At 46.8% G+C, this 144,179-nt stretch overlaps 2 protein-coding genes across 3 annotated transcripts; one reads left to right on the top strand and one right to left on the bottom strand.

The window, feature by feature from the left end:
- Positions 1-13,626: 13,626 nt before the first annotated feature.
- On the top strand, positions 13,627-25,153 carry EIF2S2 (eukaryotic translation initiation factor 2 subunit beta). 2 transcript variants are annotated; one of them, XM_082325905.1, is made up of 9 exons: positions 13,627-13,790; positions 18,461-18,641; positions 19,564-19,667; positions 20,691-20,832; positions 21,124-21,224; positions 21,669-21,817; positions 22,740-22,796; positions 23,842-23,927; positions 24,680-25,153. In XM_082325905.1, exons 1-9 carry the CDS (start codon positions 13,776-13,778, stop codon positions 24,853-24,855), a joined length of 1,011 nt encoding a protein of 336 aa, XP_082182031.1. In that variant the 5' UTR covers positions 13,627-13,775; the 3' UTR covers positions 24,856-25,153. The 2 variants fall into 2 exon arrangements, with proteins under 2 accessions (XP_082182031.1, XP_082182032.1); XM_082325906.1 differs by having other exon boundaries at positions 13,628-13,790; positions 20,691-20,826.
- A 13,311-nt stretch (positions 25,154-38,464) lies between these two features.
- RALY (RALY heterogeneous nuclear ribonucleoprotein) lies at positions 38,465-129,728 on the bottom strand (the record flags this gene model as incomplete). The annotated part of the gene is made up of 8 exons (XM_082325774.1): positions 129,638-129,728; positions 59,493-59,757; positions 54,115-54,187; positions 46,357-46,404; positions 45,938-46,098; positions 45,165-45,278; positions 44,483-44,628; positions 38,465-38,509 (listed from the first exon to the last, which is right to left on the bottom strand). The coding sequence occupies exons 2-8, from the start codon at positions 59,746-59,748 to the stop codon at positions 38,465-38,467; spliced, it is 843 nt and encodes a 280-aa protein (XP_082181900.1). The 5' UTR covers positions 59,749-59,757; positions 129,638-129,728.
- Positions 129,729-144,179: the final 14,451 nt, after the last annotated feature.

Genomic DNA, 144,179 nt, shown 5'->3' with positions numbered 1-144,179 from the left:
TAGACTAATACCAAGAACAGATGAATCAATATTATGACCGGCAACTGTTAACAGATACAAATTCCTTAATACACTCTGGTTAATCTGTTATTATCTCAAACCCTTCGGGCCCCACATTGGGCACCAAAAAGGACTGTTGTGGTTTAACCCCAGCCAGCAACTAAGCACCACACAGCCATTGACTTACTCCTCCTGCCCCCGGGTGGCATGGGGGAGAGAATTGGAAGAGTAAAAGTGAGAAAACTTGTGGGTTGAGATAAGAACAGTTTAATAATTGAAGTAAAATAAAATAGAATAGTAGTAATAGCAGTAGTAGTAGTAATAATAAAAATCTGATAATAATATACAAAGCAAGTGATACACTGTACAATTGCTCACCATCCACCGACTGATGCCCAGCATGTCCCTGAGCAGCGATCGCTGCCCCCCAGCCAACTCCCCCAGTTTATATACTGAACATGATGTCATACGGTATGGAACAGCCCTTTGGCCAGTCTGGGTCAGCTGTCCTGGCTGTGCCCCCTCCCAGTTTCTTGTGCACCGGGCAGAGCATGGGAAGCAGAAAAGTCCTTGACCAGTGTAAGCACTACTTAGCAACAACTAAAACATCAGTGTGTTACCAACATTATTCTCATACTAAATCCAAAATACAGCACTATATCAGCTACTAGGAAGCAAATTAACTCTATCCTAGCTGAACCAGGACAAGGTTGCTGCACATGGATGCAGTCTTGGGCACTTCCAAGTGACTTGGTGGGCACCTGGCATCCCGCCAGGGTCAGCCCACCACATGCTTGTTCGTCTCTGCAGGTGGGGGAAACAATTTCCAGATTGTGTTTAAAAGAGAGAGATGTGCAAGGGAAAGGCAAGAGTCAGGGACAAAAGAACTATACTCCTCAGAAGTTACCAGTGATCTGATGAGCTAAACATGACTTTTGTATGCGGGCTGTATTTATCTTTGTCATTGGTTACTAATCCTTACCATTTACTGGGGTTTGCTTTATTCACTGCTGCAACAATAATAGAACTCATAAATTTGGTCATGAAACAGAGGACTGTCTATTTCTTCTAGGAAAAGGGAGTGATAACAATAGACAGTGAACTGAATTTTCTCCCTTCCTGGCAACAAAGTAAAGTAACTTTGGGATGGCAGACTGCTTACTGCAAGAGGGAAGAGACTTGAGTCAATTTACTGGTGAAATCTTTCAAGAAATCAGGGATTCCCAGCTCCTCCTGTACAGAATGGACACCAGGAGCTTCTGCCCCTCTCAGATACCTCTTTCAAAATGGTTCCCTGCTGTGTGCTTGCTCTGCTGTGTTGTCTGTTATTTTCTGCCCAGTGTCCGTGCCCTTGAGTTACAGCACAAATCTGTGTTAATCTCATCCACTTGAACTGGCAGCAACTGCTACCAAGCTTAGAAAATCATCTGAGTTGTCTCCTGAAGGGGGGCAGGATTCACTCTGTGTTGGAGGCTCAAACGGAGTGTCTGCAAACAGCGGGGAAGTGTTGAACATCAGGATCCCTGGGCTCTCCAGCCTGTGGTTTGGGAGCAATGTGTAATCAAGAGCAGAACAATAGCCACAAACCCCACGTCAGTGGTGGCAAAGCTGTGGAACATATGTTCTGAAAGGCAACGGAACTGAAGGGAAATGGTCCAAGATGCTTTAGTGCATGGGGTTCCCAACTCTTGGTAAGATTTTCAGGGGAAAGGGGGATGTGGAAAGGGATTTTATTCCTTCTCCAGTGCTGCTGGCAAAGATGTGCTGCTCATGGGTCAGGGAGAAAATGGCTAAAACCATAATATGGACACACGCACTGGAATTCCTGAAAGCCAGGCTGTCCCCTAAGGGGTTTCCCTGGAGAAAGGGTTTCATCATCGACATCCTCTCTGCTAAGCCAAAACCTGTCCCTTCACCAGGGGACGATTCAAACCAGCTTCCTGGACCAATTCATTTCAGAGCATTTCAAACAAACACACTCTTTCTGCAAGGCTTCAGCCCAGCCTTGGTTGTGACTGCTGCACCATAACTTGCGAACTCAGCAAAAATGAAAGATGCTCTTAAGGGTGCTTATAGAGTAAGGAGGCTGCAGAGCACACTGCCTTCTAGCAGCGCAAACCTCATAGCCTCGTAGAGTAGATTTTAGTAGCTAAAAAGCTTGATCATTTCGAAGATGTAGATGGGGATGGATAAGGCTTCCTTCTTATGCTAACACCCAACTGAAAGTTAAAATCTATTGTGTGGAGTGGAAAATGCAGCAAAATGAGAGTGCTAATGTGGTGTGTAACAAACCAGTTGGGTATGAGTCAAAGCTTCATAAATCTCCAGGCACGGTTCAGCTGCTTTGTCTATGTCTTCAGATGACTATAGATCAAGATCAGGGTGTTCAGAGAGAAAATATGTTTTTCTCTCCTGAAACTTGGGCTCCTGATTTCTGTTTTCTTTCTCACATGGCTCAATGTAAACAAAAGTATTCAATACCAAGGCAGATGCTTACTTGTTAAGAATTTAATGGCTTTTTTACCATGAAAGAAACACTTGTGGGAAACCTCAAACTACTCTTCGGGAGCCCAGGGTTTTCCAGAGAGCTGCACTGTGAAGATTGTGGTGCTACTGACAGATGCAGGGAAAAGGGTGCCTGGTTCCCCTTTCTACCTAATGTGTTTCTTTTCTGGACCTGCATCCTTGTGTTCAAACCCACAGCTGTAGGAGCGGCCACCATACAATGGCTTAGAGAGCCAAGCCAAACGCACATGAATACTCCATGAAAGAAAGGTGTGTTTGGTGCTGAAATTTGGTTCTGCCAGATGTGCACTTAGCAAAGCAAACACAGCCACGGTTGTCCTTACAGAGAGTGTACTAGGAAATCTTTCTTTGCTTTCACGCAAAAGTATAGGCTAGTGTATAAATCCCCAGATTTTTAGCTCCTGCAGACTTTTGTCTCTCTGGTGATAACAGGCAATGAAATTGCTGTCAGTTCCCAAAGATTAGCATATTGTTAAAGCACTAGGTTTAGCAACTTGGTTATGCCTGGATCACATCAAGTGTTATTTCCATTATGCCAGGTTTTAACCATAGCTATGCCTTGCATGCTCAGGCTGTAAACAACCTTATTTGTGCATTTCTTTTCATGCTGCTTCTAAGAAACAGAAGCAGCATTCTGAGACCAACACATTTTTAAATTTTTTTAGTATCTTGAAGACAGGTTGGTCTGAAATTAGGACTAGTAAGGCAATTTCATGCAGCTAACAATCTAAAAATATTATTGTTTGTAAAGAAAGCCATGTCTGTTCTTCATCTGAGACACATTTACCCTGTTTCACTGCATACCTGAATCATCCGGCTGTTCTGCAAAGCTATTTTTCACATTTTCAGCACCTTCCCCCCCCTCAGATCCATCTGAATTCTTGGATAACTCAGAAAATTATTACTTCCATTTCTTTTGAACAATTGCCCATTTGTCAGAGTTCGTTCTCAAGGAAGGCTGACCACTTTAGTGTATCTGCTACAGGGGCTGTACAGCACCAGCAGGTCCTGCAGCGATAAGCACAACCTACACACATGCTTAGGAACAGGCTCTCTTCCAACGCATTCGTAACTCCTACAGACAGAAGGGGTGATAAGCAAAAAGCACAGAAGCAAAGGCCTGAGTTACCAACAATATTCGTGTCTGAAATTAATTGGAATTGGGCAGTTAATATCTTGTCATAGCCTCGGGCAAAACAAAATGTCAACAGTCCTGAGAGCTTTCAAACCTTGCTTATGCCCTGCCCAAGTTTCCACCAGTGAACTTTCCTGTGCCACCCGTATTTCTGCAGCAGGCACATACACGACCACAGAGGGTCTCAGCACTTGCCGAGGCAGAGGGAATGAGAGAGGTGGCCAGTAGTAAAAGCATTTTCATCGGAGATCTGAGAACAAGCACCTCTGCTTGGATGGTTTCAGTGTTTCATGCAATGTAGAGCAGCTTTGAAAGAAACCACAGAATACCCTGCTGTCCACTTTGCCCCATTACTAAGGGTGTGCACTGAAGAAATGGGTGATGAGAGTTCAACTCTGTGCTCTGGAGGAAGAAACGAAATGGAGACTGTTTGCTTTCCCACAGCCTGAGCACTCTGGATCTACATTTGTGGGGGACAGAGCTGCTGCCTCCTGGTCATATCATGTTGGCTGGGTTGCAAGGCTCCTGCTCGGCTTGTGCGCTGTCTTGGGAGACTTGACCTCTAACTCTGGGGGCTGAGGGTCCCACGGGGTCCAGCCCAAGGTCATTTTCTTCATATTGTACAGAGAGGCAAGGCCAAATTAGGATACAAAACCCAGAAAGTGATGTGCTGCTTCATCTTCTGCAAGGCATCTGAGGGCCTTTCAAGATGGTCTCAATGCCATCAACACCTCAGGGCCCAAGTGTTTCTGCCTGGCTCCATGTTTCTAAAGGCCAAAGAGCAATGCAAGGAAGGATTTAGACCCAGGAACAGTCACAACAGTTATGCAGCCCCATCAGAAAGCACTGATATAATCTTTCCTTGCTTTCCATGGGCACCAACAGCCTCATCTTGGCAGCATTATTTGCTCCCAGGACCAGTTAAGTTATTGTGTGAAGCCAAAGGTCTATATCACTGTCTGTCTGAGATGGTATGATGCTATGTGCAGTCACGCCAGGAGTCTTAAGTGTCTTTTTTTGACCGTCCATGACAATGACTGCCAAAGCACTGCAGTCTATCCAAACGTGTGACTAATGAAGCCATTCCCACATTACCCAAATCAGTAATTTACTGAATGGCTCTGAACCTAACTGTGAATTTGCCGTCATCATTAAGCTAAGGCATTTGCTTTTAAATGAATGCCTGTTAGCCTTCCAGATATACTGATCTTTATTGAGTGAACAGTCTTTCTCACCTTGTAAAGGAAGGGTATTTCCAGCTTGCTTCTGTTACATTAGCATTTGAAAATAAGATCAAGGAATCAAATATTGTTTTGGACTTTTTGACTCTCAAATAATTCACAGAATCAAATCAGATCCTTTCTGCCAGATTGATGAAAATTAAATTCAACTTAAAGCCAGCAACTGAACTTCAGGATTTTGGAGGCAACAGCAACTTTATAACTTCTCTGCAAGCAATGCCCTGATAAGCCTAGAATAGCACTTTTTTTGGTCTTACTGTGTACGGAGAATCAGAAAACTATGAAAAACACTGGGCCTCCATTTTTCAACCGTGACTATACAGAAATCCCGTTTAGGAATGTGGATGAGTTGCACAGTGTAACTTAACGCAGCTGACCGCTCCAGTGTTTGAAAACCTTTCCTAGCTTGTATGATAATGTGCTAATTAAAAAAAGACTGAACAGCACTTTTACTAATCCCTCTGATTTTTCTACCACAGCCTACTGCACACTTCTGTTTGTACAGCTTATGCTGATATTAGTTACCTTGTCTGACCGGTACATTTGTCCCTGCAAAACTTCTATTGCGGCTACAGTTATAATGGCAAGACCACACAATTAACAGTCTATCTTTGGTCTGTGTGAAATGGTGGATTGCTTGAAATGGGCTTTTAAAACCCACTCAACATTTGCCTTTTCCTGTATGAGAGATTTATTTTGACTGGGCTTAAGCCAATCACTTACTTTTAAATTTAGGAATAGAAAGTTAAGCTGCTGCTTAAGTGAAATACATGCATTCACAAGATCTGTGCCTATGTGACAGCTTAGAAATGGATCTAATTGCTTTCTTTTTTTTCCAGGACTTTGTTTGAATTCCAGAACCGAGATGCAATTTGGTTCCGTCCACGCTTAAAAAACTGTGATTCATATTGTCAGTTATCACTAACAGGTATGTGTCAACTTCCAGTTAAGGGGCTATGAGGAGAAAATAACCTAAAACATATGCTCGTGTATAACCATTTTCTTCCTATAGTTGCCTGATCAAAACTTGTGACAGAAGGTGGCATTTCCATCAAATCTGGAAAAGGGTGTTTATGGTCTTGTATCATTTCTAGACATATCTTTGACATTTTTATCCACATGCAACTTTTTGAAATATAGACATGGAACAGAGTGTTTTCCGGCAATTAAGTTAGGACTTACTCCTTGTTTAAACGGATGGAATTAAAATTTCGAGTACACATAATATTGTTTTTGAACAAACCTATCGACAATTTTTCCTGAGTGAGATGCTACTCAAGAATAGCAACGGTGTTTTAAATGCTTTTGATCTCAATTAACTCTCCAGCGCAGGAAAGTCTTAACTGAAAAAAGTGACACCTCTGCAAATGTGACCGTCTTGCAGGTGGTTTCTGCACTTCTGTAAGAGGAAAAAAGACTGATGGAGACAGGTAGTATTGATGCAATTTTGCTTATGTACAAAAAAAAAGGCACAAAGTCCTCTGTTCCTAGGTACACAGGAGGAATTGAACATGAACCATGTTCTTGGCTTTCAGGACCAAGCCTTGTTTCGCCCGCTCTTTCCAACCATCTTTTGAGCTTGTCCAGGCTGTGCATTCAGTTCCCTGGCTTTTTTATTGCCCAGAGGTGTTTCCCCTCTTTCTCCTATTTTCCATCTGTATTGAAAACAGTACCTAGCAAAACCTCTGTCTGCATATTCATTCCCAAATGGATTTGTCTGTGATTTTTGTCATGCAAAGCAATACAAGGGACAGCAACAGCATGTGCTGTAGGTTTCCAGGGAGCTCCTAGACAGGCACTAGTCTATGGCTACCAAAGCTGCCAAATCAGGTAAGCAGAAATCTGACTATAAAAGCCACATTACAAGGACTGTGGTTCCCAACCTGAGAATTTCTCACACACTGAACAAAATTATACATTTGTTTATTTTGGTAAAAAAAAACCAATAAAAACCCAAACAACACCCCTCCAAAAAAAGCCCTTTTATTAGACCTGCAATTTCTGTTGCCTTGCTGTTTTTTCAAGGCTTTATGACTCTTCCCAGGGGAATGACAAGAAACACAGGGTTTTTTACTTGCTGGCCCTTCACGCCAGGGGCCCCTCTCCCATGGCCGCAAGGGTGGCGGGGTGGTGGGTCTTCCCTCTTCCTGCATGGCCCCAGATGTAAATGGAGGTAACTGAGTTCAGAAGCACTCCTTCCAAGGAGCTTCACACTGGTGAGGCATTTCTCTGGCATGCTGGGGTGTACACGTGTCTCTGCTGGCAGGGCCAGAGACCGCACTGGTATTTGTTGGTTGTGCTTATGTCTTGCTCTTCCCTACATGCCACCTGTTTTGCAGCTCCTCGTAGCTGTGCAATCCCCAAGGATATGGGATGCAAGGATAAAAGATGAAGAGGCACGGGGTGATGAGAGAGGAATGTACACATGAACAACAAATCTTGACATCCAATCACACTGGTAAGTAAGGCTTTTCCTCTTCCAGCGCTTGCCCGTGCTCAGGGCAGGTGGCTCCCAGCGGTACCTTCTCCTCCACGCAGATGCTCTGCTGAGCACAGTGTTGCTGCTGAGAGTTTCGGTGGGGGCAAACTGACAGATGAATGACACTTCAGGCAGTTCTACAGGAGCTGCGATTTTGTGAGACAAGAGATGTAGCTTGGACTCCTATGTATGTGTTCTGATTACTTCAGGCCAACCAACCTTGCCTATCTCATGATAAATCTTGATACAACCTATTATTTTGTTAATCTCTGCATGGAGATCATTGTATTGTTTGATCTCTCAGCTAATGACACAAACAGCTGAGCAGACTGTCTGAAAAGCTCAGCCCCATGCAGTGAGAAGGATGATGCCTACTGGACATTTGGCATTCAATGTGCAAGGGGATTTCCCAGCCTTTGGGGCCTGAAGTGGAGGGAAGAAAACAATCCATTGTATTTCCTGAGTCACAGGTGATTTTGGATTGCATATTGGAAAAGGTTCAGGGAATAGTCCAGGAAGAAAACGGTACAAGTGGGAGTAATGATCACCTTTAATCTCTATTACTCTTCCCTGCAAGGACAGCCGATAGCCATTGCCCCTAGGAACACCACCACGGAGAAGTGGCAAACAACTTGTCAGGAGCTTAAAGAGAGGTATCACTGAGGTCCTGAATGCCAGGGTTAGACCCTATTTAGGAACAGTACCTTTTCTGCAGTAAAACACTTTCAATAAGCCCTTAAGGGCTATAGTCTTGAGGACCAAGTCCCTTCAGGACTATAGTTGGGAGAAACGTCAGAAGATATTTACTAGAGGATGATGGCCATAAATGCCTGCAAGGTATTATTGCTCCAGGCAGAAAAGGGAGTAAATACGTCTACTGGTCATGGGAGTGTGGCTCTTGGGAAAAGAGACTTTATATATAACTTTATAGTGGCAGGTTTTGGAAAATAATCTCTTGTCATGAGAAGACGCGGAGTTCTTCTCCAGACCTGAGAAAGCATTTGGACAGAAATGCTTTGTGTACAGAAAACAAAAGAAAATAGAGACTAAAAGGTTTTAAGAGGGAAAAGCAAGGCAAGGATGGGCTGGCAGGACTGTAGCTTGACTATTTCCTGGATTCCAGAGAGCAGACATATTCTTGTAAACAGAACTGCGTTAAAGATAATTGACTGTAACCAGAGTTTTCCCCTTTAAGACCCCAGCCTTTAGCTTATTGTTCTGTTAAGTCTGTCAGTTACCATGAAGTTCAACTTTGGACAATGACTTTCACCTTTTTTTACACTGCTTGTGTCTCTGTTTTTCTCAAACGCCCCAAAAGTGACTATCTAATTTAAATCCACTGCTTAAAATTCTGCCATGAGGTTCAAACCTCTGACTTTGTGTGCATTTTCATGTAACTGTAGGCCAATGTAATATTCCCTTAACTGTTTTAGGTTGTTTGAGAGTGATTCTACTCTTCACACCACTTGGCAACAATGCAGGATCATTTTTGGAGTGGAAAATGGATTTTAGTATGGCTAATTATGGCACATTCCACTTCCTCATAAACAATTTAACGGTGCTCTGTTAGTTATTTTCCATTTTTCTCTCAAAACACTGGTGAACACTCTGCCCCAAAAGAAAGCAAGCATAGAATGTATTTTATCATTATTATTTAATAACTGAAATCAAGAAAAAGACAAGAAACAGCAGAGGGATGGGGAAGAAAATAATGAAAGTGAACCTAAGCACACCAGCAGCCTAAGCACTGCTATGTTTTATGCATTGTGACAAAGAGGAGTAAGGATGAATTTGGAGATTGGTTTTGAAGTGACTGAGGATTTCACCTACTAGGCGGATAAAAGCATGGTGAAAGACAGAAGAAATCTTGCGCTCAGCCTGAATGATGCTAGACTGTGGGCTGGGAGAAGCCTCAAAAATAGGCATTTTGACCAAGTGCTGGATCCCTTTGGGAAGAGCTTTCACCATTGTATGAATGCACTGATTAAAATGCAAATCTGGCTTTTAAAAAACATGTGCTGTAAAAGCAAGCCCACAGGAAGGCTTCGAAATCCTCCCCGCCCCTTTTCGGCTATTCCTTTTCTGCACAGCCAGAACTACATCACCCTTGTCCCTACCAGTCGGGCTTTCGGCTGTGGAGCAGATCTTTCTCTGTGCTCATCCCCAGGCTGTGACTAAGTCCTGCAGCCTTCCTCTGTCTGACGTCTCCTCAGAGAGGTCCTGTCTGTCTGGGCTGCTTTGCTAGAAAGCCACCTTTTTCCATACAACTACTTTCTTCTCCAAACCTACTTCACCCATTCTCTGGGCTTCCCTAAGAGCACAGACCTGCTTGCTCCAGATTTCCACCAAGGATCCTTCTTGCTGTTTCACTCCTTTTGGGTGGACATAGGGCTACCATTCTGTCTTATAGATATCTTAAACGTGAAGGGCAGTGTTTAAACCTGTGTCAGTGAGTTTAAGCCCACTTGTTAACACCACTTATTCCACAGCAATCTTTAGACATTTTAAAATGAAATTACGTACTGAGAGCAGAATTCAGTGCTATGCATAGACTTAGTAAAAACTGACTTACAAAAAACTTAAAGCAAAATCTACTTTAAAACTCAATCCTCATGTAAGCCCTAAATTGTGCCTAGACTTACACCAACGCTGTGGAAGACTGAGCTTCACTCTGTACAGAAAGAGACGTTTGGCCATCACCTAGGAGTGGCCAGAATGAAGTTCTTTCTTTTGCTCCCCAGGAAATCATACAAACACAGCTAAGATCGAAACAGCCATGCATGATTCTATAATCTCAGTTTATGTGTGCAATAGCTATTAAAATATATGTCTGATGTCTTCAGGTTTTGGCACTGTATGAAAGTACGGCTTCAGCGTCACAGGGAGCTCTAGAGCAGGGCTCAGAATTCAGTAAGGCAAATTCACAAGGTCTTTTTCTGGAGAGCCGGGTAATACTCAGAGGGAAGACATACAGCCTCCATGAGCACACTTCACATGATTGTGATTTTCATTGTGCCATCCCCCCCAGTTCAGGGTTGCACTTGAAGTTTATTCATCCCAGACTGTGACTGCTCATCACTTTCAGACTATAACTTGGGCAACTGCATAATACTTCAGGTGCACTCAATTTCTGAGCTTTAAATATCTGAATTTTAGTTAGTGAAGTTAAAATTCTACTTGACATGCAGCATCATATGCCTCTTTCTTAATATGCCATGACTGTTGCTCATCAACAAAATAAGAAGAAAAAGAAACCTTTTTATCTGTGTGTTTCTGTAAACTCTTTAACCCAGACTGTGCTTTCCTTACCAAAACTCATGTAAGACTTTTTTCCCCCCAAGTATCAGATCAAAGATACTAGTTCCAGCTGGTTTTGGCCAACTGTTTTAATTGGTAACAACTAATTAACAATTAATGTAGCAGCACTCTTAAGTTTCTGGAACTTATTTAATTCACAAGGAAAGCAAAGAAGAAAATAGAAGAGGAAAGTCCTGCATCCTGAGTAGTTGTCAATATAAGGCGACCTCCCAGGCATGCCTTTGATGTTGCAGTGTCTGCAGCCAAGAGCTTCAAAGACAGCATTTTGGTTTCTGTCATCTGAAGATCAGGCCACAACTCCAGCATAGCACTTCCAGTGGCTCCCACTAGCCTTTCCTCTGACATTTTCCAAATATTGTGTATTATGTATGTGCACAACATTATGTTATGTGTTATTCATTAGGCAGCCCAACTGGAGGAAATCTCGTGATTTTTGATCACCAAGTATCTCAGGTTATTTGTCACCAATAATACTTGGTCCCCAAGTATTACTGACAAAGAAAATGGTGAATCTTATTCTAGACTGTATTAACAGGTATGTTATGGATGAGACACTGGGGGGAATTATGCTGCTCTATTTGATACTGCCAAGGCATCCGATGAAAGTACTATGCCCAATACTGGGCACTGTGGGTAGGCCAGTGCAGGTACAGTCATTAGCAATCCATGCGCTCCGGCTTCAGGCCAGTGAGAAGTGTTTCAGTGTGAACAGTCTAATGTCACAGGGATGTTGAAGCAAACACTTGCAGCAAAAGAAGGAAGAATTTGGTGGGAGACCGTCTTCAGTGTTACAGCAACACCAAATGCTCAGCTTATCAACAGCATTAAATAACAGCTGCCTGCAGTGCCTAAAAATCCATGGTATCCCTACAACATAACGGCAAGTGACGAAGACACAAATGCTGCAAATACACAGGGAAATGTGGTGGTATTGAAGCAAGAAAGGAAAGTAATCTTTTGAAGTTGGGTTTCAGAGTTTTAACAGAAAAATATTTTAGTCATACTGGGAAAAGCTAAAACTGATCCTGTCCTGGTGCCTACTATGTCTCCAAACTGATGGCTTTGCATATGGAGTATGCTGGGTGTCCTCATTTTCAATGGAGGCAAGTAAGAAAGGTAGATGAAAGGAAGATCAAGGATAGACAGATGGGCAGTCTTTTCTTGTAGGTGATTAAAAAGTTCAGTGATATAGTATGCATAATCTCCCGCTATCGTAAAAAGAATAGTGCAAGTTTACATCACATAATGGTAAGTTATGGGACTCCAAGAATGCAAATGGTCCGGAAATACTAAAATGTAAAACACTGTGTAACAATGTTTGGGCTGATGGCTCTGTGTGCTTTAACACATCCATTGCATGAAATGGATGACCTTTTAATTTCAAAGAGTTGGTTGAGAAGCAGAATTTTAACACATACTTCGTGGTAAGTAATTCTGTTGTGTATTAGTGCCATATTCTTTTATTAGCTAGTATTAGGGAAATGGAACGAGGAAGAAGGACTAAGGGATTGGAGCATCTGACATGTGAGGAGAAGCTGAGAGCCTGGATTGTCAAACCTATAAAAGAGAAGGCTCAGGGGGATCTTATCAATGTGTATACAGAGCAGGGTAAAAAAGACAGAGGCAGACTCTTCTGGGTGACAGGACAAGGGGCAGCAGCCACAGGCTGAAATACAGGAAATTTTACTTAAACACAGAAAAAATGTTTTTATTGTGAAGATTGTGGAACAGGTTGCCCAGAGAGGTTGTGCTGTCCCCATCCTTGGAGATATTCAAAACCCAGCAAGACAAGGTCCTGAGCAAGCTGTTCTAGCTGACTGCATGAGCAAGAAGGCTGGACCACACGGCCTCCAGAAGTCCTTTCCTATGCCAAGGAGTCTGCGATTCTGGGGTAGGAAGGAAGGTCTGCTTTTTTAATGATGGACAAAGCAGTATTGCATTTCACCCCCACTTTGACCACAGCAACCACCCAGTTCTCTCCCTCCCCTGTGCCTCAGCCCTGCCATTTTCTGATATGCATGCCTCCTATTCCCTATTCCCTATTGGCTTTTGTGTGCAATAAATCTGGGAAAGAAATGCTACTCTTTCTGGGTCCAATAAACCCTGGGAAGAGGGGCTCTGTGAACACCAAAGACACTTTCAGGTCATACAGCCCTGAGTTCGTGAGGGTCCTGCTGCTGTGTCCCCCCCACTCTCTCATGCCAACAGCAATGGTCGCGGTGGCCACTGCCCGAACGAGTCTGGATGGAGGTGCCTGCTGGAGCCGCCTTGATTATAGAATCGTTTAGGTTGGAAAAGACCTCTAAGATCATCAAGTCCAACTGTTAACCTAGCATTACCAAGTCCACCACTAAACCATGTCCCTAAGCACCACGTCTACCCATCTTTTAAATACCTCCAGGGATGGGGACTCAACCACTTCCCTGGGCAGCCTGTTCCAGTGCTTGGCTATGCTTTCAGTGAAGAAATTTTTCCTAATATCCAATCTAAACCTCCCCGGCACAACTTGAGGCTGTCTCCTCTTGTCATATTGCTTGTTACTGGGGAGAAGAGACCGACACCCCCCGGCTCCAGCCTCCTTTCAGGCAGTTGCAGAGAGCGATGAGGGCTCCCCTCAGCCTCCTTTTCTCCAGGCTGAGCACCCCCAGCCGCTCCACAGCCTTGTGCTCCAGACCCTTCCTCAGGTTCGCTGCCCTGCTTTGGACACTCTCCAGCCCCTCCATGTCCTTCTTGGGGTAAGGGGCCCAAAACTGAACACAGGATTCGAGGTGCGGCCTCACCAGTGCCCAGCACCGGGGGACGATCGCTGCCCTGCCGGCCGCGCCGCTCCTGAGGCACTCGGGAGCCCGGAGGGGGACGCACCGGCCCCGCCACGGCGCCTTCCGGCCGCGCCGCTCCGGAAACGACAACTCCCGCCAGGCGCCGCGGCGGGAGGCGCATGCGCGGCGCGGCGCTGCGGGGGAGGGGAGCGCTGATGCAAGAGGCGAGCGCGGCGGTCGCGGGTACCGGTTGACCGCGTCCCTGAGCGCCCGCCGCTCCTCCCGCCTCCCGCACCGCTCCGAGCCCGGCCGCAGCCATGTCGGGCGACGAGGTGAGACCCGGCGGCCGCCGGCCTCGAGGGAGACGGGCTAGAGGCCTGCGCCGCGGCCGAGGCCCCGCCGCCATGTGGGAGAGCGGGCCTGAGGCCTGCGCCGGGCAGCGAGCGCGGCCTCCGCCCTGGGCCGGAGCCGGCACCTCCGCGCTCGGGCGGGCGGCGGCGCGCGGGTCCCGCGGCCCCGCCGGGCGGCCCCGGCCCCTGCCCCGCTCGCCGCCCTCCCTGAGCAGGGGAGGCCGCGGCCGCCGCTCGGTGCGCGGGGCGGAGGCCGGACCGGGTGGGGGCCTGGCGCCTTCCCCGGGCGCCTTCCCGGCCTCTGCGCGCTGCGGGGTCCCGCCCGGCCCGCGGCTGCGGTCTGGCTCTGCGCATTGTGGGGAGGCCTAAAACTGATCTGGAGCTCCCCGGGTTCTGCCGGCGCCCGCCTGTGGCAGAGGGAAGGCCGGGGAGGAAGGCAGATTTCCCCGCCACCCCTTCTCCATCGTGTTTCCTGCTCTTCTAGGGATATTTAGCGTTTAGTCAGTTTACTTACCGCTCTCGCTTTCTGGCGCTGTAAGATCTTGTGTTTTAACCCCGAGAGCTAAATAGCTACATCTTAACAAACGATAACTTTGGGTTTTCCGGATCTGATGGCGTTTGCTTAGGCGCACTTCCAGGGAAGTAGATACTCTGAGAAATTTTTCAAGTATTGTAGATGGCACGTGCTGGCGCCTTTACTAACCTCATTTCAGTTGCTGTCATGGGGAAAAGGAGAGCTTTACATGCATGAGGTTATAAGCACCATGATGGATGACTGTATAGCCTGGCAGAAACTACACTGGCTAAATCCATGAGGTGGCTGCTTTTAGTCTTGTATCTTCTTTCTGGTGGTGTTTAAAATACCTGTGTAGCTTGTTTCCTTCTGAACAAAGTGATACCTCTAGCCTTGGAGACAGGCGAGTCATAATTTGTCCTACGTAATAAAGGAGAACTAGCGTAATTACTAATTATTTTAATGGTAGCTGAGACTGACTTATTCAGCTACTTTAACGTTTGGAATGAATGTACTGCATTTTTATGCCTAATTGTGTCCCTGGAACTGCAGTTCTAATGTCTAGGTTGTACTCTGGTTCCAGAAATTAGAACCTAGGAATCCTTGCATCAGATGCTTTCTGGCTCGGGTGGTCATAGGACCACAGAGTGGTTCATCTGGAGTTTCCCCGTTTGGATTTAATTTAAGTGTCAGTAAAATTATTTTTCTTGCATAATGCATTTTTTCTGACATTGAGGTGATATCAGGAACATCTAGTATAGTAAAGTTACATCTCTGGGTCGCTTTTTGTAGCAGACTGAGAGAGAATAAAAATGGTAGTGGATACCACAGTTGAACTGTCACTGTTAGATCTTCTGGCTAGCGTACGTGAGAGAGCGAGCGAGCGCACGCCTTCCAGAACTTCTATATATCTGGTTGTTAGGAGCCAAATAGTTTGTTACTGACGTTAAGTAAGTGAATCTTTTTGAAGCCAATGATCCTATAAAGTTGAGGAGGGTGAAGACAAATGAAGACAAATTTGCACCTTAAACTGGTATAGATGTTACAAAACTTGTTTTGTTGCATCAGACTGTAGCTTAAAATTTTCAGAGCTGCATACAAAATGAAACTCCTTGGTAGAAACATCTACTGTCTGAGTGCTGCTCGGAAGTGTGGCACAGCAGAGGCAACACAGGCCCTATTTGCAAGGGGAAGCAGTCCATTAACATCTATTTGCTTTATTAAAAATCCTACTGGATATCTAAAAGTTCTTCCAGCCCTGTAGTTTTATGAAGCTCTAGGAAATATTATTAGAGAATGCTGTATTTTGAGCAGCCAGAGTGTTTAGGTGCAGATTGGTCTTAATTTTGCACTTCATCATAGACATCAACTCAGTGTAGTGTAAGGATACCTGAACTAACTATCAGTGCAGAGTTGCTGTCTGCTTTGTAGACATGCCTGTGTTTATTCAGACTAATGAAATGGGATTGTGACCTCTGTTAGAATCCCCATCATTTGTCACTGTCACAGCAGTTTAATGTTGGCTTCTGTCTTGAGAGTTGCATTTGGACTATGAAGCTTTGATTCTTTTTTTTTCCTCTCCCGCCCCCCCCCCCCCCCTTCTTTCACTTGCTCATTTTCTATAAGTTGGGATTTTGACTGTGTAGTCGTTTGAAATAAAGAATAGATATATGGAGCTAGATGTGAGAAAGAACTCTGTGGTCTACAGAAGAGAAAACCCCATATGGGAATTTGGCTCTGAGAGCAGAAACAGGACAGACATTTATAATCATTTCTACACAGGAAAGGGCATAGGGTTTGGTGTATTTGGACTGGGGACTACAGTCCCTTCAGTAGAGGGCCTACAACTTTGTAAGTTTTTCAGTGCTTAAATGGTGTCATGATGCTTCGACTAATCAAACATACTGAATAGAGAAAAGGGATGAAGAAATTTCCGAAATGTCTAGCGCAGAAAGGCAGAATACAGAATAGCCTGGTTCTCAGGCTGGTTAGTTTATATCGTGATTTGTTAAAGCATGTGTGACCTAAGACTCCTGCTTAGTTTTCATTGAAGCTCTTGATGAACAAAATATTTCAGGCATAGACCTCCTTCTCAGGTTGTGGAACTCTAATATTAGTTTCCTGAAAGCAGTTAGTATGTTATGACTAGATCTTAAGTTTGTAGAAGCTTGGCTTGACCTGACTGGATGGAGTGGACCTTCAGACCAGTGCTCTGTTCAAGGCCAGCTACATAGTTTTAAAGCTGGAAAAACAATCTCCTGCGTCTAGAAGTTTTCCTTGTGTTGACTTCAGTTTAGCGTGCTACTGCTGAAGACACATTCTGTCTCTTGTAGACACAAGATATGCTTTATGGTGGTTCACGATGAAAGATGTCTTTTTCTTTGCAAAGAGAAGAGTGATTTGGAGTAGATGGGCTGGTTCCTTCTTAGACCGATCTAAGCATAATCTTATGTTTACTTAATCATGTGAGAAGATAGAAAACTCTTCAGAGTCTTGCAAAGCTTCTTCATTGAAATGAGTCATGATCTTGAAAATGGTGTTCGTGTGCTTGTTCCCAAAACTGTGGACTCTTGCCTATGCAGGCAGCTTTCCTTCTGTTTCAGCAGACTGTGGAGGTTACAAGAGGAAGCCAGCAGGCAGTGTAACTGGTTGTGCGCATTCTTTGATTACTGTGCATGATTCATACATGTGTCTAAGCATTAGAGGGAAGCCCTCTGACAGAACTTTTTTGATAATTGTTCTAGCTCAGTGTGTACAACTAAAGACACACTTCAGCAGTTTGGAAGCTTCAAACTTCAGTGTCCTGTATATGTGGACGCTTTTGTGATGCTGTCCTTCACACTCCCATATGTGCAGTTTACTGCCTTTCAGAGCCTTTATGAAACATGTAAGTTCCAGAAAATTGGAAGAATATCACAAGGATAGCATGTGTAGGAGCATGAGAAGTGCGAGGAAAAGATTGCTTCATGGGGGGAGGGAAACCGCCAAACTTCATGATGCTGAATTTTAACTGTCTATGAGAACACTCTTCGATTGCTAGATAAGAAAAACTGGAGGAAGAGCCTCATTAAGTATTTTCATTGATGTATTAAATATATGAAAATATGTGCAAATGTGTGAAAATATGGCCAGATATATGTAACAAAACTGACCAATAGCTATGATGCCAAACTTGCATCTTAAGTGAAAATAGTAAGAGGCATTCCTTTGCTGGAAAACTGAAGAGCTCATGTATTAATTATCTCAGGTCCACAGATGATGAATAGGTTAAAAGTGAGTCTTGGGGTTAGTGCCTTCTTCACAGTCAGACTAGGTGAATTGAGCTTCTTGGCTGGCTAAAGAACTCATTAACAGCTTTTAATCACTTGGTCTCTGAGCTTCAGTTTCCCACCTGTGGGGGCAAAAGGATGAGACCTTTGCTATTTCATAGTGTTGAGAGCTGATACAGGTCTTGCTGTATCACCAGCCCCTCCTAGGTTTCTCCCTAGTCCAAAGCATTCTTGTCAAGAGAGTTGTTGGCAAATCTTGGCTTTTAATAAATCTGGAAATTGATATGTTACAAATGGAAGTACAAAGCGTAACCGACATGTAATCAGGCTCTGTGGTATAGGTGTGCGTAAATTTTTTCTGATGCCGAGCGATTCAGTGATTGCTTCACATAGTCTTACTTCAAAATTTGAGTCCATAATGATAATAAAATGGAGAAGTAGCTGGTAGCTAGTCTGTCAAAGATTGACAGCTTTAATATATTTTTACCTGAACTAATACATAGGTGGCAGGAAACTTGGAGTATCTTAGGAAAAGCAGCAGAAGCTCTAAACTGTCAAGCAGTCTTCTCATGTAATTGGTCACGTCAGTTATGCTTTGGGACAAGATCTATGATGTTTTTAAAGAAGCCTGTGTAATCACTGTTTTGAGTCAGCTAAGTTGTGTTACATTGTTACGGATCTGGAAAAATCCCTAGTTGAGATTGAAGCCGTGGAACAGTTTGGGTAACTGAAGGAATGTTGAGAAAACTTAGAGGTGTTATAACACCTTTAAGTATTTAATATTTGTAAATTATGATTATGATATATTATGCTTATGATGTATTATGATAATGATTATTATGCTGCTAAGGAACTCTTGACTTTTACAGATGATTTTCGATCCCACTATGAGCAAGAAGAAGAAGAAAAAGAAGAAGCCCTTTATGTTGGATGAGGAAGGAGGGGATACACAAGCAGAAGAGACTCAGCAATCAGAAACAAAAGAAGTTGAACCAGAGCCAACAGAAGACAAAGATGTTGAAGCAGATGAAGAAGACAGCAGGAAGAAAGGTAAAGTGAATCCACCTAGATCAAGTCTCAAAGGTAGTCCTGTGTTTTGAGACTACAAGCCCCATTTCAAGAATTTGGCAGTGTATGATGCTGGGGCCTTAGTTTGTTTAGAAGTTTGTGAGTAATACTCTGCTGCTGATTTGGAGGGCATATTTCCCTCCTGCTTGAAATCACGTTCACAGACATCCAGCAAGCTACCAGTGGCTTATGTAAATTCCACTTTCCTGACTGAGAGTCTTTTGTGTGAGACAATGAAAAGAGAATCCCTAAAATAGTTAGCAGGAAGTTTTAAATCTTCCACATGCAGTTGTTGCAATAATTCCGCAATTATGGCTGGTTTTCATTTGAACAATTAACCAATAGTATGAATAACAGAAATATGGCTAAAAGGGTTTCTAGTTTTTGGACAACTGTGAATGTGATAACTAGAGTGTTCTTTGGAATCTTTCAGAAAATAAGCTTACGATTGTGTATATAACCTTGCTTTTTAAATTGAGGCCAATGTCATTTGAAGATGACCTGATTCAGGGAATGCTGTTAACTTATATCCAGTTTGTTGATAAAATTGGCTCCCTGCAGTAGACCAAAGAAACTATACCTTCCTCTTACAGTTATCATTTTTTTGAAACATCTCTACTATAATGACAAATGTGGCTAGTTTCTCTTGTACAGCAGAAAGAAAGATTAAGCATGTAAAAATTAAGAAAATGCAGTTAGAAGATGCAGAAATTGTAAAATAGTACTGAGGTATTTGGGGGTAGAGGGGAATGACCTGTTTAAAACCTGAAGGATATCTGTAGGGGCTGTAGATCATTGCTTATGTCTTACTGTAATGTTTTGAAGATTTGGGTGTAAATTAGAAACCTTAATGTCTAACCTGTTTCTACAGTTATACTTCTTTTGGTAATTCCTTGTTTTCTAGATGCAACAGATGACCTGGATGATTTAAACTTCTTCAATCAAAAGAAAAAGAAGAAAAAAACAAAAAAGATATTTGATATAGATGAAGCAGAAGAAGGTGTAAAGGTTTGTTTACATAACTAGGCCATCTTGTCTATGGCTGAAAACTTTCTTGCTTTCATTTTCTCAGGATTGACAGTGCAGGGGTTGTTTCGAGTCTGTCATTGTGTCTTAGTGCAGTTAATAATGAAACTTACATTTCACTGTGTCTTGCATATATAGCAGGTTCTGCTGAACATGTTGCTCCTGCAGGGCTTTTTGTCCAGAAGTGAAAAAATCTAACTGATCTGCACAATGAGCAAGTAATTCTGCAATCTGTAGTAAGGGTTGACTAGCAAGCATCAAGGCTAATTGTCTTTTGGGGTGAGAGAAGTAAATGGATGTCAGAAGCCACGCACAGAATAGTCCTCTAACGGCCAGCCCTTCAAATAAAGGGTATATATCTGCTAAGAAATCTGGTTTTACTCTAGCATTTTCTTTAGAAATGATTGGCTGCTGTTCTGTGTTACAGAAGGTGTATGAGATATTTTTACTCTTCTCAAGTTTTATTCCAAGTCGTGTCTTTGTGTCACATGTCAGTGTAACTGGCAAGCCCAAAGAGCAAGAGAATGTTACGTTATGTGTAAACCTCTTCTTTGAATCTGTGTTATCGTGAAGAAAATGTCCCTCTGATCTGTCCCAGACAGGCAAAATGCTTGCTTTGTGTTCTCTACATGTGCAGAATTGTGATAACAAATTGGACTGGCTGCAGGTAGCACAGCTTTGCCTTACCTTATTGTCTGGCATATAGGGTGTTTTGTTCTCTTATGCTCTAAAATGGCTGATGCCTTTAGGTAAGCATAGCATGACCTTGTTCTTGACCAGCCAGAAGTTAGACCAGAAGATAAAAATCTAGCGCTACTTCATGGTAGTAGTGCAGTGCCCTCTTCAACACACTTCAGTTCTTACCTGTTATGTTTCAGGATTGTGGTGGATATTACTAGTATTCATCTAGTATAGTGTTCTACTAGTATTATTTCTAATGCTGTGCAATGGAGTGTTTAATTTGTGTTTAATACTGTAAACTATAGCCTTATTATTTCTTTGCAGGACTTGAAAATTGAAGGAGATGTGCCAGAGGCAGTAGAACCTGAAGATGACCTTGATATCATGCTGGGCAATAAAAAGAAGAAAAAGAAGAATGTGAAGTTTCCAGATGAAGATGAGATAATGGAGAAGGATGAAGGTAAAGGTATAACCTAGCTCAATGAGATGTTGCAAGTGAAATGTAGTCCATGTTGTAGGTGAATAAGTTGTGTTCAAGTGCCTTTTTTGTTTCAAAATTAATTTATTTATCAGAAAAATGTTCTATAAAAGCACTTGTATAACTTTGCTGGCGTCCCTTGTAGGCAGACAAACAGAAAAGACTGGTGTCCACATCCTAGTGGAATCTTCTTTGATGTACCTTTTAGAAACAGTATAAGCATGAGGTTAAAGAATGTTTCTTTTCTTCGTAATGAATCCCAAACAACTTTCTTTACAGCTTTTGAGGATGAAGATAGCAAAAAAGATGATGGAATTTCTTTTAGCCTTCAGTCAGGACCTGCATGGGCAGGCTCAGAAAGGGACTACACATATGATGAGGTAATGCTCAAAAGACTTTTAAAAAATATTTTCCGTGTTGATGTGCATCAGTAGAGCAGGGCCTTATGCTCATATGTCCTATTTCTAACTTAAAATTAAAGGACTTGTAGTCAGAAGCTCATGAACAGAAAAATAACAAAGCACATCTTTTATCACAGTTAATTTTCATATAGGGCAATGTTAGTGATAGTTAAAACGCCTCTGCAAATAGGCTGAGGTACTTGTAGATTATGAAGTAAACCCGTGGGGAAACAGCTTTTATATTTTGCATTTATCAGAATATTTTTTTACGTGTGTGTTCAAAAGCATATGGGGAAATGCTAATGGGCAAAGACAGTCTAATATTCATTGTGAATGCTGTTTCAAGCATTTTTATAGGTGAGGGACTTCATTTGAGAAATGCAAGATATTTATTCATGTTGATGTGAATCCCTTTTTTTGCAGTTGCTCAATAGAGTATTTAACATCATGCGGGAAAAAAACCCAGATATGGTAGCTGGAGAAAAACGAAAATTTGTCATGAAGCCTCCGCAGGTTGTAAGAGTAGGGACCAAGAAAACATCTTTTGTCAACTTTACAGATATCTGCAAATTGTAAGTTTCCTCTTTAGATTTCTCAGGAATAGCAGATGAATGCACTTGCCTGTGCTGTTGGCTGTTGTGCTGAATGCATGTTTTCTGTCAAAACGCTATGGCAAACCAGAAGTAAACTGAAAGCTATTTCAATCCTACTGCTCATTTCCTCTACACTTCTCTGTGAGAAGATATTTATGAAGATGATTTATTGAGATAATTTCTTATTTTATACTTAAATTATGAAAATGGTAGGCTTGCTACATGGGCCTCGTGGACTGAAACTAAACATATTGCTTTTGTGAGTTCACTGGCTTCTATCAAGTCTGTAGTTGGGTCACCAGCGATATTTGTTTGCAAGTCTTGGGCAGAGGGGTGGGGAAAGTTCTTTCTAATTTGAGCTGACTACAGATACTATTCTCTTGGTAAATGGTATGGAGTTCAGTAATTTTTTTCCACTGTTTTCTGCAGTGCTTTCTATGTCTTAATTATTTCTTGTGAAGGCAGTTCTATTCTTTGTGGGGACTTTGGGGAACGTGTATCTGATTTGTTTCATAAGTGTGCCAGAAAACAGTCCTGACAAAATCATACTGAGGATCTGGGTAGTAAACGGAAGTGAATTTTTAATGGTAGCTAGTAACACTTTTTCAGGGAATGGCAGGGGGACGGGAGAATAAGAACGGAAAAATCTCAAATAGAAAACTTATTTTCAATAGTTACTGTAATTGTGAGTTTGGTTTAGGGGGGATGGTGGGTTTTTTTGTGGACTATTCAGCTTTCTTGTGTCCTCAGTCATTGTCTGCCTGTGCTCTTTGGTGCAGACCCTCTGGCACTGCCCCCTTTTAAACTTGGTAATTTAAGATCGTTTTAGCCTGCCAGTCCTGTATAAATATCACATTTCTCTGAAGGGGGAAGGTTAAGCATATCCTTACTTTATTTTTAGATTACATCGTCAGCCAAAACATCTCTTGGCATTTTTGTTGGCAGAATTGGGTACAAGGTAAGGCTACCGGGCTATGTACGTGCTTATGCATGTAGGAAGCAATGGCAACGTAGTTGACATTGATCAAAAATAAAATTCTTGGGTTTAGGTCTGGGTATATATGCTTGAACATCAGGCTTTTCTTCCCTGCACATAGATGCTGTTCTGGGTGATTGAAGAGGTATTATCTTAGGGAAGAGGTACAGAGGCAAACTATAAGTCCCAGGGAACAGGATTTGAATTCCCTGTTTGGGACCGTTCTCAAAGATGCTCTGATAGCAGAGCTATTTGCCGTAATCAGTGAGGGTGGCTCTGTGGCTCGTATCAACCTAAGGCAGATAGATGATAGATAGCTAGGGAAGAGAGAATGCCTGACTACCTAATGGCAAGTCTTGTCGGCCTGTAGCTAGTTATTCTGTCTAATGCTGCAGTTAAATCCACCTGTCTTAGCATAAAAACAGTGTTAATTTTATATGCCTCTTATCAAAGATCTCATATTGTGGTGGTGTACTTTCTGGTTGCCTATTCATTTCTCTGTTGCAGACTACAATGTTCTTATATGGAGATGCAGAGAATCAAGGAGTCTAATTGCAATGTGTATATAACAAATGCCCATTTGATTGGGCTTTGGAGTCTCTTCAGCTCCAGACAACTTAAACAGAAATGTAGAAACCATAATGTGAAAAAACATTCAACTTACTACATCAGAATGACTAGAAGAGGATCTTATTAGTCATATTACAGTTTACTAGGGAGTTGTCTTGGTTGCTTCTGTGAGATAAGCAGGTGTTAATTCTCAATTCTGTAATTTCTTCTGATTGGGTAGCTTAACTATGAGGCTGATCTCTGCTGGAGTTTGCTTTTACTGCAGTGAGGGTTATGGTTGGGCAAAACTTCCTGTGGGTTTTTAAGTGCCTTCAGAATTTTGCATGTTTTTTCCACAAAGTAATTCTGGCTTACTCTTATCTTAAACAATGCATCGTTATCTTGCTTCATGTTCCTGACTTGTTTTAATGCTTGACGTCTTCTGCAAATCAAATAATTAATTTTTCTTTTAAATTAGTGGCTCAATAGATGGTAACAACCAACTTGTAATCAAAGGAAGATTCCAGCAAAAACAGATAGAAAATGTCTTGAGAAGATATATTAGTAAGTATAACTCCCTTTTCCACTATAGATTTCTCTCAGACCCCTTTTGATGACCAGTGGCCCATGTATGGCCCGCGTCTGTGTGCACGCTGTGGAGAGTCTGTGCTAAGAAGCTACAACTTTACTGCAGCTTTATAATGGAATAATTCAAGTACAGGTGGTTCTACCATGGCTATAATAAGCACATAGGTTGTACTCTGTCGTGGCACTAAAACATACCAAGGAAAACAGTAAGAGCATTTGAGAACTGCTTGTTTTCATCTGACTTTTGTTTCTTGGCTTTGATGAGGACTATGGAAAATAACAGTAATTGTTAATTTTAGTCTGTTGTACACGTTAATTAACAAATAGAGTGTGTGTGTGTCACTGGTGGTCAGAGGACTCAGGCATTATATGTAACAAAAAAATACTGCTTTAGTGCTGTGTCTGTACAAAAGTTGCTGACATCTGGGAATGCTGTTTCAGCAGAGGAAGTTACGGAACACCAGTGGGAAGTCGTAACTGGTTGTTATTATTTTTAAAACACCAGTGTCAGTGCATAATGTACCATATGAAATGTAGTCTTTATTAACCTGGGAATGGGGGAATTTTTAGGTTGCCTCAACCTCTGTGGTTTTCATAGTAAGCCACTTCTAAGTTAGTAGATGCATTTGAGCAGCCTTTCAAGACAACTGTTTAAAGGCTGAAGAAGTGGTGACTTGTCCACTGATAATGCATTGTCTTTTAACTGCAACTTAATTCCTTTTCTGCAGAGGAGTATGTCACCTGTCATACGTGTCGGTCACCAGACACAATCCTACAGAAGGACACCAGGTTATATTTCTTGCAGTGTGAGACCTGCCACTCTCGCTGCTCCGTTGCCAGCATCAAAACTGGTTTCCAGGCTGTCACAGGCAAGAGAGCACAGCTCCGTGCCAAAGCTAACTAGTTTGCTAATCAACACTGGATTTTGCAAAGTGTTCTGGGGAGATATGACTGGACAGGTTTACAATCTGAATGGATTTACCATTGTATTAAAACAAGATTGTAAAAACTACAAGAAATTTGGCTTTTGATTGATTGGTCTGTGAAATCCTTGCAAGATGCAGATCCTCAAGCTGTTCACATACATTTGCTCATTGAATATATTTTACCAACTGTAAGGAACATGATGGGAAAGGAGGTGCTTTTTAATCCGTTCAGACTTCTGTAAAACACAAGATAAATTAAAGATACTATAACAGTGAGTGTCTTCGATTTGGATTTTTCCTTCAGTTTCCTCTTTAAACGGCTCATGGGAATGGTTGGCGTGTTGTTCTGCAGATCATGTCACTGAACTATGTCCAAGACCCAGAATAAAGTTTAAGATAAACGTTATTTTGCTTTTACATAACAAGCTTATTTTTAGTTAGGCTATCATTAAACAGAGAAACCAGTCGCAAAAAGTCACAGGAACGATATACCAACATGAGAACTGCTCATGCTTTTATAGCCACATTAATATGGGAATGCATTTTGCACAGAAAGTGACATCAGGACATGTTGATACTGCTTAATTAGGCAGAATGTAGCTCTGAGATAGTTCAGACACCATATTGATGCTGAATCGTAACATAGAATTGATAAACTGTACTGTAAGCTTTCATAGTGTCATAGTACTAAATTTTGCAATTTCTAAGAGAGAAATGTTTATATTTCTTAAGTCCTGCACTCTTCACCACTTTAAAAAGAATCTAAATGCAGAAAAAAAAAAAAGATATAGGTAACATCATTATATGATGGCTGCAACACACTGTCTTATATGAATCTTGAATTTACGGAAGATACTGCCAAGTAGTTTGAGTTCCAAATTAACACATTATGCTGCTTGATCATAACACGCACTTCTCTCTGCTAGCAGTCAGTATCAGTAAGCTCTAGGGGACATGCATAGTGCTGTCCTAACTAGTTTTTCTAGTGCTGTAGAAATTTTATTACAGCTGCTGAGTACAAAGATGCAAACGGGGAGTTAAGTCCCTCTTGAGGGACTTCAAGGGGGGACAGTTTTCATGTAATCGCCAGAATGGCGCAGGGTCAGGATAAGGTGTAGTAGCTCAGGACCCCAGACACCCATCCCTGCAGGCAGGCAGACTAGCCTCCTCCCCAGAGAAACTGGTGGTCATTCTGAATGCAATTCATCAAATATCAGAAACTGAAGGGTTTCTACCAAGTTTTAATCTTTGTATGTATGTTAATACAGAACACAGTCTTGCTGGGAAGCCAGTCACTTGCTATTTGAAAACTTGACAGCACTGTAAGGCAAAAATGAAGGTTTTATGGTTGGTTTCTTAAAAGCATTTTGAATTTCAAGTGAGCTATAACAAATGTTGGATGTATCTTTAAGTGAATAAAGCCAGGATCAGTGCCTCTTGTAACATTATTGTTGTATTGTTTTTTTCTCTAACAAATAGGCGTTCTCCTGTTGGAAGTAAAACTTTTTGGAGAAGTGGTAGTTGCCTTTTTTGTTTTAGTGACTTGCTGTTGGGACGTGCTGAAATAGCTAAAGAACAATGATACTTTCTGTTTTTAAATGCTTGCTTTTTCCTGGGTCAAATATCTTTAACGTACTTTAAATACAAAGTTTGACTTCAGTATATTTGGATCAAAAAGATCAGGTTAATAAAGGAATAAATTGTTCAAACCCATCATCTGTGAGCTCTCCTGGCTCAAAGGAGAGCTTTATAGGTGTATTTTGAGTTTGTGCATGAAATCCTGAAGGCATTGGTTTTGATGACTAATACTTGAGTTAAAACATCTTGAGCTGTAGACTCTAATTTACCTGTGGAGTAACCTCACTGATGCATGAAGTGTCTTCGGTGTCTAGGAGCAGATATTAGTTGATTTTTTTAAAAAAAAACAAACAAAAAAAAAACCACCAAGCACCTTCTTCCAGTGTACATTCAAAAAGGAGTATAGTCTACCGCACGTGTTGTATGAACATAAACGCCTCTTGCTGCTTGTAAGGCTGATGTAAGTTTGAAGTGTTCAGAGGCAAAAAAACAGAGTTTTGTACTTAAGCTGAATGTAAGTCAGCTTAAGTAAGGATGGAGTTGTTAACAGAATAGGGTGGGAGCTTTGTTTGCCTTGGGTCTGCATGCAGGTCTGTATTTGGAGGCAGACAGAACTGTGTTTCTCCATGCTTTTTTCTCTGCGAGTTGAAAATTGGCTGTATGGTGCTGATGGATATGCGGGAGCCACATTTTTTTTTAGGTACTGAAAAGACTGCAGAGCAGAATGGAGTCCCTGTTTGAATGGGTTGGGGAGGAGCCTGGGAGCTAAGAAAGAGCACAGTGATTTTAGCCGGGTTGCTCATCTCCAGGCTCCTGCCATGCTCAGAATTCTCTTAAACCTTATTTAATCTAAGCTGTTGCAGGTCTGTTCCTTTCCAGCAGTAAATATGCAACACATCTTTCAGCCCAGAACATGCAAAAGAAAATCTGAGACTTGTCACTGGAGGCCCTAGGAGAACTATACAGAAGTCGTGTTGCTGTCAGTCAGCCTGAAGTTTACTGCTACCCTTGTAAGAAGAAGAATCTCTTTATAACCCCACTTTTGCCAGGTGAATGCTTTTATCTCTGAGTCAGGGGGGCTGGAACTCAAAGGGTTAGGTGGCCTTGCTCAGGTCACCGAAGTCACCAGTAAAACGAAAACAGTTCTAGTTCCCAGGCTCAGTATAGATGCAGTGGGATCAGCTGCCTTCGAGGTGGTGTGGCTCTGTTCTGCCGAAATAACTGTTTGCTATTATGAAAATAAGTGAGATTAAACTTTTCATGGAAGCTTCTGGCCAAAGCAAGGATTTAATCAAAGCAGTAGTATTTTTATAACCAGAAATGGGGTAAAGAAGGAGAAGCATTTATAAAAAGTTTCATTGAAAGGGGGGGATTTCAGGTTAGTACTGTGCATGGGCCATCATGTGTTGTGTCCTGCAGACATGTACACCACACCCTGAAATCCCTGGCTTGTGTCAGTCGTGGCCTGCTTGACAGAGAAACTTGGTCACCTAAGATCGTAAGCAAGGGGAAGAAAAAGCAGACTTTCAAAGCTGCTGCTGCTGAAAACAGGACAAGGTTTGTCACAAATTGCATGGAGCGTTCAGCTGTAGTCAAGCGAAAGTGCGTATGATGGTATCTAGTGGAGGAGGTACAGAAATAGAAACAGCAGGAAAGCTCTGAAAGTCAAGAGAATATGAAGTTGAGTGTGATGCTGACAGTTAAGATTCATTAGAACTTATCTGTTAATGTTTTAAATAACATTTCTCCATCTATATGTTCTGCCCCTCTGCTCATTTTTTTGCTAGAGGTTTATTCCAGATTACCAGACTAATAGAAAAGTAAGCAAGTGGGAGGCCAGGCTTTGAGAAAGAACTGACGACAGATGTTTTTAACAAAACAGAAGCTGCACAAGAATTACCAGTTCAGCTTCAGCCTGTATGGACAACAAACTGCAAAGCCGCACCAGCTTCCAAAAGAATTGCTTGCTTTTCTATTTTTAAATTGTTTTTGCCATAGCAAAGGTTAGTCCCATGTTGCCTGAGTAGCAGAATATAATTTTCTGTAGCTTTCCATCTGACAAGTGCTTGCCCTCACAGTACGTGGGTTTGCACCCTGGCTGCTCCAGTGCAAGCTCTTCCCTGAGCAACCTGTTTCTGGCCGCTGCCAGAGGCAGGACCTCAGTTTGGACGGACTGCTGTAACCCTGGATGGTAAGTCTGGCTTCACGTATCCTGCTTCTGAGCTGTCCTGTTAACTGTTGTGTTTTTCCAGCTGCTAAGCTCACTCTTCCCTTGAAACGTGAAGGACTCGGATGGTGGGAAAATGGGCAGTTTGGTGTCCCTGGAGGAAAATGGCCAGAAACACCCAGGTTAGAGGTAGTGGTCAGGTATTAGGACAAGCCTGTCCTCATGAGAGTCTCTCTTGGGCTTTTCCAGCAGTGCTAAGAGGGCCTACGGCTAAAGTCTGCAGATGTCTGGGTTCCCACAATGTTTGTGGGGATCGGCCAGGGTTAAGTTGGACCTATATGGCTCTACCTCGCATTCTGTTTTCTGCATGTATAGGGGCATTTTGGCAGTTAACCTAAGTCACGGCTTGCTCCAGTCCCAGGTGTCTGTCAACCTTGGGAAAACTCTTCTCAAATGGCTCTAATTTGGGCTAATAGCTAAAAGGATTTTGGATAAACAGTAAAATCCTATGGTAGAGAAGGGAGCGCAACTCCATGTGTCCTTTCCCTCAGTATGCCTTTGAATGCAGAGAGCTGGTGGAGAAGAAAGGGTGCTCTGATCCTCCTCGTTTGTTTAAATGATCTCGTGACAGGAGAAAGGAAAAGGCTTTTGAAGGAAGATATTACTTGGAAATTGTGGAATCCTAAAGAGAAACAGGTTTTGAGGGCTTTTGCTGATCTTTAACACTTGCCATCTCACCTGTAAAAGCCTTTGGCTTGAAGGGACCTCACCTGGCTCCAGTCCCTTGGCTAAGAAATCCGTTTTTTTCAGCTCTTTCTATAGTCAATAATGAAGTCAGGCAAGTGCCTCCAGAGGCCATTCAGCCAGTCTCAGTTTTTAGAAAGAGCCTAGGGAAACTATGCTTTTACTATAGGTTCTTCACCATAGATGAATATAGGTAAGATATACATACATATTCACATAGGTATCATATACATATATACACTATACATTCTTACATATCTGTATATAAGAATATGGCCAAACCTGTGCTGTTAGTTTCTGTCACAAGCCCAAGGGAGAAACCATACTTCTTTATACACAAGCAGAAATTTAAGCTGGCCCTGGAAATGCATTGCTGCCTGATAGACATGAGGAATCAGCTTTTCCTTCCAGGAAGAAAAACACTTTCTCGCTTCCCTTCTGCTTGTGACTATAATGCCAGGCTCATTCCTTGCAGTTCGTCCTTTTTCCTTTCTGCATATTGCAAACAACTGCATATTTCTGAAATAAAACAGTCATAACTTTATATCTGTGTTCTTAATGATTTTTCTGCCAAATACCCAGCAGAAATGTGTGCATACCTCCCTCTCCAGCCCATTGCATCTTCCATAGTGGGTCTCTGGGCTCAGAGAGACTTTGGGTTTTCTAACACAGAAGCAGCTTCCTTAATTCTACATTCTGTATTAAAGCAAATTAGTTTTAAAACCTTTGTTTCTTCCCCCAGCCTTGCTTGCTGCTTCAGGTAATCGTCCCATAGGTTTTGTGTATTTCTTTGTCCCATGTGGAAACATTTCACTTGGAGTGGAAGCAGGACTGTGTGACTTAGATGGCAAACCATGCTTGTGCCCTAATTGTCACCAGTGTTAGGTCACACCGCTGGATGTTGGTGCTTCTAATGTGGTCTTACAGTCCTCTTCTGATAATATTCATTTTCATTAAAAAAGAAAAAGAAAAGGGAGTTTTATTGCCTTTGTTACAGGGAGAAAAGCTAGAAGTGATCATTCTGAAAGCAAGGCACAGAAGGCAAGTAAAAAATAAATTTTCACTTCTTTTTAGTTTTGCGGACTGAAAGGTCTTTCGGTACTGTTCGTGGTCCTCAGAGCCTGCTGCAGGCCTTTGTGCTATGTTTTTGTCCAGCACCAAAATAGCCTTTCTTCCACCATAAATGTGGAAAAATAAGTTCTGGGAAACATGAGCTCATCTGAAATGAAGCTTAAAATGTTTTTCTTCCCTGCATTGTCTCCACACTTTCTGACACCCTCAAACAATAGGTTGCTTTCCTATGACTCCCAGCCAGTAGGGAGGATTGCATTTCTTTTTCTTCTGAAGGAGCTGTGCAAAGATCTTTTGGGTTCTTTTGAAGTGGTTATTTAGGTGTGAGGCTGTGGTTGCCATTGAGGTTTCCCTGTTAGCGAGAGGCTGCTTGGGGCTGGCTGTGTGGACTCGAATTTTTTTTGTACGTGACAGTTTGTTTTTAATTCCAGACCTACTCCACTTTCTCAAATTCATTTAAGCTGCATGCTGAAGCACATTGTTTCCCTCTACACTTTGTTCTGGATAAGGGAGGTGGCCATTAAATCCTGCCCCAGACCAGGAACGTACTTGGGCTTGAAGAATGAGGAGCGTGCTGGGGCTGGAGCCCCATCTATGCCTCATGGACATGCTGTGGGCAGAGACGTGTCTTCTGAGCTGGCCAAAATCAGAAGATGGGATGCTTTGGCATGTATAGATATGAAGGGGATCTTCTGAGCAGTAAGGAGGGAGCCAAGCTGGAGAACGGGGTGAAAATCAGGAATGGATGTCCCAGCTGTGCTGTCCTCCTCTCCCCAAATGGCTCAGGATCACCCAGCAGAAGGAAACTCCAAGCAAACATGGGGATTGTTTGCACCATTGTGGCTCTGAGCCGCTCCTGCCTGGGCTAACCTCCCCTCCGCAGCCCGAGCCCCCCCGGGCTGGCATCTTGCAGCTCCTGCTGCCACTGTGGCAGTCCCGCTGCTGCCATTTTACCAGAGATGGAGCTGCGGTCATCCCCGTGCAGCAGAGAGCGGTTTTGCTGTGAAGGCTGAAGGGTTCTCAAAGATAGAAAGGAAATATGTAGGTAATGAAAAAATAAGATTAAATTTAATGCATAGAAATAACAAAAGGCAAGGATTGGACAAGTATATAAATACTATAGAGAAAAAACTAAGAAATGCAATCAGAAAGGTATCAATTTGTATGTGCAGAGGCACTGGTTCTGGGTAAGTATTCCTGCTACCTTGAAATACTGTTGTCTGAGAGCTCTGCTGTTATAAAGGTGACTGTGTATATCAGATTCACCTTTCTAATTTGGATTGTAATGCCCAGTGCACCATGCTTTGCCTGTCATGCATTGAATGTTTTCCAGAAGAGTGTGATATTCACAGTGGGTCTGGTATATGCACAGCCTTGTGGGTTGAAATGGTGGGTTGAACTAGTCCTTAATGGAGTCAAGAAACCAGAGGAAGGGAAGAGGGGAGTGCTGTGAGGAGCAGAGCTGATGGGGATGAGACAGAGGTGGGAACTAATACAGCGCACAGCAGCAACCTGTCCCTCTGCATTCCCATCGAGTGCTCTGCCAAGCCATCGCTATGGCCAGCCCTTGTCTTCCGAAGTACAGAAGGGATTAGACTATATATACTCTTTTTTTCAGTGGTGCTGTCTGTATGTTTTATATCGCCACATACGAATTAGGGTACGAGCAGGGTTTTTCCATCTCTAAGTTGGGTTGCTCTTAGCATATCTGTCAGTGTGCTCTTTGCGGTCATGTTCTTACAGTTTCTTTACTGGCTCAAGTTCAGTGGACTCTTTGAGTTGGTCCCCACTATGTGTTCAGCAGTTTTCCAAGGCAGGCATTCTCCATACACAACCAGTGGTGATGGATAGCAAAGGTGTTAAGCTGGGTATCTAAATGCAAATCCCATCCTATTAGGATAGTTCCTGGCTGTGGTTTGGGAGGACACAGGACTCTCCCATACGTCTGGGCTTGGTGGCTGGAAAGGCAGGGAGCCTTGCTGCTGGTCTGCCAATGCAGTTATTTTTCCTTTGGTAAGAAAAGAGTGGAGATCTCTCTTGGATTGGAAAATGATCCCACAACACAAATTATAATGTGGGAAATTGTCTCTAATATGATATTATAGAAAGACAGTATCATACCAACTAGTTTCAACATACATATTTATAATTAACTGAAAAAGCTGTCTTTTAGCAGAAAAACAGCTGAAATGATGGTAATAAAATCAGGATTTTTTGTTCCTTACAGTGAAGCGGTATGAGAGACAGAAATAGTCTTAAAACCATGACAGATAAAATGTATCTCCTGCAGATGAGTGCTATGGGCTTTGCCCTGCCTGGCTGGTTCTGTGTTGTTTCCAGCCACTTTCAGTACTTCGCTCACAGATTCAGTGCAGGTTTTATATGTTCTGCTGCTAGGGAAATGCTTTTCCTGCTGGGGGAATAATTCAGATCCATTAAGGCATGAGTTGGAAGTGGTGAGGAGCAGTTGTAAAAGTAGCGCTTGCTTTTTGTGTCTATTTTAAATGAGTACAGTGACGGATTGTGATCTGGGGTGATGGAAAGCGTGTGTTGTGCCATACAGGAACAGAAAAGTCCTGCTTCTGTGTTGCCTGTTGCTACCCCCCCACACACCCCTGTTATCTTCTCTGGCTTCCCTCTTCGCAGTGCTGCGGCCGGGTGAGATAACCAGCCCAGGGAGGACGGGTGGGCGACTGCTGTTCTGCCCCAGTGGAAAATCGCTCCTCAAATGCATTATTAAGGTTTTTTTGCAGATGGGAAGAATTCCGAACGGAGCATTGTTTTTGATTCATTTAGGACCAGATTTCTCAAAATCTTTTTGTAGCATAGCTCCAAGTGTCAACATTCACAGCTGGGGTGTGTTTTTCAAAACATCACCCAATGCATTGAGTGGTTTTAAAAGCTGGACCTGGAGTGATTCAGAGAAGCAAATATATCATTTGTCCTTATCTTTGCTATTAAGTTTCTGAAGCATTTGACTTAATGTTGGCTTTGCAGTGTCAGCATTGTGCATTGCAGCCATGTTTTGGGCCACTTTCCCACCAGTGTCGGAGCCCCTGTGAGGGCAGCACTGCTCTGATCCCCGTGCTCCTGCCTGCAGCATTGTCCTGAGCTCCACAACCTGGGGAACACTCCCAGTGTTGCAAGGAAGAGAAATTTTTATGATGGCCTTGTTGGGAAAACTGTGTCACTTGTGCAGGTATGTGACAGGTAACAGTAAGGCAAGTAACAGCAAGGCTGCATTGCTCAATCAACTGCTGCTTTTTGGGAGAGGAGAACAAGAGCAGGAGAAACATCAGATGAAAGACCAGCCACTTGCGTGCCCCAGAGATTCAGCAGTTGTTGACCTGCCCCTGCTGTGTTTGCCTCCTGGCAGGCAGAAATGCCGCCCAGCCTGAATTTCCCGCAGGCACGGTGGGTATGGCCCCTGGAAAGGTGCCTCCACTCGTTGTGTCCTCGGGATTTGTGCTCTGCAAGGAGAGAGGCCAGTCCATGGCTGTAGGGTTCAAGCCAGTTCACTTTCCCCCAGCACCAGACAGGTGCAGGTGTGAACAGCTGTCTGGTAAGATTTAAAGCCAGGCTGTTTTGTAATAAACTGAGAGCAAATGACTACAAGTAAAACTGATAAGAATTATATCAGTGTAACACCTGGATACCTTTTGAATTGCTGTGCTGCTTCTTCCTATGATGTCCCGTGTGTCGGAGCTGTGAGAACTGGAAAATGTCATGGGGATACCTGTCTCCTGGGTTACACTTTGGGCTGTGACTGTAGGTGTCCTGGAGGGTTGGGTGCCTGTGCTGTTATTTTTCTTAATGTCTTCTTCCCCCCACCCCGTCCTTTTAGTTTAAATCCACCTTCCCACATTGCTGTTAACATTTTTGTTTCTCCTTTTATCTCTCTAGTGTCTCTTGAAGTTTAGGCTTTTGAATGCAAATGCACGTCCCAGGTGGCTGTATTGGCCATAAGTGCTCTGCGTACATAAAAATGATTTCTGATTCCTTGTTCATACCCAATCAGCCAGGGGTAAGTGAATTACTTCAGAATAGCTTTTCAGTACAAAGATAGTTCATTATGGTATGTTTAAGATTATTCTGCTTTTGTCCCTATTCCTCCTGCTGGCTGCCTGCTTCCTGCCCAGCCTGAACTCCCTTCACGTAAAGCTTTTAATGTATTTACTGAAATACTATGTTAGATGCTGATATGCAAACAAGTTCCTAATTTCTTGTGTTAACAGCATGTGCACACACTCTCTCCCCCTGTGATACGGTATTAATAGCCAGCTCTGGTGGCACTTAGACATCCCTGCCTTTGCCTCTGGGAACGTAGTGCTGCTGCAGTCTGGACCTGCCTATGAGGATGCTGCCAGGCTCCTGCATCTCCATGGGGTAGGATGCTGCATTTGGGTCCCTGGGCCCCACAGCCAGACTGGTCTTTAAGCAGTTTAAGTGGATATATATGTGTCGCCACGTTGTTGCACCCAAAGCAGTTTTATCAAAGGAGACCTCCCAGGTCTCAGTCGTGGTCCTGATGTAGAAAATTTTCACCTTGGCTTCAAGGCGCTGCTTATGCAGTGCCCAGAGTGCGATGGTCTGTGCTCCAGAGCTGCTGACAGGCTGAAAGCATTCCCGTCCAGCCGCTCGCAGCCAACCCAAACGCCAAGGGGACACCTCTGGCTCCCAAGTGTGGTGAAGTCAGCTGCGGTGCTGAGGAGGAGCCGCAGCGGTTACCCACTGGCAGGGCAGCAGGGATGAAGAAGTGGTTGGTGAGCAGATGGGGGAGGCTGCAGCTTTGGTCCATGCTTAACCCTCAGCAACGTCTCCTTGCAAACAGAAGTAGAAGGCGTCAGCAAGGAATTATAGAATTGTTTAGGTTGGAAAAGTCCTTTAAGATCTTCAAGTCCAACCGATGGCTTTGTCTGCACTCTGTGTGCGTGTTCACTATAAATGTTCTGGACATTGAACACCTACAGCCCATGTGCTTTCACCTGCCTCTTTCTCCAAATCTCTGCCCCTGTGCCTCACGGTCCTGCAGTGGGCATCTGCCTTGGTTGGGCTGATTTTGATCTTCTTGATAGCCAAATATTTTAATTTTCTTCCCCCCACCCCCCGTCTTTCCTCCTTCTTCCCAGCCACAGATGTCCAGCCATTAGTCTGACCATGCTGCTTTCATCATCCTGAAGTGAACTGGTGACTGATGGCAAGATGGATGGACAGACGGATGTTGAAGCATCCCCAGACTCACCATGAACTTGAACAGATGCAGTAGGCAGCTTTGCCCTCCGGTGCTGGATGATGGCTCAGGCCAGGCTCAGCAGACAGCTTTTTAGGACTGGAAACTTAGAAAAGCATTGAAAGTGTGGTAGCAGCTGGCTTCTCCCCGTGTGGTCACTGGTGCCCTCCGGGCACAGCTCAGGTGCCAAACGTGGCAGGGTTTGGATGATTACTCCAGTGAACACATGCACAGCTGGCAACACGGTGTGAGCTTTGCTCTGCTGAGGAAGGGACTGGGGAGACAGCCAGAAGACATTGTGCTTAAGCAGCATTTATTAGCACCGTTGGCTTGTGCAAACTGGAACAGTAGCCTCATTTTTCCAGTTTGTTATGAGCTGGACCAGTACAAAGTCCAGAGATTAAAGGCCTGGGTTTGTCCCCTGCTCTCCTGCATCAAATGAGTTTCCAGGCCTCCAGAGGAAAAGATCCACACCCTCTATGAACCCAGATGTTTTGCTCAGCCCAGCGGGATATACCTTGTCTAAGGGAAAGCAAATCCTGTGGGCACAGCTGAAGCTTAGAAAGGGAAAGACGACTAACTTGTCTGAAACCAAGGAAAAAAGTGTGTGTATGTACGTATGACAGAGAGAGAAGAAAGCAAAAGCAAATTAGATTTCTTTCTTTTATTATACAGGATTGTATGTACAAGGTCACCTTTCTCCCAAACATCAGCATCACAGTCAGTTCATAGCAAAAACTGCAGCTCATCTCTCAAAGCCTAGAAAACAGCTCTACAACGGCTCAGTACAACACAATGGATAAATTGTACAGGAACCGGAAAAAGGTAGGGGAAAGCACAGTTATCCCTTTAATCCCTCATGAATTATTTGAAACTAAGAAATGCAAATAAAACATTGTGCTTCAAGAGCCATGCTTGCTCCAGGATGGCCCTTGGGGGAGGGAAGCATGGCCCCCAGGACCTGTTTTCCCCTGCACCCTCCAAAGAGAGATGCCATAGATGAGGTCTGGCTTTGAGCGCTGGAGCAGAAAGCAGGGGTCCCCTTTCAGAGCACTCTATATGACCTGGGGGGCCATGCGTTTTGTGGGAGGGTTTGACCAAGGAGAAGCTGTGGACACCGGTCCAGATTCAAAGCACTGGGATGTGTGTGTGGGTGTGGGTGTATGTTTTGGAGGGAAATAGGGGAGATGGGCAGGACACATCTGATCCGAATAAAGTGCTGCATGAGTTTCAGTCCCATCTACCCCTGAACTCAGAAAAACTGGATAAACCCACGAAAGAGGAACGAACAAGAAGAGAAAGGCTGAGAGACCTCTTGGGTGTTGTGGTGTAAGGGGGTTCCCATGACAAGCTGCATGCTGGCTGCTGGAGCCCTCTGCTTGCAGGACGTGACATGGTTCAAAAGCAGCTTGAATTTGGGTAGGCAGGGGAGGTGCTTGCACGCCCACATGCATCGTGCTCAGGGTATTCACCGTTACCAGTCTCATTACGCTCCGACAAGTTGTCACGCTGCGCGGACCCGTCAGACTGGTGCTGGAGCACAGCCTTCGCAGTCACGAGCGGGATCTGTCGTGCCACTCTCCTGGCATGCCAGGTTGGTGCGAAGACCCAGCAAGGCTGGGGCAAGAGGAGACATGAGCACCCTGGGGAAGGGGCTGATTGTCTCTGGCACTGGGCTGGAGAAGTGGGTGGATTACATCCCTTCCAGGGAGCAGCTGGTCCAAGAAAAGGGTCTCATCCACACATGCTTGCACCCTCTCACTCTGCAGAGACTTGCTCAGCCTTTACATAGTGGTTTCTCAGTGGAAAACGAGGAGACCAAACCATTGAAGATGATGTATGCTTTCTTTCTCCTGCTTGGGATCACTTGCTTTCCTGCAGGCAGCTTCCTTTCCCCTTCCCCTCTCTTCAAGCAGCTGCAAAGAAGCCCAGCAAATGCACCAGCACCAACTCCTTTCCACGTGGAAGTGACTGTGTACCCGCAGCAGCTCACGGGGCAAAAGAGACACAACAGGAGGTGGCCATTCTGGGAGGACAGCTCACCCCACACCCTCTTCCTCAACATGACCTTTAGTGTGAGAACACAAATTGTCCAAACTGAGACAGTCCTTTTCCCCCAGTTAGCAAATGCTCTGGCTCTCACCTAGCACGGGAAACAGTGTCTTTATTGGATTAGGCTTCATTCTCCCTCCTCTCCTACAAAAAGCTCTTTAACACCTCTGACTCGTTTGGTGACACAACCGCTCTCCCGTTATCCAGTCAGTGATGGTTATGGATTGTGCAGGGTTTGGTTCCTGCCTCTGCTGGCTGCAGAGCTCCGAATCCACTGCACGGGGTAGTGGGGATTCACTGGGATGATGAGTTTTCTTTGTCTTTGCTTTACAGATGGATGGAAGATGTTGGGCCATGTTTCTCCTTTTGAATGCCAGGTAGAGATGACAGCAGCACTTTGATTCAGCTTGTCTTGCTCAACGTGCCAGGACAGGGTTTAGCCTCGTGCTTTCCTCACACTGTTGCTCACTGCTGTTCTCAATGGGCTGCAAGGACAGAGGAGGGAGAGGGGGGAGGCAAAAAGCTACATCATATTCCTTGAACCTCAAAGATTTGTGATTTAGGAAAGGGAGTGAGGGGCTGATCAGTGACCCAGCTGAGCAGCCAAGCTCAGTGCTAGGAAAACACAGAGGATCAGTGGAAAAGAGCATCTTCTGAAGCAGCAACCCCCCCACCCCAACGTCCATGGAATGAAAGCTTTTGCTCAGATTCAGTGTCTAAGCAGCAGTGCGTGAGCTGTACCTGGTTACTGTAGTCTGGCATCCTCCACATCTGTGTAATGGCTGTTCTCCTGGAGGGAAAAGGGAACCAGAAACAGTAAATCACCACGTGTACCTCCTGCCCTGCCTGGCACACCGTGACACCTCATATGCGGTGACCAGCTGGTACAGCGGTGTGGGAGAGCTCACATACTGCGAGCAGTGTCAGGTTGCTCAGCGTGGTGGAGGAGCTGCAAAACACAGCTGATGTGGACACCGGGTGCCGTGGCTGTGGTTTCTGGCAGACGCAGTCCTAGGCAAAACAAAAATTTCCTCTGACTCCTTATTCTGGAAGGGCTCTGTCAAACAGACCTGGGATGTGTGTCCCTCTTGGATTTTGAAGTCTGGCTCCTGCTGAACCTCAAAGGGACTGGGATGAAATTAAGCCCACCCATCCCTTGTGTAAAGTTAGGTGTCTGATCGGGGCTACACCAGAGTCAGGACCTCCAGCGGGCATGTCCCAGGGAAGGTGTTGAGCCTGTGGCACGAGTTGCTATGCTTTACTGGATGCCTAATTTCTGCATGGCCAAGTTAAGTCCATGCTCAGCACTTTCATAAAGTTTACTGCATGTGCTTGCACTGCTCATGCCTTGTTGTAGCACTGTGAGAAGTTAATTTGGGACCTAGGAATGGCCCACAGCAGGGAACAGGCATGCCTGCATTACTGGAACTGCCCAATGATGCTAAGGTGCAGTCAGTCTGCAATGGCAAATTGAGCATGATGTTAATGACTCTGCTGTTGAACACAGAAGCTGGTCCAAGTTTGCAGCAGAACTCATCATCCAGAATGATAACACTCATCATAATCATCACTCCAAAGGCCACAATAACAGTGCCAGCGTGCTGAACCACTCCCCATGCAACAATGGTTTTGAAACCACCGCAGGTGAAAGTCCCCCTCCTGGAACCATTCTGCAATGCAGCATCATTAAAAGAATTAGGTGCTCAGCAGTAGTATTTTACCTCCTTCATAGGCTAAATTTTGTGGTGAATATTTTAGAGACGGAAATGGATCCAGGAGATGTCTGCAGGGGATGCTAGGTAATCTGAAAGGAAAGGCAAGGGAGCCCAGTCCCAACCTTGTTAGCAGCAGGCTGGTTACAGGGTACTGGGGGAGATGAGATAAATAGATTTTTTACAATCGGGGGGACAAACAGGGTCTTTGCAGAGACCCTACAGGGGAAAAGCTTCAGGACTGCAATGCATGAAGAAGAGATAGCTGGAGACTATGCTCAAAGAAGCTGTGGATGGAGATTCCCAAGAGGGGCAAGTCTGGAAACTTGTGACTTCTAGCAACAGAACAAAGGCTCCTTCTCTGCAATTACAGAGCAGGTAGCACCCTGGGAACAGGCTCTTCAGGAAAGCCAGGTGAGGTGGCATGTGCTCCGGGCAAAGGAATAGCCCAGATGCACAGGGATTTACTTTGGAACAGGTGATGAGTCAGCTGAGAGCTTGTGGGTGAGGATCAGGGTACAGACCAACATAGGTGACATCATGGCAGGCAGCTGCTACAGACCACCTGATATGAAGTCTCCTATGGACCGCTGGAGGAAGCCTTCTGATCACAGGTCCTTTTACTCCTGGGGGACTTCAGCCACCCTGGCATCTGGTGGGAGGGCAGCATGGCTGGGTGCAAGCAACCCAGGAGATTTCTGGAGAGCATGAAGAACAATTTCTTGACACAGCTGACTGACCAGCTGACTAAGGGACACATTCTTCTGGACTATTACTGATGACCAAGGAAGAACTCGTCAAAGATGTGAAGATGGAGAGAAGTCTTGGCTGCAGTGACCGTGAGACTGTGAAGTTGAGTATCCTGTGAGAAGTGACCAAGACAAAGAGCAGAAACAAATCCCTGAACTTAAGAGAGCAGATTTTGGGTTGTTCAAGGATCTGCTTGGCAAAATCCCATGGGAGACTGCTCTGGAGGCCAAGAACCCCAGGGCATCTGGGTCATCTTCAAGGACACCTGCCTTGAAGCACAAGAATGGCCCATTCTGATGACAGTTGGGCAGGTGTGGTAGGAGGCCAGCGTGGATGAACAGCAAGCTCCCAACCAAGCTTTTTCCTACATGAAAAGCCAGAACCTAGAAGATAGAAAGCAGAGCTGAGCCACCCAGGAGGAATATAGAGCCATCCCTCCAGTGTGCAGTGATGGAGTTAGAAGAGCATCTGTAGGTACACCAGCAGCAAAAGGAAGGCTAAGGGAAGTGTAAGCTCACTGCTCAGTGGGGCAGGTGACTGTGGGGCCTAGTGACAAAGCACATGGAAAAGGCCAAGGTACTCAATGCTGCTTTTTTTTTGCTTCTTGGTTTTCACCTGTCCAGTCTGTCTTCTCACCTCCCAGATCCCTGAGCCTAGTAGCCTGTGGGAATGAAGCATCATCTACTTTATCCTTCCTCTGCAGAGCTCCTTTCCTGCCCTCCCTCTCTGAAAAGGGCACAAACTCATGCTGGGAGTGGGGCCCCCTTCGTCCTTCTCCCTGTGGGCTGCAGCATGTATTTTGGACTTTATCTCCCCAGGTGACATTGGAAACTTCACCAAGGCCAAGCAGAGATTTGTGCACAAAGCCAGGGCAGCCAACTTTGCACTGGAAGTGGGGCTGAAAGGAAGTATTTGCCCAGCTCCTGTTGACTGTCAATGGAAATTGCCTGACTCCCGCTCCCTTGGGGTCAAAATGCTCCCCCTCTCCCAGCTGGGGCTAACACCACTGTGAAGCACCACTCTGCTTAGCTGCAGTATTTTCACATGAGCTCTGGTTCAGTGACCTCCCCTATGAACAGGGATGCTCAGGCCTGCTGGTCCCCAGGGGACATCCTACAGCTGGTACAGGTGGGACCTAGACCCAAGTCCAATTGGATCTTCCTCACTTGTCACCATGGGGAAGAGGTTCATGGCAGGAAAGCCTCTGCTGGGTACCGCCCAAGTGTGGGCAGGTCTGGTTCCTGCCTTGCATAAACTATGTCTTTCCCACTTGTGATGGATGCACTTCTCCTCGTTGAACTAACTGGACTTCGGTCCAGGCAGATGCTCAGCAAGTAAGCCTAAACAAAGTTAATCCTTTTGTGTGAGGCTATCAGTGAGAACCCAACACAAAAACCAGTTTGGCTGGAGGCTGGGCTGATAAGTGGCTGAAACTGCATGAACACGTCAGAAAATCTGACTACGAATCAACCACTTCACGCTACAAATATCTGCAGCCATCAGGGCCCGTTGAGCTCTCCCTCCATAGCAGCTGGCTGCGTGGCAGGGATCTCCCCTTGAGTAGGGACACCTCGCAAGGTTACTCCTCGAGGCTGAGAGATACCTTACCTGACACCAGGCATTGATGTGTTGGTAAGTGACATTTTTTGCATGCATGTAACATTTAAGATAAGTATAGTAAGCTCACATGATAATCTTTGTATCCCATACTAACTTTAAGTGTAGTAAATAGTATTGATCAACAATCCAAATGTACTTATTAAATATTTTACACACCTAAATTTACTGATTAGAACTCGATAAACTAACTACTAGATCAGATCTGCCTGAGTCACCTCTGACTCTTCTGTTGCAACACCTGTGCCCCTCAGAGCCAAGGGTAGATAATGTTTTTAGGACCGGTGTGGGCACTATGTCCATGGACAGCAGGTGGTGAAGGCTACACTGATGTCTGTAACCCAAAGAGATGTTGGGCTGCATCAAAAGAAGCATGGCCAGGATGTCAAGGGAGGTGATTCTGCCCCTCTACTCCACGCTGGTGAGACCCCACATGGAGCCCTGCGTCCAGCTCTGGGGTCCTCAGCACAGGAAGGACATGGACCTGTTGGAACAGGGCCAGAAGAGGGCAACAAAAATGATCAGAGGGCTGGAGCACCTCTGCTATGAGGAAAGGCTGAAAGAGCTGGGATTGTTCAGCCTGGAGAAGACAAGGCTGCGGGGAGACCTTATTGCAGCCTTTCAATACTTAAAGGGGGCTTATAAGAAAGATGGGGACAGACTTTTTAGCAGGGCCTGTACCGATAGGACAAGGGGTAATGGTTTTAAACTAAAAGACGGTAGATTCAGACTGGATATAAGGAAGAAATTTTTCACAATGAGGATGGTGAAACACTGGAAGAGGTTGCCCAGAGAGGTGGTAGATGCCCCATCCTTGGAAACATTCAAGGCCAGGCTGGATGGGGCTCTGAGCAACCTGATCTGGTTGTAGATGTCCCTGCCCATTGCAGGGGGGATGGACTAGATGACCTTTAAAGGTCCCTTCCACCCCAAAGCATTTTATGATTCTATAAAGGAGTCACTCCCCAGGAACTGGAAAGACTTCAACACTGTTCAGTGTTGTAAGGTCAGGAGCAAAATATAAAGGATGGCTTTAGTGAGCCGCCTTGCAGTGAACATCCCTGCAGATGAACTGCATACATTAACCTGCCCCATGCTGAGCACATGTGAGCCTGTCTGATGTTGGCAGTGAAATATTTCTGATCTCAATGCCACTTTAGGACCAGAGAGTTACAGAAAATAGAGATGGAAGGGAGCTGAAATAATCACCTTGTTCATCTACTCTTAATGAAGACGAGCTCTACTTAAATCATTGCCAGCAGGATGTCTGTCCACTCTGTTTTCTTATCCCACTAATGGCAGAAAAGTCCACATTTTTTTATGTTGACAGGCTGTGTGCTGCTTTATCATCATTAGCATCAGCAAGTTTCCCCCTAATTTCTACCATCTGTTTCTCTTGATGTAATTCAAACCTGGCCTTCCTTATCCTAATTGCCATAGAGATGGAGGCCAGCTTTTGCCTTTCTTTTTTATAGTGTCTGTTACGATGTCTCCCCTTAATCATTTCTTCTTATATTTAGCGGGAGTCATGGACTTCAGCTATGAGGCCCTAGAAACAGAAACAGCTGAAAGACCCTGTTCAGATCCTTCATCCATCATCACTAAGGTGGAGCAGAGTAGAACAGTACAAACAAGCTGAGAAATGTTTTGAGTTACAGGAGCTTTTTGGCCATATGAAGAGTGCTGCTCATGTGCAATGTGGTGCAGTCACCCCGGTGAGGAGGGGGTGAGGAAGAAGAAAGGGATGCTGAGTTTCATCCTCACTTCTGCTGCCACCAGTGCTGGGGTGGGGAAGGAGCGGAGCTGTTGCAGGGGACACAGTACAGGCTCAGAGGCTGCCCTGACATGCCCCAAGCCTCTGCAGGAGAGCTGTGCCAGCCAGTCCAGCTCCCCAGGGCTGTGGTCCTGGGGAAGAGGCAGCAAGCAGGGCTGTGCTTCCACCCCAGCACCCTGTTGCCCTTTGCCTGCATCTGGAGCTGACTGTGTTCTCAGAGGAGTCTTAATTTGGGATAAATGACAGTGCTGCCAGTGGTAATACAGTGCCCTGTATTACTCTTGCCATTAGAGTACCCAAGAACAGGGCTCCCATCCAGATGCTTTTTAGGCATAAAATTTGCTCGCTGGGTTCACTGTGAGTGTCCTTATTCAGGGCAGGACTAACACCAATGGGGCCAATGTGTGCAAGACATCAGGCCAGCCATGCTCGAGTGCTGCCCTCACTATCGATGTACCGCACAGCAGTCGTGGCTTTCTCAGACCTTATAACAAGATTTATGCCATTTTGTGTCCGTCCAGACAAAATGGCATTGCAAATGCACGTTGTTAAGAAAGTGCAGTTAATATAACATGGCCTGTCTTTACCATATGTTTCAATCCATCTGAGAATTACTCGGGAGCAGAGCAACTTGTTTTAACCATTAATTAATAGTTGTGAAATCAAGGATAAATGTGGTCTGAATTTCAAGAGCCAACCACGTTTCTTCAGCATCTCCACATGCATTTGTTAGGTCAATGCTTTTGCAAGCAGCAGAACAGTTTGAAAGAACAAGCTGTGAACAATCATGTGATTTAAATACAAATTCTTTTGAGGAAGGAAAAACTGGGGATTTAGTAAGTTCCAGTAAAACTGTGGTCCATTACTGAACTCCTTTGGCTGAAGGGATGTATTACCCAAACTCTCTTACCAGTTCATCTTCACACTCATCCCGTGCGAGACCCTCTTCCTCACCCTCGTCCCCGTTCAGCGGCTCCTCCGTGTTGACCTCTGCCTCTGATGCTGTGTCTTCCTGTGAGATTTCACTTTTGCTGCCATCTGCCTTCTTCCGTACCTCTGTGAGAGCAAGAGCCAAGCCACCAGGATCAGGGGCTGGGGCGGCAATGTCTGGAGCCTGATGACACTAATCCAGTGCGCCCCAAATTCAGTTGGTAGGGAAATAATGGATCTAGGTTTTTTTCCTGCAATGGGAAGTTTTGCTGATTTTGAGGAAGCTGCCTGAAAGCAACCCTGGAGAGGGCAGAGCAGGTCATCATTCTGCATCCCTCCAGAGTGGGTGTAAGAGGCAGACAGAATAGAATAGAATAGGAATAGAATAATAGAACAAAACTCAAACTAAAAAAATACAAACTCTATAAGAAAAGAAAAGAAAAATCTCATCATTTAAAAACCCAATTCTGTAATTTGCGGAATTTTGCCACGGAATTTTGGCCTGTGATTCAACTCTGGAACCTGGGGGTTGACACTTCACCATCAGAGCCCGGAGGATGCGCTGAGCCACGATGGTTTCGAGGCAAGCTCTGCAGGGCCCTTCCCTCAACTCTTTGCCTGTTCTTGGACTGGCTCCGAGGCATCTGCACACACCAACTGACCTGTGGACATCTTCTGTTCTTCAGCAATCTGCTCCAGTCGGCCCAGGAGAGCATCAATGTTGGATTTGATCTGTGTCAGCTCAGTTTTGATTGTTTGCAGCTCGCTGCACTTCACTTGGGAGGAAGGAAGGAAAAAAAGGGATTTAGTGCCCCGCAGAGTGCCCAAGATGCCTGCCTCACCCCTCTGCCTGGCCCAAGTCACCTCGCTGAGCAGGTTGAAAAATCAACTAGAAACCCCACGTTAGAAATATACTCCTCACATCCCTGGGACCAACGTGCGGTGATGCTCACACCTTGCTACACAGCATATCTGAGCTTGTCTACGCTGGAAGGAGCCGTGGTGAGTGGTGTGCAGGGTATCCTGCACAGCTCACAGGGGCTTGGTGAGCAGGCGAGGACAGGCTGGCTTTGCACGGAGCAGCAATGCACCCTCCTCCACTGCCAGTCCTCGCTGCCCTGCTGCCTGTTACAGCCCTTGCAGGGAAAGCTGCGGGTGCTCGTATGCACCCAAAAAAGCCTGTGTTGTCCAGGCATGTTGTGGAGGCTGACACCAGGCTCTGGCACGGTCAGGTTGTACGTGCACCTTCCCCTGCTGCATTCGCAGCCTGCAGGCTTCTGAAAGGCCCTCACTTGGGCTGTTGTTTCCAGATGTTTTGGTTTTTTTAAGGTTTTCCCTGGGAGCATCTGGCTCTGTGGGTGAATGCCTGGGGATGGGAGGTCCCTGTGCACGCCAGTCTCCACACCGTCCTGCTGTGCCCCACGCGCACACTCACGCTTCAACTTGGCCGAGCTGTTGGCGATGGCAGCCGATCTGGCAAAGAGCTTGACAGGGAGCGTTGCCTTCACGCGCCGGACGAGGGGTATGGTGACCCGCGGCCGCTTCACAGGAACCACCCTGGGCACCGGAGAGACTCGGCCCCGGTACTCGAAAAGCCTGGAGCAGGGGGGAAGGATGGGGGACTGAAGCAGCCCTGCAGCACTCCCAGCCCCACCGTGCCAGCGATTGGGTGCCACAACTGGAACCCAAGCAGTGCTGGCGGTCAGCCGGGGCACAGCCTGGCCATTGGACCCCACCGCACTGGGCTGGGATGGACCACCCTGCACCCCACCTTGCTCCCCACAGCAAGACCCGTGCTGCAGGGAAGATCTTGCCCCATAGAAAGCCCCTTTGGCTGATGCCTCCCCTGCTCACCTGTCGTAGAAGTCGTCTCTGTAATAGTCATAGTCGAAGTCGTAGCCACTGCAGAGACAGAGTCAGGATGGCATGGGTTAATTAGTGCTGTCAATTTATTATTATTACTCCCTCATGGCCTGCTGATCCTCCCAGGTCCTTTATTTATTCCCCCTCCATAGAGGATCCCCCTGTCCTTCCACCTGGCAGGACACGCACACTTGTCCTCCTGGCTTTGAGGGTCTGCAGGGAGGTGGGCTGAGCACAGGAGAAAGATTTCGGGGGGCTGAATGCACTGGACAGGGTGATGTTGGCAGCAGAGTGTTAACCTGCTTATCTCAAGGTGGAGCAAGAAGATGTGAGAGTGGGTTAACACCTACAAATTGGAGTGAGGAGAAATGTCTGCAAACACCCTGTGGGGATGTCCACATTTGAAGCCGCCACCCTCGTACGATTTTTTTTTCATACCACATATAATTGTTGGGGGAGAAGTCAGGAAGAAGGGAATATTTATTAATTTAATACCTTTGCTATCAAAGATGTTTAAACCTCTCTCCTCTCAGCGAGACATTGCCCACGTCCTGTTTTCTTAAGCTTGAACTGCATTCTAACCCAAAGTTGGAGCAATGTATTTCTCACTCCCTGGAGATGCAGTAACACGCTTTGTGTCTTGCTGCAGCTGGTTTTCCACAAGGCAACACAAACCAGGTGGTTACAGCAGGCAATCAATCACAGCTCTTCAGAGACAAGACCTGCTCCGGTGCTGCCTGATGCCCCAGCACACTCTCAGCAGTGGGGAAGAGCAACACTGCTGAACATACCAGCTACCCCCAGCTAAACACAGCGTCTGGTCCCTTGTGTGCTGCTGGCTGAATTCATGCTGGTTAAATAAGAAGTTATGCTGATGTTCCCTCCTCTCTGCTCTGAACAAAGAGAATGGTTATTGCAGGTCTTGAAAGCAAAGAGTCTGTCCTGCCTCGTGAAACTGTTTGAAGTGGCTTATAAAAAAGAGAAAATCTAATGGGAAGAAGGAGAGAGTGATGGGGAGAGGGAAAGACCCTGAGCCAGGAGAAACTGGGGCATGGCGAGAGGGAAGGATGAGTGCTCAAGTATGGAGCCGAGAGTAAATTTGGTGTCCTGCATCTTAGGCAAGAAGTGACAAGAAGAATGTGTGGCTGGCCAGGATGGCTGGTGGGAAGCACGGTTTGGACCAGGCTTGAGCCAGGACGCCTGTCCTGCCTATGCTGGCACTGGGCTTCTCACCCAATGTTTTAGTTTCAGTAACTGGCTGGTTCCTTAAATGTTTTTTTTTCCATGCTGCTTGGCTGCTCCTTGGGTTCCCAAGAAACCTGTGGCAGCACACAGAGACTCAGCCTATGCCTCGGGGGGACCTGAAGCACGCTCTGGATGGTTGGAGACACCAGGGCTCCTTTGGGGCCAAAGACAGGCGGTGCAAGGGGTTAAGAACAAGACAGCACTTGCACCTACTGCCTCGTTTGGTGTTTGCTGCCACCATCATGCACTGCCATGGTGACTTTAAGTGAGGAGGTATTTTATGAAGCTGGACCTTATCTCTGAGTAGCTGCTGACCACGACAGCCATGGCTGTCTGGAATGCTGGATGCAGCGTCTCACTGCCGAGCAAGCAGCAACGGCAGGGTGGGGGGAGATGTGACTATGGTGTTATTGCCATAAGCCTTCTGAATTCAATTGCATGATGAAAAATAGCCATTTTGCTGACAGTCTCAGCATAGATGAATTTCAACATCTTTTCAGCCTTGGCATCCTCCCCTTCTGACCTGACTTGTAGACAACGTTTCTGCTGGGATCACGGAAGAGAAATGAACATCATGGCAGCCTTCTGTCCCAACCACTGCGTGATCTGTATTTATTCCCTCGTGTGCTTTTCTGAATTGAATGGGAAAGGTAATTCCTACCACGTCAGCTCTTGCTGGAATATAACCAGCCTGTTCGTATGGCTGAGGAAATGGGCAGTATGGAGTGAGAAAATGTATTTTCATGGAGATTTTCGTGACTGGTAACTTGATTTTCATTCTAACCTGGGATGAAACCTGGAAATATATAAAACCTCCAAGAAAATAGCTCCCCTTAGCCCACCAATCTATTTTGATCACTGAGCATGTTTGTTTGACTCCAGTTCTGTTTGAATCCAATAAACACAGAATACAATCAAAATAGGAAGTCATTTGAAAGGAAAATTGAACTGCTTCTACAGTATCAGACTCCCCCTCTTCATTTTTTTTCCTTAGATGCAACTTAAATGAAATTGCTGCAATTTTGTAATATTTGTCCTGACAGGCTCTGGTGAACTGCTTCTGGCTAGATTCAGCAATGCCCTGGAGCCAATGTTCTCTGTAGCCATAGGCAAGAAAAGACAGTGGCATCTCCCTGCGGCTCAAGGACTCCAAATGGGATGAAGCAGTGTCTTTATTCATGGCAAAAACTCCCTCCATGGGCTGTTGCTCTTGCTGGGAAGCTTGCTGTGGCTTGGAGACCATGAGGGAGCTTTAGACCATTCGCTCATAAACAACACAAAGCTTGGGGGCATTTGGCAACATATTGAAATGCCCGCAACTCTTTTCTTCTCACCCTATTCATGCTCCTGGTCTGAGCCAGCTTTTCTTTCAAGCCTTTGCTCGCTGGTGGGAGCTCCATTGGTAGAGCTGTGGACACCATGGGCTCAGCACATGACTGGCTCCCTGGAGAGATGGGGATGGAGAGGAGCTCCAACCCCATCACATAGGCATTGCCCTGCTACTGTCAGCGCTGTCCCGGGCAAAGCCGTGCATCTAGGAACAAGGAAAGAAGCCCTGAACGGGTTGGGCACCCTCCATCTCCACCACCAACCCTGCCCTGCGGTGTCTGGGCACACTCCTGGGCTCTGCTACAGGCACCAACAGAATGAAGCCCAGCCTCAAGTACCTGTAGATCCAATCTGGTGTGGACTGGAGAAGGATGGATGAGCCTAAAACCTTAGGTGAAGTCCTAAGCCTTTTTCAAGACTAGCCAAAACAGCAGTTTGGTATATGAAGTGGCTAATAAACCCTGTAAATGTTATTACGCTATTTGCAGTAGAGAATGTGTGAGCAAAGCTGGGCAGCCTTGTGTTTTTCTGGTGGAAATCACTACTGGCCCAGTTTTGCAGCTTGTTTACAGAGGCAGTGGAGTTGCCTTACAACATGCCTGATCTGCAGGGCAGTGGGTCCAAGAGCATCTACTAATATTTGTGGGTGAAAAGCAAAGGGGAGTGGGGGTACTCCTGCCCTGGCCCCAAATTCTCAGGGGACTGGAGACACTTCCACCCATTTCAAAAGGAATTAGGGGCATAATCACCCTGGGGATCTGGTCCTGACTTCCCCAAAACAGTGTGATTCATCTCACTTGGCTTCAGACACTAGGAATGTAAAGAGAGAAATCCAAGCCAGGGGGGAAAGAGGCAATTCCAGGTCGTGGTACATCACATCCAAAGGCAGACATCTAAAATACTGTCAGGTGAAGAACTATTTTTTTATCCAGCAAGCATAAAGGCGGTGCAGAAAACCAGACCACACAAAAGCCTTGACAGCACAGAGGGCTGAACTCAGCTGAGATGAATCCACCCTTAGACTCAGTGTGGTGGGAGATGGCAAATACTCTGATCTCAGCCTCTGGCAGTACCACTTTCGACACCTGCTAACCATGAGACAGCCCTCAAGGAAGGCAGCAGGCTGAAATGAGGGATTTTCAGAAGTCTGTGACTGTATGACCCTGCTATAACATGCCAGTCAGGTCATGGCTTTACAGATGATGCCAGGGAGGCAGTGGCTGGATGCTTTTACCAGCATCCTTGGAAGTCAGGTGTTGAGCAAAAGACAGGTATTCCAACATGAATGCAGAAAAAAAACCTAGTAAAAAGTGAGTGCCTTAGCATGGGTGATTTATCTGGACATTGTGTGCCTGAAAATTTCACTGCACGTAGGATAAACCTTCCTGAGACTGATGGATCATTTCTCAGTGACCTGGCAGGGCTTCCTTTGTGTACAGCAATAATTTTTGCCGTTTTTCAATCAGTTGGTGACATTGCACCCTTTAAAACCAAAGCAGGGACAATGAGAGTGAGAGGCAGCAGAAGGCTGTAAGGCTGTGTCAAGTAACACGACGCTTCCACCTCCTGATGCATTTCTTCTGCTTTGTTTTTCTTTAGTAATTAAATAGCATTTATTAATGACTTACAAAGGTTCAAAATCCAAATATTCATAATTGAAGGGCAATTATTTATATGTGCTGCCTTTACATTACATTTGTGCTGCCATTTCTGAGCATGTACCTGAATAGCAAATGTACATTTGAGCAGCTGTGCTTTTAATTACTGGCTGACAGCCCCGCACCGATAATCGCAAGTGACACATTGTGCTCAGCTCGCATCCTTCTACTAATGGTTGCACAACCTTAATTATTACAGCAGCAGAAATAATACCCGCTGGAAAGCTAGTTGGAAAATCTGGCATTGATCAAATAGTGAGCTTTTAAGATCTTGTGTATCTGGTGTGAGATTCCTTCCTCCTGCAAATAGCCAAGGTAGTGGGAAGCCAGGAGAAAAACATGGGAAGGGAGCCCAGCATTTCCAAGACACCAGGGCTGCAGAGGGGCTGCTGCAGGCTGGGACAGTGTGCACATCCTCACTGCCAGTGTTGAGTCTGCTGGGTTTGGGTACCATTGCTCGCCTCCTCCTCTGCCCTGTGATTGTTTCTCAGCCCTGTCTGTGTGGATTCGTCACCAGGGCTTGCTCCCAGCACCGCTGCCGAGATGTGGGAGGAGTGGACCTGTTTGGAGATGGGTTGACACCAGCTTTCTTCAGGGATTGTAATGGGTATAACAAGGGATGCGAATGCCAGCTGAGCTGGAAGGAAATCGTCCACTTGCATCTGTAGACTGTGAAAATAAGTCAGCGTTGGTTTGTGTCTGTCATCATTTTGGAGACAGTTCCTTGGGCCACTGAGCTGCCAGACATTTGGTTGCTCTTGCAGTTCTTCCTTAGGTTGTCCTCACTGTCCTTTTGGCTACAGAGCAACATTAGCACCAGTATTACAGGGAAGGGCAGAGATTTGTGCCTCCAAAGGTCAAGTGCAGCACTGGCAGACCCCACTGCCCTGGGGCAGAGCCACCTTCCCTTCCCAGCCCACAGCAACAAGCAGCCAACTCACAGCACAGCAGGATCACTGGCACTGACTCGAACGTGGCCCCAACTGCCCTAGGAAATCCTGTCCAGACATTCGCTATGCAGGCAAAAAAAGTATTGCCAGAAAGCAAAAGGTTTTGAGACACAGTATGTGAATACCTGGGGGACACAGTCAAAATACAAGTTCATTTTCCAGCCATCCTCACTAACTCATGTGCAGTATCTCCAGGCATGTCTGTGTTCAGCAGCGGTGGCCGGGGTGCCAGGCAGGAGCACCCAGGGGACTTTCCATGTGCAAAGGGATGCTCTGGCAAGTGTCAGAGGCAGAGGGAGGCAGGTCCTAAAGATCCAGAGAGATCGGGAGACAGCAGTGATGACAGCAAGGTTTTATATTAACTGAAGGTCGCTCTTGTGGAGATACCTGAGAAAATTTATGATGGCATGAACCTGGGTGTATGCTTTACCTATTGGAGGTAGATGGGAGGCTACATCCCAAAGGATTTTTCTGTTAAACACTCAGATACCCCTCTGGGCTAGTGGATCAAGCAAGACTGTCAAGATTGTTGCTTCCTCTATGTCCAAAATGAGATTTCCCTTCCCCTTGACCCTCTCATACCGACTTGGAGTGAGGCAAAGTAAAACCCAATCTTCGAAAAAATAATCTTATGTGTTTAAAACAGCATTTCTATAAATTACAGTGCTGTGATTTTTGAAGTCTAACATTTAGAAAAATTTATGATGGTTAGGGAAGCTATAACCACAGCTCACTGCAAACCCGGATTCCCTGCTTTCCGTGAGATATTATAAGTTCTGTGAGTCCAGATGGCAAAGTTTAAATCTGTCACCAATCTGGGATGAAATATTGTTGAAGCTCAGAGCAGTGTAGTTCTCTGGCCCATATTTTAGCATACCCATATTAGTGGGAGGAAGCAAACATCTCTCGTTTGCTCTCTCTTCATCTACATGGCAGCCTGGAAGTCTGAAATATTGGTCATTTCAACAGAAATGGATTAGTGGTCAAGGCACGGACGAAGAGTAAATTAAATGCTGTTTATTGCAAGATGTATGGAATGAATTGATTTGCATTACGGCTACCGGCACCACCTAAATAGTATACGTGCAGCTAAATAGAAAGCATGGGTAATGCAAAGAGAGTCCACTTCCCCTCGACTGGCATCCCCTGTGAATCCAGAGGGCCAGGTTCTGGTGAAGGGCCAAGCTGGCCCAAGGTGGGAGGAAAAATTTGCCTGGTGAAAGCTGCAAAGGAAAACCTCAGCTGAGAGACTCGGGGAAGGTCTCAACAGATGCCTTGGGGGTGGTGGGAGGGTTGCTGAAGCTCTGGTGGGTTTGCCTATGCCAGAAGAGCATTGCCAGCACTGAGGTTTGCCATTTTGTAGCACACTGGTGTTGGACTGCATGGCTGAGTCTGAATCATAGGGTTTTTTTAATTTCTCTTCATCCCTCTCACTTTTTTTTTTTTTCTTTTCATAGAAAAATCTACAGTTCTCTTATGATTTCTTTTTTTATTACACTCATCTATAACCCTGATACTGATCTTAGTCTTTTCTTTCCAACATCACACCTTGTAAATCCTGACTCAGTGCCCCAGTCTCCATACCATGAGACTGGCATAAAAACAATGAGAATTTATAAATAAAACACATTCTGGGATCTTGTTATTTCTTTTTGGGTTCTTGAAACCTGCAGGGTACTCTCCAAATACCTTTTCAAGTTTTCCCTTCTGCAACCTCAGGAGCAAGAACTTAATGAGTTTCTCCCATTTTCCCATGATTCCAGACTCTGGGGCTTAAATGAAAATCTTTACTTCTTGTGAAAATCTTGATAAAGTCTCTAGAGCTGGCAACAGTGGCACTGAAGGCTCACTCCAACATCTGTAACACCCTGCATCTCCCACAGGCCTACTCCATGTCACAGTTGTCCCTCCCGTTCCCTTGACCCTTGGTCACTGCTCTGCAGCACAGGCTCCCTTGGGGATTCCCCCGGCCACATCCTTGGTCCACCTCCATCTGTTGCCCCAAGGGCTTCCCACTTTCTTCCCTTCTTCTCTCCCTTTCCCTGTCATTCTTCTCTTGTCTTTTCTCCAGTGTCTTTCCCTAAATTATCCCTGTTCTCCCCCAACACCCAACATATGCCACTGTGCCCCACTCCTGCTCCCCAGCTGGAGAAGTTGAGGCTGGAGGGGAGCGCTCCTCTTGTTACACCTCTTGGAAGACCTTTGATGTGGTTAAAGCAGGTGATGCCTGCTTTTGTCCAATGATCTCCGGGTCCAACACCGTTCACAGGTTGGACCATGCCCAGGCAGAGTACCACAATGCCATCCATGGGTGTTGGCCAACCTTGGGTCTGCTGCTGCCAGTTCTTGCTGGCTCTCCTCCCTGCAGCCTACCACTGAGGGGCACTGCAAAGGCCAAGAAGCCCACAGGAGGAGATCTGAACGTGCAGCAGTGGCCCAGGGGTGCCTGGGGTAGGGGCCAGGGAGCTCAGGGCAGCAGCCTGGGGAGTGTGAAAATCAGCCCCAGCCAGAAGGCAAGTACCAGCCCAGAGACCCCACCGCAGGGAGGTGGCACGGTGGAGACCTACCTGTACAACGCGGAGGCTGCTCTCTTCAGCCCTTTAGGTCTGTTGGGTTTAGGTTCCCCAGCCATGTTGATATCTGCAATGAACGGACAACGGAGCTATGACACGGCACGTCCACACTCACTGGGAGCCGTATCCAATGACGGAACAAGGGAGGCTGTGCACAGCCCTGCCATCAGCAGAAACAAACTCCTCCACACCTCCCACCACATTTCCTCCTGCTTTTAGCATGTCTGGGGCCCTGCTGGACCCTCACAAGAAGGCAAATACATTCTTGCACTTGGCAAGCCTCTTCCTTTTCCTTTACAAAGCTACTAACCATTTACTTTTGAAGTCAACGCCCTGCACATGGTCTAACCCCCCCACACAAATTGAGGACAGGCTTCTCAGGAGAACTCGGTGCTGTAATGATAAGGCATGGACAATATATAAAACCACTGCACACTGCTAACTGCTAACAATTTATCCCTTGCTCCTTCTAGAATAAACACGAATGCTATGCACGAGCCAGCCAGGCATCATTGTGGACTGGGCTGCGCTACAAGCTGCACGGGGTGAAGGCACATGCCTGCAGCCACCCCAGCTGATCTTGGAGGAGCATCTTCTACCAGGGGAGGTGAGAATGAGCTCTTCTAATCTGCCGAGGAAATTTCTCTCCTTGGACTCAGTGCCAAATGTGCTTTTGACATGAGAATAGTGATACAGCCAATTTCATGGAGGCTGCTGAGAGTCTGGCAATCTAACGCAGAGTGTGGCCGCAGAACCGCAGAGAGATGAGCTGTTGGGAGTACGAGGTCTCACCCCCTCTTTGTTTCTTGGTGCAGGAGTGAGCAAATTCCCTGCTGGCTTCTCCAATCAGCCCTAAACTTTTTCTGTTCTTCAGGTCCTTTCTGTCTAAATAGGCGTCAGATGTCTGGGCATGCCAGATCTGAGCCAAGCAAGACAGGATTTCCTTACAGAGACCAAAAGCACCGTTTGCACTGGGCTGGACAGGGGCTTCCCCCAGCATTGGGGCAGGTCCTTGTGCTAAGCTGGTGGCACAAGTTACAGCCTCTGAGGTGCAGGTGGATTTGAAGGTCTCCGTCTGGGGCGCAGGGTTTGTGGATCTGTGACTGCCAGCTGGGGTATTTAAGTTCTCACCTCTTCAGGGCTTGCAGGATATGCCATGAAACTCAGCAGGTTTAAGCTTACTAATCGTTGCTTTTTTCATGCTGCATGAAGAGGCTTCATGGAGAAATGTGGACAGGCTGGCCCACTCACCATCAAAATAAAGAGCTTGCAAAGTTATCCAAATTGAACAGGGTGCTGACTTCATTATTAACCAAGAAAATCATCTTCAGGAGCACAAGGAAGCTGCAGCACTGCTGAAACAACCTGAGCAGGAGGAGTACAGGCTGTACACGTGGGACACGGCTCCAGAGGAGCGCAGACATGCTCCCACTGCCGAAATGTCCTGCTGTGCAATTCCTCGGACTGCCTTTTAGGGTCTAGCAAGAGACATCATTCCTACTGAAGCTGGAGCTTAGTCTGTTTATAAACTTGCATAATGAGTGTGGTATTAGGGTGTCGCTCAGCCATTACATTGAATGTTCCTCTGGAGGCACATTCAGATCAGAGCATGTGTTTTCTTTGGTACCTTTCACCCTCCACCCTTCCATCCTCAACTGCTAAGGGGAATGCAGAAGAGTGGCAAGCCTGAACGCTAGCAAGGATGCGCACAGCCATAGGACAGGCTGGTGGACAACTGCTGCCAGTGTGAACATTATGCATGCAGTTGCCTTTCTGAGTCTGTTGAGCAATGCGATGCTTCTGGCAATGCTGTTTGCTGTAGAGAGGAATAAATGCTTCCTTGGTGCGTCCCAGAACACATCCCTGCTCAGCTCCAGTTCCCTTGTCGTGAACCCTTTTTGCTGTCAGGGTGCATCCTGCCAGCTGCCAGTCACTTTTCTTGAAAAACGAAGAGCTAATGACAGCACCATGCTGATTAACACCCTTCAAGGTAGACGCAATGAAAGCCCAATGGTGGATAATGACAACAATTAGCTCAATTTGCTGGCATGCGCTGCTAGAAATAGCACTGTGGAGCCTTTATTGGGGCACGCACACAGATCAGGAAATTTATACTTTCAACCTATAGTGGTGATGAGCAGTCAGATCCCTCAGGATTCCCTTGATAGTGAACAAGGAGAGACAAGAGCTTAGCATGCACATCAGCCTGGACAGATTTTGCATCTTGTTCCCATTCTGGCTCCCTCCTCTGCTTTGCTGCATCCATCTGCCCACCCCATGGCAGTATCTATCCCTCCTGCTTATATTCAGGCATCTTTGCCCACACTAAATGGGGAGGTGGTGCTTTGTCTAGCCAACATGGTAGGGTCAGGTTATGGTGTGGATCCAGATTCCAGTGCAAAGATTCCCTCACTGGAATGGCAACTGCCTCCTGCAATGACTGGGGTGCCTGCGAGCCTCTGGAGAAAGCACAGAGGTTGCCAGGACCTGCCTGGCAGAGCAGTCCATGTCCCAGCACATGATGGGCTACAGCCATGGTTTCAAACACTTCTGTTTTGTGATGCGGTCAGTATCTTGCTGATCAATTAAAATGCAAGTTTGATTGTTTGCATATCACAGAGTCATGGAATCATAGAATCGTTAAGGCTGAAAAAGACCCTTAAGATCATCAAGTCCAACCATTAACCTATCACTGCCAAGTCCACCACTAAACCATGTCCTCAAGCACCATATCTACCTGTCTTTTAGATACCTCCAGGGATGAGTGACCTCCATATCTGATGACAATAGGATCACCTCCATATCTGGTGACAAAGGAAGAAGAAGGAAAAAGAAAAAATGGAAGAAATGCTATTAGACCATTTAGCTTGAGAGCTGACCTTAGCTGGGAGATGCAAACTAGAAAGATGCTGCTGCTTTACTCATTCATTCTGGTATGTGCTGGAAAATGTTACCTGCAAATCATCACTGGCACTCGGGAGCAGATGGAGGGCTGAACCCTCCTGCCACCACCAGTGCATGTAACTGTCCCATGGCAGCACAGCCAGCTGTGCTCCTGGAGGGGCAAGTACCACCAAGAGCTGGAGCCATTGACTTAAGGGTTTCTGCAAGGACCAGCTTTTCTGTGATCTATTAGAAGGATTTGCAAAAGCCTTGACGGATGCTGGGGGAGATATGAGATCCTTAGACTACAAGCCCACGCAGACAATTCAGGCACAGCGCATGCAAAACTATGATGCTTTCCCACAACATTTCTTAAACATTGGTGCAAATTCTCATTCCCATCTGAACAGCTAAGGCAGGAAAGACAGTTTCACTCGAACTGTGCCATACAGGGCTGCTACAACTGAGTCATTACAGCAAGTGCTTGCAGGAGTGGCTCTGGATTTGGTGGGGACGCTGCCCTGCTGAGTGACCACCTGCTGGCACTGAGGACAGGCGGCCTTGCACTATCAACAAGCTGCTGCCCCTGAGCAGGTTGGGGGTACTTTGCCTCTACACCGGGTGCTGCCTTGAGCCATGCTGCCCCACCATACAGGCAGTGATCCCCCGTGAACTCCTGCCATGTCAAATGCAGCCGTTTGCCTGGCAGTCATGGTTTGCAGCTCTTCCACAGAATCGCGTGGTTGCACCTTGCTGAAGTTACTGGCTGGAGCTGCCAGGGCAGAAAGCAGCCTACCTTCCTGCTGCCCACCTAGGGAGGGAAGCTTTATCATCACCTCAAAGGATCCCCCCAAACCCTGCCCATGAACAGAAGCAGGGACAGTCTCTGCAGCAATGTGTTGGCCATGTCCCTTGCCTGTCCCATCCTGTCGTTCTCCACATTCCTATGTGGCCATCACCTCCGCTTTTTTAGGAGGGGACTTTCTACCTTGTTGTGTACAAAGACATTTTCTAACCACATTGTTCAGCTCTTCTTCTCTGCTGGATTGTCCTCAAAGGGGAGCATCCCCACGTTTATACTGGACCATGAACAGCAAAGGAAAGCCTGCTGAGCCCTTGTGTGGTAAGACTGGCCCATTGAAGGGAAGGCAGATGAAAGGGAGCTGAATTTGCACCTCGTCCAGTACATGTATAGGACTCCCAGTTTTGTCTTGTTGGCATGCCAGACCTCTGAGACCAGCAGTGAGAGGAGAGTAAGACGTTCCTATCATGGTAAACCTTTCATCTCTCTTTTCAGCTAAGTGGGCAAGTGTTGCCTGTCTCTTAGCTGCATCTCCTGTATCTGTCTGGAGCACCACAACGAGCTCCTTTGCTCCCCAAGGCCCTCTCTGTCATATCTACAGACTCTGCACACGTCCTGGGCTGGAAACATCCCAGGCACACTGCGCTTCGCCTCCGTCTGCAGCTTCGCTCTCTGGACTGTAAGAGAAGTGAAAAGAAGTTTCTGGTATTTGAATAAACCATGGATGGAAACAGCACACTGTCTTAATGATCAGATCTAACATGAAACTTTTTATTTATTTCAGACTGCTGTGCCAGAAGCAGGGTGGGAATGGGCTGCAAATCGCTTTCCTGGGTACCCAATGACCACTGCCTGCAGCAGGCTTGGAAATAACAATTTTTCATTAAAAATACTGTCTCCAGTTCCAATTCTCAACTTAGAGCTGGTGACAAGAGCTTCTCAGCATGTGACACTTCAGAGCAATCTGCAAAATAAGGATGCAGCTGGGAGCAGCTGGGGTGGTTTTTTGTTATTTCTTATCACACAGCAGTGCAGATGAGAGACTTTCATGTGTCTGGGGGGAAGTTATCTCATTTAACATCAGCTGGCTAAAGTTAGTCTGAGCGAGTTAGACTATCACCTCTCTTGACAGGCAAAGGATAAGGCCTGGTCCAGAAAGGGAACCAGGCAATGTCTTTTCCCACCCTTGTTCTCCCCCACCAGATCAAGGACAAGGACACGGGATGATTCAGAACTGTTTTAGCTTCTACAATCACAGCTGGTAACATGAGTTTTTGGGCCACAATGTCACAGCCCTGAGGATACTAATATGCCTGAATGACCATGACAAGCCTTACTTCTGTCCCCTACCCACATGGGACCCGGGAGCCCTCAGCCCCTACCTGAGCTGTGTTGTAGTAGTGCTGGTCTCCAGCTCTGCCACAGCCATGCCTGTGCCTGGCCATGGACCCTGCCGATCCTGACCCACTGGCTGACTTCCCAGCCTGGCCCAACACCTGCCTTGTCACTATGGACCTGCTTGGTCATCACTGGGTTGTCTGACCTGCTCACCATCATTGGACTTGACCCTGACCTGCAGACTGATGTCCCAGTTTGACCTTGGACTGGCCATCTCTTGACCATCCCCTAGGGAGCAACCAACCCGTGTTGCACCCGGACACAAAAAATGGCTTAACAAAAGACTTACCAAGCGTCTGGCCTGCAAGCACACGCCCGTTCTCACCGAGGACAGCAGCACGTGCGTGCCTCTCGTTGGAGTACTGTACGAAGGCATAGCCCTTGTGAACGGAGCAGCCCACCACTCGGCCATACTTGGAGAAAATGGTCTCCACATCTGACTTCTTGACCACGGCTGTGTTGAGATTGCCAATGAAGACTCTGGAGTTGATGGACTTGGGGTCATTCTTGTTCGTGATGTTGCTTGTCTGCACCTTCAATGACATCTTGAACACCTGAATGAACAAATTGGGAGTCAGGAAGGTATGCAAGGGAATTGCTGGAGTCTTATAAAAAGGGGCAGGGGATAGATCTCCCAGCAAGCCTGGAGCAAGGGAACCAGCTCCTCAACTTCCACCAGTCATAACTGGGGGGATCCTGTCTCCAGAGAGCCCCTGTGTGTTGGAGAGGGGGGGATGTTGCAGCCAGCACAAAACTTTTGCTGGAAACCTATGTATCAGGCTGAGACTCTGGGTGCAAGCTGGTTGCTTTTGGGGGACAAAACAAGATGTAAATAAATTTTACATCTAAGTAAAAGCTTTAATGCTATTATAGGAAAGCTTTTACTAGTCTATACTTAATTACACTTCGAAGGACTGCTCTTTTTAAAGCAGTTTGCATTCAGCTCCTTTGTTCATGCCCTCCTCTCTGGGCTTTCCCTTGCTGAGCACCTCCCAGCACAGGCCAGCTCTCACCATGCACAGGGACAGCCTCGTCCCCACAGATCCACACTTGGAGCTGGAAGAGGACTTGAGTTTTCTGGATGCAAATGAAAAGATTTAAGTGGTGGAGCAGCCCATGTGCTCCTATCTGCACTCTGCTGCCTGCCTGCACATTTACACATTGGGCTTTGAGCTGAATTTTGTGCAAACAGGAGGTGTCACTGTTAGCTTGGGAATCACTAAGCCATCAGCCAGATCAGCTGGAAGCCACTCCAACCTGCTTCCCATAGCTGCAAGGCGTGACCCCTGGGTTTCTTGCCTAGAGTATTTAACAGTCAGCCCCTGAGAACCGGCTTCACCTCTGAGGTCAAAGAGGAGCCAGGGACAGGGCTGGAAATTGTGTGAAATTAAAGCTAATCTGGCTGCCTATTACACTGCCTGCTCACATTTCTGCAGCAAAAATTACAGCTGTCCAAAGATATCAGTTTGATTTTCATCTTCCAGAAACAAAGTGGATGCTTTGGGATCACTATTGTGTGCTGCATACATAGTGTGTGGTATTTACCTGGGAAAAGTCAGCTCAGAGCAGTGGAAGGCATTTTATGATGCACATTGCAGTGCTGCTCTTCCCCAGCCCCTTCCAGCAGCGCTGGCAGGTACTCCCAGCTCCCGGGGCAATGCCACCACGGTTTCCATGACCCAAGGCAATCACTGAGCCTATAGCCCTGCACAGGGGACATGCTGCTACCACAGGGCCATGGTGTCCCCTCCCTGGTAGTCCCCAGTGTCTGCCTTGGCAATGGGCAGAGCTAAAGCACTGCCTGGCTTTGGGGCTTCGGCTCTTTCGGCTCAAAGCCCAAGTTCGTCTGAGTAGCTTGGTCCGAGGTGGGCATGGTGGCAGCTGCCCAATTGCATGGATGCAGCTCCTGTGGAACTGGTCTCCCTGGTCCCCAAGCCCTGACAGGCTCCACTTGCCCACAGCCCAGCCTGCCTGAGCACTGACACAGGCAGTGTGCAATGCTCTGGCATTGCCGAGCCCTAAAACACACAGTTAGTCTTTCCTACACTCCTCACTAGACAGGCAGAGGCCTGGGAAAAAGCTGCAACATTTCCTGATGTGCTTTTTAGGGTTTCACCCAAGACTTGCAAAGAACCTAAGTCCTCCTTCTTCCCTGTCTTCTGCACAGAGCTTCCACACAGGACATGAAATCTCTGGTTGCTCCTATCTCCCCCTAAACCTATTAGGTGGGAATAACTTCATCATACCTATCTCACCCCTTTGCCAGGTGAGCCCCATTTTGGCTTCTTGGGTGATGGATGTCCTTCTGATGGAGCCTGCTCAGCTACTGGCCTCTCAGGACACCCGGGGGGAGCTGCTTCTGCCCATAGTCCTATTTTTGCCTGAGGGTACTTCTACCCACACAGACAAGCGTTAGGGCTCGCTGCCGCTAGCTCTGTATCTCCAGGATTTGAAACTTCAGTCCAGCATGGAGCAAAGAGACAAGAGAGAAGACTTGCCCAGCCCTGCCCACAGATGGTGCTTGCAGCCCAACCCAGGAAGACATGGAGCATTTGAACACTGATTGCAATCAATGAGCTCTGAACAGACAAGCTATGATGTCCAGACCTCCGCCTTTTTAATTTTCAAAGCACAAAGGACTGGACACTCAATTCCTTTCATCATTTAAAGCCAGACCATACAGAGCGTTGGAGATGATACCCAGCAAGGCTGATCATCTGCATGGAGCAGGGGGAGGATGCAATGGCACAATAAATCTCATCCAGCTCTAACCCCTGTGACTCTATTAACCTACCATTGAGGTTGGAAGTGATTTCCCTGCTAAAGCTAATCAAAAAAAAGTTAGACTTTGTCTGAGTCTGGCTTGTTATATTTTCCCTTTCACCCTTACTGATTAAAAGAGATGCGACTTTTGGTTTATTTTTTTAAAAACAATTCCTGACAGCACAGTCTTCCTAAAAACCACTGGAAAAAAATAACCAAAGGACAGGACTTTTAAAGGCATCTAAGTGAATTAAATCCTCACATCTTTGGCAAGGGGTGCCCAACCTCTTCAGGTTGCTCAAAGCTTCAACTTATATAATAACAGTTGCTTAATACTATCTATTTTAACATATTTTTGCAGTGCAGTCTGGAAGAGGTTCATAGAGGAAGCTGTCCCCATTCCTGGTGCAGAGATGGAGAAACAGAGGAAGAGCCAAGGCCGTTTCCAGCCATTCGGTCACTTTGGGTACCCAGCTTGAGCCTCAGGGACTCAATTCTCAGAAATCCCGAGTACTTGCACAAAGCCCGGCTGGAGGCTGTTCCAGGATGGCCAGTCCCCAGGAAATCTCCATCTTAAACCCCCCCAGGACCAGTTAAGGCTGTGCACAACCTTCAGAGAGCCTACACATTTAGGGTACCTGTATCCAGGTAGCTCTGGATGGTCTTGGTACCCAAGGACACATCCGACCCCTTGTGAACCCATGGCTCTCCCCGCCCTGGGGTTTCAGTGATTTTGCAGGACAGTGACTTCAACATGTGCCCTTACACTTGGTGACTCCTGGACTTTCCAGTTCCTGATGCCTGTATTTTCTATTTTAGAGTAACTCTGCCCTGGCACCTCTCTTGCCCACACTGGCCCATGTCACATGGACATCTTTGGCCCCACTTAGCTGCTTCCCCTCTAGACGATGCACTCCCACTTTTCCATCCTTGCTTATCTGCCAGAGTTTATGTAAGTCTCCAATCAATTTGCTACCCACCCATGGCCCTCCTTTCCCCCATCCCCAGTCCCCAGAGGAACTCCTTTTGCAACTGGCCTCCAGGCAGATTACGAGCCCTTATCACTGCCCTTGGAGCCCCACTATCCAGCTTGCACTGCTCTTGGAGGCCACCCATCCGGACTGCTGTGTCCTAACTTGGATGCCAGGATGCTGTGGGAGATCACACCAAAAGCCTTCCTGAAGTCAAGGCAGACACCACCCATGTCATCTCCTCGGCCACACAGTGCCACAGAAAGCAAGTAGGTTGGTCAAATTTGGCCATACCATTTCCAGGGCTGGCTCAGCCGCAAGCAAGCAGGAGGACTGCTCTCTTCCTCAAAGTAAAATATAGTGCTCAAATAAAATATACCCCTGTCGCTCTTTTCCCACCCCATCTCTGAAGAGTTTTACTGCTGCTACCCCAAGCCCCAGCTTAGGGAAACCCGAGGCTGCTGTTTGCCCAAACCCTTCCCCAATTCTAATGAGCCCAGATGTATGTTATTTACAATAGTCTGAATCTCTGACCAGCTGTTTGCAGCTGCAAACACCAATTACACCAGGGCACTGAGCTCCGTAAGCCTCTGTGGGGTTAAGGAGGGATGTGGGTTAAGCTGCCTCTGTGCATGGGAATAGAAAGGGCTGACTGGAGGATTCAGGCAGGATGGGGGTGCGTGGAGACATAAAACATGTATCTTCTTCCCCCAGATCTAGTGGGCTGCCCTCTCTCAGCAGGTGCAACATGAGACAGCTCTGCTGCTGTCAATGGATCCTCCACCCCGTGGGTTTGTTAAAAAAAGAGCTGGATGAAGACAATGCATTTCTCAGGTGGGCACTAAGGCACTAAGGCACCAGATGGATTTTCACTTGGAGAAGGACATCTTCCAAGGCATCTCCCAAGGTATGACCTTGGCCACCATGGAGGTGGGGGGGTGTAGGGGAACCTGCGCCTCTCCCAGGTCCCTGCTCCCCCAACCCCACCTTGCACCCTCCTTGTCTGGCTCCTGTGACCTTCCCCCACGCTTTTTGCAGTGGGACCAGCATGTGCTTATCCCCTGCGCTGTCTCCCCTCCTCATCACCTGGGATGCTGGGTCCCCCCCAACCTGATAAAGCCTGTGGCTGTAGGAGCTGGAGATGGGAGAGCTCACTTTCACCACCCATTGCGGGGACCGGTGACGGGGCGGGTAGCTCAGCATAACCGCTCCCTCGGTAGAGCCTTTCCCTTGGCTCCCTGGTGGAAGCTCCAGCAGCTCTGTGCATTGGGGCCATCTCAGGACACTGCAGGTCTGTGCAGGAGATGTGCCTGTGGCTGATAAGTGATGGGATGGGGCCACCAGATGGCAAACTCAAGGTCAGGGAAGGTGATGATGATGCCGCTGGGAAAGACTTGGGAGGAAGCCAACGAGGACCCGACATCTCTGCGGATGGGATGCTCTCGAGTGCCATCTGCCACTGACTGCTATCCCTGCCCAGGCAGGTCGCAGGGCTTTGGCAGGGAGTGTTGTCCAAGGCTGGGGAGCTGAAACTCTGGGCTTCTAGCACGGCATTGTGCTGAGATTTCAGGCACCATCAATGACGTTCTCCATTTAACAAGCGGCCTGCACGGATCTCATTTAGCAGCTTACAAAACAGTGTGAACACTGGGTGTTCAAAAACCCTGTGCAAAGTGCTCTTCTGCTGTCCCCCCACAAGCCCCGCATCCCCTGCAGAAAACAGCCTCCCTTGCCTTCTCTGTCCCATTCATTTAGGGTTTCTTCTTACAAACAATATTCATTTCACATCACTTATTAGCCCCCTTACTGCAACAACTGGAAAGGACATTTTACCGATCGCATATTAATATTTCATACTCCACCTAACTGCCTTCCATCAGAGCACTTTGTGTTGTGCTCAGATTAAATCCAGCACAGCATCAGCCACATCTGCTTAGCGTCCCTTCCATGTGAAACAAAACAGCTCGGCAGAGCAGTGCTATGAAGTACAATGTCTCTCTCCTCAAGCCACTGTCTCTTTGATACACCATGTAGAAACCAGCGGGCATGAGTCAGAGCAGAGTATCTTGGTGATATGTCTGATTAGAAAAATATACACAGCAGAGACACATATCACTGGTTATAGATTAATAGCCTAATAACTATACTGTCTTCAGCAGATGCATTTTCACAGCTATTATTTTGCCTTTCATCCCCCAACCCAGAACTGCAACAAGACAGACTTGAGTTGGAAAAGAGAACAAGACAAAATGCAACTAGTAATACTCGGACATAGATAAACGAATCTATAAAGGGGTTCTTCATCTGTAGGACCTCAAAGAACATCCAGGACAGATTAGTATGATTATCCCTGTTTTCTGCAAGGGAAACTGAGGCCCAGATAGGAGAGGTCTGGGGTGAGGGGGTTTGTGCCACCGACCTCACCAAAGCTTACAGAAACATCATAATGACACCTTCCGCTCCCAATTGCCCCCAAAGACAGAGGGACTTAAGGATGAGATTGCCAGAAGTTCCTTCCCTCCCGTGTGTCCCGTGTCCCTCTGTATGGGGCAGGTGCCTGTATTAGTGGCACCCTGCGAGCTCTGCAGGGGACAGCAGTCGAGCCACACCATGGTGACCCCAGAAACATGTCCGTCTGCACCCAGGCTCTGCCGCCACAGGGCTGTCTGACCATCCTTTGACCATCATCCCTGCAACCTGACCCTACCACAGATCCCAAGGCTGCAGCTCTCCATGGATTTACCGCCTCGCTGTGCATGGCACAAGGAAACCTGTTTGCCACCACCAGGCTGAGAAGAAAACACAACATGGGATTAACTGAGCTTTGTACCCCAAAAAGTCAAGGACCCCCCCGTGCCATTTATTAGGGGTGGTGAGAACCACTCTGAGCTCCCAAGCAGCTCCCACACTCAAGGAAAGGCTGTGCCTGCCTGCACATGCCCCTGGTCCGGACACCGACCAACAAAGTCCCATCCCCGCCAGCGCTTCTCCTCTCTTCCTAGGACAGCATGGCTGGAAACAATGACACGGTCCCTGGTGCCGCTAACATTCAGGAATCCCTTAAAAATATTGATATTCAATCTGGTAACTGCCCAAGGCCAGAGCTGGTTTACTTGATAAGCTATTTTTCCTCCCTGCTTTAAGTGCCTTGCTTCACAGATTAGCTGTTTAATTGAGAGCCAGGTGTCTGAAAACCCCAGGGGCCTCAGTCTTAGTGATGAACTGTCAAAGAAGAAGGCAAAGAAAAACCACCGAGCTCCACCACTCTCTCCTGCAGAAAGTGCTCTTTATTTCAGCGTGACGGCAACACGTAGCCAGGCTGTTATTCTCTTCTTATCACAGTTGTTCACAAAAGGGGAGATGTGGTTTTTCATCCTGTCCCCATCTCTGTCCAGTAACAAGTTTTCCCAACTTGGTGGCTTTCCACTGGGAGCCAGATGACAAATGAAGATGTCCTGCAGGGACCTCTGGCATGGGTTGAAGGGCCAAATCCGCCCCCTGCCAGGTTTGGGGAAAATTCAGCATTTGGGGTGCCAAAAAAAGCACCAGCAAACCTGTGTCTTGCCAGCACATGATGGATGTTACAGCCTGTGGTGTACCCACTATGCTTCAGTGAGAACTGGGTGGTCCCCAGCTCCGATGACAAGGCTGGTGCACCCCTGCTCACACGCTGGAGGAAGCCTGAATGATGCAGCTTGGTTCAGGTCTTCTTTAACCATCTTGTGTACTCTTGCACCACCTCAATTCTGCACCACCTCACTGCTTTTTGGAGGTTGCCCCCCTGCATTCATCCCAAACCTTTAATGTCTGGACGTCCTTGCCACTTCCAAGTGGCAAGATTTTTAGGGAGGAACAGGGCAGTTAACATGTCCTAGCACAAACAAATTGGCATGGTTGTCACACGGCAAGCATCCCGCTTCAGGCAGAGATCAACCCAGACGCTCGGCTCTGAGGGATTTCTGACTAAAACAGTCCTTCTTTTAGCTGAAAAAAACAGTTTTAAAAAGAAACACAGCCAGCTACAAGACAGAGGGACTCCACTGATTGCACCGCTGCAGCACCATCGATAGCACAGAAATGTACATGCATTTAAAAGCAAAGTCCCTACTACCCCCGGTGCCAACCATTCCTCCCCCGAGAGTTGTGAATAATTTGCTAGTGAGTCCCCAAACACCAGAGCCAAGCTCCAAAGCATTAGTTTAATAACCAACACAAACCCTGCAATCTTTTTAATAACTTCTGAGTCTCCAACAAGTCCTGCACAGAAACCCAGAGGGGCTCAGCCCTCCTCCCGGAGAGCGGAAAGACCCTGTTCACTGTTGTGTGGTTCAATAAATAGAATAAACTGGAAGGAAACCGGTCCTTGGGTTTTCTGGGGAAAACAGCTTCGAGTCTCCCAAAAGTGATTGTTAAGGGACCAGAAAGTTATTAAAAAAAGGAGGTAGACAAAGATGTCACAATTATTAGACTGGTTCTGCAGGACGAGGGCTGTCTTTTGAGGAAATTTCCGCTATACTGAGTGAGGTGGAAGGGCTAGAAAGCTGGAGATCAGCTCAGCAGGAGCCAGACTAGCTTGTTGTGAAGCTGTGGGCTCCCTTTGCAAATCTGTTTCCCCCTGTAAAGTGCAACTGAGCACAGCCTGGTAAGACAGGATGCTTTTGCTGCGGGCGAAGTGGGTCCTTGGGTCTCTCCAGTGCGATTTTGGGCTGTCCCATCTCCCATAAGACAAGGGGCTCCTTGTACAGGGTATGTGAATTTTTCCAAACACTTCCCAGGGCTCCACCTTGCTGACCAGTCAGCCCAGACCCGTCCAGACTCAGGCTTCATCAGTTGCAATCACTGACCTGGCTCCCGGTCCTGTTGTGGTTTAACCCCAGCCAGCAACTAAGCACCACCCAGGCGCTTGCTCACTCCCCCCTGGTGGGATGGGGGAGAGAATCAGAAGGGTAAAAGTGAGAAAACTTGTGGGTTGAGATAAAGGAAGTTTAACAGGCAAAGCAGAAGCCGCGCACACAAGCAAAGCCAAACAAGGAATTCATTCACTACTTCCCATGGGCAGGCAGGTGCTCAGCCATCTCCAGGAAAGCAGGGCTCCATCACGCGTAACGGTTACTTGGGGAGACAAACGCCATCACTGCGAACGTCCCCCCCTTCCTCCTTCTTCCCCCAGCTTTATATGCTGAGCATGATGCCATATGGTGTGGGACAGCCCTGTGGTCAGCTGGGGTCAGCTGTCCTGGCTGTGCCCCCTCCCGACTCCTTGTGCACCCCCAGCCTGCTCGCTGGTGGGGTGGGGTGAGAGGCAGAAAAGGCCTTGACTCTGCGTAAGCACTGCTCAGCAGTAACTAAAACATCCCTGTGTTATCAACACTGTTTTCAGCACAAATCCAAAACATAGCCCCGTACTAGCTACTATGAAGAAAATTACCCCAGCCAAAACCAGCACACAGTCCCCACAGAGATGCTACTCTCTTACCCACCCCAGCACCAAGCCCCAGCCTGACTCCAGCCTGGGACCCTCCACGGTCACCCAGCCCCATTCACCCCCCATACCCAGGCCACCCCCTCAGGGTTGTGTGGCTGGTGCAGAGATGGAGAAGGCACTGATGCTACCTTGCAGCCCACCGTGCATCCCCACAGCCTCCCAAACATTTTTGCTGGGGGTGCCACTTTCTGCCTGAGGACACTGTTTCCTCCTCATGAGCATGCAGGCTCTGCAGGCTTAGGCAGCACACCCAGTTTCAGCCCAGTTTCCACCATCATATTTTCCTTGATAGAATGAAACAGCATTAACACCTGACATGTCAGGAGAGAATGCCACTGTAACAGCTCTAGATGGGGACTGCCTGTAATGACACACGTGGCGATGTGTTTGCACCACCCCGGGTCACAGGGAAGCACTCAGCAGTTACTGCCATTGCAAGCATGCTGGAAACTCCTGGGGAGCTCAGGGTCACAGCCATACTTATAACCTGACCTCAATTGCCTGCTCTCCACCGAGCACTCAGGTCTCAATTTACGGGGTGGGTGAAGGCGGGGTACCTGCTGCCCACCTCTTGTCTCCTTCACCCCTGTTTAGATGGAGGCTGCACCCATCCTGCACACTTGGACTGTACAGAGGAAAAAGCAAAGCTACTGAGTGGGAGGGAGAGAAAGCATCAGCCAAATCTGGTTCATTAAAGCACATTTGCTGCAGGACATAAGCAAATAATCCAGACTGACACCATTAGCTTGTGGCAGATGCCGAGTTCTGCATTTTGCAGGGCTCTGGCAGGAGGAGCTGACTCTGTTCCCTTGATCCATCTTACTTTACGCCATGTCTGACGCACTGTGAATTTTTACATTGGCGCATCCTCTCCCAGAGCGGTTCCGGGCTCGGCATAGCTGCAGCACACCATCACCACTACACATTGGCTTATGTCACCTATTGCTGAAGCACTGGGACCCGCAAGCGTGCAGCCATCTGCAGCCCCCCTGGCTGGTGCCGCTGTGCTGGATGACTGCACGTGAGGCAGAATTAGTTTCCTGAACCTCTCTGGTTTGGAGTGCTACCTCCAGAAATTTGGGGTTCACTCCTGTTTGATGCAGGGTGCTGCTGCCCACGAGTGGATGTTGAGCGCACAGCAGCATGAACAGAATTAGCTCCCTCATAATCTCCTTCAACTATTCGTCTTGCTATGCAAATAGTCTCCTTTTTTAATTTTTAATTAAAACAACAAGTTATTTTCAACTGGAGAAATCCTGCCAATCCTTTGAAAACCTGGCTCTGATTTAAATTTCAGTGCAGCTGGTAAATCCTTCATAAAGGAGCAATAAATAATCAATAGCTGTTTTAATAAGTATTTAATCAGTTGTTAAAGCTACTATGGTTACAAAGTTTATCAGATCAGCATATAGTTTATAGCTGTGGCTCGTAACCATGTGTCCTATATATTATTCATGCCTATAGAAAGCTTAAAAATCTATTCATTAGAGTTTTAAATCCTTCCTAGTAAGTGTGATAAAGGGATGACCTATGGCTGGAAACTCTGAGATCCATCCAAGCAGCTCCTGCTGCAGCACTGCTCCTCACCCTGCCCATCTCCACAAAGGTGGGGCTCACCCCAAACGCTGCACAGCGCATGGCACACACGTGTGTGGCCATGCCGGAGCTCATGGGGCTCCTGGCGGGGCAGGACACAGCTCCCAGAAGGCAGACTCAGGAGGTAAGTACATATACATGCTCCTCATCACAGGGTCACGATGCTCTGCCTTCACACCAAGGCAGTGTTTTCTCCCATCTGCTTGATAAAGCCAAAGTCTCTCCTTGTGTCAAGAAAGACAAAAGCTTGTCCCACCAGCAGTGCAATGTGACAACAAGGAGCATCCAAAGTGCACCTGACTCTCAGTCCTGCCCTTCAGTTGAGAGCTGAATTGCTTTGAAAACAAGGATTTCTGTCATGCACTGGTCAGGACTTTCAGGCAGGTATCAACATCGGCAGGTTAAATTTGGGTTTCCACTCCCATGCTAACAACATTGCATTTGAAACATGAGAATAGTCCTGACAGCATCTGGGGCCAAATATTAGTGCCATTAGTACTGTGCCAGAACCAAGAATTACGGTATCTTCTGAAGCCTGCATGGACCAAATCCCTGGGTTTCAGACTATGAGAAGCAGCTCCTCAGCAGCTCTTTGACTGTCTACTTGGAACACAGATTCCCCATTTGCATTGAACCTTTCTGGACTCTGCTTTTCCATGAAAATATTTTTTAAATTAAGGCATTTTTCTCCTAAAAAAAAAAAAAGCTAGGCTCATCCTTTGATTGCAGAATATGCAACAAGTAGACTTTTCAGGAGTCTCTGCTTCTAATCGTCTTGGAAATCTCTTGTGAACAGACTAACATTCTTTTTGACAGCAGCAAAATAAATTTTAAAGGTCAATTGAATCAGATAAGCCCAGTCTGGCAGCGCTTTCAGATGCAGAATTCCATGGATAACATTTAGGCTATGTTCGAGAACAGAAACAAAATTCTTTGGAGGAAAGAATCTTTAAAAGAAAAAAAAAGGCAAGAAAATGAAAAGGAAACAGCAATTAAATAGAATGTCATCCGTAATCCCACTGGTGCAAAACCTGATGATTACCTACTGGGCTATGGACAATGCTACATGTATTAATCTAATTAAAGTCTTTTTTTACAGGCATCTGAAGCCAGCTCATTAGTTTGTTACCAAGATGCTCATTAATGGCTGGCCATGACTAATTTCTTGAGAATTATTCTTTAATTCTTTATCATTCACAGCCTAATAGGAAAACACAAAGTTTCCATCCCCCACTCTCTCACTCGTACGCTGTGGAGACAGGTTCTCATCAGCCACCTATTGACTTGATGTTCCTTAATGAACAACCCCCCCCACCAGCCCAAATGTTGTTTTAACAGCACATGATTTATTTATGAGGAAAAGCAAGTGAACTTTCTGGGAACTTTCTTAGCTGTTAATGAACTGGCATCTTTGCTGCTGTTTTTTGCCTCTCCCTGCATGTGGCACAGAAGAAATGGAGTGGTGGAAGAGCAGGGCTCCCAGTCTGGCTGCAGAAGAGCCTCCTGCTCCGGTCCGTGAGCCCAGTGCTCACCTCCTCAAACAAAACCCCTCTAGCCATGTCTAATGGGCGACCTCAGGAGCACTCCCAAGCTGCAATGTTGGGCCATGTCCCACCCTACATAGGGCATGATGTGGGTTCCTGTGAGAAGGACATGTGGACCTCTTACCATAGGGTAACGCTGAAGTAGGGGGAAAATCTGGGCTCCAGGAGGGACCCTATTTCATGCTGCCAACCCACCACCAGATAATTTAATCACCTGCCAGAACCACTCAGCTCTCCAAGAGGAGCTGCTGCAGACGGAGCTTCACTGATGCAAATCTCATTATCTAGCTCCGCTGGTGTCTTCTAAGCAGAAGTCCTGCATCTTGATGCCAAGGCTTCTTTAACATGAAAATGCTGCTCTGTTCCCAGACAAACTAACTGGTCCTGCTCATTCCCCGGGTTGTGCTGTGCTCCTGGGGCCGTCCCTGCCTTTTCCAAGCCATGAGGGCTATGGCTGGTTTTTCTGAATGACTGAGCAGAAGTCGGGGATTTCCACATCACCACGTGGTTTCTGCTGCTGGGGATTTTAGCAAAGCCCCAAATGCCAGGAGACTTGGCAAAACCACGAGCTGAGGAGGATACTGTCAGTGCAGTTACCACCTGCAGATCAAAGGTGTCCCTCTGGGACATAGATCAGACTGTTCCTCCAAAATGCTTGTCCATGTTTTCCTACAGAGAAAAACAGCTGATTGTGTCCCCCACCTGCTACAGGACTTCATGTCACGGGTATCACCGAAGCCTGGCGCTCGCTCCCCAGAGATTGTGCTGGTGGGGGGGGGAGCAGGACATGGGATGGGGAGCCTTAGGGAGCACAGAGCAAGATGAAGTTGGTGGTCCTTGGCACACTAACCCTCAATTCTTTAACAGCTGAGATTTTTGACATGGTCCTTTCGTCTCTCAAGAGTTAATTATCAGCTGATTGCCTTTCAAAATTAATTCAGACACTTTAAATATGCAGAATGACATAAATTATTAAGATACATATCTCTGTAAAATTGCTGGGATGTGGGCTCCTATTGCACTTGTGGTGGGATTTGCTGAGGTTTGGTTGTCTGAACACCACCTCCGAGGCTCCACAGAGATTGGGGAGGCACCCTCACCGCAAGGAAAGTATCATCTCATATGGGAGGGATGCAGCCTGCAGTGATGGGAGAAAGAGACCTGAAAAGCAGCTGAGCTGCTTGAGGTGACTGCTATAGCAAGACCTATGTTGGCAGCCATTCCTTTTCCTCCTGAAAAAAAAATTCCTGCTCCCCATCTACTCGTCTTTGCCTCTCCAGTTCTACATGGATGCAAAGACTAAAAGAAAGCCTGGTTTTATGGAGGGTACACCCGCTGCCATGTGCTGTGCTACCCTTGGCATCGGATCGCCTGAAGCCCAGAGGTGACTGATGGTCCGGTGATTTTCCCACCGATGTCAGCAGGCTGTGGGTCAAAGCCGGAGATGAAAGTACATTGTCTACTGCTCTCATTCTCCATCAATATCATCATGTGAGTCTTTCATACCATGATTATGTGTGATGGTTCAGGACTTCACGGACTCTTGAGGCTCCCTGTTGATGCGGTTTTCATCCTTTCACTCTCTGCCAGCCCTTCTCCAGGACAGCATCACCCTTCCTTTTGCAGCGTTAAGCTCCCATAGAGCTACAGACACAGACTCCTTTTTTAATAATACAGAAAGATTAGTAACCCATCATTGTTTGTTGATTATGGTCATTCTTTTCTGTAAATGAAGTTTAAAAGTCATTAAAAGATTTGTCAGCTGTGACTTATGAGCCCTTCTTGCCGTAGGGGAGTGAAGCAATGACAAATTCCCTCCACTGTCGTATCATCTGTTATGTGTTAGAAGTTGCCACGTTCCAATTACCAGGGACCCACCGAATCCGTAAATGAAGAGCAACTCGAATATCCTACACAGCTGCTGGGACCATTAGTCAGACCTGGCGGGTTTCACTGTTGGAGCGTCAGGCTGAGAGGGAGTCAGGAATAAATAACACTTTGCACATGTGCAGGGCATCACTGGCTACCACACGCAGCTTTATCAACGTTAATTATGCCTTGGGCCCACGTCTGGGGAGATGGAGCAACTCCTGGCTTCCCAAGCAGGAGACACAGCTGAAGGGCTGCAGGAGCTGATGGCTGGGGCCACTGGGACATGACCAGCATCGGGTGGTAGGCTGGGGCCAGAAGAGCTCTGTAGTCGAGTCAAAAACTAAATAAAAAAAATCAGCTTGCTCATTTTTCTTGCTTGCAGCACAGTGGCAAAGGATACAGTTAGCACCAAGCGCTGTGCCGCCTTGTCTACTACTTCCAATGAAGCCTTTCATGCTGGGGCAGCCACAAACCCTTGAAGACAGAGAAGGGCTCAGTGATCTTCCCTGGTCCTGCCAGCCCCAGCAGGCAGGAGAGCCTGGCTCACCCCACTGTGCCTCGCCCCCAGCCCAGGGAAGCATCTCCTGATGGCACAAGGAGGAGGAATATGAAGCACGGAGACCCCATGCTTGCTGGGAGAGCAGCCAGTGTTGTACACAGTACAAGAGATCTGTCTGCGGTGCAGAACACAGGGCCACCTTTCTTATCTCAGCCAGCAGAGCCTGGCATGGCCTATTGTCCCTGCTCTGGGACGGCGGGGGTGCTCTCCACAGCTCATCCTAATGGAGGCATCCACTTTAAGTCAAATTTTCCTGCCAGGACAGGGGCCAGTGCTGGCACCAAGCACTCCCCAGCTCCGTGGGGACCCTGCAGCTCCTCACAAACACAGGCTACTCAACCTTGCCCTTCCCATGGGGTGCTGAACAGCTTCCCTGCACCAGATGGGCACTCCTGCCCTTACAGGGCTCCCAAACACTCCAGGGAAGGCAGGACCAAGCTATGGGCCCCTGAGTCATAGCAGGAAGGTAGAAGCTCTCCAGGCCTCTGTAGCATCCTTTCTCTAACCCTTGCCCTGGGGACCAGCCCCAGTGTGTGCGTTACACACAAAGCTGATGCCTACCAGCAACTCCCAGTGCTCGTCCACCACTGGGGAAGGGCACGCACCAGATGTTATCAAACTGTCTGGGTGATGCCAGGGGAACACCGTAGAGCTTCTTGTTAACACAACAGCTTACAAAATCAATTAGATCGCATTAAATGGCAATTTGGCCCTCATCACACTTAACCTCCTCTGTGAGAGGGGTAATGGCCCATGGAAATTTACTGCCTGTTTGGCTTTAATTTGTTGGGCATGGTGGAAGGAGCATTCACAATGGCAAACCTTGCTTTCCCAGGCAACAAAATCTATCACTAAAATCTTCAGGACGAGCTTCTCCCCAAGCTTTTCTCTATTGGAGCCCACTGGAGGTGTCCTGGAGGAGCCACACCAGAGCAGGGATGCAGCACTGCAGTTGTGACTCAGTCGTGGGGCTGTCACGACAGACCAGACCGCTGTGTCAGGAGCTCTGCGTTCTGCATCTAGCAGTGGCCAACACCTAACTGCTTCCTGTAACGCCAGCAGAGAGGACTAACGTGCCTGCTCGGTGCAAAGAACTGCCTTTAGGTCCCCTGAAGCGCGCGGCTGACATCCTCACGCATGAAGGTTGATTATCTTTCATTCACCCTCCCTGACCACGCACAGCAGCAGGCAGGCATTTATTCTATTAACCCTATTTTATCCCATTTAACTCTATCAAATCTGATCTTTTATCAGCAAAACTGGCTGCCTGGGGCTGTGTCTACCATCACCAATCCACAGATCTTGGAGACTCACCCGAGTCAGCATGACTTTCAGCTGCTGTTTGCTTTCCTTGCCGTGTAGGGCATTTTTGACTGTCACCAAGAACTGTGAGCAGAAACAGTTCTGTCTGGACACGGCTGCTCCACAATTACTCATTTTAACAGTAGCAGTCATTGGAAAAGCAAAAGAAGAATGATTTCATTTTCATAACCTTGAGTTTCCCCTGCCCTGCTTGGACAAGTTTGCCTGCATTATTTTCATCTCCCAGGAACGCAGACACCACATTGCTCCTGCTACAGAGCACACCATGCATCTTCCACACACACTGAAGACTTGGTCTTAGCACTTGGATGTTCAGGACTTGTTCCCATCTGATGGATGATGACCACACCCCCCCCCCCAAGAACCTGCTATTGACCCTAACAGATAAACCCTGGGCAACCAATCCACACTTGGTTCTTCCAGTCAGTGCTCATCTGCAAATGCTAAATGAGTTGGGTGCAAATTGTGCTGCTCTGCTCCACCAGGCACCTCGTAATAAATAACGAGGGAGTTCATGCCATCGTTGTCCTGACAGCCCTGAGCTGAGCATTGGCTCTTTGATGAACTGAAGCTGATGAAGTTAAATGGGGAATTCAAGCTGGTTTACGAAACTTTCATTGTTCGCTGTGGTGGGGTTTCAGCCATTCCCTCATCTTCCACTTTGCAAAGTTGCTGGTTGTGCACGCAAACACACACTGATGCACCCACGGCCATGACACAGATAAACCCTCGTGATACACCAAATGGTCTTGTGAGAGTCTGATTCTGGGAAGGGCAAGCAGGAGGTTTTATAATGATGCATTTATATTTTATAGAGGAGTCTGAAACATGCCAACACCTCTCCACAACATGCAGTTATTGCTTAGGAACTCACTACTGCAGAAGACCAACACCAGAGACAGAGAAATCAAGAAAATTCCATTTTTAAGTGTTTTCCTAACCCCCCATCCATCCACAAGACTTTAATTTTGTTAGATCAAAGTGACAGCGGTTTTGTTCTTTGCAGGTGGAGTATGTAATGGCAAAAGGGCAGCACTTGGCATTCACATTTAATGACTGTATTGGGAACCCACTGGTAACCAGCATTTTCTCCTGGCATTGGTGATATTGTGAAACCTGTTTTGATTTTGCAAAACACAACTCCCACCCCGCCTTTGCAGTGGAGAACAGCAAATGTATCCTAAACACTTTGGCAGGAATACAAAGAGTGTTTACTTTAAAAAATTCTCATCTTTTTAAAACCAAACTAGGGAAGAGGGTGAGGGAGGGAAAGACCGGCTGCTGAGTCCATGGGGTTGGCAAGAACTGTCTTCATTAGCTGGTGTGAGGCAGGTGATCTCCAGGAGCTTGGAGAAACCTTCTCTGGGTTTCTGGAAGAGGCTGGGTGGGTTCAGGAGACTTTTCATCAAGGATCACCTACTGAATGTCTAGGCCCTCAGGGGTCTGTCTCGATGTGCCCTGAGGGAACTGGTTCCTTCACAGACAACCACTGGCTGAGAATGTCCCACCCATGGGTACATTCTGGAGCTCCATGAGACCAGTGCCCCATGGAAGCATTTGGGATGGACCAGAGATGTGATGGGAAAAAAAGATGGCTTGCTTTCTGATACCTGCGGTTAATGGGGCATTGAGTCAGCTTTTATCACATCAGGCTATTTAAAACTTTTTTTTTCCAAAGGAAGAATTCATAAACAGTCGTGTTTATCCTTCTGGCTTTGCAGAGGTGTTTTTCCACAGCACTACCTGGCCAGCTGACCTCCCGCTCCTGAGCGGAGAGGAGTAAATATCCTTGCAGTCACTTCCTCCAAAGATATTTAATTTCTTAACTTGTCTGTATGGCTCATATATGCTTTGTCTCTGCAACTGGCTGCCAATTTGGGAGGACAGCTGAAACTGGGAGGGCTCTGCATTAAGGGTGCTGATCATCCTTCATGTAAGGAAGTGAAAACCTCACCCGTTGAAGCACCCATGAGAACACCTTACAAAGGAAAGCTGGGAGAAATCCTCCTTCTTTCACTATGAGCTTTAACCTCCCTGTGCCATAGTCCACGTGAGCATAAAGGGGTTGTTTTTTGAGTTCAGTATAAAGTCATGAAGATTTGTTCATGGCTGCAAATCACCTTGATGAAAAACAACCTGTAAATGCAAATGATGACAGTGATAGCTGCTATATATAATGTCTGTAAGATCATTAATGCCAATCAACTCACATATATGGAATATACATCTTGTCAGTAAAGAGAGATCATTTTACAATAAGATCCCAAGCTGGGTTTATAGAGGTAATAATAGTATCGATAAATTTAGATTTCTTTAAGATATTTGACTTGGGGCACATGTTTTCATTAAGAAATCTGAACAGTAAAACATCAGCTTGGATTAAGACCCAGTTAAACAGGGAAGTCTCGAACCATCAGCACACAGCCGCTCCTGGGGTCCCACCACAGCTGATTTTTGCACCCATGCTGTTTTCTGTCTTTATTAATGACCTGGAGGAAGGCGTTAAACCATCGCTGCTGCTGTCTGCAGGTGAGATAAAGTTGGGCGAGCAGAGAATAACAAAGAGAGTGGGTCACAGTGAAACACACGGTACCAGAGCAGAGCACGTGGGCCAGACTCACACGGTGAGGCACCCTCTTTTGGGAAGCAGAAGCTCTGGAAAGTCCTTGAACTTATCGTGGAAAACTACCTGGGTCCAAAATGGCTTATGAAGTCCTGGGGTGATCAGACCAGACAATGGTTTGAGGAAGCATTGATAATTCTGCTTCTGGCTCTGGCAGAACTACTCCTGGGCAAAATCCAAGGAAAACACAGACAGTTTGGAGACAGCTTGGTCATAAGAACTATTCAAGGATTGGAAAATATACTTTTTTACAAAATCTTTGTTGCTTGACAAAGAAGAATTTACCTGGTGACTTGGCTAGGGGCTGTAAGTGCCAAATGGAAAAGAGAATTTATCAATCTGCTGGATCAAGCCATGACAGAATCCAGCAACTGAAGACGAAGCTAGACAAACTCAGATTATAAACAAGGTACAAATGCTTAACACTGTGGGTAATCAGCCTGAGAGACTCCTTGTTTTGATAGATTCTCTATTGCTTTTAAAGCAAGGCAGATTATTTTTCTAAAAAACCTGCTACCGTTTACGTGTTAGTTCAGTATCTGTCCCAGGGCCTGATTTATATAGGTGGCCAGATTAAGGGATAATTTGACTTAATAAATTTATTCAGTACCTTATCACACACGACTGCTCATGCACATGCTGCATTTGTTTCCCTCCAGTTTCACTGCCAGAGGAGTTCTCCTCCCTTCGCCACCACCAGGACTGTCAGAAGCAGGAGGTGATCCGGTTGCCTTGCTAAAGCTAACATTAGTTGCAACACTTTATTTAGACCGCTAAAATCTATAAGAATGTGCCTTTGGCTGTTAAATTACAAGCTTCCCCATTTAAAGGATGTTCAGGTCCTACTTTCAACTCTCTTTTTGAAATTAAATCCACATTTTCATTCATTTTTTGACAAGTCACTATTATCAGATGAATCCTAATTTCAGTCCAGCACCAGTGATGCTGTTGGCATCACTAAAACTGAGCACGGAAGAGACACTCCGGTGTTTTGTTCAGGGTTCAATTCTCATTCAGTGTGAACAAAAACCTGTTTGTTAGTTTAAACTTCAGGTGGCCGGCTACGCAAGTAGAGATGGGTGCCTTGAACTGCTCCTTTCCTGACTCATAAACTATTACCCTTCTGCATGCCCACACAGAGACTGGTTCTTGATGCAATTAAGTATCACTGCTCTGTTGAGATCACTAGCAAAAATATAGTAGGAACATGTGTAGGAACATTACGACTTTTTTTTTTTTTTTTTTTTTTTTTCTGCCTGAAACCTTACGTGATGCCATTTGTTTCTGCGCTCTACAGTCCTGCACTGAGATCAATTCAGCTGCAGTTTCTCCTGGCTCTGCTCAGGCTGCAGAGCAGGAGAAGATGAAGTGCTGAGTACGCAGTGATATCAAACTGCATGCAGTCGCAGCCACACTTTTGGGAGGCAGCATGTGGAGTGCATGCACTCTGCAGAGAAATTTCTCTTTGGGATAGGAATGGGATGCAATGAATGGCACAGGTCTCTTGTGCTCTGCATGAGCAGGAGCAGACAGTGCCTTCTCCATCTGAACATCTGCATTATAGATCTGGTGTAGTGCCCTGGGAGCAGGTAAGGAGAAGCAAGACCCAGAGGAGAGGTATGGGAGCCACCAAACCTGAACCAAGCACTGGCATCAGGAGGAAGCCATGTCCCTGGAGACACCCTCCTAGATACAGAAGCACCCATCGGTCAACGCAACTTGCAGAAAATGAGAGATGCTCTGTTGGACCTGTTATCCATGAACAGGGAAGAACAGAACAAAAACCTGAAGGTTAAGAGAAGTCTTGGTTGCAGTGACCATGAGACTGTGAAGTTGAACATCTCAAGAGAAGTGAGCAATAAAAATAGTAGATCCTGGACTTATGAGAACAGATTTCAGTTTGTTCAGGGATCTGCTTGGCAGAAACCCATGGGAGCCTGCTCTGAAGGCCCAAGGAGCCCAGAGCAACTGGGTCATCTTGAAGCGCACCTGTTTCAAAGCACAAGAATGGCCCATTCTGATGACAGCCCATTCTGATGACAGGTGTGGCAAGAGGCCAGCATGGATGAACAGCAAACTCCTAATCGAGCTTTTTCTAACACAAAAAGGCAGTACCCAGAATGCAGAAGCAGGGCTGGGCCACCCAGCAGGATTATGGAAACATTGTCTTGCTGCTACCATTTCACCTCCATCTTTATTTCCTTTTGGTGGATCATTATATGGGCAGACAGAGTTAATGATGCTGCTGAAGGACATCAAGCCATGAGGGAAAGGAGACATTGCAGCACAGGGACTTTACTCAAACAGCAGGGGAGTAAGTTGGGAAGAGGGTCTCTAGAGCCAGCACGACTAACCTCAGGAGTACATATATGTGGAATGCGATGTACCTAAGAGAGACAGTGAAAGTGTGGTGCACCTTCCCACTGCCAGCATCCCCACTGCCAGAGAAAGCCCAAAGCTCCCACAGCTCCGAGGGCTGCAGAGCCAGTCTCAGCTGCTCAAGGAGCTGCCCTTCCTGGCTAATTCTTGGTGTAAGAGCTCCCTGCTTGGCTGCCCAACAAAACTCCTATGGGATAACAGGACCTTACAACTGGCCCTCTACACAGCCAACAGGGCATGAAGGATGGCTCCCAGCTCAAGGAGATATGAAAGCCAGGTGGCAATTTGTAACCTGTCCAGCAGCTTACTAAGAGATGGCAATGTCCATAAAGGCAACCATTCCTCATCCCCCCACTGTCACTCTTGTACTTCCTTGTCATACTTGTGTTTCTTTGACATGTCACCTGCAACCTGCCAGAGCACGACCAGTCAGGACTGGCTTGATGTGGGGGACCTCCCAAGCCAACCTGCTTGGCAAACTCTCAACAGTGCTGCTGGGAATCGGGCTGCCAAATCTGTGATCCTTGTTCAAGAAAAATTCCCCAGAATTTGGGACTGAGCTTTGCTAAAACAAAGACCTACCACTGCCAAATTAAAGGGCTGAGAGGACCTTCGCAGAAGCTACATGACTAAGCCAGGGACTAGACAATTCATGCCTTCAGCACATTTCAGGTCTACTCTTTTGAGTTAGTTGTTCATCTGGGCAACAACACACCTCTGGAAATTCCACTGCTCACTCTATTTAATTCACCAATGTAAGCCTCTGGGAAACAGTGTAGCTGAATGAGAAGGAGATGGGCAAATACAGGCATTAAATAGGTACAGACGTAAAAATTATAGTCAGGCTCAAATTTGGTCACCTTGACGCTCTGCATAGATTGTGCCTTGAGCTCGTCACATGGAATTTGCTATCATCTACTAAGGGCAGCACAGCAATACTGTCTCTGTTGGTGCTGTACAGTGAAGGAGATGGATGGTCCATCTCGAACGTGCTGCGATGGAGATGGGTAAAACTCCCAGAAGGTGGGAGAGGAAAGGGTCTCGCAGCAGGTTTAGAAAGAGATCCCTTTCTTCTTAACTGGCTTTCAACTCATGAAATTCTTATCTCACACATTTGGCATTGCCCTTCCTTGATCTCCCTCCAGTAGCTGGGTAATGTGTCACTGCAGAGGTACCAGGAGCACAGAGCAGGAGAGCATTACACGGGAATTTGGTGAGATTTCCACACCTTTACAAAGCTCCCTGCTGCCTGGACGTCTCCTGACTAGAAAGATTAAAGGGATTAGAAGCTTACAAATGATAAGGCAGGGAAGTGAAGGGCTTTAGAAAATACCAAGGTCTTAATTTACAAGGGATGTTTAAAAAATGAATGGAGTGATGATTTTCTCCCACAGGAAAGTGGGAAAATTTATCCTGAAGCAAGGCTATTTGACCAGTAAAATGGCTGGCTCATCCCATGTGAAAGTACTAGTGTATATTTTATACGGTGCAGAGATAAAGGCATCTCTCCTTTCCTCCTCTACAAATTAGGTGAAAAGAGTGAATGCAGTTAGTAGGACGGGTAGAGAATATGGTTTTATGAACACAACAAATAAAGCACCGCTACAGTAAAGCTGGGAAGCATGTTTCCAGATGAGTAGTTCATTGACTAAAAATTTATTTTGTGGTAGGCTGAACACTACTCCCAAAGTACGCAAAAAGTCCAACTGGAGCACTTGCAGAAGGAATAAAGTAGAGATATCTTATTTTCCACAGACATATGGGCAGTGTTTTAGTTCAGCATTGGCAACACCTTGCTGAGCTTTCTCCTTTCTTTCACCCCCCCATCCCTGCCCCTGGGAGGGTTGTGCTATTTCCCATGCTAACTGGTTGCTTGGGCTAGTTTAGTATCCAGCCCCGGTTAAAACAAAATTTAACTGAGCTTGTAAAAAGGAGGGGGTGGAAAGAGCTCTTGAAGGTTTTCCAAAGTGGGGTTTACAAGTCAAGAATATGTTCTTCCTTTTCCGTTCTCCCCATTCTCCCCGTGCACAGATCTGGCAGAGAAGGAAAGGGCAGGATGGGTGGTGCTGAGCAGCCTGCAGAGGCTGGAGGATCCCTGCTTTGGGTACAGGATCCCAGACGACATCCTCCCCAGGCTTGTTTCTGCAGGTTTCTCCTTGGCCCTGAATGCAGCTCCTGCAGAAGGAGAAGCGATTCCCAGCATAGGTGCCTTTCCATGCTGGCTCTTTCAAGCATGGTTTTCTCCATCCTCAGTCCCCGCTGACTTGTGCACCCCAGATAATTTTGTAATGCCAGGAAGCCAGGCAGTGTGTGCCTCCAGCAAAAGCCTCACCCTCATGGGTTTGTAGAGACTGTCTCCAAATGCCCACCAAGATTGTGCACAGCTGCAGCACTTCTAGAAACCCCCTCAAAACTTCAGACCCCAGCACCAAAAGGGACTCACAGCAAGAACTCGTTTGCAATACCACTGAGCCAGTCTGAAAGGGCCCCCAACTTCTGCAGGCATCTGCTCTGCTTGCGTATCACTTATGTCGAGGGTCGCAGGGGTGCTCCTGACAGCTCTGCATGTCTTCGTGCAGAAGAGATACTTCGAGTTTGCTGTGTCCACCATCACGCATAAGCAGAGTACCAAGGAGCACCACTCAGCCTCCTTTGCATTTGGCATGAAAAAGAAAGATGGTAAGAGGGAGACAGATTAACACACACAGGGCTGAAGGTACTGTACAACAGGTGACTCGTTGTCCCTCTCAAGTCAGCAAGCACAGCAGTTACGTGACACTGACATATATCAGAAAGAAGAATCCACCCTTGCGAGATGCAAAGTGCATGGAAACCAGGCTTGGCTGGATGAAGGGCTCTTCCCCTAATGCAGGTACTTCCCTGCGCCATAGAAAGTTGGTGCAACTGAATCTGGACCAAGCTGGTGTCTCCGTGCCACGGGGCATAGTGAACTGGGCAGACGGTCCTAGGGCAGAGCACAGCAGTGGTGGTATCAAGACCATCTACAAGCCCTGGAGCTCCTCTGAATTACTCCAAGGGCTGGATCAGGAGCAGGAGAGGTGATGTGTAATGGCCAGGCAAATAGCCTTTTAAAATGATTTTTGATGTATCTAGCTGTAACCAACTTATCCCTCGCAAAGCAGAGCAGAACTGGAGCCACACATCACTTCTGCAGTAAAAAAACACCCGAAGTCCAGATACTTTGGTGCAGAGTAAACACTAAACGTGGCATCAAAAGGGAAGTAGCAAGTGAGAAGAATTTAGCTCTCTATAATTATCCTTGTGACACTTCTGAACGGCTGACAGTCTGAGATGTACAGGAGTGTTTTTTAACTGATTCAGGATTTTTGTTTTAATGCAGTTTAAACCAAAGAGCCAGATTTTCATCAGACAGCCTCTACATCCTCAACCTGGTTGATCCGATCTTCCACTACCCATGTGGCTAACACAGCATTAAGTATCGTCCTGGTGCAAACTGTAGGTATGTTATGTGCAATCCCACCGAGGAACACACCCGGCCACTGATGGTCAGAGACAGCACAAATGCTAAAAGCAGCAGCAGAGCTAAATGTCCCTCAGCACTTTAAAGGCCACGCTGGCAGCAAGCACTCCTTGGCTCACAGCTGTGTACCAACATAACCAACCCATTGCAAACAGATAATTTAGATTTTGTTTTAAATTAGCAACAGGGGTGCAGAGAGGTATAAAATGTGACACAAAAATAAACGTCTCCATGATTTTAGGATTGTGGCTAATATTTTTACGTAGTTCAGCCTCCCCTGCAGTGTCATAAACCATAATGAAAATAGGTCTGTGCTAGAGGGTATGAACTGGAGTATTAAACCTGTTAGCCTACTTATACTTCAAAAACCCTGTGCAAAGTTAAAAGAAATTAAGATAGATTAGGGCTGTTAATGGAATTCAATTGTTTCAGATGTTTCAGTTAAATTACAAAACCCCAGCTGTAAGGCCTAGAAGGTTGGCAGCAAGGATGCTCCACTGGGGTTTCCAATTCCCAATAGCCTGACCACAGCCATAAGGTCTTTGGAGTCAGATTGTCCCTTGGTGCATTTGCACTATGCCTTGCACAAAGGGGCCGTATTTCCTAATCTGATATGCCATTCACTCCTGCAGAAAAATCAGTAATCACTGTAATCACACCCTAGCAGTGCTCCTGGTCTAAATCTCTCTCATTACCCTAATTTTGGAGGTGGTCTAACTGCTCATTTCCGTAACTTGCTCCTGATTTATTTCTAGGGTTGTCACCTACTGCTTTCTGAATGGCCTCTGGCTGTCGCAGAGGACTTGCTGGTGGCTCCTGAGGAGTGTGGTGGTGTGAAAGCAGTGGTCCTCCACCCTGGGTGCTGAGGGGCTCTGGCTCCAGAGGGGCAGCACCCTTCACTACATCGCAAGTGAGACAAACACAGGTGTACCTGTTTCAAGTGCCAGGTGGCATCGACCATCGCTGGCTGAGCACAGAGAGTTCCCTTCTCCCTTGGGTGCAAGCCCTGGGGGTGACTGCTGCCCCTCAGATGCTCAACATGCCCTGGATGTGGGCATGGACTCCACTCGGTGCCAGCAGTGCTCAGCCCTGCCCCGTGCTGAGAGCCAGCCCCAGCCTGAGCAGAGAAATGCCCCTGATTCAGAGAGGAGGCTGAAATGCTCCTGCTTAGGGCATGATCTCTGCTGGCTCTAATTGCAATGGCGGTGTGACTTGACAGAGTGCTTTTAAAACTTTGCAGGCTTGGGGTGAGATTTACAGAGCACTGGGCGTAGGAAAGTATTTATTGTGGAGCAGAGGCGAGAGTGAACCTAGAGAGTGCGGGACAGGGGAAGGAAGGCAGCATGATTCATCAGCGGGGAAGAGCAAGACAACTTATCTGTTTTCTGCAATTCCACTTACAGCCAAGAAAAATGAGCCATCGTAACAGAAATTATGTGTGACAGGGAAGGACAAACCGCTCTAATCAAAACAACAGCGGTTCAGATAACTCTTGGAAGAAACCTGCCACGGGCATCTGACTCCATTTGGAAGGTGATATTGGGCCAGGAGGATGCTCCTGGCAGGACAACGAGGCACAGACACTGCACACCCTCACCTCCTCTGGGATGGATAAATAAGTACTCAAAAAGCAAGCAATGCACCTCCAGAATACTGATTCCCCAGTGCTAATATTTCCTGGCTCCCTGCTACAAAGCCAAGGCGATTTGATTTAAGCCAAAGCATAATAAATAAATGAGAATTTCCCAACTGTAGGGTGAGGTGAGGCAGAAGAGGAGGGTGAGGAGGAAATATGGAAGCAATGAAAACAAAAGATAATAATGCAAGTCACTGAGAATGACTGGCTCCCAGAAATGCTTGAAATGGCTCCTGAAGGCAAAGCTTTCATCTGGGTCTCCAATGCACTGTTTATTTTGCTCAAGTGAAATGTGAACCTCAGGGTCAACTGCATCACCTTGAAGCTCCTCTCAAGTTAGCTGACTCCTGAACAGCAATCAACTCCTTTCTGCCACTGTGTTGGCAGAGATCAAACCCCAGACCCAGAGAGGCTTTTATCTTCTTGTGGTGGAAGGAGAGGATACATTATCAGTCCAAACTACATTTGCAGTCAGGCAATACCCCCTACTTGGAGACCACTTAGTGGCCTCTGTTAAAAACTTGATTGGGGAACAGGTTCAGAGAAGGTCCAAAATCTAGGAGATGACTATTTAACTAGAGATCCCAATCTCCATACAGATCATACAACAGAGGCCCAGGCACCACATGAGTCTAAATCAGACCATTTGGGAAGGTCACAGTGATTTGGATGCTGAAATTTATCCTTATGTTTCAAGTCTGTTTAACAACTTCAACTATTCCAGAAACCAGCTGGGTCTTAAGTCTGTCTGATTTCTCCTGGAGAAAGTGAAGAACCACGCAGACCATGCTTTGCAGGGAGAGGATTTCCTACTGCAAAGGCTCTTTGATACCTTGCCTTTGCCTATGACAAGTTACAAAACCTGGAGTCGAGCACTATGTTATTTTGTCATTGCCGTGGTTTAACCTGGTAGGCAGTTAAACACCACACAGCTGTTTGGGATGGGAGAGAGAAATTAGGAAAAAAAAGTAAGATTTGTGCGTTGAGATAAGGACAGTTCAATAGGACAGAAACGGAAGGGGGAAAAAAATAATAATGATAAAAAAATATACAAAATAAGTGATGCACAATGCAACTGCTCACCACCTGCTGACCAATGCCCAGCCAGTTCCTGAGCAGCAGCCCCCCTGCCAGCTTTCCCCTATTTATATACTGAGCATGACATCATAGAATCATAGAATCGTTAAGGTTGGAAAAGACCCTTAAGATCATTGAGTCGAACCATTAACCTAACACAGTCAAGTCCACGGAACAGCCCTTTGGCCAGTTTGGGTCAGCTGTCCTGGCTGTGCCCCCTCCCAGCTTCTTGTGTATCTCCAGCCTTCTCAGTCGGTAGAGCATGACAAGGTGAAAAGTCCTTGATTTAGTGTAAGCACTACTTAGCAACAACTAAAACATCAGTGTGTTATCAACATTATTCTCATACTAAATCCAAAACACAGCACTATACCAGCTGCTAGGAAGAAAATTAACTCTATCCCAGCTGAAACCAGGACAACCATGTTCACCTTAAGTGACTTGACCAAGTCCACGCAGTCTGGCTGTGGATGAGGAGAGGACAGTGCACATCATGAAAACAGCAGGCTGGGTCTGAGCACTGGACCATTCTCTGAAGAGCAAATCAAACTTGAGGTCCTTTGGAGGACCTGTGCTATGCAGGTGACCATGCCAGCATATGATGATTTTCTAATTTTTTTTTTTATTTCTGGGTCTCTCACTCAGGTCCATGCTGATCTCCTGCAGCCTTCTTGGTCTGGGCGTGGGGTCCAGCCCAGCCCTCTCACACTGCCATCCTTCAGACTTCACAGAGATTGGCTGGGATGGACTGAAATCCAGACAAGAGCCTACTGTGAACAACCCCCTTCCTTTTAAAATCTAGGTCCTGTATCTGGGTTTGCCACGCAGCATGACACAACGCTGAATGTCCTCTCCCATCCTATTTGTGCAATGTGGATGTTTTACAATCTCTGCCATCCCATGTCATCTCCCAGTTCCCTCTAGAAGCCAAAATCCCGTGATGAATTTGGACTCCTGATAATCTTAAAAACATATCTTCGAGTTGTTTTCATTAGCCTTCTGCTTTTTTTAAGACATATTCAGGCTGAATTTTCAAGCTTTTCACCATGATAGGCAAGAAATCAGTTGAGGCCCACGGTAAAACCACAAGGGCTGGCAAACCCGCAGGAGACTGAGGCTGCAGCATGACACTTCTCTTCCCTTTTGGTAATTTATTCTAGAACTGAAATCATTTATTCATAAAACAAACGTTGCTTCTAGTAGAACTTTATTATTAAAAAGTCCCCCTCCTAAACACACAATTCTCATGGCTATAATTAATAAAATTATGAAACTATTAATGAAGATAGATACAAGAAATAGAAACCTACTGGCAATCCAAGCAGGAAGATCTGTGATTCAGATGCTTTACTGGTGCAAACTGATGGATCGCTGGTGACTTTAATAGTGTGGTATCAGTCTACGCTGGCAGAAGATTTGGCTACAGCTGATAAGATGTATAATATTAGGACTGGACTGGCAAGCAGATTTCCAGTGGTGTAAACCGAAGTCAACATCAGTCAAGAAGCATACTGTATGCTTTCCAGAAAGTGGAGTCTTAATGATGTACCTTTATCTTGGAGAATTAATTTCAAATTTGAAAAAATAATAGGCCCTTTGAGTTCACTGAAAAGGAGAGGTAAGCTTTGGGTCCTGCAGCTGCACATCTCAAAAACCTCTGTGCGTGGGCAGCAGGCTCAATTTATGGCACTTGCTGTGTGCGAACATATAGCCCGGGGCACACGCCATCCCTCCCATGTAGCAGCGGTTGTACCTGCTGAGTGCTCGCCGTTTGCAGGTCCTCCTCAGGTCTGCACCCAGGGGCCCAGAGTTAAGACAGCACGTTTCTGGTATAAAAAGTTGTTAAGTAGACAAGATGCAGGGAGTAACCCTTTTGTCAGGCAACAGCCAGGAAACCCCATGTCCTAAAGTTTTAGGGAACTGCTGTGGTCCTGTGCTGGTGATGAGGGAAAGAGCAGACAGGAGAGTTGTGCTCGGAAGAAGAAATAAACTGGTGAATAGTGGAAAATAAGAGTTCAAAGAGAGTTCATTTACGTAGTTTCCACTCTCCAAAATGTCCACGTCACATTTTGTAGCATCATCTCTGGAGAGATGGCAGCAAAAGACTGAAGTGAGAGTACCCAGGTGAAGGAAGAGGAAGGCTTTCACTGCTCTCCTTGGGAGGTGCTAGAAGAAAGGGAGTTGAAATAGGGCTGTGTCAAGATGTGGTGGTGCTTGGATGTCTCAAGGGTCCAGAGAGCAGAAAATTCAAACAGAAAACTCATTGTTCAGTATTAAAACAGGCTATGGCCACACTCCTCTCATGGGGTAAAAGCCACCCTGTCCAGCTGGGAGCCCTGACACCAGCCTGGGACGAAGTACAGCAGAGGGGAAGATGCTGCTTCACAGGGCAGGGGAAGCTGAGCTAAAGCGCCTTGGCCACCGGTCTCGCAAAGGCATGCTTCATTTTACCACTCACTGCATTGCACCATGGTTCATTACCCAATTTGGTGCAGTCTTTCTTTGTCTCTTAACACAGAATGCCTTCTTTTATACACAGACCCAGTGCTCAGGAGAGCAAAGTCATGGCTTTTGGCACTTGACTCTTCCTGGGTCTCCAGAAGAGGGTTTGCATTGTTGTTCATCTGGAGGAGGACCCAGATGCTTTCAAACCCCGGCTTAGAAGTCAGTTATGCCCAAATAACACCCCTGAAGTCACCTGAACGCCACTGGGGGACACTCTGGATTCAAAGCATGGTGAAACACAGGAGCTATCTCCCCTGACTTTGGTGAGCCTTCAGGCCCTCCAGAAGACCAGTGACAAACCCAGTGCCCTGCAGCAAATCAGTGCACAAGAGGAGAGCTTGTGCCTCCCATCTCAGGGTCTCCAAATCTTTGTACCCAAGTCCAAGCAGAGCTTCTTCATTACCAAGCACCATGGGCTCTGTGAGCCCAGAAGGTTGGCCTGTCTGCTGCTACTGCTGTGAGACACTGGACTGCTCACTTAATCCTCTCCCTCTCTCTCTTTTTCTTTTTAATAGTTGGGTTTTGTTGCTTTCTGTTGCCTCAGTCCTTGTTCAAGGCTCGCGCTTTGCCTGAAGTATGAGGGAATAACCTGTGACAAGCTGTCATCATTCTCAGCAGGAAGGAAAGATCTCCCTGACACACGCTCCCCATCCAAGGAGATGTCTGGAACCTTCTGGACAGAGAGCTCAAAAGGGACATAAGGAACCAGACCCACACAGGCAAAGAATGAAGGAGGAAAAGGAACATGTGCAAAAATTCATTCCTGAGCTGATCCCAAAGGCCAGCTGGATCTAAAGGCAATGAGAGCAACTAAAGGCAACCCTCTTGTCTCTGGTCTGCACCATGGATCTCCTTTCCTGCCTTCACCAGTCGTACCTGGCGTTTACAAAATGCATCCTGAGGTCTCTGCCAAATGCATTCTGAAAGTAAAAAGTCTCGTGGGGCAATAGTGGTGACAGCACACCACAGTGTGGTGGAGCACCCCCAGAGAGCTCCCGCTCCTCGCACACCGCAAGCTTGGCTGTCACTCAACAAGGAAAAACCAAATATCCTCACTTCAGGAGAAACAAGGCCATGAGGATTTTAAAAGCCTCAGCAAGCACCTCACTGTCAGACCTTGGGCTGCAGGTCCTGCTGAAGGGAATAACAAGCCTTGCTTTCCCCATAGCTCTGCAGTGGGTTTGCCAGACCATCCCCTTCCCCAGCCAGACAGCTCTGGCTCTCCTTATAGCTCTCTCTGTTCCCTGTGATGTATGACATGTGGGAACCCTCATATATCCAGTGGGCAGGCTCATTTATACAGTGTTTGAAAAATAGATGGTGTATGAAGTGCAATTTGGTGTTGTAGCAGAGTTCTGTCCCCCTTGGGGTGTCAGGGCATTTGATTAAAACCCTTTTATGGGAAATCAATATTTTACTCATTATAACTTTCATTCTCAGACCTAAAAACTACCGAGATGGACTTGTAAGATGCTGCACTACACGCATGCACACACAGGTCTATTCATTAGGGGAGTAATCCCTTAGCATTTTATTTTTCTTTCATAAGCACACAGAGAGGTAAAAATAAGCAGTGAGAGGGTGCCTTTCTAATGGGTTAGCGACAGGCTGCAGCAGGAATGCACCATTTACTGCTAGGTTAAAGGCTCCCAGTTAGAAACACTGGCCCAGATCATCCCAAGATCCCAGCCAAGGCGAGAAAAGGCAATCATCTTGGACAAAACTCTTCCAAGGCCAAAACAGCCTGAAGCTTTGAATTACACCCAAGGGCAGTGGCTGACACAGGAGACTAGAGAGACGCTCAGCTGAGTGAAATGAATAAAGCACTGACTTGAGATTCATAAGACCTACAGTTGACTTCTGCTTCTGCCTCTGACCCCGTGGGGACCCTGGTGAGTCCCTTTGCAGCTCTGTGCTTTCGTTTTTCCATCTGTACAATGGGCTGAGGACACTGTCCTCCTGCAGGGTAACACCTGCAGACAGCATCTTAGGTGCTGGAGAAGAAGTGGGATTGTCTTTGGGATTTTGGCACAGAGACTGTTACCAGCCAGTCCTGGGCTCTCCCCAAGAGTGGTTACAGGGGTCGTGGACAGGACTGGAGGCAGCACGACACAAACTGCCTGTATCGCACACCGGGCTGCTGTTAATTACCACCCCTGCAAACACCCAGCAGATGAAGAGATGAAACAAGCAGCAATAATAATAACAAAATAATATTTAATAATCCCTTCCCAAAGCAGTACTGATTTATTTCTCTAAGGGGTTGCTTTGCCTCCTACAACCTGATCCGTTAGTGCTGAAACCATAGCAACAGTCTGGATTGTACCATTACACATAAGGATGCACAGCCACTGTCATCCGCACCAGCACCAGCAACCTGCCTTGATTTTACAAAGACAAAAGATGCTCAGGTTCCACCCTACAGCTTGCACCACATCTCACAGGCGTACGGACTGTGGGTGCTGTATGGTGTAGGCTCCCCAGGTTGCCAGTCCCAGCACCATGGGGCTTGCGGTGCTTGAATCGTCATTCTGATGCCAAATCCAGCAGGAAAAAGCAAAGCTGGCAGTGACAGTATTTTCCAGTACAAACTGGGGCCAGAAGAGACCCTCCCTTACCAGAGAACTGGAGCAGGTGTGACTCTAATTATGATAAAACCAATTTCCTTTCTGTTCAACACTGAGGAGGCAGATGGATGTGTCCAGCACTGCTTTTTTTTTTTTTTTTTTTTTAAAGATTAAAAGTACCACCTTCCAGTTTATTGTTGGTTATTGTTTATGGTGATTTTGCTTTTGGGAGCCAGAATAAGAGATGCGAGGGCAACATGGTACTTCTCCTGGAGAAGCTGGCTGCACACGGCTTGGATGGGTGCACTCTGCGCTGGGTTAAAAACTGGCTGGACGGCCATGCCCAGAGAGTGGTGGTGAATGGAGTCAAATCCAGTTGGCGGCCGGTCACGAGTGGTGTTCCCCAGGGCTCAGTACTGGGGCCGGTCCTGTTCAACATCTTCATTGATGATGTGGATGAGGGGATCGAGTGCACCCTCACTAAGTTTGCAGATGACACCAAGCTGGGTGGAAGTGTTGATCTGCTGGAGGGTAGGAAGGACCTGTAGAGGGACCTGGACAGGCTGGATCGTTGGGCCAGGGCCAACTGTATGAGGTTCAACAAGGCTCAGTGCTGGGTCCTGCACTTTGGTCACAACAACCCCATGCAACGGAAAAGGACCTGGGGGTGTTGGTTGACAGCCACCTGAACGTGAGCCAGCAGTGTGCTCAGGTGGCCAAGAGGGCCAATGGCATCCTGGCCTGTATCAAGAACAGTGTGGCCAGCAGGACCAGGGAGGTGATAGTGCCCCTGTACTCGGCACTGGTGAGGCCGCACCTCGAGTACTGTGGTCAGTGTTGGGCCCCTCACTACAAGAAGGACATGGAGGGGCTGGAGCGTGTCCAGAGAAGGGCAACGAAGTCGGTGAAGGGTCTAGAGCACAAGTCTGATGAGGAGCGGCTGAGGGAGCTGGGGTTGTTTAGCCTGGAGAAGAGGCGGCTGAGGGGAGACCTTATTGCTCTCTACAACTGCCTGAAAGGAGGTTGTAGCGAGGTGGGGGTCGGGCTCTTCTCCCTAGTAACAAGCGATAGAACGAGAAGAAACGGCCTCAAGCTGCGCCAGGGGAAGTTTAGTTTGGATATTAGGACAAACTTCTTCACCGAAAGGGTGGTCAAGCATTGGCACAGGCTGCCCAGGGAAGTGGTTGAGTCTCCATCCCTGGAGGTATTTAAAGGACGGATAGATGTGGTGCTCAAGGACATGGTATAGTGATGGACTTGGCAGTGATAGGTTAACGGTTGGACTCGATGATCTTAAGGGTCTTTTCCAACCTTGACGATTCTATGATTTTGTGATTCTATGATGCACAAGGAGAGGACAGCTCCTGTCTTACAGGGCTGAGTGGTCCCCAGTCCAACCCAGAACTGTGCTCCTTACTCCATACCATTCCTCCCTCATGCATCTCCACTATGAACTGACTCTGTCCTGCAAAGACTGGAGTAAACTTTATTACTTTCTGTTTAAACAGTCCAGCTACTCAATCCAACAGCAGAAGCAGTAAGATGTGACAAAAGGACGAACTTCTCAACAAGATGAAAGGAACAAAGTGACCAGAGATGGCAGAACGAAGGGACAGAGTCACAGCATCATCTAGGGGGTATTTTTCTGTTTGCTATTTTTTTCTTTCAAAATACAAAATTGCATTAACATTTGAAAGCACTGAATATTTTCTACTTGCTCCCTGGAGGTTAGGAAGTGGGAAGGAAAAGTTTGTGAACATTTCACAACTATCCTATTGTTTATTCTTGGAAAAATGTCAGATGTTCAAAACACATCTGAGGCTTTCGTGCACAAGCTGCATGTAGATAATTATTCTGCTTTGCAGTGGGATGAGTGTATATGAGAAATGCCTCCATTTAGAGAAAATGTAAGCGGGTTGGGGCTTCTACAGGATGAGTGGCATCAGACAAAGGGATTTTTGAAGGGGACCTAGTTGGTTACCCAGGGACAATCTCGCTCGCAGTGAAAGCAGGCTGGCAGAGCCCAGATCAGTATCGGCTGCTGTCGACAGTCAAAACCAGCCTGAATCTGATCTGATGTTCATCTGTTCCACGCTATCTTCCATGGCTCCTTTGCTGAATCAGTCACACTCTTGTAAAGCCAAAAAATGAATTAATTTGTCTGGGTAAACACATCCAGACAAGAAATCAAAACAAAATCAAGCATCACTGCTCCAAGGGAGAGCAAATGACTCCCTCAAAGACATTCTTCAGGTCAATCCTATCTCTGCATCCTCGTCCAGGAAGAAATATCTTTCTAATATTGGGATGGCAAGGGAGCAGCTCTGCCCTTCACCAGCCGCCTTCCCCAGACTTCAGCGTGCGGCTCAGTGGTGCAATGACCAGGTTTAAACCTCAACACAGCATCTGTCGACTCTCTCCGTGGCTGCACAGGGAGATGGAGCCTGGGGCTCATGGCAGACCAGCTCAGCAGCCCCCCAGATTTCTGTGTTTGGGAGCACAGCAGTGCAAGAAGCCAACAAGCCATCTCTTGTCACCGGCAGCGCTCCTCTGCAGGGCTGGGGAGCTATGGGACATGTACTACACGGGCTCATTTTGGGTGATGGGCATTTTATGGCCCACATGGTTAATGCTGCCAAATGACTTGTCCTCTTCTCTTTCAGCAATGCTCAGAAGCAGGTACGTCCATCTACCTAATGTCCCCCCTCTGCTGGGCAGAATAAGTCCCTGGTACCTCCTGACTCTGCATACGACAATACAGATCTGATCAACCGTTCACACTCCCCCTGCCCCAGTAATTTTAGGATTTACCACTGAGGGATTTTTGTCATTCTGAGAAGCTTAGAAACCGGAGGGGAGCCCTGCTGCTTCCCTGCACAGGCAGGATTTACAGGCAGGGGTAGGGGAAGGAAACCTTATGAGATGTATACTTTTTTTTCTTTAAAAAGTGTCATTTTTTATTTACTGACCTGGTTTCTAGCCTCACATCTGCACGTGTGCTCGCAGGCACCCAGCTTGAGGATTAACAGCAAGCAGGCAGCATGTTTATTTTATTTTAAAGGTGTTAAGAGTAAAACCAGACCACCCTCCTGTGCACCCCAGTGAAATGCGTCTAACGGGGTCCCCACAGCATTCAGGGCCAGACGCATCACGGTGACTCATGCATGTGCACTGCAGAGCTGAAAGCATTTTTCATGACAGGGCAGCTCTCGCAGGCGATAGTGGGAGACCAAGAGCAGTCACGCGTAGGAAATCCAACATATGGCCTGCGGCTCTCGGGGCTGTGCAGGATGCTCCCCCGCCTCGGCAGGCACGGTGATGCAGGACGCTGGGGACCTCCGAGGTGATTTTGGGCCGTTTCTCACCGGGCACACAACATGCTGCTCGGTGAGTCACAGCACAGCCAAGGCAAGCAGTGTCACTGCGGGGCACGGGGCAGCGCAGCAAGATCTTCTGCTGTGCCTGGGAAGGTGTGAGTGTTAGCCCACACCTGCACTGGAGGGTGGCCAGAGGCTGGGGGCCGTGTCTCTCCAGGGGCTGGGTGGGTTTTCCTGGAGCACCTCTCTTCTTCTCATCTCCCCTGAGTGGTTCCCAGGATCACAGCTTCAGAGGATGGACATGGAGAAAATCTTACGTCAAGGATGAAACCCAGGACAGAAGGATGACAGTGTGCGTATTCTGAACTTGCTCCTGGCAAACCTGAAGGCTGCTCACGCTACTGCATCTTAGGTGTAAATTCCTACAAGTTGCATAAAAATCAGTGGCTGGGAAGAGAACACCTCTAAGAAGGTCTTCGAGATCCTTTTGGATAAGACTCTAACATAAACACAACATTTATAGACATCAGAGAAGTCACAAGGAGGTGTGGGAAGTTCTGAAAAATCCAGCTGCAGAAAACCCTTCAGCCTGAGTTTGTGCTTCATTATACATGGGAAAATCCATGTCTCACCCAGACATTTCCTCCTGCACAGACTCTGAATCTCTTCCTACCATTAGGCCATTCATGTTTTATACTCATTTATATCCACCGATATCTGGGAAGAGTTCAGCTCGTGCTGAAACCTTGGCACAATTCAGTCAAAAAGTCCACAAACTGAGACCAAAAGCTGCTCTGCATGAGATTCAGTAGCACCAGCTGCTCGTGAAACTCCAGGTTCTGCCTTGCACTCACAGAAGTCAATTACCTATTTCATTAACATCAGTGGAGCAGGATTAGTCCGTAATGAAACAACAGGAAGACTTTATTTGGTGTTATTCACCCTCTGGAAAACATTGCCAGGTGGCAATGCTCAGTTAAAAAATGAATACAGAAGTGTTACTAGTCAAAATATTTACAAACCCTGGCATTTTCAGGATGAGTGAAAACAGCATGTACATTTAGCCACCTTCTCCAAAATGCCTTGTAATCTCAGGGTTAGCACAGCAGCACGACTTGGGGTGAAACATTACATCCTGGGACATACAGATAGTTTGACTAGCGGCAATAACAGTTCTCGGAAGTCCAGGGTATTGCACAACTTAGCAAAAGCCATGGTTGTATAAAGACTAAGTCTGACATCGCTTGTCCAAGAAGACAACCTAACACCTAGAAGACACTTAAAAACAAAGTCTTGTAAGTCTTTCAAGTTTGAGTAATTTTTTTCCCAAAATTTTATCTCCTTGAGGACCCTCCTGAGTGAAACCATCTTCTCTCTCACTTGTCTTGAACTAAATGCCAGGAAAAATAAACGGGGAATAAGCCTTGCTTAAGGAACGGGCCTCCAACACCAGTAGCTCAACCAGCCGTTCCCATATTATTCTTTACTGACTTTTTGATTTTCACTGAGGCTGAAAAAGCATTGATCAAAACCTGCTGAATGACAAAAGAAAATAGATCTAGAAACGGAGGCACAGTACTGATGCCAAAGCACAGCCAGAAGGAACACGAGCTTGATGCCTCGCACACAGGAGCTATTACTCACCTGGCTGCAGAACACAGTTGGGACTCCGACAGGGACTAGGAATGAGCACATGGACCTGCCTGTCCTCTGAGCTCACAAAGTACTTGGAGAAAGAAACCTGCTCCTTGCCTGCTGCAAACGGCGGCCACAGTCTGAACATAAACAAGATTTAGTATGAGGAGGAAAACTAGCATGCACAGGGGAGATCCAGCCCCTGGATCCACGCTCCCATCCTGCCCTGGCAGGATGCCTCCAAGACCCAGCACACACACACATCTACACTCTGGTTTTGGGCACAGGATTGACATGTCCAACAAGTCCACAACACCCACACTGGCTCTGACTATGCCTAGGGACACTTAGACAGGGCAGGACACTATGGTTTCATGACTTGAAGTCAATGAAACTGCAGCATTTCTTTAAGACAAATGAATCACTCTCAGTTGGCTACATAAGAAAATGCTTTCTTGACTAGAGATGCTTTCCTACACAAGGGCTGTATTAGAGTGTTTGCTGGGTGAAGGCAAATCCTGCTGTGCTGTGAACGTCCTGCAATTTAATGCATGTGCACTGAAAGTTTGATTTAAAACTGTCACTCAAAGTTTGATTTTAAAAAAAATATCTTCTAAATATTTCTTAATCTGGGGTTTACTGCTATACCATTACTTTTCGTTTGTATAACAGAAGGTTTTAAAGATACGAAATTCTACGAAAGATGTAATTCCACAAATTCACTTACTTTGTTTACTGCTATACCATTACTTTTCGTTTGTATAAAAGAAGGTTTTAAAGATACAAAATTCTACAAAAGATGTAATTCCACAAATTCACAAAAATCTGTGATTAAAAGAAGATGCCAAAATGGTTGTTCCTAATTGTGGAAACTTCTGAAATTCCTGAGAGGTGCTTAGCAGCTGCGACAAACAGAGCTAATAAACACCTTCCACTGCTACAATCAGTGCCATGTACTTTGGAGTAGATACATTCCCAGCAACATTAAATTACGTTCGTTAGAAAGATCATTAAATTTCTTTTGATTAAGTGTCAGGAATAAACTGTAGATGAATGATGGAGTTTTTTTAATGAGTTCGAAGTCCATGAAATAATTTTCTTCCCTGGGTCAATTATAATTTCAAAGCAAAATTCCTATGGGACCAATTTACTGGGAGTGCAAAAGGCTTTTGTTCTGCAGCTCCCAGCTGCTCCATACGCTGCCTGACCCTGCTGGTGTTTGCTTAGCCACGATTTCGCTTACTCAGATAAGATGCTGAATGCCCCAGCAAAAACCTCCGGGGAGCAGCTTTCTCTTTCTGGCTTATAATACGTATTTTGGTGCTATTACTTACAAAAGGAAAAAAATAAACGTCCTGAACAATGAACACTTCCCACTGATTTCTGAAACTATCCAGGGATTTTTGCAGGCACGTTATGTAGATAGAGACGTTCAATGTAGTGTGGGTAAAAAGAGCTCTTCCTCAGGGAATGAAGGTACAGGATCGTTGCTGGAACACCTACAGAAAGAGGTCTTACCAACACAGGTCACAAAATGTGCCTTTCACAGTGCGATATGGTATTGCACTGCATGAAGAAAGCACTGGACCCAAAGCATAGAGAACATGCCCATGTTTTAGTCCCAGACGTATCTGTCTAAGCCAAATATTTACAGTAAGGATGATCAGAGAAGGTGGCCACAGTGACAGGATCCATGTGTACATCCATCTCATTGGGTTTCAATGGTAACTTGAAGCTGCTGTTGGATGTCTGTTGTGAGACAGCCTTCAGTCCCCCAAAATCCCAGCAGAAAGTCATCAGCCAGCTTCAAAACCACTTAGAGAAACATGACATCTCCTGCTAGCACCAACAACCACAAGAACATCCAAACTGCTGGCCCAGGTCAAACCAAAGATCCATCCAACCTGCCTCTGCAGAAGGCTTGGAGAAGAGTACATGGGACAGCGTGTGTGCAGGGTGACACCGAGTATACCCATTAATTTAATAGAGTAACTGAAGAAACACGGCAGAGAAGGCAGAACAGGTGACTGCAGTCATACAGAGGCGGCAGCAGTAGCGACAGGGAAGAGGCAATTAGCCATGCAAAATATAAATTAATTAAACCCTACCCCCTTATTCCTGTGTGTGAGCTACGCTGGCACGCAGTGAGCATACACAACCCATGGTGGCAAGGTCCCTTACCAGTGCAGCCTGAGCGAGCTCTGCTGCAATCAACTGAAGTCTCAATTCGTCCTTCCAAATCTGGACACAGCATCTAACCAGCACAACCCTGGCACTGCAACAAGGCTGTTGTCCCATGAGAAGGTCCTGGGAAAGCAGAGTTACTGCAGACTGTTCCCTCTCAAGAAGGACTCCAGCCTGCCTCCCTCCTGTCTTCAACAGCATAAGAGTTTCTTGACTCTATTTACCGCCAGCTCTTCATTTTGTCCTCTCTTTACCCACACCGCTGTCTGACATAAGCCTTGACCTGCCCTTTCTGCTGTTCTTCCTGAACACAACTCAGATAGATTGTCATCCACAGAGAGGCAGGGAAAGCCTCAGAACTGATGGCACTAAGCATTTTGAGGGACCTGGGCATCAGACTGCACAGTCGCTAGACCATGGACCTGGTCTTTGATTTAACCATCTACAGGTCCAGGTGCCACTCTGGCATATAACACATCAGACCCAAAATAACATGGCATCATTTTTGCTAAATCCATTCCTTGCTCAGTAGGATGCACTAAAAAATAGGACATCCATTCTTCAAAAACTTCCTAGCATGTCAGCTTCTGCAACTTTTACAACAAAATACAGCACCAGACTCAATGATAAAATAAGACGTGGGCTCAAGTGCTGCTTGGTCCAAACCTCTCCTTGGTGAAGTGAATTCCCAGACTTCTGATTCTCCATCTAAGGCAGCTTTATCTTCTCCCCCTGCCAGCATGGCTCTGCCTCCAGGTGAAGGCTGATACCTCCAAAGTGGAGAACAAAAGTGGCCGACACCTCTGTCGCCGTTCGCAGCCCGGACTATTCAGCTAAATTGCCATTGATTTCCATGGCCATTAGCGCAGCAGGCTGGGCACTGCCATCAGATCAGGCTGCGTCTTAATTCTGGTCTCAGAATATTCTGTGATTAAGCATCTTCCCAGCTTCACACTCTACTACCCCTCTCGGCTCCTTCAGTAGAAACAGTATATAGGATGGGATCTTAACTCTAAGCCTTTGCTATAAGCTGACCCTTGCTATCCACAGGATAATCCTTGTGGTCCTTCTGAATCTTGATGGATGTCCTGCCTCATCCACCCCACTCAGCAGAACCTTCCAAAGTTCCCCTGCACCCCACGCATGATCACTTAATGTATAATGTCCCAGACTAACAGACTTTTTCCAAGGCTTTGCACACAGAAAATACACTGTTCAACTGGCTTATTACCCAAAGCACAGGCATTTTTGAAAATGTTTCTACAAAGCCTTCACTAAAATCAAGACAGCCTTCATTTACTACACTTTCCATATCTCCCAAAGAGTGAAAATCTTATCAAACCCTGAAAGTGAGTGTATTAACCAATTCCATTTTATAAATACGGATCAACACACATACACAGTTTTATTGCAATGATGCCATTCACTTAACGCAGGTCACTGAACATGCATTATATGGCAATGATGAAATTCCAGCCCTTCTGACCTGGGCTGGATGCAAAATACACTGCCCATTAATGTGCAGTGCTGGGGACTGTGGATGGAGCCAAGCTGGGATCTCTGAGATCACATTTTGCAGTCAAGCAGCAGGAGCTGAGAAAGGAGCTGGTTGAGCAAGGCAAAATATTTAAACATGTCCTCTGATATGGCTACAAACTTTTCAATGAATTCTCCTTCTCCGTGAACAAGCACGTCTGCAGAAAGGAAATCACAAGTCATACGCCCTGGTGCTCCTGCATGCCCCAGTGGCAGAGCATCTCCACTGGAAGTGGTGATTTTGGTAACTAATCACAAAGCAGAGTCAATGCATGTGACTTATCTACATATTCAGATTTTTTTATGGATTAAGGATTTCAAATCAGTGTTTACCAGGAAGAAATGATAACCAGCTGCCAGGCACTAGATGCGCAGAACAGAGGTCTAACGCGATCCATGTGAAATACTGCACTTCACAACGCAAAGAAGGGGCAGTTTGCAAGGTGCTCAGTACCCTGGTGCTGATCCAGGAAATCAGTTAATTATTTGCTTAAATCCATGCACACAAGCAGCCTAATTACATGCAACAGGACATCCACCCAGCTTAAGTGTTTTGCTGGACCAGCTCCCTGATATAAAGTATAAAGCCAGGGGCTCTGTGCAGAATACAGAAGGATTTTGATTAAATTCTTCTGACGGGGAAGGAAGGAGGAAGAAATGTAGCCTTTATTTAATGTCCTCCTTAGTTTATGATTTATATTCCAAAGAGCTGTGAGCTATGGTCTTAAGTGAGGAAGGAAGAGATTTGCATTGCCCACAGTGTCCCTCTCCCTCTGCCCACCACGTCACATTGACATGAAATCTGAAGAGGAATCAACCTTATCTCATCTTTTCAGTCGAAAAGAAAAAAACTGAAGGATTGTGCTTCCTCAAAGGAGGGGTGAGATTGTGTGACTGAGGCTTTCCCACTGATTTTGGATTCCCTGAAGGACCAGTGCATGCCTGCAGAGAGCTGGTCCTTGAGCTGCTGCCTCCCAGGAGCAACAGCTGCAGCCCACCGAACGCGTCCAGCTAAGCAGAACCACCTCCAGATCCACTGTGAACCTTTACCTGAAGCTATGCAAAGCACAGGGGAAAGACACTGCATGTGTGAAGATGGAAGGTTTGGAGGTGTTGAATTTGCCCAGCAGGCAGGATGATAAGGGGAATTATCTAAATCTACCAGCAACCCCCCAGCTCTCTCTCCCCTAACCCTCCCTGTATGGATCAACACCCTAAAACTTTGGATAGACAGACCTGACCTCCTTCCCAGTTACATGCTTGTAATGACCAAACCAACTATTTATCTTTCCCTCAGCCTGCAGAGCAGCAAAGATTTCGGCTATGGTAGTGACCTGGTAATCACCAGCCGTTAGCACGGCTGCAAAGGCAGCGCAAACCCAGCAGACGCAGCCCTGAAATCCTGGGCTTTGCTGAGAGCCTCAACAAACCCCACATCAAAAGAAAAGCAAATCTCCCAAAGATCAAGCTATGGAGATTAGTACTTAAAAATATCCCAAACCAGTAGAGGACAAGGCATCCCAAAGGCCAGTAAAGGCGGCGGGTGCATTACGGCATGGCACTGATGGCTCCTTCTGCGTCGGTGGGGTGGTGAGGCAGGGACACGTTGTGTCCAGACCTCTTGGCTGTGCTGGAAACTACCAGCATTTGAGCTTCCACAAGATGGCAATTTCCTCCTGCGTGTCTCCACCAGCACTTTCATCATAGATTTTTTTATGAGCAGCTGGTTTAAAGGAGGTTTATGCTGCTGCCTGCTTTTAACACACTGTTGCTGTGAGTGGTCAGCACTAAATCAGAAACCAAGCTCTGCACATAAATACTACCATGTTTCACCAAATTTTGCTGCTCTGAATTCATCTGGCTACCAGCTCTTCATTCATCCCAAGCCACTTTCTGCATCATTTCACCTCCACTAGCCTGTCCCTTCCTAAGCGCTGGACCAGTTTGAGTCCCTGAAATGCTGCTACACGGCGGCTCCTGCTTCACTGTCCCACAAGGCAGGACCAGCAGCCGGGCAGCAGAGCAGGCTCTCAGAAACAGTCAGAGGAGAATGTGGGGATCTGCATTCAGGTCCTCATTCAGCTGCTGGCCTCACGTGCAACCCTAAGCAGCTATTTAACCTTTCCTGGGCCTTGATTCCCATCTATAAATGGAGCTAATGCAGCTATGTCTCTCATGTCCACTGCTAATTCATTAACCGTTTACGACTGCACATCACTGCCACCCCTTCGCAGGGAGATCAGATCCTACACTGAAAAGATTTTTACAAAGGTCAACAAGTGAACAGCAAACCCGCATCACGGGCTACTCAATTTTTCTTATTTTCTTTTTTTTACCTTGGACACAGTTCTGTGCAGGCTTGTACTTTGTAACACATTTGCATCACTGTCCCTTTCAACGTGTTTTAAAATCTGGACTTGGGTGGAGAAGAAGAGAAAATACCTACTACCTTTAGAAAACAACAATGCTCCATTTGCATGGAGTAGTAGTATTTTTCACTTCCAAATCCATTTTTGTCTTTCTGCCTATGCACACACGTGCACAGGGCCGCTCAGAGAGGGAGCTGTGTAGTCTTAGCAATCCTCTGCCTACAAACAGATCAGAAATATTTATCAGGAGCAAAGACGGTAAAGAACAAGAGATGCTGATTAGACCATGAAACTATAAAAACCCCTTTCACAAGTGACCAAGGCCCTTAGCTGTGACTCAGAGGCAAGACTAAGCTTCAGGATTATCCCACTTAAAGCTTCAGAAGAAAATTCAATTAAATTACAGTCTACCTTGATTGCCACCTTTGTCGGGACAAAATGGGCATGCCATGGAAGGCCTGTCTGGGCCAACTAATTGAAGCAAGCTGGTAAGAGGAGAAGAGTGGCAAAGAAAAAGGCCGGGTGTCAAGGGATCAGAGATAGGAGATATATGACCTAGAGCAGATACTGGAGCAGCTGGAACATACCAGTTGCAGAAGACAATTTAAAGAAAGGAATTATGAGAAAGACAAGGAGAGCCTAGAACAAAACCCAGAAAGTCATTCCTTTCAAAACTGAGCGTGAGACAGGCTGAGCAGTAAGTGGTCCCCAGCAAGGTAGTAGTACAACCTGACCTGGCAATTTGCAGCGAGATTACAGCTCAATTTGAGCAGCAGTGGGAAGCAGAAAGCTGAAGAGTTAGTGGCTATAGCTGCCCCTGAAATGGCACTTGCTTAAGGAGCTGGCCATCGATACCAAAGCTGGGCGATGTCTCAGTGTGCTGCTGGCATGCGGCTGATGGAAATGGGGAGGCACACACAAACGCAAATGAGTGACCCACCTGCAAACATCTCACTGAGATTCATTGCCTTGGAGGTCTCCCATCACCCAGGCTTGCTCTCTCCGGGGAGCTCTGCACCATCTACTTCTAACCCAGCATCTGCTTCTCTCCAGTCCAAGCCATGGAGTCAGGAAAGCTCATTTCGGGAGTATTCCTCTGCCTCCTCCTCACAACCTGGAAGTGCAGGCTCAGCGTAGAGCACAGACATCTCCATCTGTTCTCCTGGCCTGGCTGGTTTCTCTCTGTGGTTGATGCAAAAGCAATGCGAGGTAGAGGAGCAGCGTATGCCAGCGAGCCAGGCTGCTTGCTTTTGGCTGCTCAGTGTCCTTGCTACACACCCCATAACTGCTTGGACAAAGGAGTATCGGTGTGTGATCCACAGGGTTAGGTCCACCATGCCATCAGGTACTTGACTCCCATCTAGAAACCTCTGTGTCTGTGGGGAGACTGAATATCTCCATGTCAGGCAGATGAAAATACTGAAGCCTAAACTGCAGATATGAAAAACATGTTGGCATCTGACAGTGGGCTCCTTGTTTGTTATGCAAATACATGAAATACTCTACAGTACTTAAAAAAAAAAAAAACAAACCCAAAAACAACAACAAAAAAAAACCCAAAACCAACAGGCTACTCGAGCATTCAAGACAAAATTCTTGCTGGTCATTAATTACTGCCCGCTAAATGAACAGGCAGTCTTTGTTAACCAACAACTGCAGCAGAAAACTCAAGTGACAATGGAACTCAAGAGCTAAAATGAATCTTAGAGGCTCTCTCCACTCAACACAGTAGAAACACAAGGGTTTTCCAGCAATCTGTGATGCCTGTTTAATAGCAGGGTGAAGGACGTTAAGAAAAGAAATAGGCCGGGCAAGCTTTAACTACACTGAATAGATCACCTTAGGTTAGCAAAGCTGTAGTCAATACCCAAGCCTTCAGATTTAGACTTTCAATCAAGTGCCTAATTAACAGAGCCTAGGAAAGCAGGGTTCTGAAATTTAATGAGACACTCAACACAGAGCTAAGCGCTTCAGATATCTCAGCTTTCAAAAATCATGAGAGGGTGATAAAAAAAAGTGAAGATTATGCAAATATAACCCCTCTTTGGGTCAACTGTAAGGTTTGCTGAAAAGAAATGAGGAAGCACCATTGCTGGAATGGCTCTGAGATGGTGATGGGAGTATTTATCAAGGGGCCTGATCCTGAGTGGCTGCAGAGTCCCACAGCTTCTTTGATTTCACGAGGATACCCCAGATTTCCATCTGCTATAATGACTGCACTACCATAGTGCTGCCTCCTGGAGTCCACTTTCCCTGGGTATCTTCACCAGCAGGAAAAGGCTCCTCTGAGGTGAACCAGGTTGGAGGAGCTGGGAAGCGACCAACAGCTGTTGTGGCAACTTGCAGAAAGTTTCAGATAAGTCTGCGTGACTTCTTGGGCTCTCCTTTTCTCCCCTGCATATTCTGATGGGAGGATCAGAAAGCAAAATGCCCAAGTAGAGGTGCCCTCAGTGACGGTGGCCTTGGGAGAGTCACTCTGCACAGCAAGTCTGGTGGTTCCAACCTGGTAGACACTCAATGCAGGTCTGGGTAAACACCTCCTCGCTGGCATTGCCTGTCTGAACCCACCCTTGCAAGCACAGCATGTCCCCAGACCAACCAAGGGAAAAATAATGCCATGAAAGCACCAGGGAGCAAGGCCAGGAGAAATGAACTTCAGATCAATATAAATGACTGTCTGCACTTGCATTTAGCCTGATCCTGAGCTGGCCTTTCCAAGAGGGGTTAAAGATACATGGTTGGGGTGTTTGGTGGGGCACCAGATCAGAAATGAGATGCTGTATCTGTCCTGACTTCGTATTGTGAAGAAAGGTCTTATATCAACTGGTGAGTAAGTCACACTGATTCAGTTTAAGAAGATCTCAGCTCAAAATTATATTGCCAAAACTGAGCTGGGTGTTGACCCACAGTCTTCTGCAGGGGCTTATTTGCAAAAAACAGGTTGATGTTATTTTAAACTGAAATTCATTCTGCATCTTCAACAAGAGAAACACAGGCTGGGATTTTACCGTTGGCTTTAGCAGAGCAGAGCTAGTGCTGAGCTGTTAATTCAGACTCTGACTGCTCACTGCGAAGAATTGCTCTGTGCAGCATCTCGCACTCCTCATCCAAAAGGGTTGATGGGTGTGATCATGCAGTAAACAACAGCACTGACGGGTCACAGCGCAGGCAGGTGGGACCAGATACCGATCTCAGCAAGAGAGAGAGCAATGTGACCTCAACAGTGCTTGCCGTGGCTCTACAGATGGACAAGAGAGATTCTCTTTGCTTGCTGGCGGACTGGAAAGCAGCAGGGTTTTGAATGACCACCTGGCAAAGCCACAGCTAGATGTCTTCCAACAGCCTTCGTTCCTGCTGTGCGAGATGGTGGCCACAAGAGGACGAGTTTGGTGCTTGCAGCCCACAGGGTAGAAAGGCACCCATCAGTGCAAAGACCATGTGGGAGGCTGCAACCTGGAGGTGGAGGGGAGCTTCTAGCAAGGCTGGTTTGAAGATGTGGACTCTGCTCAGACCTGTGCTGCATCCTCCTGCCAGCCCTTGGGATCCTAAATCCCAGGCATTCGGGGGCTTCCTGCTCAACAAGCATCGAGGTCTCGGAGGTCAGGGAGCTGTGCAGCAGAGGGTGAGATCCAGGCTGCGGGACAGGCAAGTCTCCATGCTCAGAGCTTGAGGCTTGGCAGGACTTTTGCACTTCTGATTTGAAAACTTAAACACCCAATTCAACATCCAAATTTTATGGATAAAAAAAAAAAAAGGGAGATAGTACAGAATACAGCCACGAAGATGATTCAAGGGTTGAAGAAAATGCTTGACAAAGAGAAAATTAAAGACTTTGTCCTGTTTAGTTTATCAAAAAGGAGATGGGAAGGTGATGTGATTACTCTGTGTAAGAACTTTCCTCTGCAGACAACACTAGATACGAAAGGGCTCTTTAATCAAAAGGGTAAAGACAGAACAGGAATAAATGGCTGCAAGCCAAAGCCCAGCCAATTCTAATGAGATAAAGGGCGCAAATTTTAACAGGGAGATGATTAACCACTGGTACAAGTGACAAGGGGGGGCAGGGGAGTCTGACTGTTGATATCTTAACTGCATTTCTTTTTGAAAGAGATACTTTAATCACACAGAGGTTCCCAGGCTCAATCCTGGCCACAGCTGGCTTAGATTGTGAGTGAACACCAGGAGGCAGAAGCAATGGTGGAGTGATGGTGATGGGCTGATGCCAACGCCCTAGAGATCCCTCCAGGCTTCTTCTTAAGGAAATCCACCCCCAGGGACACCTTCCCATTGCTCGGAGGCAGCAGGTTAAGACTGCACTTGTGGGAGATGCCAGCCTGCTGTGGGATGCTGGCTGGGGACCCCAGATTCGGGAACCCCAGCCCAGACACAGTGCATTTCCTCTGCCACTCTGCCTCTACGGCATGCTTCGCAGGAGAGCAGAAGAAGCTGTAAGCACTCAACTGACTCTGTAAAACTGCAGCACCAGGTGAAATGTTTTATTTGCTTCCTTAAATCACAGCCCTTCTTTTTTTACACTGCTCTAAACATGAATGTCTACCCCTCGGCTCCATTATTTCCAGCATTTCACACCCAGAGGATATATTCTGGCAATTTCTCCTGGTTCTGGTTTTTAAGTACAGTGAACAATTACACTGAACTGCATTCATAAGCCAACGTTAATGAGGCTCGTCGACACACTTTACTGATAGCAGCTGCTGCACGTCATATTATTGATCTGTGTGCTACAGAGATACTGCAAACCCTCTCACTAAAATCCAAGTTTCCTCCATTGATACGACTGCTACGGAGTGAGATGGGTGCGAGCCCTTCCCCCCTGCTTCTCCTTTCACCGCCACCAAAGAGGCTTCCCACCGAGGTCAGTGCATGGTTGCCACTGGCTCTCTGCACTTCTTGTCCAGCATCCCACCCCTGGCTAAGCTGCCACACACAGATACCACCCTCCGCCCCAGTTATGTACTGGGAAAACCATGGATGGATACAGGTGAGTGGCTCTGCATACTCTGGGAGCCCCAGCTGCAATCAGTGGGGTATCTACTTCTGGGGGTTGTCTCCTCTACAGACCATTTCCAGGGGCAATGCGGACCTGGTGTGGTTATTTCTCTGGGGGCTGAAGAAGCAAGAAAGATGTATTTCCTCTGACCCCAAGGACACACATCACCCACCGTGGGACTGTGTGTAGCTCTGGGAGGAAGCGGGGAGCCTGACCCTAAGCTGGCGTGGGCACAGGCTGCTCTGCTCAGCCCAGGACTCATTCATGCCGGCAAAGGACATGCCTGTATCTCCAGTACTGTATTAATAGAGTCACTGCTACTTGCTGCTCTAACAATGTTTACCTGCAGGCTGCCGAGTGCTTCTTGACAGAGCAAATATTTGTGCGTTACACCCCGACTGCCCCACTAACCGCAAACAGCATCATCGGGAGATGGATCAATAGGTAGCTGCACGTCTGAGGCTGCTCCTCAACAGCAGAGCCCCAGCAAAGGCCAACAGGTCTTTTTCCACAGGGGTGAGAAGGGGAGACGTGCCTGGGGACACCTCAGGTTACCCTTCCTGGGGAATGAAAGGATGCTGCTGGGGCTCACCCAAATTCAGCCCTGAGCAGAGAGGACACAACAAGCAGCTAATAACTCCCTTCTGGAAAAACCCAGCTCAAAGTGAGAGGCTTAAAAAAAAAATCTTTCTGCAGGCACAATCCATGAAATCTCCTAGGCAAGGCTCCTTTTGGCTGTTCGAGCCAGGAGACAGCAGGTTTTGGAGAGTTCTCCACTGAAGCCAGTTGTTCCCACCCCTGCAAAATGCCGGAGGTCGCTGCTGGCAGTAACTGGATCCGTTCCCTTTCCCCACAGCTGGGAGCGCTCCTGCCCACCCCTGCTGATCCCTGTCTCGGGGGCTGGGAGCTGCCAGAGATGCTGGATTCAGGCATCACGGGCTGCCCCACATCAGGCTCCTGCCTATGCTGTGGGGGCATGAAAGCCCATGCTTGGACCCAGAGAGTACTCCAGCCTGGGCACCCAGGATACAAAGCAATTACTTCTCATTAGGAGGTGGATAAATAGCAACCAGTTGAGGACAAAGGCTGTGGGGGCACAGACTGGCACTAAGGATGCGGTGAACCGTCTTGTTAGGGAAACATGGTAAATGTTTTCAGCATCTTAAGGAGGCCATTTAATAAGCTGTGATCTGCGAAAGTGCTGTGCCCCTGTTCGTGTTTCATCTGAGGAAAGGCTGGGTATGGCGACGACGTTCAAGGACCCAAGTTTATTTCCCACGTGCCAATTTGTCACTCTTATCTTTGGCAGCCCACGCTGTTCTGACGGGGCTTGAAAGCAAATTTCGCCCTTGAAAAATAAGTGTGTGCAGTGAAAAGAGATCCTTCCAAATGAGATGCACACGTGTTCACTGGAATGAAAGCGGCAGTCTCCAGGGAGCGAGACACACCGCCCCGGGTCAGGACAAATGGCCACCACACAGAGTGTGGCCTTGCAAAGGAGTCCTCTCAAATCTATTAGAAAATTACCCCTTGCTTGACAGTGCCGGAGAGCAGCTGGTCAGGAACTGGAAAGGGTTTTCTGTGAAATATGTGAAATGAAATCATAAAGCTTGTAGAAAAATATATCCACTATGTCCTTTTTCTTAGATTAAAACCCCAAGTTACAATGTACTGTTTCTCAGTAAATGTTACAGCTTTCATTCTTATTAAAAACATGACAGCTTTGAAATAAAATATTTTCTATGACAATTTGCACTGAAAAAGTCATTTTTAACCTAAAAAACCTTGAATTAAAACTCACCCTTTTTATTTTTGTTCTGTAGAACAAAAACCCCAATGTTACTGCTACAAAGAGCTATGAAAGGTGGACTTCCCATCAAATCCTATGATCATTGCATTATTGATGTATTGTACTCTGCAGGACTTCCCTGCAAAGAGAGTGAAAAACGCTGATTATCTGTAGCGTTGGTCAGCAAACTGCAAAGTGATAGACTGTTTGCTGTGCTGCTCCCATGATAAATAAATAATACTGCTGCTTTGCCCTTTATAGCGTTGATTAGATCTGGTTAAAACAAATAGAAAAAAAAAATATCACAGGAGGAACTTAGAGTTGCTCGTCAACTAAATCTCAGCCTGGGGCAGGAGGTATTACTATTAATTATACTGTTTCAAAGGCAGTTGCAGTGGGATGGTAAAGATTTAACACTCTCCAGCTGCGGCTCCATACAACACACACTGAAGTCAATGGCAAAGCCCTCTTTGACTTTAGGGGTGCAGGATCAGAGGTTAAATGTTCATGCACATCCCTGCATTGGGTGCAGTGGTACACAGGTGATGCTCTGCCCCAGCATCCACACAGGTGTAGAGATGGTCTGAAGAATCATGAAAATGGAGCCCGAAGAGGCAAACTATTCTGCAAGCGCACAAAGCCAATCAGTGAGCAAAAGGACTGCAGGAGAACAGTGTCCTGGTGTACACCGTATCAGCAAGCGCTCCTTCCATCACCTGTTCTGCCTCTTTGAAGAGTGCCTGGTGGCCTCTCCAACATTGGCCATGGCACCGTACCATATGAAGGGATGTAGCTTTGACCTTCTTCCTACTGTGCTGCAACACCACCATTCATTTTGCAGTTACAAGCCCTTAAAACTGAAGCAGACTCAGAGGCCAGAGGACACCGCTCCACAGACCCCAGGAGAGCTGCAGGTGTTTAGGCAGGGTGGATCTGTCTTGCTCACTGCAGGACCTACAGCAACTGACACCGGCTGAAGATGAGGGCCTTCTACCTCAGCATCACCTTAATTTTCACCAGGACAGGAGATGGCTTGGTGACAAGGTGGAGATGGCAGACACCCCACCTCCTGTTGCATTTAGCAGACCACAGGTGTTGTTTAAAGAGAGAACATCCACACTGCAGTGAGATGCAGCGCAGGCAGGAGATGCAGGCAGAACCCTGCCACATCCACATGGCACACGGAGATGCTCTTAGTACAGAGACACAAGGAGGCAACACGCTGTAGAGGGGAAAACAGTCACAAGACCCAAGTTTCTATTAACGTACGGCTTTTCCTTGGCTCTCCCTGCTCGCTTCCCCACATCCCTTCATTTCACTGCCATGCTCTTACATCCATCCCCTCAGCATCTCCCTCCTCCTCCTCAGAAAAATGACAGAAAATGACGACACCGGACAGGCCCAACTTCCTTCTCTGCAAAGAAATCCTGTGCCAAATATGATGTGATTCATCAAATGAGTAAGAGCAGAGCCCCTTCTTAGTCTAAATGTTGATCTTTAATCTCCAGAGGCTTCTGCTGCCTGGAGTATAAGCTTCACTTCTAATTAATGGTGTTAATGAATCTTTCTGCACTAGCAACCTTTCAGTGGTGTTTTTCCTAGGGCTTTGTCAGAAAGACACCAGCATCATGTTACCCTCCTGTGGGAAGCTATTTTGGAGAGTGGAGACCCCAAGTCTGTGTTGAGACACATGCCTGTTCGTTCCAGGGCGCTGGGGCACCTGGACCAAGGCGGTTCTGCTCAGGAGACCTCATCTTCCTCCAGTGCCTTCAGCAGGGGTCGCGGCTTCGTTCCATGTGCTGGGTTTCACTTTCCATGGAGGAAACATGAGCTGCTTTAGGGAAGGACAGTTTAGATTTCTCTTTTCTTGGGAAGGGACTGGAGGAACCACTGCTTTCGTCTACAGACCAGAGAGGCACCCTGGATAAGCAGGTCGGCCTTTGGCATCTATTTTTTGGAGAGATGAATCCCAAATTATTGTTTGCAGCCAGAAACTTCTTCTGACCCAGGGGGCTCACCCCACATTTCAGAAGATAAGGTCAGGCCACCTTAGCTAGGAGATACTCTGCTTTTTCTTTTTGAGGTCTGAAACCCCAAACGTTCCTTCTTGCTCTCTCTGTCAATCCCACCACCAGCCCACCCGAGTCAGTGCATCTCTCACTCTGCCAAGAGTAATCCCTCAGACTGAGCTACTTGTTAGTTTGAAGTTTTATAGAATACAGATCTGTTTCCTTCCCCGCTCTGAACTTTGCTGACTCAAAGGAAAGTGATCTTTAACGATCCCCTAGATAGCTGTATTTTTCTTACCTAAGTGCACACAAATTGCAACCTACAACCAATTAAACAGACGGTTTCTCATTTTTTCACAACAAACATAATTTGTAATTCCAAAATGTCAATAAAGAGTTCTTCAATTTTATATTCCATAGCATTTGCAACTCAGCTTGGTAATTCTGGAGTCAATAATTAAAAAAAAAGGCCATTAGGGTATTAATTGAGAATCACTAAGTTACTTCATATAACATATTGCATATTTATCCACTTGCATGTTTTGCCCTAACTGCTCATATCACACTGAATGCTGTTCCATCATTGCAGCTGGTGTTTTTAGAGCAATGCATCTCTCCCTCCCCAGCCCTTCATCCCAGCCATGGTCTTGGCTTTAAATACTGAGACAAGTGATGGATCTGGTACAGGGTGAGGGAATGATGAATCATGGAGGGATGAGCAGGATTTACCTTGAACTAAGCTGTATTTGCTGATTGAACAAGGTGGGGAAAAAACAGCCTTTTCACTATGGAGAATTTTAGTGAGAAAAGAAGAAAAGAATTTTCTATAAATGTTATCGTCCACAATAACCACAACAGTTTCATTTCATAAATTATACATTTTGTTTCCTGCCTACTGTTCTGGGTTATTTTTAGAACTGAAAAATAGAAGTGGCCCAACAGAAAGCAGATTCTTGGTACTAAAAAAACAGTAGTCTAGCTACCAGCCCAAATCTCACTTCAGATGCCCATGCATTCCTTCCAATGTCTCCCCTGGAAGAGGGTCTGGATATGGGACCCCCGAGCCAGGCAGCATCCCAAACTCTGGGGAGGCTCAGGACCCCAGACTGACTACGGCCACATTTGCCCATGGTCTTGTCTCACACCAGGAAAGGGAGAAGATGAGTATGGAAGAAGGATATGGAAAAGGGTAGAGGAAAAAGAAGTGAGCATCTTCATCATATGGGGCTGTTAGTTACTGAGTGTCCCCCCGTTCTGCAGACACAACCCAACAGGGAGAGCTGTGAATGGCCGCCTTGGCCATGTCCCCTCCTCGTGCCTCAGTGGCTGACTTGCAACCTGACATTTTCGGAAATGGGATATTATTCTTTTTTTTCCCACACTAATATCCAAATTCATAGGAGGCATTATTGATGTGACAGATTCTTTGCAAATTCAAATGTGAAGCCAGAAAAGCAGCGTGCATACACATGCCCAGACATAAAGGCAATGCACTCTGCTTTCCAAAGCTCTCTGTTGGAGGGCTATTTCTGATATCAGGAGGGATATTTCTGGTATCAGAGTGCTAATACAGTACAGCTTTAGATGGATTGGCAGCACATCACCTGCAGTATTAAGACTTCCATTAGCTGTCTCGTCACACAAAGAGCAGCGTCTCTATAAAAACCTAATACCTTGCAATTTCGCAAGTTTGATATTAATACCAAGGCTTAAGAAGAAAATACAAGTCAGCTGAATAGAGGTGGATGTTCTTCCAGTTTGGTGATGCTGCTGCCAGAGAATGAGCTTCACTGCACCAATAAGGCAGCTCCGGCACTGTGGTAGTGGACACAGATGCTACAAAAGATGAAGGCAAGGAAGCCCAAAACATGCCCTAGGGACCAATGCACTATTGTAGACACTATAGAAACACTTCTGTAAGTGAAATTAGATGAGGCAGACTATAGGGATTGAGGAACAGAGACAGGTAGGCATGTGTGAGAAGGTCTCACTGACCAGATCAGAAGCTGGTTTGTGGTGCAGTGGGATGCATCCTATTTTTGTAGCACGAGGCAATGTCAGGTCATGATTATGGACCTCATGCACTTCTTCACCCCGCTGCCATCCTTGGGGCTGCTGCAGCATCAGTCCCAGCAGAGGCTTTCATGATGGAGGGACTTTGGGATTAGCCATCAGGGAGGGGTGCTCACGGGAAGGGCCAGAGGCAGGAGCTACATCTCTACTCCGTCTTGCCTTCATGAAAGGTTCCCAGCGCAGACGCCACGACACCGGCCGCTGCATCTTGCATTTGAGGTGCTGTGCCTGGTCTGTCACACTCCAAAGCAGTGCTGTCTGAAGGAGATGCTTTATCAGTTTGCACGTAGAGCTGACACCGGCTGGGTCCCTGCCTGCAATAGGTGTGACATCTCTCTCTGGATGCCACCATTAGGAGTTTAAAAGGTAGGACTGAAAGGACAGACAAAGGGCAAACAGGACAGCAGTGAGCGGCTGGCAGAGCCTCTCCTGTGGCTTTGTTTTCTCTTGCAATTGAATTAGATGCTGATAAGAGATGGTGAATTTCGTGCCACATGCAGCTCTGCGATGGAGCTTCTGATCTATGGATTACAGTTTACCAAGGAGACAGCTCTGTGGAAGGATGCTTATGAGGAAGAAATGCCACTGCTGTAAAGAAAAGCTCAAGGAACCATTTTCTGGGGTCATTTCTCTTAGAAAAACAGCCCTATAAAGTTACAGAAAGACTCTTAACTGAGCGCCAGGGACTTGGCAGCTGGCTCCGAGCAGGACAACTCTGATGTACTCATCCTGCGAGGCTCATGTCCTAACCCCGCTCACAGCATCCTCACCAGCACTTGCTTTGAGGCAAACAGGGCTGAGCTTGCTTTCATTTACTTCTCCAAAGAAATAAAAACAATGCCATGTGGTTTTATTTCTGAGGTCTGCTACAACTAGGCAGATGGCCGCAATGTTTGGGCTTGTACCATGAATTAATCCAGGACCTTTTGAACAGCCAGGCATGCCTCTGACCTTCAGCTTTTGAACTAATGCTCATCTGAATAAAAACCCACATGCCAGATACCGAGACCGACAGAAAACCAGCCTCCCTCTCTGATTAAAACATTTACCATTGACTTATCTATAGCCACAAGCATCTCACATGCATCTGTGGCTGCAGTGCAAAGTGAGTACTACTCCTGAAAAGTTAAGCAGGTCATCGCAAAGTAGCCAGCAACATTGTCTGAGCCTGATTTGGAAAATTCCAGTGGAACAGCTGAGGGTTAAATGTTAAAACACATTCTCTTCACACAAAATTAGGCACTTTTCATAACCTGTTGTTTGGGAAATCCTTTTAAAGCCAATGGGAACTGCCACACTAGTGTTTGCAAGCCCTGCATGCTGCCCCAATGGCCCCAGTAAGGTGCACTGGCCGGCTGGTGAGCCACGAAATCACCTTCCCATGCTGAGAGTACCCACGAGCCGTACCCGCAGGATGAGGATGCCTGCAGGAATTCCCTCATTGCAGAGTCCTAAAGCCAAAAATCAGAGAAGAACCTGAATTTTACATTGCTCATCAAACTTCCCAGCAGCTCCAATTAATGCCGTTACATTATGTATAACCCTTAATTCCTGTTATTGCATACAGTATACAGAAGGCATTACCCAGGCTTTCACCTTCAGCTCACAGCACCGAGGCCTTACAGCAACAAGCTTTTTCCCCAGATCTCCCCGCAGGTGGGCGTCAGCAGACTTGACACAGCCAGTGAAGGCAACTGCAGCTTCCTCCAGCCCCCCAGGCCAGCCAGGGGCAGCAAGCAGCGGAGGCTTTCACCCCCTGCTTGGTGCATAGCTTTTGCCAGTCCATCGAGCCTTGAACCTCCAGTACCACGAATGCCATCATTTCTACTCTGCTTGTGGGCATAAGAAAGAAAAACCTCACTGAAAGGCTTAGCTGTTCCTCATTATAAACTCTCCAAGCCCGTATATGCTTTTTCCTCAAACTACAAAATAATACCACACGCTTTTACAATACTGTAGGTTTCACATGCCACAAAGCAGCGTCTGTGTGCATTCCTGATTTCTGCACAGCTTTGACTTACAGTATCCCTTAATTGTCCATTTTTGTTTACAACGTACAAAGGAAAAGCTCCAGTGCAGCTTTCCACCCCCCGCAAATACAGGTATTGTTGTTTATTTATAGCTTCTTATTTGCAGAGAGCCTATGGAGATGAGAGGAGATGTCATTCACAGGGGAAGGCCAATGTATTGAATCAATCACCATGCAGAGGGGCCTGGGGTATTTCACAAAAGAACCACAATTCACAACAGAAGATAAATTATCCAAACCCTTACACATCTTTGTCTGTCAGTTACCGTCTCGATACAAACTTGGCAAAAAATAAAGCAAAAGCCCCTTTTTTCTAGGTCTAACAGGAAAGTACAGATCTCTGTTTTCCAGTTTTTAAGCTTGACCAAGTTGCAGTGACGAAGGGAGCTGTCTCTCTTTTTATTTCCCTAGCTATTTAGAATCATAGAATATCTCAAGTTAGAAGGGACCCGTAAGGATCATCAAGTCCAACTCCCTGCTCCTCGCAGGACTACCTAAAATTAAACTGTATTTAAGCACATCTAGGTTTCAATCTCAAGTCTCATCTAAAGGACAAAACTGTCTCACTGATTGACCACCCAAAATGGTTTTAATCATCTTTAAAAGTTTCCTTTAATAGGTTGGGGAAAAAAATCTCCCAGCCCAAACTGCTGTAAACCACTATATGGGTAGGGTAGGGGGCCCTTCCTACATTAAAGAAGGGTATTTCTGCACTTGTAAACATAAAGCAACAGAGGTAGCAGGAAGCTGGTCTGCTTTTCCCATATAATGATAAAAAATTGTCGAAGATGGACAAGGAGAGATTCTTAATTTGGAAAAAGAGTCAGTACTTCACAGACACCTACAGATTTCCCTGAAAGCATCAGGAAAATGAGCTACCTTCAGAGTTTATAGGATGATCCTATCTATGATACCAAACTCAAATGAAGAAGGGAGGATAGAAAATAGGAAGAACTAAAAAGAAAAAGAGAAAAAAAAAAAAGATAATAGAATAAAATCAATGGAATAAACTAGTCCAACAAAGGGCTGTAGCATTTAACTGCAGACCACATTGCAGGGAGGAAGGTCTGCCTTAGGCTGGAGCTGAATTCCCACTGAATTCCCTGAATTGCCCATCCTACAAACCTCTACTGAACGCAGCGGCCAGCTCCACCTGGGGCACAGACAGACTATTTCAATGATATAGTTCTCATATTTCCTAGCCAAATATAACCATGGTAATACCTCACTATGGAATTACAAGTATTTATAACCAACCTACCAATTAAACCAACAATGTTCAATTAGTTTCTCGGGGACAGACTTTCACGGAGACCTGTGGGACCTTTCTTCGCCAGGGTGCCGCTCTTGCCAAGCTGGGCAGACCTATCCAATCCACACACACCGTGCCCTGGAGCTCAGCCGTCTCCTCTGCTACCTGTTTAAGAGCTTCTAAGCTTTACACAGCCCATGCATTTCCCCATTTCCCATACGGTGATAATATCCCAGGGCTGATGTACTCAAGGGCTTACCCATTTGACGGCCTGGGAGACGGGAGGTAATATATCCAAACATGTCCTTTGCAAGAGACAGCCTCAAACTCATCCTTTATACGCTCTGGTCCTTCATCAGATGTAACCAGCTCAGTTACACCATGTCCCATGAAAATGGATGCCACGTATATGAGCACAGATCTAACCAGAGTATCTTTTAGCACGGACAGCTTAGGGAACTGTATGTAGATAACAACAATTTTGAGCCACAGCATGCCCATGTCCTATGCCTGTTCTGTCGGAAAGCTGATAATAGCTCTAGATCTTGCCTTGCTGTGTGTTTTTTAAAACATATGGTTCCCACCTCTGACCCTCTCCCACTTTTGGGCTCAGCTTGCAAATCACACTGTTACAGATGACAAAATAAGCTGTGTATCTGCAGGAATTCATTTTCCAAACCCATCGTGGTAATGGCAGGAACTGGTCTGTAAGTAAATAGACTATTTATTTATGGATCGTAAATAAGAGCATTCAATTCTTCATAGCCGTAGAACAAAGCTATGGTTCCCTCTTTGTCTGAGCTTGTGGACACCCAGCTCCTGTGAGCTGGGCAGTGGCGGACAGAGGGCAGCTAAAAGACAGAAGTCATTTATTCCCTCTCCCCTTCCACAATATCCTTGCCATTTAAATGTAGACCAGGAAAAAACTTCAGAACAGAAAAAAGGTTGGGCTGTGAGCAGCCAAGGTCTCTCCAGGGCAGGAACAGTGGCACTTTCTCATGTCCAGGATAATGGCAGGAATGAAGAGCTGCTGAGAGCACAAATTTGTCCCCTTGGTCAGAGCTGAAACCTGGTAGAGTCTGACCCAGCGAGACCATCCCTGCTCCTGAGAGCAACCGCCTGCCTGCAGGCAACTCAGTGGAGAAGCCATGTCAGGTTATGGCCATCGAACCTCCTGGATTTGGAAGAGGCTCGTTGGAAAAGGACCACTTCCCTATCACAGCACTTTGGACGGGAATTACTGAGAGTTAATTTTGAGACATTTGGAGGCTGGGGTGGAAACTAAGCACAAGCAAGATGGGGACCCAACAAACGGCAATCTCAGCCCTGTTGGGCCAGGAATTACAAGGCAGCAAGGTCACTAATGGGGGGAGAAATTCAGCCGAGCAATTTTGAGGGGGAAGGAAGAGTAGGAAATGATGCTGGCAAGCACAGGGTGAAATCAAACTGAAGAAATCAATAAAGGGAAAGGACAGAGTGGGGTGATGGGACACAGGAAAAGATAAATTAAAGGCTTGCCCAGGGGTTATGATGGCTAGTGAGCAATAAATTAAATAAAAGAGGGCAACAGGGACGAGCAAGGTAGTGTGAAAAATTAATTAAAAGGAAGGGAGGCATAACCAAGGCATAAAACATGGGTGCTGGTGGAAAGATTAGAAGACCCAAGGAATGAAGAGGCTTTGAAAAGTGTGAGAGGAGCCAAGGCAGAGGCTGTAAAGGCTGTGACCGTGTGTGAGGATCAGATAAACAATGCAGATGCATTTTCAGGAGTATGAGAACCAGGAAACCATTGAATAAGAAAGGAAGCATCTCGCAGAAGGAGGTGGCGTTGCTAGTGCTGAGGCGCTGGTATACCAACCTTCACTCCTTGGCTTTTGCAGCCAAATGTAGTGGGGTATTTGCCTGCAAATGGTCTTCTTCCACCTACCCCTCTGCCCCCAAAGGAGAGGGCACGGGTACTGCCTGCAGGATGAGGCATTGCAAGATGGGTTATTTTAGCTGGATGTCTTAAACGCATGTCTGCTGAGACACAAGGAAAGAGGTGAACAGGTCTGACTCAAGCTGGCTGCCTCCAGGACCCCCTCTGGCTCTCCAAAATGAAACCACAGCCCTCCCTGCAATCATTTCTGAGGGTACCTCCCAGCTCCCGAGCAAAATTCACCATCTCAGCCACTGCAGTTCAGTTTAGCCCATGCTCTGGTGTGGATGTGCCCTGTTGACTTCTTCAGGCTTGTGGGACAGGCAGACTTTTGGTGGTGGGCAGAGGACCTTGGCCTCAGGGGATTTATGTGGCAAGCACAGACTTACATCCAAGGCCCTGCTGGGTGCATTTGCCACTGGGGACTTGAATGCTGGGTCTCAGACTGCACAGGGGAGGACCCTGCTTGCCTCAAGGGTTATCCTGTAGTGAGACACCTTCACCCTTTTACGCTGAAGCTGTTCCACTTTGAACAAAATCATAGAATTATAGAATGGCTTGGGCTGGAAGGGACCATCTATTTCCAACCCCCCTGCCCTAGGCAGAGACACCTTCCACTAGACCAGGTTGTTCAAAGCCCCATCCAGCCTGGCCTTGAACATTTCCAGGGATGGGGCATCCACAACTTCTCTGGGCAACTTGTTCCAGTGCCTCACCACCCTCATACTGAAGAACTTCTTCCTTATATCTAGCCTAAATCTACCCTCTTCCAGTTTAAAGCCATTACTCCTTGTCCTATCACTACGTGGCCTTGCAAAAAGTCCCTCTCCAGCTTTCTTGTAGGCCCCCTTCAGGTACTGGAAGGCTGCTATAAGGTCTCCCCAGAGCCTTCTCTTCTCCAGGCTGAACAACCCCAACTCTCTCAGCCTGTCCTCATAGGAGAGGTGCTTCAGCCCTCTGATCATCTTCGTGGCCCTCCTCTGGACTTGCTCCAATAGGTCCATGTTCTTCTTATGTTGGGGGCCCCAGAGCTGAACGCAGTGCTCCAGGTGGGGCCTTATGAGAGCAGAGCAGAGGCGGAGAACCACCTCCCTCGACCTGCTGGCCATGCTTCTTTTGATGAAACGTGCTGGGAGAACTGGAGATGGGGAAGGGGGTGGATGGAGAGAGCACAGCTCTGCAGCCTGGCAACTGTGCATCTCACTTGAGCACTGGGGAACCTGGACTTTCTCAGTCTTTGTGAGACAGGAGTGAAGCAGCTCTCCAGTGGATCCTTGCTCAGCATGCTGGCTGTGCTGAGCCCTGTCTCGAGGCATCAAATCTCTGTGCACTCGGGGCCGCTGTGCCAGGCACTGCACTGCTGTCAGCCTAAAACCCTGCGGTCCATCACCTGCTTCCCGGCCTCAGGTGCATCACCAGGAAGGCAGCAATTAGTCATGGGCTGGGGGTATGGCAGTTTTCAAAGGATTTACAATTGTGTGCCAGAGAGGATAAGCAGCAGCTCATCAGCTCCGTGCAGAGCAGGATGGAGTGTCCCAATGCCATCATTTTTGCCCTGACAGATTTTCTGTTTGTAATTCAGGTCCGGCTCTCAGGTCTGCAGCGGTCAGGACTCGGGCAGCCTGGATGGGACCAGCTGCTCAGCAGGACAGGCAGTCCTGTCTCTGGCCTCAAAAGTGTCTGTCTTTTTAGCCCAGGATGCTGGTGCACTTACAGGGCTGCCCAAGACCACAGGAGCCTCCTCTGGTTATCATCTGGGAGCTGCTACTGCCCATCACCGCAAAGCTCCCTAAGTCAGTATTTCATTAGCAGGCTGTTAATTGCCACTGTAGTGCATGTGGTGCTTTGCTTTTGGAGGATTTCTCATGAGGAGTAGCGATGCAATTTTTAGAAGAAGAGCCAAAGAGTGTTTGGGGGCATGTGTGGGCAAAATGATTACACAAATATTTTCAGGCCCTTCAAATCACAGGGGAAAAGAAAGAACTGGATAAGTCTGGATCACACCTACCTTTAAAGCAGCATTCTTTGAAATGAACAGGCTGCCTCGGTGCTCAAAGACAGCTAAGAAGATTATAAGCAAAAGATACCTATGCCAGAGGAGGGAAGAAGAAATAAGAAAGGCATTTAAACCTATGACAAGCAAATAATAAAAAAATAAAAAAAAAAAGCAGACTTTTTGGATATACCAGGAGGGGTACAAGCAAGATCAATACACTGACAGTGGGAGCCAAAGTCTGGAAAGGAACAGACTCAGAGCATCATCTCAGGGCTGAGCCACCCAATCCAGAAAACAGCCCAAGGACTTTCATGGGTCTCAGCAGCCACTGATCAGGCACTCCAGTGAATGCCTGTAAGGGAAGTAGGACAAGAAGTAATGGATAATTAACAACATCAGAGAAAGCTAAATGGGCTCCCTAACCTCTCTCTGCCCTACCAAACTTTGCTTTGGCTTCTGTTTGAACCAGACTATAGACAGCTAAGTGACAGTTCATTGTACCCTACACACAATAGGAAGCAGGTAAGGTCTCAGGGAAGTTGTAATGTAAACAGACACGGAAAAGGGTGTATTTCCACTCCTTTTTAACATACCAGAGCAGAGACAAATAGGGTGTTAGGGCTCAGTCCAACAAAATATCAGTTTGAGTTCAGTGCAGTGCAGAGCCGGGTGCCACAGGGATCTGATCACAGGGAGCCTGTGCTGGATCCAGAACCGAGCACACCACTCCTAAGATCCCAACTCTGCATCTCCACCAAGACACTGCCTGTCTTTATTTTGTGCGCATTTCTTAAAATTCACAAACTCAGCCTGCACACGCAGACCCTGGGGTCATTTCCCACCTCTTCTAGCACTCCCACCTCTTCTAGCACTCCCTCCCTCTACCTCAGTAGGTTTGCTACTGAGATTCAGTGGGAATTTTGGTGCACAGCAAGAACAAAAGCTGCCTTATTCTTTTACAGGAAGGCACAAACAGATGACTGAGAGCCTCTGGGTTATTGCGGGGTGATGGTTCATCACACCAGGGCATCACTTACAGCCCATCAGCTGGCAACCAACTTCACAGTTGTTTAAATTAACACCATAGAGTGCACAGCTGGTGCAGGCTGGGTGTCAGCACATGCACTGCAGCTTACCTGGTAAGGGACCGCCTTTTCGGCTGTTGTAAGACAGGCTCTTCCACTTGTGTGCATGGACTCTGTTACCAATGGTTCTCCCACACCTGTATTACACAAAGCTGCATGCCCCCAAAGTCACGTGGGAGGCAGATCTGCTGAGCAGGACAACATTCCCTTCCCAAGTTACTTCTCCAAATATAACCACATTTGAAGCTTTTGCCCTTTAAAACACTAATTCCTATAAGTACTAACCCTCCTAACTACAAAAAGTCATTGTTCAAGGGTATGGTGTTAACAAAACCCTCAATTCATCCAGCTTCAGAGAGGCCTGAGACTGCCCTGCTGATTGCATGCAGCACCTTCAAAGTAGAAATCTGTCATTCAAGAGGATTCACGCAAAATCTTTGTTTTTTCCTGGTTTTAGCTGTGTTGGAAGAAATTCAGGTATAAGGCATATATCCACTCCGTGGCCACACACAATGAGGTAGGCACTGCAGAGCCCACTGCCACCACCAGCCCTTTTTCAGGCTAAGCTCTTCCTGACACTGTGGCTCCAAGCTACTACGCTCCTGCTTGGGAAACCCCAGAGAACCCAGATTCGGTTCTGTGCTTGATGCAACCCAGCCAGGCATGTGTTCAATCTGCAATTGCAGCCTGCAGGCAAGATGGGACACAACAAGGCAAATGAGATGAGGTGAATGCATGGCATCCAGCATCCTCTGGATGTTACAGCACACTGGGGAAAGGAATCCAGCCTAAACTCCCCAGGCAGCACAAGGTCCCTTACTTTAGTGCTATGTCTTTGTGTCACAGCACAGCCTGCGAAAGGTCAGTGCCTCATAGAAGAGACACATATGATAATGAAATGCTACAGAAGGGGGGCAGTAAAATAAGCAACTCTTTGGCTCATTTCCTATAATTCCCAATTTAAGCCAAGCTGGAAACAAATCTCAGGCCTAGATTTCTACTGATGAAGGAATGCAGCCATCTGTCTGTTTGTCTTTTCTGCATTTCTTGCTAACCCTTATTTCTCTCCTTAAAAAAAAAAAAAAAAAAAAAAAAAAAAAAATCCATGCTCACATGTCATATTTGATGCATCTGACAAGGTCAGAGCCATCACATCCCATCAAGCACGTGCTGATACAGCCTTGCAAAGGGAAGCCAAGAAAAGATGTGCAAAGAGAGTTCTATTTTCTTATTTTCATTTTAAGGCATCTCCTTGACTTCTGCTTTCTGACTTACTTTCCAGCTTCAGTACTCAGCCAGAAAGCTGCATCTGGTTAGGAGAGGACACTGAACAAGCAACACTGAGGTATTCGGTTGTCTCCTGTCCCCAATGTCTGAGCACCTCATGGGGTAACGCCTTCACGGTCATAACACCAGTTCAAGCTGAAGCAGAAAGACTATTCCCTTTCGGAGGCTGAGAACTGAGAAATTCAGGCCCAGCTCTTCAACACTGACTGGATGACTTTGATGGCTGAAGCCCAGCTGACTGGCCAGGGAACCTGAGAAAATTATGGTGGGGAACTTGAACCCTGAGGCAGACACTTAAACGTGTTTTCATCTAGCATTAAATCCTGTCCCCTGGCCTTTCTGTCCATAATGCACAATACTCCCTGATGTTCTGGTTCTTGACAGGAGAGGCAGAAAACACCTTGTAGGTGATGGGGAAAACAAGCTGAGATGGTGGGGACCTGGTGGTTCAGAAACAGGTGTGAAGAGCCCATCCGCAGTCCTTCTGGCCATCAGCTTGTTTCTCTAAGAACAAGTTAAGGTGAGAAGCCACCTCACTCCAAGTCTGTGAGCACTCCCTTGAGTTCTTCACAAATTCACTCCAGCTGGGTTCCCGCTCAATGAACACATCCATACAGCCAGGGGATGTGGCTGTGATAGACCACTAATACCTAGGGCAGCTCTGATGTTCCCTCTGCAGCAATTCAGAAGCTTTTAAGGTTTCATTCTGCAAACATTTTCACCTAAATTTTGAGCACAGGCATTATCCTTAACCATAGCAGAAGAAATGACTCGTGTGATCGTCTGTCAGCTGGTGCTTAGAGAAGGAGTTATTTGGGAAAAGATTTTACATTTTCCATTCATGCGCTACCTTAATCTGAATTAACCTTCAAGTCTTGAGAAGCTCTGAGAAACAGGTAATTTCAAAAAGCAAATCCAGAAATGAAAAAAACAAAAATCCCCAAACCAGAATTGACATGGTATTTTGATAAGATCAAGATTTGCAGAAAACTTAATTCTCAGATACAGTATTTATTATGAATCGCTTGCTCAGCACTTAAAAGAATCAAACATTTTGGCTGATCGCAGGAAACCAGCTCAGCTCTAGAAATTAATTGTTGACTCAGGAAGGTATTATTAACCCATGGCTTTCTTTGAGCATAAGAGTTTTGACTGAATTTATAGGATTAAAATTAGACATATGCTTGAGTTTTTTTGGTTTATCAAGGTTTTAAATCTCAAACTAGATACCATACAATCCACTGGATGATGTACGGTAAGTGAAGTCATTTTTGATTTTCTGTTCAGTCTCACTAGCCTTAAAAAACACCAAATGACCTGCTCTTCTCTTATACCAACAAATGACGGAGCTGTAGAACTTTCTGCTTGCAGACTGCACAACCAGGTGGAAGGTCCAGAGCAGGAAGGTCTCCCAGGTAGAGCTGCTGGCAATGGCCTGTCATGCAATCCATCACTCGGCATCTGGAACCACCGCAGCTTTCCTGCTGTCTTGGCAGAGCAGTTGAGAGCTTCATGCAATTAATTTGCTTGTTTAAACGCACAGGTAACCACAGGGACAGAGAAATGAGGCTGTCTATAAAGGGTTAATTAGCATCTCATCCTCCACCAACTCACCCCCAGCAGAGCCATGCGAGCCTAGCATGGGCAGAAATGAGGAAACAGCTTCTCAAAGAACCTCTGCGAGGCTCCAGTGTGAAGAATGGCAGATTAGTGTGTCAGGATTTGGCTCTCACTGGAAAACTTGATCCTTTATCGGAATGGAACTGCGTGGGTTCCCACTAAAAGCCAGCTAAGCTCAGCTCCGCGTAGGCAGAATGCATGCGGGGGCAACGGGAGGGGACGGCTCCATCACGGAGAACTTTGGAGCTGGCTGACACCAGGGTCTGAGCCTGAAGACCACACTCCTGGTGCTCACAACTGCCAAATGACTCCTAATCATCTTCAATCAAAACAACCCCTGACAAGCTCTGTTTTCAGACAAACTTTAGTGCCAAGAACGTGGCTTTTCTAGCCCAAAACTCATCTGCTTCCTGCAGAGGGCAGTCATGGACCAGGGCCTCTGCATGAGGACAGTGCTCCTCTCACCTTGCGTTTGCTAGATGGGCTCCACAGCCTGCTCCCACCGTGGGAGCATGAACATACTCAAGACGAAACCTGTTCCAGACAAACCAGCTGCTTGGGAATCTTCTCCAGCCAACTGCTTACAAATATCGCACACACCATTAGATGATTTCCAGCAGAGACACGTGGGCAATCCTTCCAGAGAATCTACTCAGAAAGGATTTTTAACTGACTCTTTGCATTTATTTACTGTGGATAAGGATTGGGGAGCATTAGCTTTGGAGGGAATTTCTGTTCGTGTCCTGCACAGCCCAGACCACCTTCCTCCTCACCCACGGTTCACAGCCACCATGTCAGCTCTGCCTCTTGAGACAAGAATTATGGCCTTATTTCATAGGGGACCTCACCACGTTGAGTCTGTAGCAAAAGAAAAACTCTTCAGAGGCATCAGGATTCCCAGAACTTTGGCAGAAAGGGTCAAGACAGATTTGTCCTCTTTGGGTGGTCTCAAGGATCCCATTGCTGGAGCATGTTGGGAGCGTGTACACTTGAATCTGCTTATCCTCATGGTCCTCTCTCATTTTCCAGGCAGCTTTTTAACCAGTTCTCCCTTCCTCTGCTTCTTGGTTTGTCTAGAAGGGGTATCTTTCTTTCTGCATTTTACACAGGTCTATTTTGACTCAACAGTTTGCATCGTAACCAATGGCCAAAGCGGGCTGCAGGTGTCGGCACGCATGTCCAGCACTCCATCTGCAGAGGGGATGGTATGAATGGGCGTCATATCCCATTTTCTGCACCTCCATGTCAGTTGCTGGCAATCCCTCTCACTGCTAGGACTACACTCTGCAGGAGACAGTGGTGACAGGTCTGAAGCCTCTTCTCCCTTTTATTGCTAAACAAAACCACATACTTTGTTTTACCTAGCGGGAATTGTTTGAGGGCAGTGTCAATTATTTGGGTTTCTTCTCCTTTCCTTAGAGGTTTTCCAAAACACACAAGCCACTGGGGACAACTGAAGTTTACTGCCCTCTTGAGAGAGAAGACTATCCATGGGCTGGTAGCAGGGCTCAGAAAGCCAAGCGCACTGCACCCTGCTCTGAACTACTGAACACTTAATCTTCACCTGCTCCTCCATAGTAATCCCCGCACCAGGAAGGGATGTTGCTGATGAGCTAATTCTATTTCATAATCTTCCCAGCACATGCTTGCAAAAGTATGAAGAGAAATAAAGAACCTGTGCACGCACACGTCAGAATCCACACTGCAGAGGAATAAAAATTAAAAAGAAAACAAAGAGAAAACAAGCCACAAAGGGCAAAGCCAGTCTGCGCCAGGCACGAAGTACTTGCCCACTCTTGCTGAAACGTTAGAGCTGCAAAGTGAGCAGTACAAACAGCAGAGCCAGCAGTCGACGGGAGGCTATCCCTGCTCTCACAGCTTTGCACACTACTGCTGCTCCTAAAGCACTGAAGTTGTTCTCTGATGGTTCGTGACACCTGTAGAGCCTCTGGGAAGAATTACAACTTTATAGTGAGATACATCAGTTATCCTACTGCCCATTCACTTCCTTAACAAAGGTATCTTAGTCACAGAGGGTGACTCAGTCCCACAGTTAGGTTTTTTTAAGACTTGATCATGAACGCCGTGAGTGCACCGTTCATGTCGCACGACCTCCTCCGCACTGGACACTGCAGCCTTTAGCCAGAGCCCGCACCTACCAGCATCTAAGCTGGGCACCGATACCTGCGACCTCCTCCTGACCTGCATCGTCTTTTCTAAATTAAGAAACCTGTTACGTCGCTTCCTTCCTTGGCCCATGGGGTGCTAAGAAGGTCACTACCGATCGTAGCTTAAAGGGCTACCGAGTGCCGTCCTAATCCTGGAAGGACAGGAACTGCCGGAGCTGATAAATGACCTGAGTAAGTGATTACAGTCTGGATTTATTTGTGATTAGACACTGTGATGGCCCTCTCCAACACTGGTTTGTTTTTTTTTTTTCTAAGAAGACAGACATAAAATTTCATCCATCCAGTTTTTGTTGAGCTACCTAAGGATGCTCTGTCTCCTATCACTACAGGACACTTCCAACCCTGTATGGGTGGACTCAATAACAGGTATTTCTGTCACCTTCCCTGCATTGTTGGAATAATGGGCATTTTCATCAGCCTTCCTAGTTATCCAGAGTTACTCTCAATGCTCTTCTCCAATTGCCTGAATGACAGATATTTTCACAGCTTTTTCTGCATCCCCCAAGAAACAGGTGATTTCACAGCTCCCTCTGGAATCAACCTTTATTCTGTGCACTCCCAATAATTGGAGGAAGAAGTGAAAAATGAAAAAGCAAATAATCAACCAGCAGCGTTCAAGAGTTCATAAATCTTGTGAAAGTGAAGAACTCGCAGATTGAAGGAGGTGCTGCAGTTCAAGCCCTGCAGTCTGTGCACACAGGATAAAAGACACTTTCCTCCACTTACAGTAAATACTCTGCATGAAAATAAGGCTCCATAGTTTAAAGCACTGTTTAATACGCCAACAGCCAAAACAAAACTTTGAAAAACTTCTGGCAGTGTTCTTTTTTAAAATGTCTTGAATATTAAAAAAATAAGGCATTTCTTCAACGCTGCTGAATCCCATAATTGCATTTGCTGAGTTAAATCCTGGCCTATGGAACTAGGGCATGGTAGTTCTCTTATTCATGCAGAAAAGGGTTTTTAGCTGGCTCATTTGTTTAACATATCTGTATGTCAGAATTTTTTAGTCCTACTTTGTGTCAAGATATTCTCACTACTACTAAGGGAAGGTATATTAAGCTAGAAACAGAAAATGGTTTTAGACAAATCATAAGCAAACCCAAATTCCCTTCCTCCTTCAACTGCCTGATTTTGGTTTGAAAAAGTTCAGGTGAATCTTTACCCCTCTGTTATTTGGAGTTTCCTGGATTAGATTTCCAAATAAGGTAAGAAGTGTAAAACTCCTGGATCCTTATTTACTGTACGTGGTATCTCCTGAGGTCCACTAAGCAACAGCAGAGCTCCTACCCCTATGACAAGAAGTTTTACATGATCACATTTATTTTTTCTCCCTCCTACGTAAGTTCCCAAGGAAAAATCCAACACAATACCAACTAAAACAAATGTGTTACACCAGGACTGTAAACCCTGCTGAACTGGGAACTGAGGACCTGCTTTTATCCATCTATCTGGGAACTGGACGGGAAAGTCCGCTGTTGAAAACATTATACCACTCCCATCTTCATGTCATGAATTGTGCATAGTACGATTATGCCCTGAAATCTTCATTCACCCTCTGCTGAAGTAAACTCCAAGTTTTATTCACCTAGAGTCCCATTACTCCATTCTTCCTGAAACAAAACTCCCACAAAACCAGGAAGGGATCTCCCAGCTCAGGTCTTCATTGACTTCATTGCTCAGGAAGCATAGCAAGTTTCAAACACACAGCTGCAGTGATTCCTGGACCAGCGTTCCCCAACACCTAGGTCACGCTGTCACTGGCTTTGATCCCTAAGCCCTCTCCCATCCCTCCACAAAACCTCTTCTTCAAAGAGGAGCTTTCAGCTCAGCCTACCTGGCCAGCCTGGGTCTGGGGGATGTGAAAGCTCATGTCCTGACAGTGCCATGTCTGTTGGCACTTTGGAGTTGGTTATCTTCCTAAATTGTGGCCTGCTGTACCTTTTGAGGATGGGGGAACTCCTCTGTCCTGATCGAAGCACTAAGAAACACAGCCCCGATTTGCTGGTGTTCAAGGAAATACCAAGAGCGTGCTTTCTCCCAGACCACTTTCAAGAGGATGCTCTGCTTACCCTGTGCAGAGGCAGTACCAGGGTTTTGATCAAACTCTGGGCACCCTCCTTTACCGCAACACCAGCTCTGCAAGGTGCGCGCCGGCCCCGAGCACAATGTCCCCCGTGTGCAGCACTTCTCCCCAGCTTCCCTTTGCAACCTCTTGCTTCGGGGTGTGCACCAGGAAAGTCGAGATCAGAGTCTACCTCTGCATTATCCAGAGGTCGCACTCATATTCATATTCACTCACAACCAACTGCACACGTAACTTTTAGAAGAAATATAAGCAATGAATCAGAAATTAAAACATGCCAAAAGCCACCCTTTCCCAAACGATCACAATCTGCCCACCAAGGTGTAATTAAAGCAAACCCATTTCTATTGCCAATAGCGCACAAGGGAATGGCAGATTCTCAGCACATCCATCAATGTTTGACTCCTTGAATGCTTACACCAGGCCAGGATGAGGCCACTTTCAGCAGGCTCGAAGAGAAAACCTTCAGCCTGAATCCAGAATGAAGCCTGATCACACAATTCAGCATCTGAAGCAAGGTGTCCTTGCTGTCCCAAATCTCACTGCTGAGTCCCGCCTCGCACAGCAGAACAGCAGCAGCTGGGAATTGCAAGGATCTCTCCCACCGTTCCTCACATCTAAAGGTACCTCAAGAAACAAGTACTTACCAGGACTGGTGTGGGCACTTGGGATTTGTCAGTCCTTCCCGTCACCGGTCTGGGAGCAGGCGCAGCACCCCTCTATGGTCTCAGCTTCACCCTGCAAGAATCAGGACACAGGGTTTTTTTGGTAGTTGTGGTAAGCAGATAATCCAGTACTTTCTAACCCTCAGCAGAAAAGGGTATACTGTATTGGAAAGAAAAGCCGCTGGCTGGTTGTCTGGAAGGATTAGATGCAGGACTTTCCGAGCTAAGACTCTGAGCTGCTTAGCAAGGAGCTCAAACCAGAGCAGAGTCAGTTGTGTTCACAGGGCTGAATACTTGGGATAGCTGCTGGGGAGGCGATTCGGATTGGCTCAGGCATGAGAAATCCCACAAGAACTGCTACATCATGTTAATGCTTACAACAACAAGGTAACCAGCGGATAGACGCAGGCAGGAATTTTTGGTCACGATGGCTGTGATTTGTTAAGGGAAAACAGAGTTTCTTCAAACTGAAATATCCCACAGTAAAGCAGAAACTTTTTAATGGTTTCAAGTTTCTTTTACATTTTGAAAATATGTTTTGAAATGGAAGATTTTGCTTTGGGTCAGGCTGACTTGACTTGAAACATTTTGTTGATGAAATAGAAATGTTCTGCTTTAAGTCAGTTCCTCTGGGTCCCCCCCCCCAGGCTGCCAGGATACTTCCTGGGACGTTAAATCAAGGTGCTTTCCCCTCCCTGCTGTGGGCTGAGATACCTGGTTGGACTACACACAGTGCCCTGATGTATCTCCTTGAGACACCTGCCAGGTAGAAATGCAACCAGGGTGCTATAAATTGGAAGTGCGAGCTACACGACTTTCTACAGCATTTTTTATGTTGGGCAACACGCAAGTGCCTGCTGAACAGGCTCCTGGTGCAGCAGTGTCAGTACAGTCACGCTAGCACACGATCCTCCTTGCAGGGAAGGCTGCTGAGCATGGTTGCACATCCCATAAGAACTGGGCTAATGCTTTAGAGGTAGTACGTAGGTTCCATCAAATCCTCGCTCCTCTGCAACCAAATGCACACCGAACCTTCCCCCGGTCCCAGCACTCCAGGCAAGGAGCTGGGAGCTGTGGTTGAATGGATGGGATGTAGTGCTCCTCTGTGCTTTGTGCTCTCCAGCTCCAGGCTCCAGGACAAGGACTGTCCCTCCAAGCTCACAGCCTACATATTCCAGAGCTGACGGGAACTGGATCTAGGCCTCCATACTCCCACTCCAGTGCCTAAGCCATTAACAAGATCCAGTGATTTAAACCCATTCCTTCAAATCAGCCTTCTTGGGCTAGCAATGATCTACAACAGAGGCAACAAATCACCGTGCGATTCCTGCTCTGCTTTCTCCACCCTCCTCAAAATGCTGATGATTCCCACCTCCTGCCTTCCAAGCAATGTCTCCAGAGTAACCACAACTTTTATTGAAAGACCAATACTTCTTCCACCCTGCTCTATGAAATACTCGGATACATGGGCTGCCCGATCCCATGGGGAAGGCAGGAGGAGCAGTCAGGGCTCCTGCCAGTCATCATAAACGTTAGGGTGAACGGTTAGTTCATCCACCCAGCCTGCCAGGAGAGACACTCCGTAATTTGAGACTCAATTCAGTCTCAATTATGCCACAGCATTGCAAAAGGTCAAACTGGAATGAAGTTTTTAATTAAAACTGAGAAAGCACTAAAGAGACAGAGAAATGAAGCAATGGGCTTCAACCAACAATGAGGACACATATATCTAATGAGCTGATCAGAAATTACATGCTGGCTTTTGCAGCAGAAGTCTCTGCACGCTCTGGCAGTATATCCTCTGGCAGGGATAATCCCTCCTGCACAGGGGTTCAAAGCTCTGCACGAAAAGGCTGCCACAGTGACAAAGGCTAAAAGCAGGGGATGCTGCCATGTGGCCACATTTCCCATCATCCGTGAACCCAATAAAGCGTTCAAGATGAACTTCCCAGTGCTGTTTCCTCAGTTCCCCTCCATTTCAATGGACCCATCATTCAAGTATATCGAGCCTCTACAGAGATCTGGTAGCATCTCTCGGAAGTTCAGCTGGATATGCAAGGTGCTGGAATCAATGACAAGTGCAGCAATGCCATGAGAACAGCAGAGATGCAGAAGCAGGAAGAGAGTAAGAGAAACTTGAGGCCAAACCAGGTCTGAGCAGACCCTGAACATCCAAACTCTCAGACACACTGAATGGAGAATTACAGAAGCAAATCCCAGCGAGAAAGGAGAAACAAAGGTTTTACCTGAGATCTGGATGAAGTTCTTATACCAAGTTCCTCTTTACTGCATGAGTCCTAATGAATTCAGGCAGCAGGAACAGCAGACTCCAGCCCTTGCAAGGCTGGAGACAATCAGTCGAGTGCGCCATCCTGTGATATTTCTAGAATTGCTTCAGCCCATGATGCAAAAGTGAAGAAGGAAGGAGGTAAGTACCCCGCCAAAATACAACAACATCTTTCTAACAAAGTAACTGCACTAAAATGTGCTGGTTTATTTTCAGTCTGGGCTCCCAAAGCATTTCCCTTCTCTCCCTGAATGATAACGGGCATAAAAATTAAATATAAATTCTCCAACAAAAAGTGAAACACACTGAAGGGTAATAAATCACAGGGGCCGGATGGCATTCAGAGGAAGTTGGGGGAAGGAATAAAGGATGAAATAGTGTAGATACTGACTAAGATATATCATAGACCCTTAAAAACCCAAGACTCGTCCTCAGGGCAGGGGACTCAACACAATGGGCTGAATTTTGATGAAGCAGCAAAGGGAACTTGCCCAGCAAAGCGGTGGGGTCGGTACGTGGTGCTCACAGTCCCGCAGGGCTCAGAGCACAGCCAATGTCACCCCAGCACCACGCTTGCACCCCCACCTTGTGTGGGGATGAAGAGCCCAATGAAAACATCTTTTAATTTCCCCAAAGCCACAATTCTGTACCAATTGCTAACGACCAAGGTCTGAAGACCTGCAAACTGCAAGTCTGTTCTGGGGTTTCTAATATATTTTGTATAAAACAGGAGACGTGCCCTTCTTGCTCACCCAAAGGGCCCACAGGGATATACCTGTGGGACCGGTGCTGCCCCTCTTTCTCCCCAGGGCCACGCGCCAAATTCGAGCTGTTGCACTGGCACCGGCAGCGGGATCAGTCAGGGACTCCAGAAAAAGTAACAAGGGACCAGCCCAGCGCTGCACTGGGGATGAACACATTTCTGAACAGCAGCTATCACGGACTGGATGCTCTCTCATCTGATGACCTGAGATTCTTACACTGGCATTTCCAGTAACCTGAAACACTCCTCAGGGCATCACACAAAAGCACAGTATTCTGGAAACACTATATATCAGCCCTGATTTTCTTCTTGTAAACAAGATCACCTTTAATTTTGCAGGCACCTCCTACTTCATTAAACTTAAAGATCTTGCTCTCCGGGGGTTTTCTCCTCAACTGGGGTAGGAAATGAAAAGACAGAAAATGCAATTTAATTGGTGATGAAGCTTCATCTTTACACTGCCTATCATAATTATGTGTCATTTAAAAACAAGCGTGGAGCAGGTGTGAAATGGCACCAGCTCCGGATGTGCATAAAAAAGGTTGACACCAGCAAGAGTCAGATGGTACAACTTGAAACCTCCTCTCCTCTTCTCTTTCGTTTCTTTCTTCCTTTGTTCCCTCAAACTTCTCAGAAAAATTTCCTTTTGAAATGGGAGAGAAGAAATGGCATCATTGTGAAGCTAAGTGGTTTGAAAGGAAGAGAAGGTAATTTCAGCATCACGTGCTGGGGTGCAGCAAGAGTCCCTGCAAAACGTGAGGCAGGGCTGGTTTTGGCGTAGAGGACGGGCAAGTGGAGGTACATCAGTGCAGCCATGTGCCTTTCTGTGACACAGAGATAGCAGTGCTACATCTGCTGCTCCTGCTTCTTCCTCTCTGGGTATCACTTTGCCTCCCCTTGCCGTCCTGGATAAGACATCCAGCTGGGTTTGATGCTTGCAGGTGAGACCGGAGTGCACCACTATGGAAGTGACCTCAAGGTGCTGAAGTTTGCCCTGGGAGTTGAGTTGGGTGGGAGAGGGTTTCTGCTTTCCCTCAGGTCATCCAGACCTTTTCTCCATGCTCCAGCACCAGGAGGAACAGAGCGATGAAACTTTTGTCAAGTTAATATTATTGAGAGTTTCAGTCGACCTTCTGCAGAGAGCAGAACCAAGGAAGAGCAAGGAGAACTCTGCGGATGGATTATGCTACTCGTTATAAGGGAACAGAGACCTGGAGCTCATTTTTTGAGCTGCTAGGGTGTTTCCACAGGATTTAGGGTAGCTCAGTTGGCTCAAGCCTTCCCAAAGCAGCTTCCACCACTGAGGCTTTTCCATCTGAGGAAGCTCAAAATCAGACCCATCATGTGTATCCCTCCATACTGAGATCTTCTCTAGCATGGGCTTTCCATGCAGGCTGGGAGTTTGGACCTCCTTGTGCCTCGGCCTCTCTTCTGCACAACAGCAGTTTCGGCACTTGTCTGCCTTCCAGGGGCCTTCCAAAATCTGCGGATGAGAGTGCCACCGGAGCACTAGGAGAGACCGGCAGGAAACGTGGAGAAACCAAACCATTTGACTTCAAAACAAACGCAGAGCGGCTCAGCTCAGAGCGTGAGCATTCCTAGGCTCCTGCTTTGTCTGCTTGGTTGGTCTGACACAACTGTACGTTCCTCCTGAAAAAGAGATACCTGAAATGTGAGTCAGAGCAGAGATGTCTGCCCTTTGTACCTTTCTGGATGTTATCAGTAACACCCTGGATTTACATAGTGCCTATTTTTCTAACAAGTGCCTTTTCTATACTTCCGACCATGGGAGAGAAAATAGGGAGGAGCTCCGTTTAACTGATGCACTTTAATTAGTTGCCTGTCATTGTCAAAGCCCTGCTCTTATATTCTGATACAAATTCACAGCCTTTCATTTTAAGCAATATGTCAGGTTGGCTTTAGTCTTCCAGTGATCCTTTAATGTCATATTTTCTCCCCAGTGAATCAATATTCAGATCCTCTAATTGGAACTTATCTGCTCATCCAACCTTGGGCTAGGTTTGTTTAGCAGTTAAGTGTATCAGACACTTTTACTGACTGAACCAGCAGAGCTGAACTTCGCACAGTAGCTGTTAGGCAGAGATGCTGCCTGTGGTGTGTCCTGGGAGCCAGCTCTGCTCCCTCCCCTCTCCCACGCTGCCCCATGCAATCCTGCTCCCCAGCAGCAGGTGGCTGGTAGCAAGACGTGCCTTGCCCGAGGCAAGCAGACCAGAGCATTCTCTGTAATGGAGATATGAAATCCTAAACCACATCCCAGCGCAGGATGGGATCAGGGACAGGTCAGTTTTCCTCTTCCACTTCAAGGGGCAAAGATACAGCTCGACATCGTTTCTAATTTTAAGTCACGATGTCTCCATCTTCTGCCTGTAAATTCTCTCCTGCTGTCAAAAGGTCACCAGGCCAGTTGGAAAGCTATTTTTCACAACATTGCTAATTCAGAGGCACCTTGCTGCCTCCTCCCACCAGGAAAATGCTGACAACAAAACTAATTAGTGGCCAGCAGGACTGCAGGTTGGGTAAGGCGTTGCAGACAGGACTGGCCTTTAAGGTACCAGCCAGAAATTCAAGAGATTCAGGAGTGGTTCCTGGCTCTCCCCCAGGCTCCCTTCATGACCTTCGGCTCCAACTCTGTGCCTCAACCTCATGACTACTGAGGCTAATAACACTTCCCACAGTTGGTCATGCGGATAAGTTAATTTATGTTTAGGAAATAATCTATTACAACAGGCACAAGCACCCTTTTAGAATAAAACTAGATATTTTTTCCCTTGCATTGCTACTGGTTTTAAGGGAACAAAGCCAAGAATGACTGTTACCGCTTTTTACTAGATTTGTGCATTTGCTGAATAATCTCCCGAAGTCTGGGCTCAGAGAATTACACCAACTGTGCTGAAGTTTAAGAAGGGGCTATGAACTGGCTCAGAGGAGCACTGAGCTGTCGCTCGGCTGGCAGGCGGTGCTGCACAGCCTGTTTCAGTCAAGGAGGACAGATCGCACCTTGATGAGCTCAGCATCTACAGCCATCGATAAAGAAAGTGCAGCAAGATCATGATCCCATGCTCAGCTCCGGGATCTTCTCCCATCACCTGCTGCCAGGTGTTGGCAATAAATATTTCCAAGGAATAGCACTACCTGGCACCCTGCCCAAAACAACCAAGACTTTCCCAGGTGGAAGGACGTGGCCCACAGGGTTTCCACTCGGAGCAAGGAGGTTCACCAGGGACTTTTCGAGCACTGCCCCTTCTGCCCCAAGATTTTACCAGGCTCTGAACCAAATTGACTGATGAAAAGTTTTCAAGCCAGCACGCTGCACCTACATGCCTGACTGTGTCGGGCACACGCATTTCCCAAGCCCTGATGTGTTTTGCACCGCGGCTCAGGTAGGCAGTTACTCCAGGACAGAGGGACGCAAACCGCTCCAGCAAATGTCCACTGAAGCTGCAGTGCCAGGGGATGCTCCGCAGCAGGAGACAGGCCAGGAAGGGGTTAACTCCTCCTCACTCAGGTTGCTTTGTCATCTGGGCTGATGAAATCCACCACTGGTGAATGGACTTTCATGGACCATCATTCTTTTTCAAATTAAATTAGGGATTGCAGACTGCCCCGCCCCAGATCTGCAACATGAACACAGGCATCCCCTGGAGCCCCAGCTACTTTGCTCTCCCTCACTGCCCAGCACTGACACTGCCTGCGGCAGCGGCCACAGCAAGCAGAGACCCATGACAGCCTCCAGACATCCCCACAGCGTCCCAGCTCAGCTGCCCTCCAAACAACCCCTGGGAAGCTGGGACAACTCCAGCTTGGAAACAGAATGAAAAACATCTCAACATCCCCAGCCAGCAATGGTTCCTCCCATCTATAAAACATAGAGAGGGGCTCAGCTACCAGAGCAAGAGGTGTCTGCTGAAGCATAGTGTATTGGGAACCCCCAGAGATGGAAGGGAAACCCTAAGCTGCCTGTCAAAACTTCAGCAGTGGAGATAATTGGTTTATACACATTTATCCCCACACCCAATTGTCAGCTCAGTTTAATGTTTGATTTTACATGACTCTGGTCCAGCAGACCTACTATTGTTCTGCTTGATTCTGCCTCTCTCGCTCATTTATATATATATCATCCAGTCCCTAAATCATTTTTAATAGCTTCTTTACTAGCATGCCCTCCCGTCTAATTCCAGCACCATCAGCACAAGGCAGGTTGCAGATACGAAGAAGCTGACATTTCTCTTTTGAGTAATTTGCAGTGAATTTCTTGCCTGTTTGATGTAGTCATTTTGTTCTCTGCGCTGATGTGACATTAATTATTGTTAAATATTCTTATCTGTTACATACAGTTCTGTTTAGATAAAGGTCAGTGCGTGAACCCGACAGTGCTTGTTGCTGCCATGCTCTAAAGCCAATTTGTCATTCTCTCCCTTCAATATCCTCATCTTAGTTTCAGACCATTTTTTCCATTAATTCAGGCACAGTAGAGAGCCATTAAAAAATGCAAAATATCTCAGCTCTTCGGATTGGCACTCGGATAGGAAATTATTAGCTTGGGTAGCACCAGTTGCACAGGGAGGTCAGGTAATATTGCCCATGCAAATCCAGCAGCAGCCTCTTGTTAAGGAACTGTATGGCTGCCCCCCCCCGCCCCCCCAACATACATATTTCTGCTTTAATTGAAAATTAGCTAAGCCTTGCATAGCATGCAATGCCTTCTCCCAGCCTGGTTTGCAGTGGGATAACAGCATAAGCCCACACCACCCTCTCTTGGCAGAGGACAAGAAGGGCAAGCTGAAGCCATCATCACCAAATTTGCCAGAACGGAAGCACGTGGTGGTGTGATCCGTCTTCCCTGGGACCTGGGGAGCAGCTAGACTCACATCAGCCTGCTCACACCGAGTAAAACCTACACCTGCATCTGCTCAGTCTTGCTTTTAATCCCTCTGACCAAATAAACCCCACCACCACCTCTGCGTGTTGCTTCCCGCAATGGGACCTGTGACATGAGGATGCAGGGGCACCCTGACTGGGACTCACTCCCAGCACCCCTGTACCCCGCCTGCATTGGGACACCTCAACGAGCCGAAACAGCATCTCTGTAGCATATTATGAGTATGGGTGTTGTGGGCTCACTAGCCATCGGAAAGCAGCCTGTGACCTCGAGTGGCTCTCCCAGGGGACAAGGCGGTCATACAATCTTACAGGGACACACGTCAGTGCAGCGCAAACAACAGACTTCAGGACATTTAGTCTGCAACAGCGGAGGGGCAGGGAGCCGTCACAATTCCCAGGTCATCTTACACCAGTAGCCACCGGGATGAGGAGCAGAGCTGGCAGCCCCCAGTGCCTTACAAAACTTATTTTACTGCTTGGTTGAAGCGCATACGCTTTTATGCCTCCATCCAGCAAAGTGCTTCAGCACATACTTAACTCCAAGCACACAAATAGCCTTAATTACATCAAGTGAGCCATTCAGACACTTAAATTGAAGCCCATGCCTAAGTGAGCGTCTGAGTGAGGACTTTGGCATGGGAAGAGGGAGCAAAGAGGATGGCAAAGAGCTGAGCCTGCAGCCCTATGAAACTGGTGACGAGGACCAGAGTAGAGATGCTCAGACAGGGCAGGGGACTCCAAAAGCAGGACTAGGTAAATGCAAGGGCTTAGCTTGCCAAAAAGGTAGATTCTCCTGCATGAGTGGAAAAGGATGCAAAGGTGGATTCAGCATGACCAAAACTACCACACAAAAAAAAAAAAAAAGACATGCTTGTTTCAGTACTTGCCAAATGGAGGAACATTTGATCATTTATTCAACGTGACATTTAATTTTGCATTGTGCTAAATCATTTTATGATTTTAAATAAAAAAGAGAATAAACTCCTAAACTTGTCCTTTGCTCAGTAAAATACAAAGATATTACATTTAGCAAAATGCGGTATTAAGTATGGGGTTTTTCCTCCACTTCTTTATATATGAATGAGATAAAGAATAGAAGGGGAAAACATGCTGGGCCCCCTCAGCTCTAGACTCAAGGGAGAGAAGTGTGGTTCATGCTGCGCTGAACCTGCCCCAGTCCAAGGCTATCAGCCCTCTCATGCAACCGGCGCCTGCACGTGCAGTCCCGGATGAGCACACCGGTTCCTGCTCTGTGCAGACCTATGGATGCCCAGAAACGTGCTACCACCAGCTGTGCTGATGGAGACGGGGTGCAGGGCAGAAGCCCCTGCACCAAACAGTTTCAGTCTATACCTGACCCTCAGCATCTGCAGGGTCCTGCCTTGTAGCCATGGAGCTGGTCTGCACACATAGGATCCTCTACGCTTATATATCTGCATCTCACAAAGAAGACATCCTTCCCCAAAGACTCTTATTCAGCACAACCATCAAACTCCTGGACAAACAGATATTCGTGGGTCAGGTCCTCAGCTTAGCTACAGCGGTACGAGTGGGAAGAAACTGCACTGCCACCCTCCCCTTCTCTAAATTGGGACATTGAGAATGGCAAAAGCTGGCTTCACACGTTTAAAAAGGTATGAGAAAACCCAGGTCCTCTCCAGGTTTGGGAACAGTGTGTCCTGCAGCTAAAAATACAGAGACAAGCCAAAAAGTCAAGGCTAGCAAAAGGCATTGGTAGGGTGACCAAAGACAAAAACAGAGCCTGTTTATTTATGTAGCCAGTGACTATCCAGCAAGGGAGACTGAAACCTCCGTACACATGCTGCCTGCATGACGGACAGGCTCCTGCCAGCTGTAGGAGTCCAATTTCTCATGCAGACACAGGGGTTCCCTCTCCCCTTCCCTCATTGCAGGCTCACGCCTTTCTTTCAATTATTTTTAGCTGCTGCACGAAGCAGGGTAACATGCAGGAACAGAGGGAAACAGCAAGGGATGGAAATCGCTGCTCTGGTAAAGGCTCTCCCCCTTGCCACCACAATAGGGAGCTCAGGATCCAAGCCTCATCAGGGTCCATGCTCAAACCTGCCCAAAGTTTGTGGGATCCAAGATGAAAATCTCTCCCAGAGGCTCTATCAGCAGCTTGAGTTGGGTGGGAGATGTCCTATGCCTGGTACAGGACTGGGCTGCTCTGTGCTGCCCAAAGTGCTCCCATTGCACCTTCCTCGAGGCTCCTGCCCTGCACCAGACCTGGGCATCTGCTGCAGATAGATTCTGGTTCTTCATCAGCCCAAAGGGCCAGAGCTCCAGGGAAAAGGTCTGTTGCCAAAAGCAGCAGGATACAACTTCAAGGTAGCGTGAATGGCAGATAGCAGTCCTAAGGGACAGGAATGGTCCTTGAGCCCACTCTGAAATAGCCACGTCACAGGTAGCTCAACCCGCCTGTGGATGACCCATGGTTGATAAGATGCAAGCGTCAGGCACACAGGAATGAGGTGTCCCCAAGACCTGGGCAAAGGGAACAGCTAGGCCATTTGGATATCAGCCTTGCCCCGTGCAGGTGCCTTCCTTGCCATGAGAATTTTGTCTTCACCAAAAATCCTTCACTACAAAAGAGCAGGAAGACGCAAACATGCCTGAAGAAATATTTTGCTGCATTTGGGATGGTCAGTGAGAGATGCTAATTTCTCTGTAGCAGCTGCTGCATGTATAACAACGTGTATCAGTATACCAGTACATCCCAGTGCAAATCAGGGGTAGCAGGGCTGACCTTCCTGAAGTTAAACTGGGATGAAAGTTGTGGTCTGTAAAGTTTTCTTCTTCTGTTATTCCCAAAGATCTCCAAGCTTGAGAAAAGGTGTTGCAAAAGGCCATTATATGATTAGGGTGTTCTCAGCCTGATTTGGTCCTGTCTTGCCCTTAGAGGAGTCTGGGCAACCACAAGGAAAGCCTGAGAACAGAAATATGGATGAGATCCAGGGGAGAGCTGCCTGACAGGGTCCTTTTCTCCAGTAATACCTGCAAAGTTCCATTTACTAAGGTTAAACAATTCTGTGCCAGAGCCCAGCGGGTGTTGGGAAGCAGCGGCTGGGGTGCAGCAAGGAAGACAAGACATCCTGCCCACTGTCAGCATCATTTAGAAAAGCAAACCCTGAGCTAAGTGGACCCAAGAAGCTCTCAGAAGTCTGGCCATGAGTAGCAAAAGGTCCTGCTGAATTAGCTGCACAGAGCCATACATCAACAGCCAGGGGATCGACAGAGTATGATCTATTACCCATGACAGACACTTATGATTTAACAACGGCCAGGCAAACTGATGCAAAGGATAAGCGACCTTCTGCTGGTGACTGAACCCTCAGACCCATTTCTGTCATGAGGCACATGTTCTTTCCACAAACTTTGAGGCCAGCAGGAGAGAAACCAGTGAAGCATCTCCATAGCCTGAGAAGTTGCCAGGTCATCCCTTTCTCTTGGGCCACCTCTGTTGGGAACCCAGGCACAGCCAGCACTTTGCACCTCCCCAGAGCAGTGTCGTCTGTAGAACGCTGTGGGTGTTACAGCACACAGGGAGGCAGGTCCTGCTGGCGCGATGCTCAGCCGGGATGCAAGGTGTGCAAGAGCAGGGGTCCAAGAGAGCTCTGGCCCAAGAGGTCACAACTCATGTTGGTGCCAGTATGCCAGGTCCCAGGGCTGGGCTCCCTCCCTGCCTGGAGCAAGAAGCATGGCACGACACGATCCCAGCACCTGTGAGCTTCGGCATCAGCCCTTCTGGCAGGGAGAGCATCTCCTCTGCCCCCAAAATTATGTCTGGATCCTCCATTTCTAGCATACCCACCCTGTACCCACCTATGTATCACCTCCCACCCAAATCCTGATGGGCTAGTTAATCCAGAGACTGCCTGGCCTCCCTTCTCCTCCTGTCCCACCTGAGCTGTGCGGCTGCCATCGGCATTCATCCACATCCCACCTGCTCAGGCTGGGAAGTCAAACACCCCCCACCAGTTCAACTCAGGGAAGGGCTGGCAGGATACAGTGATCCATATCAGAATTTAATTTGGATTCCAGAGCTAATGCTTGCCAAAGTGCCATGAGTGCTTCTGTGACAAATATTTGACGCCTCATCCAAAAGATATTGCTTACAGCAACACCGTGGAAGGCTTGCTAAGGAATTGCAGAGGTGCAGGGCTGAGATGCACTGAGCTCAGGGCTGTGCAGCCTCCAGCCCGTGGGGCTTTGCAACACCACCTTGAGCAAGTTCCATGAAATAACTGCAGGTAGATCAGAAACCCCCACAAACACACATATCCAAGTATTTAACTAAAGAAACAAGACAGGAGGTTTGCTTTCTTCGTTGCATGTTAAAATGGTTGCCGCCATCAGAGTTCAGCTCCTCTCAGCCGGCATAAATGAGCAAAATGCTGACACCAAGATGCAGCCATTAAAAACACCATGGGAGCACCAAGAGAAGCCTCTGAAACTGGCTATACGCCAGGCTAAGCCTTCCATACAGGGCTGTTCAATTCAATTTACCTTACTTCATTAACCTCAATGGATTTACACCCGAGACCAGCACCGGAAAAAATCAGTTATCTATCTATTTAACCTCCCTGCCCTGATATTATTCCTTCTGTCCCATATTTGGCTCCCCCTCTGATATCTGAATTCTTTCAGGCCCAACAGAAATTTGGGTGCAGTCTCTATGCTGCAGGACAAAATTCCTGCTGCATTCACCAAGGTAAGGAAAAGAAAAAGCCACAGTTGCTTTTGCAAGAGTGATTTCAGCAACAGACTACTGCAAAAATATTAATAGAAAACTCCAGATCTATAAGTGCAGCCGTTCCCTCTGCAACTCGTGCTCAATTGCATAAATTAAGGTTCGCGTTTTGCCATAAGAAACTATCTCCTTCCGATAGGAATGCTGCTGGAGCTCTTGTAAAAGCGAGCACTGCATTAGAGCTGAAAAGAAGAATCAATAGACCAGTGCATCAGTTAGCAGAGGCCTGACAAGCTGCCTGGCACCTGGACAGCATGGCTGGTGTTAAGTTTTCTGCTCGCTGCAGTGGTCATGCGCTTATCTCGCTGCTGATGGCAGAGGCACCTTGCAGGAAAAAGTTTTACAAAACAGGCTTTCATCAGACAGCTGCCATCCGTTCCAGGCTTTGGTGCGGCACACTGAAAACCACAGAAAAAAAGATCTCTAATGGGGGATAAATAATTTTTTGTGCTACTTTGGTCTCTGAGAGCAGACCAGATCGTCAAGTAGAGCTGACATGAAAATGAAGCAAAGGCACCTCTGCTGCTCTACCACCACTGAGCTTCAGACACAAAATCCACTAAATCCCAGTTCAGTGGCTGCCTGGACACTGGGCCAAGTCATGGTGCACAGACCATAGTCCCTCAAAGCTTTGGCCAGTTGGGAGGGTCCTTTCTCACCCCCATCTTGCACAGACACCTCTTGAGAACCTACTCACCAAAGAGCCAGAGTTTCAAACACAGCCACATGAGGCTCAGCTAGGCCACATGGACCTCCCAGGGATGCCCACATGAGCCTGGACTTCTACAGCTCCAGCCAGAGAGGCAGATATTAATTCTGTACTAAATTGGGTAGTTTGTTGTAAACAAGCAATTTCTTTTTTTTAATGAAATGGGTGTATCATTATGATTAGGCATAGTCATTGCATTCAGCCTTTAATTAGATTTGTGTAATTAGAAATTCACTGAGTTATTTCACACAGTGGAAAAAATATTGCTTGGATGGGGTTGTATAAGACAGCAACAGATTTCTCTGTAGCTCCCAGAGCTGACTGATAGTCTGAAACAAATGACATCTTTGATTTTAAGACCTTCACAAGGTATGCATAATTCTTAACTTCTGGCAGATTTTGCATGGCTAAGAGGTAGAAATCAGAGGCAAGAGCAAGTGGAAAATATCATGACCAGTTCCTACTGGTATTTTCTTCTCCTGCTAAGATATTCACCTGCCCAACCAGGGTAGCCAGGAGCTTGATGCTGCAGCCCCTGGTGCTGTAGGGGAGGCACCAGCCCCAGCCACTGGGCTGGGCTCGCTGCCATGGACAAGGCCAGCAGGAGGCCATGTCCCCAAGTCACCACCGGGGCTTGGACACATGAATGGGACATTCATATCCCAAACGCAGAGAAAGTCATTTGGAGAAAGCCTAACAGATCAGAAGGCTTTTGCAAAAGACCAGACAGGCAGATGGGGGTGCAGACCCAGGTGACTTGGATCCAGCTCCATTGCTGCACCATCTGGGAAGCATCAATGCAAGTTGGTTGCCTGTTTTTGGCTTGTTTATCCTAGCAAATGAAAGCTGAGAGGTGATACAGCTGTCTTCCACAGGGGCAAGCATCAGGCCAGATGGAAAAATCATTTGAGCTAAAGGAGAGTTTGGGGTTATTCATAAGCAGTTACAAGACAGAAAAACCAGACTCCCCAAGTTGTGTGCTCCCCTGCAGTCCTTCAAGCCAGAGTCCAGTATGTACCAGTGCAAGGGGCTGATCCAGCCATGCTTGCTTTGGTTAGTTGCTTTAGTCTTCAGAGATAATTTCTAGCTCCT

This window comes from Platalea leucorodia (genome assembly GCF_965183815.1).
Source record: "Platalea leucorodia genome assembly, chromosome: 13".
Taxonomy (NCBI): Eukaryota; Metazoa; Chordata; class Aves; order Pelecaniformes; family Threskiornithidae; genus Platalea; species Platalea leucorodia.
This window is presented reverse-complemented; position numbering and strand designations above follow the sequence as displayed.

What these genes read in the sequence shown, in the direction of transcription:
- EIF2S2 (XM_082325905.1), top strand. An exon ending in TTTACAGATATCTGCAAATT is followed by an intron (nt 21,818 to 22,739) that starts GTAAGTTTCCTC and finishes CTTTATTTTTAG; the next exon opens with ATTACATCGTCAGCCAAAAC. An exon ending in TTGGCAGAATTGGGTACAAG is followed by an intron (nt 22,797 to 23,841) that starts GTAAGGCTACCG and finishes CTTTTAAATTAG; the next exon opens with TGGCTCAATAGATGGTAACA.